At 41.4% G+C, this 144,179-nt stretch overlaps 4 protein-coding genes across 17 annotated transcripts; 2 read left to right on the top strand and 2 right to left on the bottom strand.

Moving 5' to 3' along the window:
* Nucleotides 1–771: 771 nt before the first annotated feature.
* Alg5 (ALG5 dolichyl-phosphate beta-glucosyltransferase) lies at nt 772–17,493 on the bottom strand. Of its 5 annotated transcripts, none has more exons than XM_041658870.1 (10): nt 17,362–17,493; nt 14,357–14,528; nt 14,000–14,046; nt 12,669–12,737; nt 12,001–12,093; nt 9,885–9,998; nt 9,439–9,498; nt 4,846–4,997; nt 2,893–2,978; nt 772–1,049 (listed from the first exon to the last, which is right to left on the bottom strand). In XM_041658870.1, the coding sequence occupies exons 2-10, from the start codon at nt 14,493–14,495 to the stop codon at nt 934–936; spliced, it is 876 nt and encodes a 291-aa protein (XP_041514804.1). In that variant the 5' UTR covers nt 14,496–14,528; nt 17,362–17,493; the 3' UTR covers nt 772–933. The 5 variants fall into 5 exon arrangements, with proteins under 5 accessions (XP_041514804.1, XP_041514801.1, XP_041514800.1 ...); XM_041658867.1 differs by lacking the exon at nt 17,362–17,493 and adding an exon at nt 16,901–17,253; XM_041658866.1 differs by lacking the exon at nt 17,362–17,493 and adding an exon at nt 16,605–16,877.
* Nucleotides 17,494–24,222: 6,729 nt separating this feature from the next.
* On the top strand, nt 24,223–63,557 carry LOC121453041 (rho GTPase-activating protein 20-like). The gene is made up of 13 exons (XM_041659561.1): nt 24,223–24,365; nt 26,936–27,085; nt 29,072–29,113; nt 30,166–30,247; nt 30,722–30,799; nt 32,390–32,453; nt 34,521–34,697; nt 35,673–35,851; nt 36,276–36,437; nt 38,394–38,503; nt 38,925–39,111; nt 41,116–41,370; nt 63,327–63,557. The coding sequence occupies exons 1-13, from the start codon at nt 24,223–24,225 to the stop codon at nt 63,555–63,557; spliced, it is 1,860 nt and encodes a 619-aa protein (XP_041515495.1).
* A 320-nt stretch (nt 63,558–63,877) lies between these two features.
* On the top strand, nt 63,878–71,050 carry Exosc8 (exosome component 8). The gene is made up of 11 exons (XM_041659148.1): nt 63,878–63,931; nt 64,588–64,624; nt 64,772–64,835; nt 65,211–65,284; nt 66,282–66,327; nt 67,348–67,453; nt 67,733–67,778; nt 68,585–68,681; nt 69,867–69,987; nt 70,519–70,625; nt 70,912–71,050. The coding sequence occupies exons 1-11, from the start codon at nt 63,915–63,917 to the stop codon at nt 71,025–71,027; spliced, it is 831 nt and encodes a 276-aa protein (XP_041515082.1). The 5' UTR covers nt 63,878–63,914; the 3' UTR covers nt 71,028–71,050.
* A 265-nt stretch (nt 71,051–71,315) lies between these two features.
* Nucleotides 71,316–106,954, bottom strand: Supt20h (SPT20 homolog, SAGA complex component). Of its 10 annotated transcripts, none has more exons than XM_041659141.1 (26): nt 106,675–106,954; nt 105,045–105,131; nt 103,839–103,874; nt 103,263–103,321; nt 102,558–102,624; nt 100,681–100,807; nt 99,061–99,164; nt 94,505–94,621; nt 94,341–94,394; nt 92,986–93,125; nt 92,064–92,220; nt 91,920–91,976; nt 90,719–90,790; nt 88,953–89,110; nt 87,934–87,960; nt 87,453–87,485; nt 86,359–86,467; nt 85,883–85,982; nt 85,459–85,614; nt 83,483–83,789; nt 82,590–82,747; nt 79,598–79,653; nt 77,073–77,300; nt 73,827–73,932; nt 72,105–72,217; nt 71,316–71,481 (listed from the first exon to the last, which is right to left on the bottom strand). In XM_041659141.1, the coding sequence occupies exons 2-26, from the start codon at nt 105,045–105,047 to the stop codon at nt 71,344–71,346; spliced, it is 2,682 nt and encodes an 893-aa protein (XP_041515075.1). In that variant the 5' UTR covers nt 105,048–105,131; nt 106,675–106,954; the 3' UTR covers nt 71,316–71,343. The 10 variants fall into 10 exon arrangements, with proteins under 10 accessions (XP_041515075.1, XP_041515080.1, XP_041515073.1 ...); XM_041659146.1 differs by having other exon boundaries at nt 83,483–83,552; nt 85,883–85,985; XM_041659139.1 differs by having other exon boundaries at nt 85,883–85,985.
* Nucleotides 106,955–144,179: the final 37,225 nt, after the last annotated feature.

Raw genomic sequence — 144,179 nt, forward strand, 5'->3', positions numbered from 1 at the left:
CAGAGAGAGCTCTCATTATCCTCTTTAAGGGTACACCCCCAGTGCCCTAACTTGTTCTAAGTGCCACCTCCTAAATGTTCCATTCTTCCAGTCAGTCAGTCAGATGTGCTGGGGCCCAAGCCACAAATACATGTGTGTTCTGCATGTATTTCAAACAGAAACTATCACAACTTTTATTATGCTTAGTTTCTCTATGATGTCAGAAATGATTTAATTTTGTTGTTGTTGTTGTTGTTGTTGGAGATTCTTTTTTTTTTAATTGCATTGGCCTCTTCAATATCTTAATTCTGGAATCAAGTAAATATATTTATCATTAGTTAGAAACATTTTTGATAAAAGGCTTCCAGGGGTTGAGATACAGTTTAGGATTGCCTGTATTGCCCAAGAATGTTTGAAGCCAGCAATGACATATGAAGGATGAAAAGCAAACAGAATTTCCGCACAAATCCCAGAGGGGAAGGTTATGGGGGTGAGAGACGGCACAGCACAATACAGGCAAAGTTAAGGAGACGGACAGAACAAGGAAGCAGCTACTTTCAGCACAGAGACATTTCACACGATTGTGGCAATCTCCTAGTATTCCTAGTATTAAATAAAGCCACTGCAACACAGGTAAGCCTGCATTTGAACTTATCGCCAACTTCATCTTTAAGTGACTGTTACAGACTGGACAGGCACCTTTAAGACATTTCTTGTCTTCCATCTCAAAGTGTCCATCTCAGAACCTTAATGACAGGAGTCAAAATAAAGACTACGAAATAAAAGAAAATCTAACTTATGACACAAATACGTAAAAATTTATTTGTCCCCAAAGACATCTCATGGTTTGCAGATAGTGAGGATGGGTCCATCACAGCTTCATTGAAAAATCCTGATTTCAAGTGAAATTGCATGACACCGTAGGTCAAAGTGCAGTCCAGTCCCGGCAGCAAGCTAACTCATCTTCCTCGTTCGCTCGAGCTTCCAGGCGCCCAGCAGATACCGTAGTCGGATGAAGAGCAGATCTCTGCCCATTTGGAGCCAGCTCCAAAACGGAACCAACTTAGAACCTGCAATTAAGAATCAATTAAACTGCAAGAAACATGCAGAAGTTCAAAGTTGTATCCTAAAAGTGGCTGGGGCTGGGAGGTAGAGAACCGTTTTCTACATGTGTGAATACCTGGGCACGTGTGTACACACACAACCACGCGCACACACACACATGCACACACACGCGCACACATGGAAGGGGGAAGTTAGTGACCTTTGAGAGCACCTAGCATCTTGATTTTATTTAAATACTTTTTTAAGTTATAAAGCTGAAGTGACTCTCCTCCCAAAACAAAGCTACGTCTCTAAGTGCAAGGAAACTCAGGTGACTCTCAAGAATGAATGTTTCAGACACCAAGAGAAGGCTTTGTGCATGGACAGAGTACTAGGAACTGGGTGGCAGCTACTGAAAAGTAATAATTTCACAGAACACTATAAACACACACACAAAAGGCCTACAAATGAGTCTCTCTTTCTCCCTCCCTCCCTCTCTTTGTCCCTCCCTCTCTCTCTTCTCCCTCTATGTCTATTTCTCTCTCTCTCTCTCTCTCTCTCTCTCTCTCTCTCTCTCTCTCTCTCTCTCCTGGAGAGAAGCTCAGCTAAGGCAAGTCTTGGACTCACTAGTAGTCCAACCTGGCTCTGAACCTGTGACCTATCCTTGCCTCACCCACCTGAGGCCTGGACCACAGGTGTGCACCCCACACCAGCAATGCCTAGACTCAACAGTGACAATGATGCCTGTGTCCAGACGGCAGCTGCCTACCGCTCTGCCTCCGGCTACAAGGGAGTAGCAGTCTAAGTGGACGTCTGGTCCCTAAGGACACTGCTGTGGTACCTGCCAGTCAGTGAGCATCTATCAGGAGGAAGGCTCAGTGCTCATCACTTCTAATAAGCTCCACCCCCAAAGCAGACCCTCCTTCCACCCTGAGCACAAACAGCTTTCTTCTGGAAACATGGCCACTAACACATTCTGGAGACATTCTCTATTGCTAACTGGGGACAAACCAGGAAGAACTCTAACACAACTGCCTCTGAGATGCAGAGGAGCTAACAGCACACACCTGAAAATGATTTTAACCCTCAGCTCCTTCAAACTACCCACAAGGTTGTCCTCTTTGACTCTAGAATAATGGTGTGGATTTTTCTAAGTTTCTATAAACACACTGTAGTTTGTAGAAGCCAGAGACACCCAAACTCAGGCATGACACATGCTTCTGCATCAGGACTCCCAGAGGGGGGTTGGAGGCCAAGTGCACAGGAGCGGAGACTGCAGAGGACTTCAGCTGATCACACCACTGCCCCACACAGTGAAGAGTTTGGGTTTGTCCCAAGGTAAATGCAGGAGACAGTGAGAGCTCACCCTGCACACAGACAGCCTGTTGGGAAGGAGCCTGACACACGTTTATAAAGATTTCACGAGGTTGAATTTAAGAGGCCTTTACACTGGGGATTATGTGTAGCTACATCTAACCCTGTGGAGGCTGGGATGAGGACAGCTTAAGTCTGTGAGTTCACGATAAGCCTAAGAAATGCAATGAAACCACACTTAAAACAAGGGCACGTGTTCTGGATGGCTATGACACTCATGGTCCCTCCTTAGCTTCGCACAGGGGTTTGTAGTGCCCAGCTAGTAACACTTGAGCACCAGGACCTTGTCTGTTGGGAACCTGGGCCAGGAGGAAGCCCATCAAAGACTCAAAAGAGACTGGAAAAACAGCAGAAAGAAATTTGATGGAACACAGAGAGCTCTGTGGAGAGGTGGGAGGCCCTGGTGAAGGACAGGGGTCGACGGGTGCCAGCAGACTCTCTCAGACAACTGCACTGCCCAGCTAAGGACCAGCTGTAAAGAAACAGTCCACTCACCCTCAATTTCAGTCCAGTTGACGGCGACTTCCGCTATTGGAATTTTAAGAAATTGTGCTATGTATAGCAGTTCTACATCAAATGCCCTGAAATAGAAAATATATTGTTTATTTTAGAAAGGACAAGTGGGGCATCAATCAGATGTCTAGCAGGGCAGTTGTGAAACTTCTACATAAAACTGAAGGCCAGGCCCACAGAGGGTCAAATAAGTGGACACCGAGTGGATCGAAAGCTTCAAGGAGAACAAGATATGTAACATTTAAATGAGAAAAGGTGAACCTCAGCCACAGCTCAGAAACCCTCAGACGAAGTCTGCCTTGCGTGCTCAGCAGACACACTTTAACGCTAGGAGTTTGCAAGAAGGACGCTTTCTCTCTTAGCCTTCCCCAGCTAGCATACAGAATTGCCAGGCTCCTGTTAAGGCCACTCTGGTCACTTGGAGCTGCTTCTCCATGTTCTCCTCTCAGCCCTGGCTGTCCCTCCCCTGTGCTGTCTTGGATAGAGTGGGTCCTGGCAGCTACTGAAGCCTCCCTAGTCTAGAAGGCTGTAGTGACAGGCACACCCGCAGGGTGACGCTGCCCCAATGCATGATTGCAGCCATGTCTAGCCTGAGTCCTTCCTTTCACACAGAAGCACATCTTCAGATGCACTATTTTCATCAAGAAAGCAACACCGCAGCTGGGGCAGGAGCTGGGAATGCTGGGTAAGCCTCTGAGAACCAAGAATGATTAGCATGGGATGCTGACCATGGAGCAAACATAGACACCTGGACCCGAAGACCACCTATTTGACACTCCACCCATTTTAATGGAGGAAATTAAAGACTTTAAACACACACACACACACACACACTAATTTAAATTTTGACTCTAGTTTAAGAGAATTTTGGGGAGTTTATCTGAAACCTATTTCTAGGGAGGATGACCAATCTTCAGAAACAGATCCACAAACGTGGCAGAGACATCGAACATGGGCTTATCTTAGATAATCATGGCTACCAATCAGGAACAAGTTACAGAGAACTTTCAATTAATGCTCAGCAAGGATGAGCGTTATCAGTAGTATCCCCGGGCAATGAAGAATGCCAAGCACTCTTTGTAGCAGAGGAGATTAGTGAGTCAAGTCAGGAAGGATTCCTTCCCTTCTAGAACTTTCTTCCTCGCTGGAGATGGAGCCCAGGGCCTCATGCACGCAAGCACTCTTCCAACTAAGTGACATTCGTAGCCCCTCAAGAGCCTGTGCTTGGAGGAGAGCGATCAGACTGAAGCAATGGCCCCGGGAGTGAGAACAGGTGTGATGACTGTACCAGCTCACGGCTGGGACAGACGGGACACAGGCGGGGCAGCTTTGCAATTCCTCCACAGGTCGAGGGAAGCCAGTGCAGGATTCGAAGCAGAAGTGTGACTGTGATTACAAAGATCCCTTGGGCTGCGAGGTGCTGGGGGTGGAGAGAAGCTAACGGGCTGTGGCCGCGGCTAGTTCAGGAGACAGGAATGACAAGTATGTAAGGTAGGAGAGGGACAAGATGGGGAGATGAAGGCAGCAAACATAGGGCACTCTTTCAATAAAAGGCAGTGGACGGAGCAAACAGGGCTGCACAGACAGGGTCAATGAATGGGGTTTGAAGGCAGATGAGCCAAGGAAAGGATGAACACACGAGAGAAAAGAAGTGGAAAAGGCTAGGTTTGAAGATGGCAGGAGAGAGCTCAGCAAAGAGCCAGGCTCAGGAGAGAGACCTGTCAACTGGAATGGATCATGAGGGGCAGAGGGAGGCTTAAGGGTGAATTCTAGCCACACGGCTGACACTGCCGGTGTTAGGTGAACATATAACACATGTGCCAATCTGGCTACATCTGGATACTCATCATATCCAGATGAGACAACAGGGCTATATCCTATCATCTGGATGCCAGATAGGAAGGCAAGCATGAGACATTCCAGTCAGAAACCTACCATCGTTCGATGTGCAGAGATGAGAAGGTCCGGGCTGCTGCTTCTCGGGTCAGTAATTTGAACCCGCACTGCGTGTCCCTGATTCCTTTGACACATAGGAACCACACCAGGAAGTGGAATCCATACATAAGCAGAGTACGGAAGTAAGAACGCTAAAACAAGGGCAAAAGAGAAATCATTTTTCCATTCTGGGAGACACTGGGCTGGGGGGGGGGGGGGGGGGGCTCCAGTCTAGACAGCAGGTGTTGGAGGCATTGTGAGCAGGGTGCTGCTTCAAGAGCAGAGCATCATGGGAGAAGTTATGTTTCCTGGGGCCTGGGTAAGAGCAGAAGTTCAGGACCCGAGGGGCCAGCTCTGCATTGACCTATCTGCTTTTGTTCTTAACCATCAGTGTAAGAACAAATACAAAAGAAAGGTGTCCTCTGAGCAGAGTTGAGCGCTGCCTCCGAGGCTGAGAGCAAGCTGGTCTTGAGTAAATTAGAGTGGAGTGGCGTCCACTTTACAGAGTTAGTAGGAGAGTAAAATAGAATTATGTCAAAGCTGTGAGCCATGTGCTTGGCCGGAGAGTAACAGGAACTCAGTAACGGTTTTATACGGAAGGCTGACAGCTTTCCTCTCAAGCACAGCTCCACTGTGACTGGGCGGGAAGGGATATCAAAGCCCCCGTCTATGAAAACTGTAAAGTCATCGGTCACCAATCATGTTCTGATGCAGTGGCTCTTACCTCTCTGAGCATGTGAGGGCGGGGAAATCTCATCTTAACACACTTTGGGAAGCTCACATCTGCCTGCTCAGTGTCTTCCACATAAAATACTTCCAATAAGTACCAGAAGACTGACTAATCTCCTCAAAGGGCAACTATGCTAAGGAAAGGGACAAACAGAAACTGAAAGATAGGAAAATGAAAATTCAAGGTGGAAAACACACATGTAAACTTCTGCTTGAACAGTTTTCAATGTGATTTGTGTGAGCATGGAAAACATTCCCATTTTTTGCTTGGTGGTAACAGGGCTTTGTCGTATTTTAGAATGCAGCTGTTTATTAAAAAACAGAAGGTGAGGTATTCACAAGAAAAGTCTAATGTGTTTGTTTTGTTTTTTGAGACAGCTTTTCTCTATGTAGCTCTGGCTGTCCTAGAACTCTCTCCGTAGTCCAAGCTGGCTTCAAACTTGGAGATCAACCTGCCTCTGCCTCCTGAGTGTGGGATGAAAAGTGTGTGCCAGCCTAATTTATCTGATTTCTAACACACATGAAAGCATAATAGGGACAGAGAGATAACTCAGCAGGCAAGAGCACTGGCTGCTCTTGTGGAAGACCTGGGCTCAGTTTCCAGCAGTTCCAGGGCCTCTGATGCCCTCTTCCGGCCTCCAAAGTTACTTCACATGTATGGTTCATATACATGTAAGCAAAACATACATACATATAAAATAAAAAAATAAAGAAAAAAGCAAAATAATCTAGATAAACCACAAAGGAAATTTTGCTTTAATTTTTGAAACTTAACTTAAAAATTAGAAGATACCTAAAATATATTATGAGACAAACTTTAGTAGATGAAGTTAACAAAGAAATAAGAGTTTAAGCTGGGTAGTGGTGGCACACGGCTTTAATGCCAGCACTCAGGAGGCAGAAGCAGGCAGATCTCTTTGAGTATGAGGCCAGCTTGGTCTACAGAGGGAGTTCCAGGACAGCTAGGGCTGTTACACAGAGGGAAAAAGAAAGAAAGAAAGAAAGAAAGAAAGAGAGTCTAATTTATGAAATGGATATTTAGTATTAGGAACGATACTGCCTCAGAATTAATAACAGTATCCCTAAGGTCTATACAGTGCAGGAAGAAGGAGAAATATAAAGCTTACTGATAATTTCTTTAAAAACTAAAGGCATCAAACAAATGCCAAAGGATTCTACTCCTGAGTGCTTCTAAATGACAAACTCCAAAGGCACCCACAAAGAACCTAAAGCATTCTATCTGTGCCTCGCCTGCCTTCTGGGGGAGCAGCAACAGATGGAATGATGCTGAGGATGCAGTAAAACACAGAAAAGCAGCATCCAGATGCTGTTCGTAAGCCACTCAGCACTCAGCCTGCTATTTGGCGCCCTAATTCTCTGATGATTTTTTTCCACTGTGCTCGGCTTATGTTATGTGTGGTGTAGGAGGAGAAATAGAAGGCCATGCTGTCACTCCTCAACTAGATGCCTCCTGGAAACAGCTTTTCCTAAGGCAGGAGTAGCTAATGATCTGGACAGCAGTTCCACTAGGCGGCAGTCACGAGCAGCAATGCAGCAGGCAACCTCTCCTTGCCAGTGAGTGGATCAGGCGGTCCTTTCTCTGCATAAAGGGCAAGAAGCCCTGAATCAACCACTAGGTTGAGAGGTGAAGAAATGGATGCAGAACAAGTTGCTATAAATATGTAGACCTGGGAGAGTCCTAGTCAGCCTCCAGAGTGCTGGGAGCCCCATTGTGCCAGGCTTCACGGAAGTTTTAAGTCAAGAGAATTTACATCTTTAAAAATAAAACCAAAGGGCTGAGGATAGAACTCAGTGGTGAAGCACTGGCCTAGAGCACACAAGGCCCTGGCTTGGAGCCTCAGTACTGCAGGAAACAAAGGATTAACCCAAAACACACAGCCCAGCAGCATGCAGAGGCCACCTCTCTCCTCCAGATGACTCCAGTGGTTCCTGATTCTTCATTTCTCACTTTTTAGTTTCCTTCACCAAACAGATTAGCCCTGGCCTATAGTGCTTCATATTAAAACAAATTAAAAAAAAGATTTAATTTTATGTGTATAAGTGCTTTGTCTGCAAGTACGTCTGTACCGCATACGCACATACAGTTCCAGAAAAATGTGCTGGACCTCCTGAAACAGGAGCTGTAGACGGCTGTCAGCCACCATGTGGGGGCTGGGAACTGAACCCAGTGCTCGTAACCACTGAGCCAACTCTAGCCCCAAGCTTCGTAGTTTTAAAAGGGAAAATTTACTCAGATTTCTTTAAATTATTAATGTCAACCTGTTTTCATCTGCAAAGCAATTTTTGCTGTGTTTGCGGAGGTAATTCTGCTGTGTTCTCAGCATCATGCTCAGGCCACACAAAGCAAACTCCACACATTCATGACAGTCTGCAGTCAGACTGCTGGCTGGGGTCAGTGTCCTCCTGGGACACAGTCACATTCCCCTTTGCTGAATTCTGGACCTCACTACCTCAGCAAAGTGCTACCCCTCCTGGACACATTCTTTTTCCTTTCTTTCTCCCAAGTATAAAGATGTCAATCAAGTTCAACTTGCCTCTCTCTCAGCTTTCTGTAATAGATATTCTCCATGCTTAACAGATTAACATTTTCAAACACTAATGAGAACTGCATGGGACATAAAATATTAAATAGATATTAAAAATCGATTATTTTGGAGCCGGAGAGATGGCTCAGTGGTTAAGAGCACTGGCTGTTTTTGCAGCAGTCTTGGGTTGGGTTCCCAGCACCACACTGTGGCTCACAGACATCTGTAACTCCAGCTTTAGGAATCCAGTGCCCTCCTTTGTCAGAGCCAGTCATGCATGCAGTACACAGACACACAACAACACACGGGCAGAACGAGTGTCTAGGGAAACTCATGTTCAAGTCCCCTTCCAGCTTCAGGAGCTGTCTCTCTGCTTCCCAGAGAATTTTGCTGCCTTACCCATAAACATCTGCAACCCTGCTGCCTGTGTCCTGGTAGAGTTTAAACTCTCCTCCTACCAAATTACAGAATCACGGAGGGGAGATATTTATTTTAATAGTTCTAGAATTAATGTGCACCATGTAACCTGTGACCTGCTGAAAAGGCAGGCCAGGGTCTCATCCTGAGGCTGACTCAGAGTGATGGGCTGTCCTCCTCTTACGTGCTATAAGTCCCTCCCCAGGCCACAGACTGACAGTGGCTCTTTATTCTTGGTGATGAACCCCTGCAAACACGGCGCTACTGGACTTGACACCCAGAATCTCCAATTTTAAGTGGAAAACCCTGACTGTGACTTCTAAAACACACACACACACCTCCTCACTGAAATTCCTAGCCTTTGAGTTGCTCTAGCTTTTTAGGTGTGATCTACAAAAGAGTAGCCTGCAGTCTTTGGTGACATGTAAAAGGAACTGGCATGAGTCTGACAATTGTCAGTTAAATGACTTTTTTTACAGACATGAAACAAGAAATATTTAAACTCTGAACAAAACTCAAAATATACTTGGACTAGAAATTACTTGGGACTAGCAAAATTTCAGAGTTTGTATGTTTTTTCATACTTTAGAATATTTTGTATACCTCCACACACATACACACACACAATTTAAAAAAGAAATTTCTGTTTAGAAAAGTCTGCCTTGTCCGACTGATGCCCTCTGTATCTTAGACACAATCCTAAGAGTGCTTATATCCTGAGGTAGAGCCTCGCCCATCCTGTGTACTTACGCTAATCTTGCATGAATTCCAGTGAGGTTGAAGGGAAGAGAAATTTTGAGAGAAAACACAGGCACCCATTTCTTATTAGATGTGCTTGTGTGTGTAAAATGGGGTTAAGGGTTAACAAGCTACTATCTGTGGCAGCTTGGGAAAGCCTCACCTGAGCAATTGATTCTTTCTCCAAATGAGCTCGAGACCCACAGGCGATGGCCATTTGATCCTAAGGTAAAAGCAACACCATAATTTTCTTTAATATTTAAGGATCACATATGAATGCACTCATCTTCAATGCAAAGGTCTCACCTTTAGGAACACTTTGAAAAACAACACTAATATTTGTAAAGTCTATTGAGGGCGAAGCATATGCACAGCCTGGAGACAGCTAGTTGTACTGATTAGGATTCTGTTTGGTGTGGTGGCGCACACCCTTAATCCCGGCACTTGGGAGGCAGATAGAGGTGGATCTCTGTGAGTTCAAGGCCAGCCTGGTCTACACAGTGAGAACCTGTCTCTAAACAAAAAGAAAGTTGAATTTTAGGTAAATTCTGACTTCGCTTTTGAGCCCTGTGCACCTGATCTTCCCATGCAGTGAATTCTTATACTCACAGGCCACGGCCGGAGATCACTCAGCCCCTTTTCTAGTTTTTCAACATCTGGAAATTTTGTGGCTCCATCAGCATCCGCCATGAGGATCTTCTCTCCTCGAGAACTGAACACACCCTGAATTCACAAATACCAGGAGAAAGAAAGTTGCTTAGAAGTAAGTTCAAACTCCATGGCATCTCAGCTCATCCTGAGTGGAGTATTGGGTATAATACGGCAGAAGGAGGCCAAAGTTCATAGCTATGCAGCCAGGACGGCCCACAGGATCTCCTGCCCATTTCACTGTTGCAAACACTTCACACTCCGCCTCTAATACCCTGGAACTGTCAGCGTGAATGCAGTCAACCTGGAGGAAACGAGTCCTCAGCACTGGCACAGAAAGCAGGACACACCCCACACATCTATGCGCCATGTTAGGGGGTCAGTGTCACATGACTTGAGGCAACTCATGCACACGTAAAGAACTGTCCCCAAACAGAAATAACACACATGCTCTGAGTGCATCTGTAATCCCCAGCCAGGAGGAGGCAGCAGGAGGATTTCCAGTCTGAAGCCTCATATTCTTGAGAAGGGCACGGTGAAAGTGACTTTTCTTTATTATGGTGCCATAAGCATTTTAAATTAGTGGCTGAACAGGGCAAAGGTGGTGTCACTAACTTTTTACTGTTCGTTGGGGCAACTGACACTTGGTAAATCAGGTTGGCCATTGGTACAAACCATGACTAGCTGTGCATATATTTACAAGGAAATTAATTTCTGCGGTGTGCCGGAGTGACGCAGCACTTGGTCAGCACTCATGCTGACTGTGAACAGAACTCTCATCACTGCCCCTGTGCTAGGGCTGGCCCCCCCTCAGCATGCCTCCATCTCCCTCAGACTCACCTCCACTGACTGTGGGCATCTGCCGTGTACCCCCCTTTCTCTTGTCAGCACCACTGTGTGAATAATCTAACCCTAGACAACACGACACTGGGTGAAGACGGATGACTTTTCTCAAGTCTGACTCTGGGTGAAGTCTAAAGACACCCAGGGAACACTGTGAGAGGCCAAGAGGGGACACTGTGGGGTGACTGGGATTAATTTACATAATCTCCATGTATGAAAACGTCTGATGAAACATATTGTTTTCCTCAACACGTGCTACTGATCTTTAAAAAGATTTAATTTAATTTTATGTGTGTGAGTGCTTTTCCTGCAGGCACTGTATATGCACAGTACACAGACAGTACATGCAGAGGCCAGAAGGGGATACAGGATCCCAGGAACTAGAGTCACAGGTGGCTGTAAACCACTGTGTGAGGACCTGGGACCAAACCTGAGTCCTCGGCAACAGTCAGTGCTCTTAACTGCTGAGCCATTTCCCTAGGTTTAATGTTTTATTTTAAACAACAAAAGGAATAAATAAACAAACAAGTACATGAATGAAATGAATCAATGTCCAGGAGATAGAATGCCCTAGGAGTCTTTTGTGTTCATGAGGAAAAGGAAGGGAAAGGTGAGAGCCAGGGCCTCTGCTGACAACCGGGAGAGCTATGAGAGTCTGGCCTGCTTGCTTGAGGCTTCTTTCTGGGGAAAATATAAACCACTAGTCACCTCAGAGTGTTATCTGGATTTGCTTTCACATGTACTGGGTTTTGGTCCTTTCTACAGTTTAAATTGTTTTCTACCTGACAGGCCTTGACAAGAAACACCCTGCTCTGGCTTGGGCCTTGAATCTCCTCACAGGAGCCTCTGCTCTTCACTGTGTGGACGATTGTCTCTCCTGCTGCACAGCGCTCCACATCAGCTGACCCAGGAGTCACCTGACTTCATGCTACCAGGCTCTGCTGTGCCTTCACAAGGGAAAGTGCAACACACAAGTGTGTGCTGTCCTTGTGTGAGCAGGGACACTCTGGCCTCTGCAAAGACTACAGGACACTCTATACAAACACAAATGTTTTTTGTATCATCTAGTACATTACAGACAGCATATGAAAGTCAGACTTCATCAAATCAATGGAATTATTAAAGTTCTTGCTATCTTCACTTCAGCTCCTGCTATTTGATATGTGGTATTATATGCTGAAAAGGAGGTTCTCTATCTATGCCTTATATTTTAAACGAAACTGTAAATTATTACCATCCGTACAGCACCACCTTTCCCACGGTTCTGAACCAGCGTTATCACTCGCACTTTGTCACTTCCGTATTTCTGGCAGTATTTTAAAGCGACCTGTTGATGATATAGAAGTCAGAATACAGTTAGCTTGGGGAAGTGATGTCAGGATGTGAGTTACCCTGATGTGATCAGAACATGTCAAATGCATGTACTGAAATCCCGCATTGTGCCCCACAAACAGAAACACTTCCACCTGTCAGTCAGGGCACACATAATTAATAAAACACAAAGAGGAGCAGTAACTCAGATCCCACAAGTCACACAGACACTCCCACTGCAGCTCCTACTTCCTTAGACAGCTTGGCCTTTGGCATTTCCGTGGGGGATTGTCTTGAGTGTTAATTGAGAGTGGAACGCGCAGCCCACTGTGGCACCAAACACTGTGTGGCTGAACAAAGTTAGCAAGCAAGCAGGCAGTGTGGGTACACTTGCTTCTCTCTGCCCCCGACTGTGGATGGATGTCATGTGACCAGCTGACTCCAGCTCCTGCCTCTGTGACTTCCCTGCAGTGATGAACCCTTAGGTGAACATGGGACAGGAAGTAACGAGCACAGCTCTGGGTTCCCCAGCAAGCTGAAATAGGCTCCAAGTTTCCCACCGACCAGCCGTTCTAAAGCACACACACTTACCTGTGACGTCTGGTCTTGACTGCCATCATCAACTACTATCACCTCATAAGTGAACATAGGGTCCTGCTTCTGCACAAACCAAAAATAACAAATCATAATTTGGCAAAACTATGATAGAGATTAATAAAGTTATAACAGTATTTTAAATGTTTTCACATTTGTGTGTGTGTGTGCATACGTGTGGGGGTGGCGGGGATGACCCCGGTACATATACAGAGGTCAGAGGACAACTTGTATGGGTCCACTCTCTTCTACCATGTGAGACACAGGTAGCAAAATCAGATGGTCAGACTTGGCTGCAGGGTCTTTACCCTATGAACCACCTTGGCAGCCCATAAACTGCAATTTAAAAACCATTTTTATTCAAATTTATTTTGATATTGTATACACAATACACACTCACACACGTGGGCATTCACATGCATGGAGGTCAGAGGACAACTTGCAGTTGGTCCTCTCCTCCCACTGTGGCTTCTCAGGAACTGAACACAGGTCATCAGGCTGGCACAAGAGCCATTACCCACTAAGACGTCTTCCCAGTCCTAACGAAGTCGTAATTTAAGCAACAGCTGTGCTTCTGAATACAAAATGTGCAAGCATTTTAAAAAGACATCTTTTAGTGTTGGGGACACAGCCCCTGCGGCATGCCTGCCTAGGATATTTGAGCATCTGCATTCTGCATGCATGTTGAGATGTTAGGAAGCCCAGTATTGGCGACTGTTTCTGAGGAAAGGCTGTACTACAATATTTTCTTGGGGGCTGGAGAGGTGGCTCAGAGGTTAAGAGCATTGCCTGCTCTTCCAAAGGTCCTGAGTTCAATTCCCAGCAACCACATGGTGGCTCACAACCATCTGTAATGGGGTCTGGTGCCCTCTTCTGACCTGCAGACATACATACAGACATAATATTGTATACATAATAAATAAATAAATATTTAAAAAAATTTTCTTTTTGTGTGGTTAGTTATCATTTAAAATTTTAAGGCTATAATCTCATATCACATAATCAATATGCACTCAATTGAGAAGCAAACTTCTACAGATTGTGTTATAAGGGCCCCAATGGATCTCTGTACGTGAATACTGCACATGCATGGATGTCACAGAAGTGAGCCTGGCCGCATTCACTAGTACATAATCTACATCACCAAGCAAGAGACAATTAGGAGGGGGAGCGGACACCGGAGAAATGGCAGCTCCCTGGTTTGTCTCCTTCTGGAGGTAGCATGCTGCATGCTGGGCCTGCCTCCCACAGTGCACCTAGCTGGGGTCTACAACTGCTGACCTGCTTCAGTTCTAACCAGAGATGTGACATTGAAAGAGGAGTGATACCTGTCTCTTTTCTAGGTAGTTCAGGGCTTCATCCATCATCACGGGCACTAAAGGAAAAAATAAATATTTTATACATTGTTTTTGAAAATGAGTTAGCAAACCCAGCATACTTTACTCACATAGGAAGTCATGCCTGTCATCTACCAAGACCCTCAGGGATGTCACTCCGTCTATCCTCACCCAGAATGTCCCTTGTTCTCACCACAGGACTTCTCTAGAGGACTTCAGTCCTGCCGCCTCACTTCCCCTCTTCGCAGTCACAGCTGCCAACCGGGCCCTCCTCTCTGAGGGCAAACACTGCAGGATTCCTTTTCTCCCCAAAGGACCCACTAGGGAATGAACTCAAGTAGAACTTACACCGTTTCTCTTCGTTGTAGGAAGGCACAACAACAGACAGCTGTTTGGTAGGTGAGTCCCAGATGCTGGGTAAAGTTTCCTTCTGGCCTTTGGCATTAAGGAAGAATTTCTCTTCTTCATGTTGGTGATGTGGTGGCATTTTTGTAGCCGTTATAAATGCAATGACAGATACCTATAGGGAGATGTGAAAAGTGGGTTACATTGATCTCTTTTAGTGTTTGCTTTGCTAAAACATCACTATTCGCACAATTTAAAAATTTTTATTACATTTATTTATTTATTTTTGTTGCTGTTTGGGAGACTCTGGAGTCTCAGGTTTGACTCTGGAGGTGATTATGCTGTTACTTGGCAGCCAGGCCTTAATTAACCCCTTCTGAACTGACGACTGTCCTTGACCCCATAGTAATGTGCTAAATGTTTTAGGAGGCCTTGATCCACCTCTCATCCCCCCAGGGCCTCTTCTACACCAGATCCAAAAGTCAATACAGGAAGTCCAGCCCACTACCATATCCTGCCTGGAGCATGTATGTGGTGGACAAATCCATCTGGCAGCTGACCACGTAAGGACCAAACTGTGTCAGCCTATTGGGCTACACAGCAGGGACTATAGTGCTTAAGAATGCATTCTGATATTTATTCTAAATTCCAACTGAGAACAGCATCTTTTGGAGTAACATATAAAACTTGCAGGCTCCTGGGGTTGAAACAGTTGAGAGTACTGGCTGCTCCTACAGAGGACCCAGTTCAGTTCCTAGCACCCATGTGGTGACTCACAACTAATTGCTTGTAAGTACAGCTCCGGGGATCCAATGTCTCTGGTTTCTGCATTCATGTGCTTGTACACACACACATGCACACTTAAAAAAACATAAAATACAATCCTTTAAAAAATGAAAGGAGTCTGGCTGTCCACTCTATTGTCTAGGTTGTGAGGTTTTCAAGAAAGCAACCAAAGCTCCTAAGAAAACGATTAACCCAGATCTGGGGCGGGAAGGTTTATGTTAATACAGCAAAGCAGACAGAAAGCAAAACCGATCTGTACTCAGGAGGGCTTCAGGGAAAGGGGCAGGTGGGCCACTTGAAGTGCTTGCCTCTCAGGCCTGGGAAGAAGGACGTAATCCCTGCAGTGGCTAGAAACATGTACAGACACCGGAGTCTGTAAAAATACAAGAATAAAAGCTGGCCATCGTTTTAAGACACCAGGGAAAGGTCTCAGTGTCTTAAAGACTTGAGCCTCCAGATGTAAAAGGTGTTTCAGGTGACTGAGAACCTGAGGACTTTTCATAAAAACAAACAAAACCCCCACGGACCCATCTGAAAAAAAAAGACTCACACGTGCATTTAATTAAATCCTCAAATCCTACAGGAAATTTGGAAGGCAGACAAAATTAAAGGTGCTTGGGGAGGCAGCCTGTTAAACCCACACTGGCAAACTCGGAGAACTGAAATGGGCAGGCTATTGGAACCACAGAAAAACTAGTTAGGTTTTAAAAGACAGTTCAAATTACCTGACTGCAGCCATGGTTTTTAAAAAGGGATCCCGACAGGAATAAATGCAGATGATTTAGGGCTGAAATGGATTTGTTCTTAAATGATTTTTAAAAACTGGGAGACGGTGGAGAGAAGGAATGACTGCGGGTAGATGGACGATGAGTTTGATGAGTTTGAAGATCCAGCGCACTGCACCCCAAGCCCAACACGCAGCACGACGCTGTACAACAAAGGGCACCTCTACTACTTCAAGCCAAGGACATCTAATAGTGCACACAACCTCATCGTGCACACACTCATCTAGATCAGTGACGCTGACACAAGGCAAGGTAGCCTCAACTCAGAACTGTGTCGACAAAATCCAGGTTGGTATCAAGTCTTTAAAGAAGGCGTTTTAGCAAGAAAGGGCTCCTGGCTCACCCAGACACACAGCGACAAAGTCACCTGGCCACACCATTCCTAGACTATGAATGTGCGTGCATGGCAAGGCGACAGAGGCCTTCCTGGCCGACTGTGAAGCCACCTGGTCTCAACACCATGGAAGCTTTTCAAAATTTCCGTTTACTGAATGAGTGGCAGGCTCTGGAAACTGTGGCAGAGTTGTTGGCGAATCTGCCCTTTTCTACTTACATACCAGCAAGGGTCTGCATCGTTTCTAGAAGAATGGCAAAGAAAATGCTAAGGTACTTGATTCTGGGACAAAACGACCCCTAGCCGAAAACAAGACGAGGTCTGGGCCTGTTTCTCGCTCACCCACCGACCCTAGTCTGCTGGGTCCACCGCTCTCTTCCTGGCTGCAGCACATGGCACACCAGAAAGCTCCGAACTGCAGCATCTGAAGGCCCAAGATGAAGGCTGAGGGATGATAGGCTGGATAGGCGGGGGTCCGGGAGCAGGGACCAGGAGAAGCTGGGTGGAGACGGGTCACTTAGACAAGGTCCAAAGGGGCAAAAAAGGGTCAAGGATTTCAGGGGATCTTGATTCAAGAGACCCGAAAACGAGTGGGAAGTGCGGAGGGGAAGCCCGGAGCCCGGAACTCCACCACGGTCTCACCAAAATGAGCACGGCGGCCGCAAGCGCCACGCCGAGCCCCGCCAGCTGCAGCAGCAGCGCAGACATCCCGCAGCTCCACAATTGCGGAAGCGCCGAGCGACGCCGCGCCCCGTCCAGCCCCGCCCCACAGGAGAGGCCTTGCTGGCCCAAGGCCGCCGCCCGCAGCGCCACCACACGGCCGCGTCCCGCCACTGCAGGAACCCGGCGACACCCGCAGCGCCCTCGCGCGGCTCTAGTGAGGATTGCAGGCTGGTCCCGGAGTGCAACGCACTGGTCTTGTGCGAACTGACATTGCTACCAGCCTCACACCCGTGCAGCGCAGTCACGTAAGGGTGCCTGACTGCTTTAGATTCTCCCCGGTTAATTCCGCGCGCGCGTGCGTGCGTGTGTGCGCGCACGTGCGCACAGGCCCGACGTGGGACCCCGGGGCTGGCGTCAACGGCGGTTGTGACCGTACCGACCCGGCCTCCCCATCAGGCCTGGTCCTAAGCAGGCGCTCGTGGGACGCCCGGGCTCCCCGGAGCTGCAGCTCACGCCCCGTGCCCGGGAGCACAGCAGCCTCCACGGAAGGAGCAGCTTCTCCACCAGGACTCCTCCCAGTCGCCTGCGCCGGAGCCTCCGGCTGTCTGCGCGGCGCGGGCGCGACGACGGCGGCGTGCACAGGAGGCGTGGCGGCGGCTGGGGACTCGAGTGCTCCTGGGGCTGCGGGAGGGCTCTGCCCACGGGAGGCGCTGAGCGACAGCGCTGCCAGAACCCCCGACCTCTTATTCGAGCGCCACGCCGCTCCCCACTGGAAACCAGCGTTTCATTGTTGGTATGACGTGGATGGTGGTAAAATGCTGATAACAGAATATCTTAGCCGTTGTCATTATATGATATTGATCCAATAAAAATCAAAATCAACTTAATGGCTTTATTTTCCAACATTCATTACCTCCCAAGCATGTGGCAACTTAATTTTCAAATATAAATAATGAGAGAAGATTCATTAACCACTATTCACATTTAAAGTCTTCATTTCGCAACGGCAGCTCATTGTTTTTTTCAAAATCAAGACAAATAGGGTACCTTTTAGTAAATTATTCATTAGCAAGAGGGGGAACCTCACTTTTTTCATCATCAAGAAAACAGTTTCCTATACTATATTTCATCCAAGTCTTATAACAATTTAATCTTTCTGTGATCAATGAAAATTACCGAATTTAAGTTACAGGAATTTCCAGATACGATTAATTTAAAAGTTAATATAAACACATCAATTTTAAGGGGAAGGAAATGAAGGACAAAACAAAACACATGTTGTTTGGATTTCCAGTATGAAGACTTGTCACGCGCGTCAAGGAGAGAAGAGGTGGGGAGGCAGGTGACTTTAGAGAGAGAGAGGTAGGCAGCAGATCAGAATCAGCAAACTCAGGATCAAAGAGACAGACGGAAAACAAAATAAAAGTTCCTTCCTGAGTTTGAACTCAGTGGGCCGAGAAGACCAAATGTAGCTCATGGCGACTTCATGGTAGCCTGGAGGGGCTGTGTTAGGGGCAGGATTTCTGGGAAGCAAAAGTACAGTAACGCAGTGTTTAGAGATGAATCTCAGGATATTCGGTATGAAATAGTTCACAGAGGGATAGCAGGAGCAACTCTTTGAAGGAGTGTGGTGTCTCACTGTCAGGTTTCATCATAATCCTAATGAGTTTTATGTTAAGAGGGAATGGCATGCCTTTCTCCCTTGAAAGAGCCCATCTTCAAAACCTTGTGTACACCTAGACAATCTGCACGTGTATAAGCAGGAATCTACTTTTCAATGACAGTCTTCATAAATGCAGGAATTTATGAAATCTAAGAAAACAGGCCTTTATCAGTCTAATAAAATTAGTTTGTTTGTTTGTTTGTTTGTTTCTGGTTTTTTTGAGACAGGGTTTCTCTGTGGTTTTGGAGCCTGTCCTGGAACTAGCTCTTGTAGACCAGGCTGGTCTCGAACTCACAGAGATCCGCCTGCCTCTGCCTCCCGAGTGCTGGGATTAAAGGCGTGCGCCACCACCGCCCGGCTAAAATTAGGTTTTATTAGCCAGTTAGTCATGAATTCCATTGCAAGCTTGTATGACTATAGTGTTCACACATTGTCAGGTGGACTGGAAAAGACCATGTTACTCGGGGTAACTGAGTTATGTGAATGCACTTCATCAGCTGCTTTTACATCAGTACTTTTGTGATCTTGATCAAATGGTGTAACCTCTCTGCTTCTCATTCCATAGCTCTATAGAGAAGATAATGATGACTCTTACCTCTCGGACACAGAAAATGACGATATAATGTAGACTTGTCGGAAAAAAAATTTCTGTTTTGAAGATTTAAATTATTTTGAGATCTCAGCGCAGCAGCTTCTCTTAGTGGATACATGTAGCCAGCACCTCCTCCTAACGAAGCATCTCTTTACAACACATGAAGAGCATCATAGGAAATCACAACTGTGCACAGCGAAGACAGAGACCAGCATTTCATGGGGGACTCAGTCCCAGTAGACACATCTCCATTACAGCTTCTGCATCTATGGCTTGGGAAACATCACTGAAGAGAGGCTGGAAAGACTCGAAGAGTCAGAACACAATGAAGCCTATTCTGAAGGTTTCTTCTACAAAGTGTTGTATACAGGAGCCCAGGAACATCGGTGGCAATATCATGTTGACGTGGAAGGGGGAAAGTTTCACCCCAAGAAAAAAAAATCACAGGCAACTAAGGGCTTCTGGGAGAGTAATTAGAATTTCCCAGGGATGAGGTTCATTTTGACCATCTAATTTTATATGTTATGCCTCGAAACCACATACATACAAACAACAAAACCAAACTCAGCATGTTGAGTATTTGTGGGTTATTTGCTCTGATGTGACACTACAAAGGTTCCCATGAGCAGAGGACAAACAGTTGAAACGAGGCCATTTGTCCTTTCAAAAGAGTGAACCACAGAAAATAGTCCTGTGTGTCTGATTACGTTAGGACCCAAGAGTTTGGGGAGGCACATTGCTAATTATTCTATCTATCTATCTATCTATCATCTATCTATCTATCATCTATCTATTCATCTATCTGCCTATGGTTATGAAAACCTATGCTAAAACAAGCAATTGTGGTTTAACAATAGTTCAAAAATATTTTTTTACAAAAGCCAAAATGTTGAAGAAAATAAAATGCCCGTGTCCTTTTTTCAGTTATGGCATGAGCCCTAGAATGCTGACATCAGAGTGTCTGTCTCCCTGACTACTACAGAGTCCTCAGACTTCAGTGGTTGGTCTACCAACTGCTGTGGTCATCTTTGGTGCTTAGTGCCAACAAAGGAAAAGATAACTTCACATTCATTAAAAGTTTCTCCATTCCAGGGTCTACTGTAAAGGTATTGTTAATAAGTGGTTATGATTCTTATGTTAGACTAATGGTATCATGAAATAATCTATAACTATACATCTATGTTTATCTATCCATCCATCTATCATCTGTCTATCCATCTATCATCTGTCTATCCATCTATCATCTGTCTGTCTATCTATCTATCTATCTATCTATCTATCTATCTAAGTATACCTCTTTGTCTGTTTGTCTATCTGTCTAGTTGACAGACTAAAGGTATCATGAAGTATTCTATATCCATCTATCTAGCTATCTGCATCTTTCAATCTATCATCTATCGATCTATCTATACCTATTTGTATATATAAATCTATCCATCTATCTATGGTTATAAAAATCTGGTGCTCTTTATAAACACTTGTGGACCAACAGTTTCTCAAAAATAATATTTTCAAGCCAAATCATGGAAGGAAATGCATGTGTCACTTTGTCAGTTATGGCATGAGCCTTAGAATGTTGACATCAGAGTGGTCTGTCTCCCTGACTACTACAGGGTCCTCAGATTTCAGTGGTTGGTCTACCAACTGCTGTGGTCATCTTTGGTGCTTGGTGCCAAGGAAGGAAAAATAATTTCACGGTCATTGAGAGGTTCTTCATTCCAGGATCCACTGTAAAGGTGTTTTTAATAATTAGTTTTGATTCTTAATACAGATTAATGATATCATGAAGTGTTCTATATCTATCCATCTATATCTATCATCCATCTATCTCTATCTATCTATCTATCTATCTATCTAGTTGAAAGACTATTGTATCATGTAGTATTATCTATATCAATCTATTCATCTATCTACATATCCATCAATCTATCAATCTATATTTGTATGTATAAATCTATCCATCTATCTATGGTTTTGAAAATCTGATGCTACTTATAAACCCTTATGGACCAGCTGTTTTTCAAAAATAATATTTCAAGCCAAATCATGGAAGGAAATGCATGTGTCACTTTGTCAGTTATGGCATGAGCCTTAGAATGTTGACATCAGAGTGGTCTGTCTCCCTGACTACTACAGGGTCCTCAGACTTCAGTGGTTGGTCTACCAACTGCTGTTGCCATCTTTCGTGTTTAGCCAAGGAAGGAAAAGATAATTTCATGGTCATTGAGAGGTTCTCCATTCCAGGCTCCACTGTGAAGGTATTATTTTAATGAGTAGTTCTGTTTGCCATGATAGACTGATGGTGACAGCAAGTGTCTGTCTTGATTACTACAGATCATTTGAGATAATTCTTGACTCAGTAGTGGCTTTACGAAAAGCGATCCATGTTAGCAATATTCAGTACCAATCCCCTTAACAAATACAGTTATGCCAGGGGAGGTATGGTCTTGGATACACAGGAGAATACTGTGTGTTAATCTACAAAATTATCTGCCCAAGTTATGAGATGATGATTATTTTCTGCTCCTTCTCATTGTTTTACCTACTATAACCACAATGATTTCTTGGAAACCTGTCAGATTTCAACCCAAAATATAAGAACTCTCTGGTTTTCAGCATATTGTTATAGTTTCCAACATATATTGTGTTCTTTAGAATCCATTTCCTAATATTTTACCAATGATTTAGATTAGAGAGGAATGATTCTCAAAAATACTTTTTTACTTTAATTTTTATCATGGAATTGAGTTGGAACTATTTTTAACATGTATGAGGACATATGTTTGACATGTGAGAGGAAACGGTAGGCTGTTGCCCCTTTTGACTCTTTGATCACAGGGATCTTAATGCTAAATAGAAGCTATGGTGTTTCAGTGCATATTCCTTGAAATCTATAACATATGTTTTGGACAGAGTAATATTCACTTAAAGGTGTATGTTTTGAGTGTTCACACAGTATGGGCCTGGCACAGGAAAGAAACCACTGAGGTAGCTGCATTATAATTACAGGGAAAATTTTATTGTGGGTAAGAGAGAATGTTAATGTTCAGAGGCAATTGGAAGAGTTTATAGCAGAAATAAAAAGAAACAGATTTGATATTGCCAAAACTGTCTGTGAAAGAAGGTAGAATTGTGGAGATACCTGGACAGAGAAAAATTACCCTGTATTATAAATAGAGCAAGGCGAGTTCTAGAACATCTGGGAGTTTGTATAGTGCAGACGGAGAGGGGGTTGTTGTGGGGAGACAGGAAAGTGGGGGCTGTGAGATAGATAGCAAGCACTTTTGAATAGAGACACAGGGAACTGGAGGGCAACGTGGGTGTTGATATCCTGATAGGAGCCAAAGGTCAATGGCGAGCCACATGTCGCTTTGCCAGAGGCGAGGGAAATGACTCCTTTTGCTGTTCAAGGACCATTTCTCAATTTTTTTTTTGCTTTGGTTTGTCTTTGTTTTCTTTGTTTATTCTAGCCATCATAAATCATTCTATAGTCCGTCTTGTGCAGGACCACAAATCTGGAATTTCTCAACAAATATGTTCCCTGAGTCCTAATTATTTTAAATCATTAGGAAAACCTGCTTTTAGTTATTTATTTTTTGACATCTTTTCACTTTCAGCTACAAAGGAATGGGTTTGATTATAGCATTTTAATACATAGATTACTTTCTGATTTTTTTTATATCACACTCCAACATATCAATCCTTTTAAATTGGATTACACAACAGAAAATCTTTATAAAGAATTTTAAAGTTTGGTACGGCTTGGCTATCTTAATTAGTACTGTATAGTTACACATATCACTGAAAACACAAGAGTTTGCAAAAGGTACAATCTACTACTCTCATCAAAGTTCAATCATTTTAAACACATGGGCATTCTAGTTTGATATGATATTTCTATGATTATTATGTGTCCACGCTATACTACACATTTAACATTCAGGTTTACAGACTCTCTCAGGTTGCTTCAGTCACAATCCTTTGTGGCTCAAGGCTTTATTTCTAAGTATGTGTGTCTCCTCCATAGTCTTCAAAGCTTCCCGACTTTCCTGTACATGAAAATGTCTGACTGTCTCACTGAGTTACATTCGTTTATAAAGTCTCCTGTGACTCTTGCATGTGTTACTGGATGCTGCCTTTATCACATGGATCCTGGTTAGATAAAAAAAAAAAAATTTAAGGATTGAGAATCTTTGAGGATAAATCTGTATGTCACAAGGTTTTACATAAGTATTCCACTGTTATTGCACACATATGATTGCAGTTAGGGTTAGCAATGATATCCGTGTTGATATCCAATGCCATCTTTCAGGAGTCACTTACTTAGGCCTTCACTAATGTTTGGCATTGATTGCTCCCCTCTCTGAATCTCTCTAGAGTATGACTATATCTTCTCTCCAATAGGACGCCTTGTGATGTGTTTTCTACTTTTATTTTAAATCACAACTGATGTTCATAGATCCCAATACTTTTTTAAAATTTGAATTTATTAGTCAAATTTTAAAAGTGATTTCAAATGAGATAGAGTTACATCTCTCACCCCTTTCCTCACTCTAGGCCAGTGGTTCTCACCTGTGGGTGGTGACCTTTTGGTGGTCCCTTATCAGATATTCTGCATGTCTCATGCTTCCATTAGATTCAGAGCAGTAGCAAAACTACAGTTATGAAGTAGCAAGAAAATAATTTTATAGTTGGGGTTCCCCACAACATGAGGAACTGTACTAAAGGGTTGCAGTGTTAGAAAAGCTGAGGAACACTTCCCAAGACCCTACCAGTACACTGTTTAAACTTTTCCCATGACTCTCAAGTAGACAGCTTCTGAAAAAGAGCCCACTCCTGCACTATGTTCCCAATCCTCCTTTTCCGAAGCAACCTCTTCTTTTCTGTTATATTTTAAAGATGTTGAAAGCTCGACAGAGTTCAGGTGGGGAGTTGAGCCTGTACTTTTAGTCTCTTTTATCCTGTGAAATCCAGCATAACAGCCACTGAATACCTGTTCTTCTAGTTGGAGACCTGCACCAGGAGAAGCCTTTTTTCCCCCCCTAAATGGAAACCCTTGAGGAGAAAGCCGTGGGAGAGAAACATCGAACCTTGCTCTGCCAAGGTCCCGTGGAACTGAGAAGAGGCTGGAGAAGGAAGAAACAACACCTCTCCTTGCTCAGTGATGTGTTGGTTGTGTCTAACAACCTGTGAGTATGTGCATTGTGCCTTCCTTACTGTGAGACGCTACACTTTATTAGGCCTTACTGTATAGAACTAGAAAGGATTTTATTTCTTTTATTGTTTGAAATTATAAGTACTTCATTAGCATTTCATCCTTCCCTTTCCTCATGACAAGTCCTCCTATATTCTCCTCTTGCCATCTTTCAAAATCATGGCTTCTTTTTTATTAATGTTTGCTACATATATATGTTTGTTAAGAAACATGTATATACACATATGCTATATATTCTGTGTATACTAACTAAATATAACCTATTCAGTCTGTATGTATACACACACACGTGTGTGCGTTTTCAGGGCTGTCTATATGCTCTCTGTAGGGAGAGAATATTTATTTTACTGTCAGAACTCTTTGTTGGCCTATAAATCTTTGAGTAGGGTTGAGGTTTAATGGACTTTGCCCTAAAATATTTCTCATTCGATTTCAACAAATGTTTAAGTCATATTTTAAAACCATGCTTTAAACCAGTCATATTTAACGTGTTGTTTTGCTGTTTGATCCTGTGGAAGGAATAGCAGCAAAAGTGAAAAGGAGGCAGCTACAGAAGCACGTGAGGATAATGATGTCTGCAGGACAGAGCTCTGTTCTACAGTATACACAACCTACCGGGTTCATTTTCCTCTCAAAGTTCCCAGCCCGTCGGCTGATGGTTAGTTAGTGTCGGACTGCAGCATGGGTGAATGGCCTGACTGTCTGTCTGTCCGTCAAGCTGTCCATCTTTCTAGTCATTTCCTGTCAGATCCTCTTCAGTCCACAGTTGGAAATGCTCACATTTATTTTAACAAGATAGTAGTAAAGTCATTTGAAATACAAAAGGAAATACTGACAATTTGCTACACGAGCGTAGTTTGTGAAAGTAAGTGGAATTTACCATGTTTTTGAGAATTAATGAAAATAAGATGGTTGACTTTCTTAAAGGTCAAAAGATTTGTTCTCTGCTGTTGTGTTATGACAGCAGGTAAAGTAATTTTGAGATTGTCATATACTTTATGGAATGAGGATTGTCAAGTTTATAGGAGATGATTTTTTTTTTCGAGACAGGTTTTCTCTGTGGTTTTGGAGCCTGTCCTGGAACTAGCTCTTATAGACCAGGCTGGTCTCGAACTCACAAAGATCCGCCTGCCTCTGCCTCCCAAGGGCTGGGATTAAAGGCGTGCGCCACCACCGCCCGGCTTGAGATGATTTTTATTATTACATTTTCTTGGCAGATTATACCTTAAAATATTATAATTAGTGGTTTCCTGTTTAAGCATTTCATATATAGAGATATATTATCAAATTGCATATAAATACATATGGGATTAGCTGTCTTGAGGGTAAAAAGCAAAAGAGAATACGGATGTTTCATATATTTGAGACATAGGTAAGTATGTGTGTGTATTCTGAAGCAAATGTTACATGATATGCTTGTATTATCAGTACATCATCTTACACTAAATGGGGTGGCCGAAATTTCTTTGTGGGATCATGTTAGTCTCATATATTTTGGATTTTAGATAAATTTCCATGTAGGATTTTTGAATCAGAGGTTATACTTTGATATATTGTTTTCTGAATCTGAGAACAGGGAGTCTTTATTGTGTGGCCGCCTCCTAGCTCACAAGTCTCCAGTAGAGAGAGTTCCATGTCCAGGTTCACACAACAAATGCTCCGGGTAAAACCGAGTCCATCATTAAAAAAAATATAAAAAAGCACGGTAGTGGGAAAAAAGAGTTGTCAAGAGATAGAAGGAACAGAAGAGAGAAAGTGATTGAAAATAATCCGAACATATTGTACACACATGTGAAATTATCAAAGAACAAACTCCATACAAAAAATATAAAAAAAGTCACTCGATGCTCCCAGTATGATTGTTTCTCAAAACAGTTTTGATTTTATGAGAAAGCTTGATAGGAAGACATTTCTAGTCCTCTGACGAGGTTATATGAAAACCAAATCCTCTTTGTGCTTAGCTGTATGAGATGCACCTCGTGGGTTTAATAAAGGGCGTTGTACTGAGCTCAGGTTCTCCTGCGCAGTTGCTGACATGACTTGCTAGTACAAGGGAAACGGCAATGGAATTTGAATTTTGCTAAGTCAGGCAATATTTCTCTATTATTTATTATGAAAAGGTCATTAGATGGAGTCATTTAAGTAAAATATAAAATATTATCAAACTTCTTGGTAGTGAAGTTATGGAAGAAAATAAGCAGAAAAGTTTGGCACTTAACTAAAAAGATGGTAGAATATTGTAACACGCGGCTTTCTAAAAATGCCATGTCTTTAAATAACACGGTATGGTCATTCTGAACACTCATCAGTCATAAATAAAGTCCATTCTATGATTGACTATTCTTGGCCATGAAAAAGTGTGAACCCTGTAACTTCCTTCAGCACAGATGTTGTGAAGGCACATCTACATGACATGCGCTGTGCCGAGGTGACAGAAAGGGATGAGTCCTCCTCTGCTCTGGAGCAGGAAGAACTAGGTCTGAGCACAAGTGATTCCAACTACAATGAAAAGCAAACTAACACAATGACGTGACTCTCTTTCAGGCGTAAGAGAAAGTTCAAGACTAAACATGTCATCCCCCTGAGTTACCTGTGGATGGGTGATTATGTGGACATAGTCGGGAGAGACAGCAGCTCTGCTTGCAAGTCCATTCTCCTGTCCTGGCCCGTGGGAAATTTTGTGGCCACCTTTCGGTAAGACCTATAGCTTGGAGATGTGTTGACAAGAGGCCAGCTGTGGAAATTGTCAGTCAACTTAATCCTGTTTTATTCACAAGGAAAAAAACCCAAATCAATTAACCGGAATGTTTACAAATTGTGAAATCATTTTAGCCTGATTACGTACCAACTCAGGCTTTTCCCTCCCACGATGACCCTGGTTTTCTGTACTTTCCACCACACACATTTCTTCATGTAAGTAGATTCTTTAGATTCTCATCTGTGGTGTTCATCAGGACTCCACACGATCCTTAGGGTGGAAATGAGATGCGTTCTGTCCTTTGAAGGATGTGGACAGGACAAGGCCTTACTCCATCTCCACATTCTCCTTCCCCAAACAATCTGATACTGTCTGGGTTCTCATAGAAATTGATCTCTCTCCAGGAATATTGTATAGTATAATCAAATTTGACAAATACCTACTATACTCCCAAGTGAATTTCTTTATCTTTTTTTTTTTTTTTTTTTTTTTTTTTGGTTTTTCAAGACAGGGTTTCTCTGTGGCTTTGGAGCCTGTCCTGTTCGAGACAGGCTGGTCTCGAACTCACAGAGATCCACCTGCCTCTGCCTCCTGAGTGCTGGGATTAAAGGCGTGCACCACCATTGCCTGGCTAAAAATGTTATCTTTAATTGTACAGATAAACATAATTACTCATTGAAACTCAGTTCTTGAAGGTTTGTACAGTGGGATGTATATCTTTGGTGTCTATAATCAACTCATGAGGACCAGTGTCACTAGACCATCAGAGTCAGGGTTAATTTTTGAGTTCATATAAATGTCAGATTCACACGCTTGTCTTTCATGAGAGGATGTAATCATGGCATACCGGGTATACCTTGAGTGGCATCTTGGAATCACAGGATTGTGTAGCAAACACCTGCTCTGGGCAGCATACATTTTTCTTTTGAGTCCACATGAAAAACTCATCATATGCAACCCCCAATTAGGATTCTCCTCTTTCCTCTGTCCAAACATCTAACCTCATCACAGAATTGACTCAACTAACACAAGCACTTGCAAGTTTTATAAACTTCCTAGGACCCGTGAGTTTGCTCTTACCCAGGGAAAGAATTTCCTCGGGAATCTTTGAGAAAGAAGATCATCTTTGTGGCTTTCTTTTCCCTTGCTAATGTCCCTGAAGAATGTATATAGATATTGTGTAGTGTTTTCCCCACCTTGAGATTGAGAGGAAGTACTGTATTTTGGGATGTATGAGGAGTTTCATGACGGCATTTCCGTTAAACTTTTCTTTTCATGAAGGAGTAAAAGCAGGAAGTCTTATTTAGACTAGTTCACATTTAATGAAATATATATCAGTTGTTTCCAATCATGCATAGCACTAAGTGCCTCCAATGTCACTTTCTGTAATGGTGAGAACAGATGTGTTGTCTATGTCCATGTGCAGGTTGGGGATCATAGGCACAATCACCTTTCTGATGAAACTGGTTGCAGGCAGATTAAAACGTGGGTGAGCATTAATGGTAGAAACATGAAATGTGCCAGTCTTTGTGTAAAAATCAGTCCATAGTTCCATAGAAATTAGAGAGCATTTCCATGTGACTGTGCAGCCCAAACGTGAATGTAGGACCATGGCAAAGGGAGAAGTAAAGTTTCTGCACGAATGTTCTTCCCAGCATGGACCATTATTTTTCATAAAGTGGAAAAAAATCACATATTAATTTTATGTGTAAAATAACAATATGTGGCACAGGTTTGTGAGAAAGGGGAAATAAAAATAGTGAACTTCACAACCAGCCTCCACACTGTAGTGAACTTCCTCTCATGTGAGGTTTCCGGTGAAAGAACGGGTCAATCAGAGCCCCGCTCCTGTGGAGAATGCCACCCACCCCTGTGCCCTCACTCATGAAAACTGACACATAATATCTTTTATGGGTATAGTCTTCAAAATCTTAGTATCAATGTTTCAAGAGTCTAAATGTTTTCCACGTTTTACATTACAGTTCTATGGAACAGAAAGATCGGTGGTATTCTTTTCTCCAAAGGTATATTATTAGCGTTCATATTTTATTCCTTAGTAGCATGCCGTGTTCCATTTTAAGTATATATATGCCTGCCTGCCTTCTTTCTTTCTATCTATCTATCTATCTATCTATCTATCTACACTTATCTGTCTATATATGTGTACATATGTACATATATGTATATATGCATATCTATTTGTGTATATGTATGGATATCTATATAAAAATATAGATATATGCTATATATCTGTATATTTATATACTATATGTTATATTTCTATATTTGTATCTATCTATCTATCTATCTATCTATCTATCTATCTATCTATCTATCTACGTATCTATATATCTATACATCTTCCCTTCACCCTCTATGTGTGGTAAACTGTACTCTCCAGACTTGCTTTAAATGGATAGATTTATCTATATATATAAACATATATAGAGAGAAGTTCTCTTGTTGATTTTCACCCATGTCTATTAATATAATGTTTTCTTTGTTGCATAAAAGTAATTTCTAGCCTGTAACATAAATCATGATATTTATCAATATAAATACATATTCCTACATATAGATATATTTATAAAATCTGATAGACTGACTTCAAATGTGCTGTTGATTAGATGGTCCCTGACTACTGCTTTAATTTCTCCTATTAATACACAGAGTTGGTTTCACTTTGAGGAATTTCTGGTTGCCATTCTCTTCATTTTCTCCTCTTTATTCTATATATTGGCGTAAACAGTACTCTACCAACTTATTTTAAATTCCCCTCAACACAGATTTCTCTACCATGAACACTCAATCCATCTGCTGCTTCCCACTGTGAAGTGAAGCAGGTTCCTGCCCTTCTCTTGCAGACAAAATATTTTGAGGACTGGCTATGTTTCTAAAATAATAACTTAGGGCAGCAAGCTATTACCTAAACATGTCTTTGTTTCTGAAATACTTCTGAATATTCCCTAATCTGTATGCATATTTCTGAACCTATAGCTTTACATTAATGATATTAATAAAATAAGCTACTAGAAAATTCATTACTGTATTGTATGTTTTTATTGCATTTGAACAGATCCATTAATGACGCCACAAAGGGCTACAGGAAGCATTTTAAACTCCCGATATTCACTGAGGATATCCCAAACTGTGTCAGTGTATGTGAATATAAAACAAAAGATGAAACTGCAAGTCCATTACCAGAGAGTAACAGGCAGTTTGTAGAGCTGTGGAAACTGGGAACATAGGAAGAGAGTGAAGGGGAGAGAGAGTTTGAGAATTTAGACAACATTTTTGTAAGGGGTGTATGTGTATACCATGCCTATATGTCTTTCATATGTGATATGTAGAAAGCAGCATGAAACAAGATTGATCCATATTAGCTACAGTTCCCCCCAAAAGAAATAATTTCTGCTTAAATGACTGAGTAACCAGTACCTAAGTACTTGAAGTTAAAATAAACATGTTACTGACAGTCTTCTCGGGTTATGATATAGAAAGGGAAAAAAACAAGATATTTATTGTACATTAGAAATGTCATATGGCTTGCAGATTATAAGTGATGGCTAGACAATAACAATGAATAACATGTTCCCAAGTTATTTTATAGCATTTTCTCTGCATTTTTATAGCCTTTATATATAACAACAACAGACTTGGAGACAGTCAATGACATCATCCAGAAGTTACTCCCTATGATAGGAATGCCTGTAAGTTACTATCAAGCTACTTTGAGTTTTGTTTTCTAGATCTACATATGTGCAAATGTGCATATAAATATTTACTTAAAAATGTGATCAAGATAAATTTACATGTCATATTTTAAAATAGTATTTTGGAACTGAGGCCTCAAAGATAAAATCATAGATTTTAGAGGGTCATTTTTCTTGGATATTTTCTTGGCCATTTAAGATTCATGTGAAATGAAACTCACAGCCCAGTGGTCTTGAGCTATCTGTTTGGTCTTACTATTGAATTAAAAAATTAAAAAATAATGGACAAAATTTAGTCATACACAAATACACACCAGATTGAAAGACTGCCAATCTTAGAGGGAAGGCAGCTTTTCTCCCTTTTCCTTTCTAATTCTTTTCCTTTACTAATTGTTATATAGTTCCTTCTCTCTTCAATTCCTTGCTTTTCATTTCTTTCTGTGTAGTTAGTTGTAGGTGTATGTGTTTGGGTGTGTTCTTTTTTCTCTTTTTTGTAATCTTTATGCATATTGTCTGTCTGTTTCTATCTCTGTTCTTTTGCTCTACATACATATCTGTGTATATCTTTGCATTTTTGTGCTTAAATATACATGTATATCTCTGTGTAGTTACATCTCTGTTGTGCGAATGTGTCTCTGTATGTATGTATGTCCCCACTCTATCACTTTCTGTGAGTTTGTATTCTTTCTCTCTCTTTGTCTCTCTCTTTGTCCAGGTCCCTCTCTTTCACTTTGTGTGTGTATGGGGTGTGGTAGTGCTGTGTTTGCCTGTGTGAATGTGTATAACTGCTAGTTTTAATGATTAAGGCTGCTGTAGGACAATGTCTTTTTTTAAAGTCAGGAACGAAAAGTAAAGTACAATTAGTGATAACTCCAGTTGAAGTCTATTTTCCCTTTTTCCACTCCTCTAGAGTGCTAAATATTTCAAAGAATATAATATTTAGATGGTTGATTCAAGGATCCATTGCACCGTGTGCAGTAATTAGATTGTGGAACTTGTTTTCAGCACCTGGCCTATTTTCTAGGTTAGACACATGTCCTTCATCTCCATAGACAGGACATCTCTGAATGAAAGTCAAAGTTGTTTTTACTCAGAGGCATCCCTCAAACCTCCGTGATTTTGTCTATTTTGCCCAATGCTGCCGAAGTTACCACATCTTTCAAGTGATACTTTACTCAAGAAATCACTTGAGGCACTGAGGGTGTATGGCTCTCTGGATACTAGGCTGTGTGGGCATTTAAAGTCAAACGTCAATATTCCACACTCAGTGTGGACAAACAGATATAACAGATCTCAGAATAGCATTTTTGTTGGTAAGTGTTGATGGGTGAATGCAATTTCTTATCCCATAGTTATTCAGATCCTACTGTGGATCAAAAGATGTAGGTTCCTTCAGACAGGCTGTGCAAGTACCCAGGGTTGTCTGCTGAGATCAGCCCATATGACTCAAACTGTAGTCAGAGGACACATCATTAGTACTGCCCTTAATGGTTTTCCTGCTAGAGATCTGGGAATGCTTGCAAAAGGTATTCTCCAGAGTCCACTTTGAATGGCTATGTGTGATGGTTGGATCTTTTTGCCTCCCAGAGTGCTCAAGGTTACCAACTGTGGTTCTGTCGTGGCTATGAGAAAGCCCCAGGCCTAGTCCAAGGTAAGCAATAGGGAAATCTAAATAGGGACTAACTAAGTTCAATGTTCTCACTCTGAACTCAACGTTTTCATCATTCAGTCTTAAAGTTAAATGCACATTAAAATAAATAACTTAAACATTATTTTATTCTTTGATTCATAATTACCAACTACTTAATATAACCATACATTGATACCATCTCTTTTGGCAATAGTTTATGAACTGGTGGGAAAAAAGTCTGGAATTTTCTTACACACTTCTACCTGAGAAACAGAATTTCCCTAAAAAGATAAAGAAACCAAGACTTTGGGTATCTTGTTTCTAAAGAAAAATAATTAACATTCATTTGTTGAAGATTAAAGACAATCCTAGGGACTAGAGAGTTGTCTCAGTGATTAACAACACCAGTTACCTTGTTGTTTTTTTCAAAGGTCTGGATTCAGTTCACAGCACTCACAGACATAACATGGTGCACAAATATACATGGGAGCAAAACACAATTACATACATAAATAAGTCTAAAATAAAATTTAAATTTTTTATATGAGGAATGTTTAGTTTGCTCCTAACTACATAGCTTCCGTTTTGGAAAGAATGTGAGAGATCTAGCCATTTCTCTGACCCCGTGTAAATACAGGCAGCTCACATCTCTAGGACCTGTATTTCCCCACTGAATGGGAGGTACGATGTTCAGACTCTTGGAGCCTACCTGACGGCATCACCTGTGATTCCTTATGTTGCATTTTTCTGGAATTTTTCGCAAGCATATTGACACATAGGTAATAGTAATAGTAGATTTATCAGAAGCATTAGGATAAGAATTAAAATTGTGAGATTACCAAGTCTGCTCACGAGCAGGCTTTTCAATTGGTACTGAACAGGTGATGTTCTAAGACATGAAGTGACCCTCAGACAAGTAACAGTGAGGATATCTGTTGGAGACTAGAAAACACTGCCTTGTTCAAACCTTTCTCGTGTACCCTGAGAATAATCTGTGTGCATATTTTTGATTATTCAAAATAAACTGAAATTACACTACTATTTCATTTATAATATTTACTTTCAGGGTCTTAGTACATTGGGCAGCATTAGGGGCTTAATTCACCTCCACACTGGATACTTTGTTTCTTTATAGCACAGGCTATTAATATTGAGTCAGATAGGTAAGGGATTCCTGGTCCACAATGTCACAATCAAATAAATGCTGGGAATACAGGCATGTGTCAAAATGTCTGGTCCTTCTGCTTTTTATTTTTATCTGTCTGTCTATCTATCTATCTGTTTGTTTGTTTGTTTGCTTTATGATTCTAGGCAAAGCATTTTTAAAATTTTTAAAAATCTTTTCTCATTTTACATACCTCTCCCAGTTCCCACTCCCTCCCCTTCTTCCACTAACTCCACCTTCTTCCTTCCCCCATGTACTCCTCAGGGAGGGTTAGGTTTTCATTTGAAATCAACAAAGTCTGAAACATCACTTTTTTGAGGCAGGAACAAGGCCCTCCCCTCTATATCTAGGTTGAGCAAGGTATCCCTCCAAAAGAGAAGAAAAATGTAAACCATGGGAGTACAAGTAGCAAAAGCCACTCTGCTGCTTCTGAAAACCATGTCGTCATACTGTGAGTGGAAATAGATTCTTTATATGTGTGACAGATATCATAAAAGAAAAATATTGAACAGAGCAGTGCTTGACACGATTAAGAAAATTAACTTCAACATTACCTGTCCCCAAACCATAGAAACATCTTTCCTTTCCATGCTGAAGTAAAATTCCAATGATGCAAAAATCTTGATATCAAGGCAGAAACCAGCAGTACTTAAACCTGTTAAAGGGGAGCACAGCAAAAGTCACCCCTATACAGTGTACTGATGGCCTATGTTCTTCAAACAAAGTGACAAGTTCAAAGTTTTCTTCTCTGTTTTTAGAGATCTCAGCTTACACATCCTTCCCTGATGTGTATCCAGGAAGGCCACTGAGGCCCAGTCTACTTTGACCAGAGCACAGTATAACAATGTGTGGTAAAGCACATTGGCAGGATTTGTCTCATTCATTACTATGAGTTACAGCTCATTCTTATTTTCTTCTCATAGAGCATGAGCATCCCTATGACATTATAATGAGGAACAGCCTAAGTACCTTCAATCGAAGGGAATCAAGAAATTTCACAGCTTTTCCTGCCCTGCCTGGGCTGTATGTGGAACAACCAGATATACAGGGACGATTCATCCTAAAGCCCAGAGAAGCAGCAAGAAGTCAGGAGCAGAGCAGTGAGTCCATTACCTTCCTTCATGTGTCCTTTCTCAGTTCCAATTTCTATCCTGCAAAAAAAAATCAATACAGTGTGTCATTTCTTGGTTCAAAAGGGGGCACTGTCGAGAACAAAAACAAGTTACTATATGTATATGTGCATAAACACACATGCAAATGAACACACATACTCACTCACACATCCTACTACATCTGTATAAATTTACTTGTAATTTTGGTCTGAGTATTTGGTATTGGATATCCAACCTATATAGCATGCTGAGGAAGACTGCTAATTTTGTATTTTGTTATGTGAGCCCTTTGTTTACATTGAATGCATTTGTTGTAACTAACCTATTTAAGATTTCATTGTGGTCCAATATTATAATAAAAGCAATCTTAGAAGAGAAAAGGGAACTTTGATTTCAGCTTTGAATTAATACTATAGGGGCAAGGACCCAGAGTCTGGCTGACAAACGTAGTCATGCACACTTTCCTATGAGGGCATATGCTAATGACAAAAGAAATTTGACAGTGGGTCTTCCAAAAGTTCAACAAGAAAGCTAAGAATGGGGAGAGACACACTATGACATTTGAGAATAATAGAACACTATTAGATCTGAACACCAGGAGTGTGACTATGAATAAGGATGTGACCACGGAAGCATCTGACTGTACGTAACACAGGCGCTTGTTCCACTGGGCATCAAGAATCTCATGGTGTAATATGGGGTCAGACAGTGTTGAGTTGTGAGATTCCCACTAGAGGACACCCAGTTCAAGTCTCTAAGATTAACAACAGCGTAGACTATAGGGAAGAAGAACATACGCAATGACAGAATGGGTAGCCAATTTTAGAATGTGGGGCATTCTATATTACAAATGATTATTACTTTGATTGTATGCATTACACAGGACCATTATGCATTTGGAAATCAGTAACAAAGGCTGCATAAATTAAAGTAACCCATATAATGATATCATCTCCTCTTTAGATACAGAGGAGCCAAGAGCTACGAAAAGACGGCCTTTCATATCTCGGTGGTTCCACAGGGGCTCTGTGCATCACCAGGACCAATTGTGCACAGCCCTGCCAGTTGCTAAGACAGGAAAACTCTTTGGAAATGATCTGACTGCCATTTGTGAGGATGGCAATCTGCCCACAGCAATTCTGGTAGGTCTCACATGGTCCTTCTCTGGCTGTCCTAAGGACAAAATCCTGCTTCTCCAAAATACCAAATACTTCTCCAAAATACTTCGAGTCTTTCCTCAAGTGGAGAAACAAGTGCGCATCAAATCATTGGCTTAAGATTAGGAAGGTAAGAGGGTGCTATTCACCAGGAACTGTGTATTGGATAAGTTGCAGAAATCACTTTTCCGTTGTGGAAAATCTGATATAAGTAAATAAATAATGCCTTAACATTAAGGTGGGTTGGGTACCACAGATGATAGAAGCACCAAATCCAGTTCAAGTCCTCTCCACTCATGCCAGGTCGTGCACTGCACCTGTGCACACCATTGGCCTGGTTCTCAAGAAGAAGGAAATCATGCTCTGTGCTGCGGATAGAGTGACAGGTGCTTCTCTTTCTTCCTCTCAGGACATCCTATCCTTTATTAGTGAAAAAGGGCCAATCACTGAAGGCATCTTCAGAACATCAGGTGATATAAGGGCATTCCGAGCCCTAAAAGAAAGACTGGATTCTGGGACAGAAGTGAACTTAAACAACGAAAGTGTCCCTGTGGTGGCATCTATCTTAAAGGTAGGGAGAGTCTTGTGTCTGCTGCACTCTAGAATCCTCTGAATCTGTGTGAGTAGTTGCCTTCACTGTGTTTAGTCTTGAAGGACGGTAGACACAAATGATAGAAATCTGGTGGGCAAAAGGTCGCTCTGATGTTCACAACCTCAGGATCCAGCATAAATCAGTTACGGTGGACAGTAATGTAGCTAAACATCTTTAATTTGATGCCTCCGTCTTCCTCACGGGACACTTGTTTCAAAATAATAGTGTATTTAGTATCATTTTATAGAAGCCCATGAGAGTCACCCTGTTGCAGGCCTAGTCAGGTATGTTTGATTTCTGAAACTTGCATTGATGCATGCAAAAATGAATGATAGAATGAACAAGATAAAAACAAAATTATGTAATTTTTTGAAAGAGAAACATTACAATAGCAAAACAATTCATACGCATGCTTATTAACAGATCCAAAATATTATATGTATATTATATATACACATATGTGTGTGTGTGTGTGTATATATATATATATATATATATATATATATATATATATATAACATTAATCATCCCCGTTCTATAGTATTTCTATGACCCTCATTATGGTCTGGCCACACAGTGAATATCAACAGTTCAGAAATGACTTAAAGCAGGCAAAATAACACAGTTTAGGTATATAAAGTAGTCAGGTATTACCTCTGTGAGATACACAACTGAAATAGATTTGATGATACAGGAACACATATATTAAAACTCTAAATTTTCCTTTATACTACCATTTCACATCCTAAATAATTAGCCCACCCTGCTACTAAATATGCTATCAGCACCACGTAGGAATTGACAATGAGTCATGTTTGCGCAGTAGCTCAACAGCAATTTCCCTTGGTGCACTGAGGCTCAGGAATCCTCAGAGGATAAGCATGCTCTGGAAAGGGAGCATGTTCAGTGACATCAGGCAGAGATGATGCTGTCTCCTCCCAGACTGTCTGCACCAGCCATGGCGTTTTCTGCTTCTAAGCACAGAGACCCGCTTGTAAGAACACGGTGAACAATACAAACAGTCATGGTGGACTTTGCGTATCTGTTATGTACTAATGATAGAAGAGAGGGTAACTGGTACAGTTTCCTCACTAGCTTATCTCAATTACTTCAGTCCACACATGGTACATGGGACAGCTCTAAAAAATACTTGATAGTTTTAGATAACTGATAACGGAATAATTCCTAATGTGTAATAATAAAAGTAGCTTGGTACATTTCTTGAAAGTTAAATCCATATGACCAGTACAAACAGCAGTGACCGGAAACTGTCAAGGTGGTTTGAAATCTTAATTTTTCAATGACTAACATCAAGGCACCATTCAGTTTTAGCTAAGAAGGAATTATGCAGGTTGTTGCATTGCCGTCTAACCTGAGGTTTCTGTTTTCCTCTCCTGAGTGCAGAGATTGCAGGAGCATGGCACTGTGCTTTCCATGTATTCTCACGTGTCACATGCCCAGTTTGTGACATTCTCTTGACAGTCACTATAAAAAGACACACATTCCATTTCCACCACCACTTACAGGATGGTATTAGAAGCATTTTCTCTCAGGACACACAGCACATGAAAGGAAGTCTATGCTCACTCAGTCCTTCCTCATGAGCACATGGGTCCCTGCAATTAGATCACGTTTTCAGAGCCATTAGGATTAGAAGCATAAAGCCCTTGATTGTGAAGAAATGAACATAATGTGTATTTTGTCATTTAGAAATGGGATTTGAGATAAGATACTGATTTCTTTAGTGTGTGCTAGTTTTCTCTACTCAAAATCTGCTCAAAACTCAGAGGGTCTTCACGTCAGACAAGCCTCCAACTAGGGCAGGCTGGGAACTATGAACAAAGTTGAAACTAAATGGACTTTTACAGTTGAAAGTATTTTGAGTAATTTCTGTGATTTTTTTATTTTCCACATTATTTCCTCTTTGTCTGTAAGGAATTTCTTCAAAATATACCAGGCAGTGTGTTGACGTCTGGACTTTATGATGAATGGCTCGGTGTCCCTGACCAAGAGTGTGAAGAGAAGAAAGTAGCTGCAGCACAGAGGTAATGCTTCACTGATGGCTGGAACAACACTAACACAGTAGAAGTCATGTTTGCTTAGACACATTAGATTATACAGCACAGAATACTAAATATATTGACTGAGAACAAATGGTTTCAATTGTTCACAATCACAGAAGAGGATTTGAAAAGAGAAGTATGATTTGGGGAGTCACAGTGGCTCGTATTTAAAAAAACTCATCATTATGTGTATATGTATTGTATATTTATTAATTAAATTTCACTATTTATTTCTGACTTTGGGGAGATATTCCAAGCAATATTTATAGGACACATTCCGCTTTTCATTTGATTCTCAGAAAATCATGAATAAGATACAGATTATTACTCTGTTCCCTTTCTTCATATTTATAATTTTATAAGTACAATTTATTGTTTTAAAATAACTTATCTCCGTGTTCAGTCTTTTAGAGCAAATACCCCAACCAAATGTCTTTCTTTTGAAAACACTTTTCGGGATATTGTACAAAATTGAGCAAAAATCTGAACTCAACCATATGACATCATCAAATTTAGCTGTTTGCATCGCTCTGAGTATTCTATGCCTGCCTGGTTCCAGCAACTTGGAACTGCCAGATGTCTCCAAAAAGGTAACAAGACAAGCATTTTTTGCTTATGGAAAACAAGTCTTCACAATGAGGCAAGAATACAGGAATATCCTGGGAGTCTGGGTTTTGTTCATTTGTTCATTTTTGTTTTGATGTTGTTTTGTTTTTTAAATAAATGCACCCTTGATTTTCATTCTTCTGTGGGAAGAATCATTTGTGTATCTTGAGTCAGGAGAATTTAAATGGGTATTAATATCTCAGTCCTTTGTCAATTGTGATTTAGAATATTGTTAGATTAATCCACTAAGTGCTAGTGTTCTGAAATGATAAAAAAAAAATATGGTGCTGAGTTCAGAAATCAAGGCTAAATCCTTGATGCCATCACTGAGGGGTGTGGGAATTTTTCTTTGTTTTCTTTTTTTTTTTGTTGTCTTTTTGTTTTTTGTTTTTCAAGACAGGGTTTCTCTGTGGCTTTGGAGCCTGTCCTGGAACTAGCTCTGTAGACCAGGCTGGTCTTGAACTCACAGAGATCCGCCTGCCTCTGCCTCCCAAGTGCTGGGATTGAAGGCATGTGCCACCATCGCCCGGCTCTTCTTTGTTTTCAAGGTGGTTTCCCAAGTAAACAAAGGTAATGTGGATTGCTTTTCTCAGATACGGTTGTTCTAATATCTGGTTAGTGTGATTAAATATATCCTCAGCCTTTTGTTGCTAATTTTGGTTGGATTAGAGAAATTCTTGAGAACACTTTTCTATTGTAGGCATCTTTCAAATACTATAATAAAATAGCAGGATTTATTCAATATAAAGATCAAATGGTTATTTTGACTCTCGGTATTTGAGTTTCTGATTCACTATTGATTGCTCTTTGGACTGTAATAAATACATTAAAGAAAGGCCTCATTGATGTTGGTTACTTTTACTCTTCGCTCTTTTACTTTTTGTTCTTTGAGCTTTGAGGGACTTGCCACCGGCTTCCAAATAAATCCACATGAAGTCCTATTCTTTCTTATGAGTGCCATGCCTTAGTTTTGCTTGTTTCTGGTAAACTTTCCTTAACTTAAATTATCCATTCCTCCTTTAGCCTCTGGGCTTTAAACTTTGTCATATATACCTTTTTTTTGCTTCTTACTCCCTGGCTTGCTGGGTAGCTGGGTAGCTGGGTAGCTGGGTAGCTGGTACTTAGAGTTCTCTTCCCTTACTTGTTCCTAGATATTGCTCCTCTCGTATTTCTCCCATTTATTTTCCTTGACTGCCATTCTCCCAACCCTTCTTCCTCACTGTTGGATGTTCAGCTCTTTAGTAGATCAATCACGTATTTTAAACAGGGGAAGTAGCACAGCCCCACAGTTTAAAAATGCAATATAAAGGAATGTAACACATCTTTACATTACTAAACAAATATTCCATAATCTAAACAAATGTAACTCATCATAAAATAATAATCTACAACATCTGACTCAGAACATCTTTTCCTCATATTGTATAGCATCAATGAATGGAAAAGAAAGTTAGGATCCAAACAGCTTGTCATTGCAGTCCCACAATTATTCAATATCAGCCAAATAGGCCTTCCTCCAAATACCTCCCAATGTAATAAACCTGCATGTCAAGCTGTTAGTATTGCATCTGCACTGAACAAACAAGAGACCCATGAAATCTGCCCTTCATTTTTAGACACCCAATCGAACGTTCAACACATGATGCCCTCATTCAAGGGTAGTCTTCCTCCTTAACTGTGCCTTTCTGGAAGCATCCTTACAAATATGCTCAGCCATGTCTGTCACAAGTGGAAGGATTTTAGACAAGTTACTCATCACAGTGGGAACACTGGAAATCATCCCCATATGGTATTGCATTATGATGGTCACATTTTAACATCTGGTCATAAAATATTTTCATTTTTCTAACAGAAAACTCCCCTCTATTTTATAGAAGGTGACTTTTTCTCAGAATTTTGAGGTACCAACTTTTAGCCTCAAGGCTAAAATGAGATTTACAACCATGCAAAAGGTCAGAGATCTCTGTGTTTACCTCCTTTTGTCACAGATTTCTCTGGTCAGTTTCCTAACTGAGAATTATCCAAAAATATTTAGAGAAGGCATTCCAGTTCATCGTGAGAGTCCATCGGTTTGCTCTGATGGGGAGAACACTTACAACGCCCTTAACACTCAAACTGACAAAATTGTGATGGAAGAAAGTGAGCGTGAAGAAGACCCCTGCCCCAGTGGCAGCACGTGCCCCACAGGCAATGATGTACAGCCCAGAAGTCCAACTGCTCCTCGTCACAATGAGGAATTAGAGGTGAGTATAGATGTTCTATTATCACAACTTAAAAGTTAGACACATTTATACCTGAAAACACCATTTACAACAAGCATCTCTCTCAGTCTGGCTTTCTCACCTAAATTTCTTCCCAGCTACTGGCCTTTTAGCTTTTTATTAACCAGTGAGAGTAATACATATTCATACTTTAGGAAAGAACAGCATTCCCCTTGTTTGTTTAATTAAAAATAAAGGTTTTAACCTTAATATAATACTATATACCACAAAACAGTTAATAAGTAAAAATTATCGTAACAATATCCATTCCACTGGCATCTGACAAAATTAAAGAAAATATTTAATTATCTATCTTGGTGAGTCTAAAGTTTTGTATCTAATTTACTTTCTATTATAACTAAGGAAATGTCCAATTAAAACTATTTAGTCCTCAACTCCATCAAAGAACCCAGAGGGTGTAGTGTTACCCAATGAGAAGGGACATCAGACTGCCTGGACAGTCACCCAAATTTCCACTGTAACGCTGGGGCATCCAAATCTGCCCTAAAAGCCTAGCATATCTGACAGACTTTCCTGTGAAGCAGGAAATTTTGAAGGACAGTGCAACCTAATCCTGTCAAAGTTCATCAGTCGCCTTTCTTGTATCCTGCTAGTTCAGTTTGGAAAGTAACCATCAGCAGTTGAGGCAAGGGTAGTTTCTTTTTCACATGGTTAGCTTTTGCCATAAGAAACAAACTCCGTATGGAATTTTTTCAGTGCCCATCATTTTCTCTATTTTAATTGGTGTTGTAATAGGAGCAGCGGGGCCGCGTCCCAGGCACCCGGCCGCCTGCACGGCTAGCTTTACCCAAAATAATTACACAGAAACTGTATTCTTTTAAACACCGCTTGGCCCATTATATCTAGCCTTTTCTCGGCTAACTCTCGCACCTGGACTAGCCCATTTCTAATAATCTGCTGTAGCCCACAAGCTGGCTTACCAGGAATGATCTTAACCTGCGTCTGCCTGGAGTGGGAGAATCATGGCAACTCCCTGACTCAGCTTCTTTCTCCCAGCCTTCTGTTCTGTTTACTCCACCCACCTATGTTTTAACCTATGAGGGCCAAGCAGTTTCTTTATTGCTTAACCAATGAAATCAACAGATTGATATATGACACTCCCACATCACTTCCCCTTTTTCTGTTTAAACAAAAAACAAAGGCTTTTAACTTTAACATAGTAAAATTACATATAGCAAAACAGTTCTTAAGCAAGAATCACAGTTAAAATATTTATATATATTTTATCTTTTATCAGAACAATGGAAAACTATAACTACCTATCCATTCTTCAACTCCATCAAAGACTCCAGAAGGATATAATATTACCTAAGTAAACAAGAACTAAGAAACTTCAAACTCTATAAATGACAAAGACATCTCGCTGCCTGGACAGTCACCCAAAGTACTTTTATAACGTTGGGGCATCCATCTTCAGCCTTTAGGCCCATAGTATCCAGCAGACATTTTCATCAAGCATGAAATTCCAAAGACAGTTCAGTCACTTTCTGCTGTGTCCTGCAGAATGTCTCACAGACTCTTTCATGAGTCAGGAACCCCAAAAGACCGTCTCACCTTTAGGCAAGTTCAGCAGTCCTCTCTCTGCGGGTTCTCTGTGTCCATTTAATGCAACAGTCCAGGCAAGAGCAGTTTCTTGCCCAAATGGCTATCCAACTCCATAAGGATCCTCTTCGATGCCCATCTTCCTCTCGAAGTAGATTGGTGCCACCAGGGGCAGACATGTCTCATTGTCATGAAAAACCCTAAGTTATTAAAACATTTAAAATGCCATATTCTGCAGTCTTTGAAAGATATGAAGAATGTCTATCTAACTGAAATGTATCTCTATATATCTAGAAAATCTAACTAACATGTCTACAAGCTTTACTATTATTGATGATTATCCATTAACAACTTATATTTTCTAATTATACATTACATTTTAAATGAACTACACAATCACAGTACCTTAATCAATATCAGAAATACATATACATAACAAAATTGACCTTAAAATCCATACCAATGCAAATTATTCATACCTATATCATTTCCCCCTTTAAATGTAAAAGAACATTTATAAACAATATTTTGGGAAAATGGGCACAGTTTTTTCTCTCCAAACTGCTTCCTGCTGAATGGGGGCGTCGTTAATTAGGTCTTTCACGGTATAACCTGTGTGCTAGTTTCATCTCAGTTGGCAGTTGAGCGAAGCAATTTTCTGAAGATGTTCACAGCAACCGTTCAGGAGGGCGAGGTCTATCATACCACATTGAAATAGAAGAAATTCACAGGGTCTGGTCCTCTGTGAAAACAAAAGAAGACCTGCTCCAAAGCATCATATCCTTAGACCCAAATTTTGAAATCATAATACCCTTATATCCATTCTGGTTTATCTTGGCAGCCCATGTAATGAAATGTGTCTCTCTACTTAGCCCCTTCACAGTCAAAAATTTTAAAGAAAACACAATGTACATAATCCAGACTCTCTGTGAATTTTCCATTTTTACGTGGCTTATTTTTCTTTATTTCTTTTAATCTCTTAACTATCTGTACTCTGTCTCTTTAAAGACTTTACCTTTTTTTTTTAAACCATCAACTTTATTCTCTATATTCTTTTTCTTCTGTCTCTCAAGCCTACGTACATTCATCCAACAGTGTGGTCTTTTATGTCTGAATCTGTTTTATTGTGAGTCTGTAACATTTTTTTACTATCCAGGAGCATTTCTTAAAATGTTAAGCAGTTCTTAAAAACTTAAGTTGCACCACATAGGGGTAATAAGGTCCCGCCTGTTTCCTGCCCAATCGAAACCTTAACTGCGCTGTTATTATGGTAATTACGGCAGTTCCTGCCTGAGGTCAGCACAGTTCAGCATGGAGCAGCTGCTCCTGCCTCAGATCCATTTGGTGCCCCTGAGCTGAGCACAGTTCCAGGCACACAGCAAGTCCACATCGGAGCCGCACTCAGCCGTTTAATTCTGAGACTGAGCGTGCAGCACAGAAACTCTTTTTATCCAAGTTACAACCAAATCTGACATGCAGAGCACTGCGCAGTGTGGAAACACGTCTCTTCCGCCATGCTCTTCTGCCTGCCTAAGCCTGATTCTGCCCAGGTGCAGGCTGGGAGCGCTGAGCCATTGGCACAGTCTCAGAGCTCCTTCCGATCCCAAGCGGGAACACAAACATCCAGCCCCATAAAATCCATTGAAATGTTTTAAAGCCAGAGTTCACGCTGGCAGCACAGCTCCAGGAAGCTGCGCTTTAAAATGACACAGCGGATTTTTCTGCTGCTGATGCCAAATCAGGAAATCTCTCTACAGCATGCCACCAACTAACAGCCAAAATCTGTGTTAAACTCTCTCTCCCTTATTTTTAAGCCTTCTCAGGTTTTTAAGTGGATTTAGCCCATCACGTCTGGGCGCCACTCTGTTGTAATGGGAGCGGCGGGGCCGCGTCCCAGGCACCCGGCCGCCTGCACGGCTAGCTTTACCCGAAATAATTACACAGAAACTGTATTCTTTTAAACACCGCTTGGCCCATTATATCTAGCCTTTTCTTGGCTAACTCTCGCACCTGGACTAGCCCATTTCTAATAATCTGCTGTAGCCCACAAGCTGGCTTACCAGGAATGATCTTAACCTGCGTCTGCCTGGAGTGGGAGAATCATGGCGACTCCCTGACTCAGCTTCTTTCTCCCAGCCTTCTGTTCTGTTTACTCCACCCACCTATGTTTTAACCTATGAGGGCCAAGCAGTTTCTTTATTGCTTAACCAATGAAATCAACAGATTGATATATGACACTCCCACATCAAATTGGTGCCAGAAGAAGACTATTTCTTACTATTGAGAAAAGTTTTGAAAACTTGTTAAATGTCATATGTCATATTCTGTATGTTTTTGATGTGTTTGAAGACTGACTATCTGAAATATATCTATGTCCTTGAAAACCTGCCTGACATGACTATAAATTTTCTATTATAGATGATTATTAATCCATATTTCTTAGTTATATATTAGTTTTTAATTGAAATTCATAAACATAATACCATAAACCAGATTATAAATACACATACAGCATAACAAAATTTGTATCAATAAACCAAAGTCCATACTAATGTAAAATATGTGAGATTGATAGTAGTATTTTGGATTAAAGGAGATTCTATAATCTACCTTTTTTCCTATCATTTCTCTTTTCCCTTTTTTTATTTTGAGAAAAAGAATCCTCAATCTAATCTCCTTTGTTTAACTTTATTCCTGACAATTCTCCATAACAAGTTGTATCGAATCCCTTTAAATGATAACAAACATTCATAATTTATTTTGGGGAATGTGGGAATATGTCTCTAGAATACTTTTTGCTAGTTGGGGTGCTGGAATTCTGGGGGATCCATAGAAATCTTAGTATTATTGTCTTAGTATTATTGTCAAACCTAAAAAAAGGATTTTAGATTCAAGGTTCTTGTTTTGAAATGAAAAAAGGGTGATATAGATATGAACCTATCTTGAAAAGAAAAAAAGGGAGGATCTAGGTATGATAAGAATAAGTGGATTATTGAATCTACTCTAAAAGAAAAAGATATGATAAGATAAAAAGGTAGATTATTGAATTTACTTAAAAAAAACAACTATTACTTTTAGATGTTTTACATTGGTTTGGACTTTTGTATATTGTACACAAATTTTGTATATTAATACAAATTTGAGATTAATTTTGTTAAAACATATTGCAAATACATTTCTAATCTTGTTCTCTACGCATTGTAGCTATTCATTTCATTTGACAATGTGATGCAAATTTCTAGTCCTTGAAAATTGTTATTACTAACTGTTTAGGATAAGAAGGAAATACTGGTCAGTAGTTAATCACCTAATAATCAAACTTGTAGTCATATTAGGTATGTTTTCAAGGTCAAAAAAGATTGATTTTATATAGCTCATTTATATAATTCTAGAGAATATGGCATTTAAGGATGATTTAATAACCTATGAGCTTCTTTTTATGACAATGAGACATGTCTGCTCCTGGCAGCACCAATCTACTTCAGGGAAGATAATGGGCATCAAAGAAATTACACATGGAATTTACATTCTTTGTGGGCAAGAAAATGGCTTTGTCTTGACTGCTGATATTATGTACATTATGCTGTCAAATCAGACAAGTAGAACACTGAAGAAAGTGACTGCCAAATATTGCCAAGTCAAGGAGGGACAGTCCTTCAAAATGTCCTGCTTCACAAAAAGATCTGTTAGATATGCTAGGCCTGTAGGCCATGGAGAGAGATGGCCCAGTGTTGCAGAGGAAGTTTGGGTGACTGTCCAGGCAGCTAGCTGTTTCTGTCATTACTCACAGTTTTTGAAAGTTGTTTGCTTACACTCCCTGCTTACTCAGTCAATATTTTTGGGTCTCTGAGGGCATTGAAGACTTGATAGTTATAGTTTTCCTTTTTACCTGATGCAGAACTCAAGTTATGATAGAAGGTAAATCGGGTATACGATTTTTGGACTCACCAAAATAGAATACATATAGAGTAATTTCTCTAAATTTGTCAAATGCATGTGTACTAGCTATTGTTGATATATTTATTGCCTATATATATTATATATAGTTATTATACTTATCATATATAGTTTTTCTTATATTAGTTATTGCCTTTTTAATTTTAGACAAAAAGAGGTAATGTAGTAGCATTTCATTTGTATTTTAATAAAGAAAGCTTGCCTGAAGTTCAGAGAGTAAAACAATCCCACTGATCAGCCTTACAGACCAGGAAGTGGTAACACACACCATTAGTGCCAGTAGCTACAGTAGTTTACCATAGGAACAGGGTGGTATGTGCCTTTAATCCCAGTGGTGCATGCCTTTAATCTCATTGATGAATGATTTTGACCCAGTCTGAGAGACGATTATAAAACTGGGGGAGACAGCTCTCATGTTTTATCTCATTCTGAGATTCTTGGAAGCAGGATCGCCATTTAAGAATGATGCCAAGGTAAGAACCAGTGGCTACGGGTTTTACTTTTCTGACCTTCAGGTTGAACCCAAATTTCTCTCTATGAGTTTCTTTTAATTTTGCTTCAAGAGGTATTTCAGGGGATACGGCAATTAAACCTGATTTTTCTTACCCAGAGTGAATCCACATCCTGTCATTTCCTGTGGAAGCAAACACATAACCTCTCCCCCAAAGTAACATATCTTTTGACTTAAATTTTTAAGTCAAGATAATTTTAAAATATATATGTTGGTTTAATATAGCTGTTTTCATAATCCAAGGTCTCTTAGAAGCCAGCCAAAAAACTTAAAGACAGCAGAATAATTTGCACAATCCAGATTATGTATCTGTGCATTTTCCATCTTCATGTGTGTTATTATATATTTTATTACTCTATTCCATTTTAAGGACTTTCCTTACCCATTTTCTTTTCCCTCCCAGGCCAACATATATTTTTAAACAGACTGTAATCTGTGTGTAGAGGGTTTTTCTTTTGCCTGAATGTGTCCTTACAGCTTATCTGTAACCTTTTCTATCTGCATGAGCAAAAAACAAAACAGAACAAAACAAACGTACTATGTAATTTATACCATGTCGATTCCCTGAGAGTCTAGTCTCATGGCAGAGGCTTACTTTTATCCCCAGCTCTGAGAGCCATGTTTACCGCCCCAACTCTGGAAAGTTTCTAGTTTCATGCCCACAGCAAGAAGAATGCTGCTCAGAAACACCATAAAAGTATTTGGTGGCAGGACCTCTTAAAAGAGCTGCCTGGTTTTGCCGCTAGCATGGAGCCTGAGGCTGCATTTTAAAGGAGCTGTGCCTCTCCTCACTGCCAACAAACAGAGCCTACTGGAGAAAAGGCAGCTCCCGAGAGCACACGCTTGACTCCATTCTTGTGTGTGTAGAATCACTTTTTAAACTTTATCAGGTTTTATGTGGAAGTACAGAGTAAGTGTTGGAACGCCAAATGTATCTGGTTGTTTCCTGTCCCTACTGCCTGTTCCCAAACACCCAGCAACTGCTTCTCAAATTAACACACAGAGGCTTATATTAATTATAAATGCTGTCTGGTGGCTCAGGCTTGTTACTATCAAATTCTTAAAACCTAAATTATCTCGTTTTTATTAATCTACGTATTGCCAAGTGGCTGGTGGCTTTACATATCCTCTATCATGCCATGCTCCCTCTTTCTCTCTGTCCTCCTTCTTCCCATCATTCTCAGTTTGGTTTTCCCCCTAACTGCTTGCCCAGCTACCGGCCTGGCAGTTTAATTCACCAGAGAGAGTAATACATGTTCATAGTGTAGGAAAGGATTGCTGCACAGTATACACCTGAAAGGAAACTCTGCCACCCCGAATTGCACCAAACGAGGAACACCTCACTGCAAATTCTAACATCCAGTGACCACTCATCAAGAGACAGCTCCTCGGAACATCTCTCCTGAGAGTTTGTGAGGATGGGAATCTGCCTACCCCAATACTGGTGAGTTTGCTGTGGGTTTCTCTATATAGCTCTCCATTACCATTGAAAATATACGTTTACATTTACTGCGTGGCATCCATTTTAGCACTATACCTAGTGTCAGGAATTTATGCTGCATGTGAACCAGTTTAGCATGAAAGATACATGATAATTACTGCCTATGCCTTGCTTATTTTACAATATTTTCTGATAACAGTGATCGTAATCATTACAAATATGAACATGGTGAAAATATTCATAAGGTTATGTATCATAGTCATTTTTTTAAAGTGAAACCATCGATGAGGGATTGAAATTCCCTTGGATTCTTGACTGTGGCATCATCTTATGCCATTTATAGCTGAAAATAAGAAATCAAAGACGTGGGCTGGAGAGATGGCTCCGAGGTTAAGAGCACTGACTTCTTCCAGAGGTCCTGAGTTCAATTCCCAGCAACCACATGGTGGCTCACAACCATCTGTAATGAGATCTGGTGCCCTCTTCTGGCATCCAAGGGTATACATGTAGACAGAACACTGTGCACATAATAAATAGATAAATAAAGATTTAAAAAAAATAAAAATAAAAAAGTAAAAAAATCAAAGACGTAAGAAATAAAAGTCTTTGTTAAAGGAAGTGTTAATGAACTAAAACTTTCTTTAAAACACAGAAATTAAGACTCATAACATGCCAGGTTACACAGATGTGACTAAAAGTGAGAGAGTTTGAGCTTATTCTTGCTCAAACACTAAGCTGGAAGCCTTAATATACATGGAGGACCTGGTGTAGACTCATGCAGCCCTGTGCATGACACTTCAATCTGTGGGTTCATCTGAGTTTTGCTCAGTCGACTAAGATGGCCATGTTTTCTTGGTGTCCTCCTACTCCTATGGCTCTTATAATCTTTCTGCTTCCTCTTCTTTGGGGTTCCCTGATTCTGGGAGTGGGGGAAGCGGGATTTTATGGAGACACCCCCCACATTTAAGGCTGTGTTCCCAGAACTCTCCCCCTCTGTGTAACGTCTGGCCGTGGGTCTCTGCACTAATTCTCATCTGATACACGAGGAAGCTTCTCTGATGATGGCCGAGCAAGGCACTGATCAGAGTACAGCGGAGTGTCATTAGGAGTCATTTTTATCAAACCCCCCTGAGTGAGGAACCCAGAGCCAGAAAGACAAACATGGTAGGTACTCACATGTAAGTGGGTATTAAATATAAAGGAAAGGATAACCTGCCTACAGTTAACACACTCAGAGAAGCCAGGAAACAAGGAGGACCCTAAGAGGAACACACATGGATCCTCCTGTGTTCTAGGAGGCTGCTTGTTCGTCCTTGCCATCCAGAACAGAAATAACCACACAGAAACTTGGTGCATTGGCTCTAGCTTCTTATTGGCTAACTCTTACATCTTAATATAACCCATTTTTATTAATCTGTGCCACATGACTGTGGCTTACCAGATAAAGTTCTGGCATCTGTCTCCAGTGGGGATACACGGCTTTCTTTGACTTTACCTTCTTTCTCCCATCATTTAGTTTTCCCCGCCTATCTAGTTCTGTGTTGCGATAGGTCCAAAGCAGTTTATTTATTAATCAACAGTAATCACAGCATATAGAGGGGGATATTCCACATCACCTCCCCTTCTCTATTTAAATAAAAAGGGTTTAAATTTTAACATAGTAAAATTATATATAACAAAACAGTTACCTAGCAAGAATTATAGTTACAATATTTATATCTACTTTATTTCTTATTATAACCAAGGAAGACTATAACTACATTTTTCAATTTCATCAAAGACTCCAGAAGGATATAATATTAACTAAGTAAACAGAAAGTGCGTTTCAGCCTAGATACAGGGAGGAGGGCCTTGTTCGTGTATCAAGTGATGTGATCAACTTTGCTGACTCCCCATGGGAGGCCTCACCCTCTCTGAGGAATGGATGGCGAGTGGAGTGGGGGAAAAGTTGGGGAAGCGGGAGGAAGAGATGGAGAGGGAACGAGGATTGGTATGTAAAATAAAAAAGACTGTTTTAAAATAAAATAAAATAATTAAAAGGACTCATCCCACTGTTTTTCACCCCCGTTTTCAGACCAGCAGTGTCTGGTTTTGCCCTAGGTCACCCAAGCAGTGCTGGGAATGAGTTACGTCCTGTGCTGTGGCCCTCAGGTCCAATCAGTTTCTGCTTGGGTTCTCTCACACTTGTGTCACTTCTGCTCTAACATACCGTGCAGGCAGGACAGATTGTAGGTCAAAGGTTGTGTGGCTGGGTTGGTGTTTCTATTACTTTTCTTGATAGCATGCTGAGTGCCTTCCTGTACCAAAGATGCTGGGACATAGGAATGAAGGCTCGACGTAGACGCCAGCTCCATATCTCCATTTGGTATCAGCTTGTGGAGCTCAACCTACTGTTTTAGCCACTTCCTGAGTTGTTTGGGGATTCCCATGGATCCCTTTAGCCAACATCTCAATGAGATGTAACCCAATCCTGGTATTGGATGCTGCCGTGGGTGACAAGAGATGGGCAGCTGGCGCTCCATCTCCCCCATTGTTTGGTAGCTTCAATTAGATTGCTTTCATGTATGTATATATTTTATAAACTTTCTACTGTATTAGCTTTTCATGCTACCCCTAAAATGCCCCTTCATCTTAGCTGTTTCTCCCTATATTCTCTCTCACAACCCATCCCTCTCCCCTCTTAACCCTCCCATTCTAGCCATAGCTATCTTTTCTGTTTCCCTTTTCCTAAGGAAATCTATTTGTTCCCTCTACTCTACACCTACCCTCTGTGCTTCTATGGATTGTAGCCTGCTTATAATGGGTTTAACAGTTACTATCCACATATAAGTGAATGTATTCTATATTTGTATTTTGGGGTCTTAGTTTACCTCACTCAGGATGATTTTTTTCTAGTTCTAGCCATTTACCTGCAAATTTTAAAAATGGCTGAGCAATACTCTATTGTGTAAATGTACCATATTTTCATTATCCATTCTTCTGTGAGGGGCATCTCGGTTGTTTCTGGTTTCTGGCTATTATGAATAGAGCAGGAATGAGCACAGTTGAGTAAATGTCATTGTGGTAGAATGGAGTGTCTCTTGGATATATGCCCTAGAGTAGTATAGCTGGGTCTTGTAGTTTTCCTTCTACCCAAGGAACCGCCACACTGATTCCCATAGTGGCTGTATGAGTTTGTACTTCCTCCAGCAATGGATGAAGGCTCCTCTCACTCCACATCCTCAACAGCATGAGCTGTCATTTGTTCTGTTGATCTTAACCACAGGTGTAAAATGTTGTAAAATGAAATCTCAAAATAGTTTGGATTTGCATTTTCTTGATGACTAAGGATGTTGAACATTAATTGTTTCTCTGCCATTTGAGTTTCCGCTGCTGAGAATTCTCTGTTTAGCTCCGTACCCCCTTTTTATTGGGTTGTTTTCTTGATACCTAGTTGCATGAGTTCCTTATATGTTTTGGATATTGTCCTCTAACAGATGTGGAGTTGGTGAAACTCTTTTCCCATTCTGTAGGCTGCCACTTTGTCTGATTGATGGTGTCCTTTACCTTACAGATGTTCTTTTTGTTTCATTTGTTGTTGATTGTAGTGGCATTTCAATTGTATTTTAGTAAAGTTTGCATGGGGATCGGGAAAGTAAAACAGCTACACTGGTCAGCCTTACAGGAACAAAGTGGTAACACACACACGTTTAATCCCAGTAGCCAAACTAGTTGCCATAGAAACCGGGAGGTGCATCCCTTTAATCTCAGCCCTAGAGAGGACTATAAAACAGGAGGAAACAGCTCTCAAACACAGTCTCATTTTGAGATTCCTGGAGGCCGGATCGCCATTTTCATACTAAGGTCAAGGTAAGAGGCAGTGGCTGGCTGCTTTGCTTTTTAGATCCTCAGGTTGAACCCCAATACCCATCTATGAGTTTTTATCACTCACAGATCATTTGATCTTAGTTCCTGTGCTAACCGTGTTCTCTTCAGGAAGTTGTCTCCTATTTATCAAAAACCAGGAGTTCAATTCCATTCATCAGTGCATCTTTTTTTGTGCCAATACCATTCGGTTTTTATTACTGTAGCTCTGTAAGAAAACTTGAAATTGGGAATAGTGATACCTTTAGTAGCTCTTTCATTGTTCATGACTGTTTTAACTATCGTATTTTTTGTTTATTTATTCTTTTGCGTGTGTGTGTGCGCTTCCACATGAGGTTGAACATTGCCCTTTCTGAATCTGTAGATTGCTTTTGGTAGGACAGGAGATATTTCCATCTTTTGATATTTTCTTCAATCTTTCTTCAAAGACTTGCAGTTTGATCATACAAATCTTTCACCTGCTTAGTTAGACATACTCCAAGATATTTTATATTATTTGAGACTGTTGTGAAAGGTATTATTTCCTCGATTTCTTTCTTAGACAGTTTGTCATTTGTATATGGGAGGGCGGCTGATTTTGTGAGTTAATTTTGTACCTAGCAATTTTTCTGAAAGTGTTTATCAGCTGTAGGAGTTCCCCAATGGAAATTTTAGGGTCACTGATATATACTATGATATCATCTACTAATAGAGATATTTTGACTTCTTCCTTTCTGATTTAAAATGGCAACATCACTTGCTTCTTAGGTTCATTTGCTTGGAATGTCTTTTTCCCAACCCTTTACCCTGAAGTGATGTTTATCCCTGATGTTAAGGTGTGTTAACATCGGATGCAACAGAAGGATGGATCCTGAATTTGCATTCATTCTGTTAGTCTGTGTCCTTTGTTTGGGGAATTGAGTCTGTGGAGGTTGAGAGATATCAATGACCAATGATTACTGTTATTTTGTTGTTGCTGTGGTGGTGATGGTGGTTATGGTGATGTGCGTGGGTGCATGCATGTGTACACACACATCTACATATATGAATGACGTATGTGTGCTTCCTCTCTTTTGACTTTGTTGGGTTGTCATTTTTTTCTCAGTGTTTTCTTGGATGAAGTTAACATCTTATTTATATTTTTTAAGGGATTTATTTGGCTCCTCTTTAAGTACCTCTATCATATACACAAGAGATGTTTTAAGATCTTTTTTAGTATTACTTTTAAAATTAATTTACTAATTTATTTTACATATCGACCACATTTCCCCCTACCTCTTCTTCCCTTCCTTCTACCCACCAAACTCTCTGCCCCACCCCAATCCATTCCTCCTTTGCTTCTGTACAGAAAGGGGCCGGCCTTTCTGGGTAACAGCAAAACATGGCATATCAAGTTGAGGTAGGACTAAGCACCTCCCCTTGTTTTAAGACTGGGCAAAGCAATTCAGCATCTTCCCCACAAATAATGCTGGCATAACTGGTTGTCGTCATGTGAAAGAATACCAATAGATTCCTATTTATTGCCCTGCACAAAACTCAAGTCCAATCCAAAGAACTCTACAAAATTCTCAATACACTGACGCTGACAGAAGAGAAAGTAGGAACTAACTTGAATGCATTGGCACAGGAGACAACTTCCTGAATAGAACACCAGTAGCACAGACACTAAGGTCTAATATTTGTGTGCTGATCATGTTGGAATATTCACGATCTGTTGTGGTAATGTCCCTGGGGTCATGTAGAGGCCTTGGCCGTTATCAACTGTGGATTTTGTGCTGGTGTCTAGGCCTCTGGGCTTGGGAAGATTGGAATTTGAGGTGCTGATATCTGATCTTGTCTTTGTATGGTGGGTGTTTTGTTCCTTGGTTTCTGTTTTCTCTCTAGATCTTAGAGCAGTGTGGTAGCTATATGTTTCCTATCAGGAAATCTTTTGGGTACCTGAAAGGCATTCAGGTGGGGGGTCCCCAGGTAAAATGTGTTTCTGGGTATTGGGATCTGAGATTTAGGAATGGGAATGGGCTGGGGCTTCACAAAAGGAAGGAAAGCAGGGTGTTCCACCAGGATCTGCTTAGTTAGGCTCCTGACAATGGGGGGCAGAGAGTGAGGAGAGGCCACAGCAAAAGGTCTGCTGCAGAGCTGGGAATGGGACGGGGTGATCAGAGTCGGAGGAGTGGAGAGAGAGGTGAGGATCTGGAGTGGCCTGTGTGTTCACAAGGATGCCTGCTGCAGTTGGGGCAGAGCGGTCAGGTCACAAAGCAACCACTGGGGGAAGGGAGATAAGAGGCGAAGATCTGTGGGATCCTCCAGAGATGCAGAGGGGAAGGCTGCTGCAGGTGAGCTCTGCTGCAGAGCTGGGCGTGAGCCTAGGGCATTAGACGTGGAGGGAGAGGTGAGGACTGCAATTAGCCTTCCCGTTTCCCTGGGAGGTGATCTGTTCAGAGCTGGGAGGAGACGGGGGTTGTGTTTGCAGGGGCAGAAGCAGGGGTGAAGATCTGCTGTTTGCCTGCCTGCTTCCCTGGCCTAAGTGGCTCCTGGGCTTCCAGGCAGTGGCTGCTGAAGGTGGGGGCTGGGATAAGGTGACCATGGGAGCCTCCGGTTAGGAAGGGAGCCACTACAGATGGGGCAAGGGGCGGCAGCAGGTGTTCTGTTGCAGAGTTGGGGCTGAGACTAGGGGATTGGGTTTGTAGGAGTGGGAGGACAGGTGAAGATCTGCTCCTTGCCTCCCTGACTCCTTGGCTGGACTTGTAATAGCTATTCAAACTAGGAGAACCCTGAGCTCCTTCTTTCGGGCACTATTTCATCATTATCTGATTTTGATATCAGTTTCTTCTTAAAGCCTGTCTATAGTGGAGAGGTCCTCTCTTGCCCATCCAGCACCCACCTGCATTCCTCCTAATGGCAAGTTCCAGCTTCAGACCGAGTCCATGGGCCTCCAGTGGCCCACCTATTACATTCTCTTAGCTACTTCCTTGTCAACTTGTTGCTCGTAAGCACATAAAGTTACTCGCTGTGCTTTTCTGCTGCCTCTTCCTCGGAGAGTAGACTTCCTGGCATGTAGCACACTAAGGGCGGCTGTCCCTCTCTGTCCTGTCAACTCCTAGATAATTGAGAGCCTCCTGCTGCAGTTTGCCACCACTTCCGTTTCACCTCCACAGCGTCTGAGTCTGGCATGAAATGCGCAGTGTTGCACACAGCCCACTGGTTAGTGAACACTTTGCTTTATCATCCACTGCTTCCCATTCCAACCTCAGCTCACATATATGCTTATTTCCCATAGCATGGACTGCTTAGTCTCAATGGGACTGGGGTCAGCACCCTACCTACTCACCCTGCCTCTGGATCCACCACACGCAGCTTCAATGATTTAAATTAAAGCCACCTTATCCGAACACATAATGCTTGAAAAGGGACATGATTTGTATTGACTGTGGTGTAGCAGTGGCTTCAAAGAGGGCACGTATGGGAAGGGCAGGAATTTCAGGGCCATTCATTTGTACAGAAGATTAAAAACATTGCTTTAATAATGGAAACAATGGTCCGATACAACATAATTGGAAGAAGCAACTGATGGGGATAATGGTTAAGCAATGAATTCCTCTTTTTTTTGGTAGAAAACAACATGAACAGACATTTGCAGTTTATCCAGGAAAGGAGGGGTTTATATTGCCACCATTAGAGACAATAGTCTGAGAGATTATAGTGCAACTTGACATGTACTTAATTTACTCTGCCACATGAGCAAACTGTATTTGAACCTTTGTCTGCCCAACACAGTTCTTAGGCTCCTACTAATGAGTATCATCTTTGTACAAATTTCCCAATTGTGAACCCCATTACATCCCTTTCTTTATCCATCAGAATGAGAGTGGAGAACAGATCAAACATAGACAGAATTAGAATTGGGGCGTATGGAGCTCCCTGCTCCCATGGACCTCTCAGCCCTGCTCATTGTGCTCTTATGGCCAAGGGCTGGATAGCCTCCCCTTTGCAGTCTCACATGCATGGAGTCTTGGGATGGGTGGCAAAGGAAAGTCTAGATCACTACGTGTCCCGTCTGTCCCGTTCCAGACATACGGATTATAGAATTCCTTGAGGACTTTTAGGAAGACCTACTTAATATTGAATATGTCCTATTCTAATGTCCTTTTCTGTGTCCAGGAGCTCCATACCAAATTGCAGGGAGAAGTGGTAAATGATTCAGAGGATAGTGATTGAGAACGTGCCAGGTAGATGCTTGACATTGTGAGGAGGTCTCAGGACCTGGTCTCAGGTCTCAGGAATGATTGGGGGATCCTTTAGAGGCTCCTCTTTTAGGAACAGTCACTGGCCCCTAGCCTGGGCACGTGATCTTTTGGAGGATAAGATCTGGGAATCCAGACAGACATGGTCTCTCCTATGTTTGGAAAGACTGAGAAAGCGGTCCCATCCTGGGCCTGTCGTCTCCTGTGCCTCCACTGCCACTTCCCCTTCTAGAGATGCTTGCATCAGCAGCACATCTGTCTCCATCCTTAGATCTGGAGAGATAAGGCAGAGCTGCACATCCAAATTTAGAGTTCCAAGTCTGTCAACCAGCAATGAAGACAGCAACCCTCAATCCAAGATCAGAGGGTACCCGAGACCCTAGTCCTTTCACTCATAGGGTCATTCATTTTCACATCAACCCTAAGAAGCGGGTATAAGCATTCTTCCAGGATACAAATGATAATTGTCTTGACATCAAATGCTATCCTTTGCTAACCTGCACCATCGAGAGGTTTTACATACATTGCAGTTACACTGGGAAATGTCTTTAAGATAATGTAGTTGTTTCTCCATGCAGTACTGTAGGAGGTTTCCAAGTAATGTTTTATAGTTAAAAATATGTATGTAGTATAATTCATTCTGAAATCAAGTTGGGTCCATAAAAATTGGATCTGCCGTGTGTCTTTTTAAAAAAATGATTCATTTTACTGTATTTTATGTGCATTGCTGTGAAGGTATCATCTTAGATCCCCTGTAACTGGAGTTATAGTCAGTTGTAAGCTACCAAGTGGGTGCTGGAAATTGAACCCATGTCTCTGGGAGAACAGCCAGTGCTCTTAACCTCTCAGCTGTCTTTCCAGCCCCAGTACTGGTTCTTTTACATCTAACTCTTATTAATTTTTCTCCTCTCATAGATGCATATATAATGGCTACTCACCCCACCCCGCCATCTCCCTTCTAACTCTGTCATCTGAACTGCTCTCAAAAATTAATAACTTCTCAGTAAAATAAAGTTCAACAACTTCCTTCAACCTCTTCCTCAGCTTAAGAGTTTGTGGTCTCTAAGAAAGCCCCAGCTGTTCCAGGCAGCACCTCAGGCATGCGCTGTTTCCCTTCCTCCCACACCTCTCTCATCCCTCCAGTGAGACATGTTATCTTTTCTGTAACACCCCAGCAAAAGCTGTGTTTGTGAAGAGTGGCAGATGCCCTTCTGATAAAACCTGAGAGTCACATCTCCTGGTTCATCCACACAAAGGGTCCTTGAGCTCTGGCCAACAGACGGAAACCCCAGTGACGTGTGCTACTCCACGGCTACAGATGTAGTTTTTCAAGAGAATAATCCTTGTTGGGTTTTACTTGTATGTTTCGTATGCCAATCTTTTTTTAAAAATAATTTTCTACTCCTTTACAAATTTTTTTGAATGAGTCCAGAAAGACAAGTCCTCAGTAAAGTTCCCACAGACTGCCCACAGTGGGCCGTCTGCCCAGGGTCTGGGTACACATACTGCACATAGATATTTGAAGCACCTACTAAATGCAAGTGAACTAATAACCTGAGAGCAGAGAAAAGTTCTAAGCTCTGGACTTTGATTCTGTTCCAGGAGTCAGAAGGCCCCCAGATGTCTTTTAGGTAGGGAACTGGGGCTCCACAGGTGACATCCTTCCTGAATCCTCCAGGTATGCAGGCTCTGCCCTAATTGTGAGGAGGATGAGGAAGATAAGAAGTGAGCTTTACAACATGAGAAAGAAAGGCTTGGGCTTTGCAGGCTGGGCAGACTTGGGTACCAAGGGTGAGTGACGGCCGATACTAGGGGCTCACGCTCCACATTTTTACCACCATACTGACGTCTAAGCATTGACTGGAGGGTGAAAAGAATCGCATGGGCACCATCCTTGCAAGTGGGGATGTGGAGAAAGCCTGTGGCCTCCGGTGGCCCTCTGAGACTGTACCCTCATCTCAGTCCATGGCATGAAGGCTCGCTCAGCTGTGCTCCATTAGCTCCCTGCTGGACCTCTCAGCCCTGCTCATTGTACCCGTATGGCCAAGGGCTGGATAGCCTCTCCTTTGCAGTCTCACATGCACGGAGTCTTGGGAGGGGTGGCAAAGGAAAGTCTAGGTCACTAAGTGTCCTGTATGTCCAGTTCCAGACATATGGATTTGAGTTCCCTGAGGACTTTTAGGAAGACCTACTTAATATTGAATATGTCCTACTCTGATGTCCTTGTCCGTGTCCACAGGCTCCATACCAAATTGCAGGGAGAAGTGGCAAATGATTCAGAGGATAGTGATTGAGAACGTGCCAGGTAGATGCTTGACACTGTGAGGAGATCTCAGGACCTGGTCTCAGGTCTCAGGAATGATTGGGGATCCTTTAGAGGCTCCTCTTTGCAGGAACAGTCACTGGCCCCTAGCCTGGGCACGTGATCTTTTGGAGGATAGGATCTGGGAATCCAGACAGACGTGGTCTCTCCTATGTTTGGAAAGACTGAGAAAGAGGTCCCATCCTGGGCAGTTGTCTCCTGTGCCTCCACTGCCACTTCCCCTTCTAGAGATGCTTGCATCAGCAGCACATCTGTCTCCATCCTTAGATCTGGAGAGATAAGGCAGAGCTGCACATCCAAATTTAAGAGTTCCAAGTCTGTCAACCAGCAATGAAGACAGCAACACTCAATCCAGGATCAGTAAGAAGCAGAGCAGCCAGAGATTAGAAAATCCAACATAAGGTCCTGTGTCCTGTCAGTAGTCGTGGATGCTCCAGATGCTCGACCTCTTACCATGTCAGCAGACACAGTTCAGCTCCATCCGGGAGATCCAGGGATTGTCCTGGCCCACTTGATTCTCTAGGTATCCCTCATCTATCTGTTCTGCAGACAGCACCAGCTCTATTGTTCCCCACTGAATCTCCACCCTTTTTCTACCCAGCAGCATTCCCAGACCCACAGCCAACTTCTTCTCCCCTGAGTAACAGCCTTTTTATTCTTCGGGCTGTTTTCAGTGTTGTGTTAAATATTGCTTTTAACAAATTGTTCTTCATTGCGTAAATTCCGGTTATAGTGTTCACTCAGCATGCCTATATATGGCCTAGCAGGATCCCCAAACATGTCACACTAGTTCTGGGAGAGGCTACATGGAGGCAGAACATCCTGGAGAAAGGGAGGCAAAAGCCACTGCTTTGACAGGGACCAGGTGAATGCCTGAGAGAGGTGCTAGACATTGTGTCTAGCTGCTGTGTGCTGGGGAACGAAAGACCAGGGTCATGTGCTTAGAGCTCAGGCTGACCAGTTGTCCTTCCATGGGCTTTCTGTTTTAGGTGCAGGCTCCTGTAGCTGGGTAGCAGTACTATTGGTGCAGCAGATGAGGACATATTACCATCCCCAATATGCTCCTCGATTTAGCCGGCCAATGGAGCCCCGCCATTCACGAATCCCCACTTTCCAGATCTGGGTGGGACCTCCACTTGCTGCAGCCAGCTCAGCCTGGATGCCAAGACTGGCAGGGGATGCCAACATTGAGACATGGAGGCTTCTTTTCAGATGGAAGAACAGCAACCTTTATTTTGCCTAGGCTAAAACCTTTTCTACCTCTACAGCTTCTGTGGAAAAACACCGGCCAGAAAGAACACAAACATCCTTGTCAATTAGACCACAAGGAAGTTCCGCTGTCAGTCAGGGGGAGTAAGGACAGCTGGATCACAACAAGAGGGAGTTGAAAACGGCTGAAGGGCAGAGGAGGTGGAAAGGAACATGAAGGACCACAGAGAGACTGGCGAAGAGAACATTGATCTCAACTGCTGGTCCACGAAAAACAGTTGTGCAGAATGAGCTAGAAACAGATCAGGCAGGGAGTTCAGAAAAGTCTTCCAGACATCATGAAAAGTTAAAAAGAGGAGAAAGAAACAGGTGAAATGGAGAAGCTATCGATAAGGACGGGTAAATCTGACGGCTGCAGGAGAACAAAAAGCAATTCAATGCTGACATCTGGCCAAACCAATCAGAGGGAGGACAGTCACAGAGCCCCCAGGCCCCATTTCTGAAAGCTGTGGGTGACACAGTCCCACCCTTATGTCATGCAAGACTACCAGAGTACCACGTGATGCTGATGCCAAATTTCCCGAGCGAATCTATTCTACCCAAGTCATTCAAGGAGGAGTGGCCCTGGCCTCCCAGCTGGCCAATGCAACCCACCACCATTGTAGGGCAGAATTAAGTCCTGGTTAGAGGACTCCATAGCTTCTTTCACATTCCTGGCAGTTCCGTCGCTGGACTCCAGGCTGGCTAAGGTAATAAAGGGGAGATTTTCTGTGCTGGTGAATCTGGAAACCATTGCTTTCCAAACTTAATTTGCATCATTCATCGTCTGGGCATCTGTTAAAATGCAAGCATTGACTGGGTAGGACTTCTCTAGAGGGCTTCAGTCCTGCTACCTCACTTCCCCTCTTCCCAGTCACAGCTGCCAACCATGCCCTCCTCTCTGAGGGCAAACACTGCAGGATTTCTTTTCTCCCCAAAGGACCCATCAGGGAAAGAAGTCAAGTAGGAATTACAATTTCTCTTTTTATTATTATTATTATTTTTATTGAAGAAAAAAAATTTCCGCCTCCTCCCAGCCTCTCATTTCTCTCCCCCTCCTCCCACTCCTCTCCCCCTCCCCCTCCCCCTACTCCTCTCCCCCTCCCTCTCCAGTCTGAAGAGCAGTCAGGGTTCCCTGCCCTGTGGAAAGTCCAAAGTCCTCCCACCTCCATCCTGGTCTAGGAAGGTGAACATCCAAACTGGCTAGGCTCCCACAAAGCCAGAACATGAAGTAGGATCAAGACCCAGCCAGTGCCATTGTCCTTGGTGAAAGACCCTACAGACCCCCTCCTCAAAACCCGCAGCTAGCATGCTCCCTGGGGAACGTCCTGTTTGCTTTGAAAAAAATTCTCCGGATCAGCAGCCAGCCTGCTCCCGTAAGAACATCCCATGTGCCTGAGAGAGCAGGAGGTAGAGATAGGAAGACTGCAAGGCAAGATGTCAATAAGATAGGATGTCAACAAAACAGGTTAGCTATAAGATAGGAACAGGATGATTGTTGCCAGGCATCCATGCTGAGAGAGGAAACCATTCATGCCCCCCGCCGCATTCCGATAACCACGCTTTTGCTTTTGTAAACTTGCTTTTTGCTCTTCCCTATAAAAAGCCCGCCCTCCAGTTGGCAGGCGTGCAAATCTTCCGAGAGATCTTGCTGCCCACAGGTACCTGTGTCTACTCAATAAACCTCTTGCGATTTGCATCCGTGCGGTCTCGGCCTGTTCCTTGGCGTTGGGGAGGTCTCCTCCCGAAAAGAGGTCCTCGTCGAGGGTCTTTCACTTGGCTTCTCAGCAGCCCTCATTGTCCGCCATATTCAGAGAGTCCGGTTTTATCCCATGCTTTTTCAGTCACAGTCCAGCTGGCCTTGGTGAGCTCCCAATAGATCAGCTCCACTGTCTCAGTGGGTGGGTGAACCCCTTGTGGTCCTGACTTCTTTGCTCATGTTTTCCTTCCTTCTGCTCCTCATTGAAACATTGGGAGCTCAGTCCGGTGTTCCAGTGTGGGTCTCTGTCTCTATCTCCATCCATCGCCAGATGAAGGTTCTATGAGGATGTACTCACTCATAATTGGGTTCTAGCCACAAATAAAGGTCAGTGAGTCTATAATATGATATCCTAAAGAAGCTAAATAAGAAGGTGAACCCAAAGAAAAACATATAGCTATCCTCCTGGTTATGGGAAGTAGACAAGATTGCCGGGCAAAAAATTGGGATCTTGGGGGTGGAGTGGGAGGGGGGGTAAGGGGAGATGGGGAGAGAAAGTGAAAAGGGGAGGATGGGGGGAACTTGGGGAAACGGGATGATTGGGATAAAGGAAGGTTGGATAGGGGAGCAGGGAAGCACATATCTTAATTAAGGGAGCCATCTTAGGGTTGGCAAGAGACTTGGACCTAGAGGGGCTCCCAGGTGCCCAAGGCGATGTCCCCAGTTAGTTCCTGGGGCAGCTGAGGATAGGGAACCGGAAATGACCCGATCCTATAGCCATACTTATGAATATCTTGCATATCACAATTTCTCTTCCTTGTAGGAAGGCATGAGAACAGACAGCTGTTTGGTAGGTGAGTCCCAGGTGCTGAGTAAACTTTCCTTCTGGCCTCTGGCATTGGGGAAGAATTTCTCTTCTTCATGTTGGTGACATGATTGGCATTTCTGTAGGAGTTATAAATGCAGTGAAAGGAACCTACAGGCAGTCGTGGAAACCGGGTTACATTGATCTCTTTTTATATTTGCTCTGCAAAAACATTATCTTTTGCACCGTGATAGCCAGCATTTAGCTGGCCCCTGTGAGCTGCAGCAACAGCTAAGGTATTCTGCAGGTCACTTGCCCAAGAGCCACGCCTCTCCTGAGAGAGACCTTGGTGGCCCAAGGCCTTTACCGGAAGGGCCACCCTAGGGGGCCGCACCCGACGACACCCACAGCGCCTTCGCACAGCTTCACCGAGGATTACAGGCTGGTCCCGGAGTGCAAAGCACCGGTCTTATGCGAACTGACAGCGCAGCCAGCCTCACACCCGTGCCCTGCAGTGCAGTCATCTAAGGGTGCCTAACGCTCCGGACTGTTTAAGAGTCTCCCCTGTTAATTCCGCGCGCGCGCGCGCGTGTGTGTGTGTGTGTGTGGCGCACAGGCCCGTGGGGGCCGGGACGTGGGACTCCGGGGCTGGCGTCAACGGCGGTTGTGACCGTACCGACCCGGCCTCCCCATCAGGCCTGGTCCTAAACAGGCGCTCGTGGGACGCCCGGGCTCCCCGGAGCTGCAGTTCACGCCCCGTGCCCGGGAGCACAGCAGCCTCCATGGAAGGAGCAGCTTCTCCACCAGGACTCCTCCCAGTCGCCTGCGCCGGAGACGCCTGCAGAAGGAAGGGCGCAGGCGCGGCGGGTTGCGCAGGCGCGGTGCGGGCGGGAAGATGGCGGCCGGGTTCAAGTGAGTGGCGGTGCGCACAGGAGGCGCGGGTGTGGCGCGTGGTGGGGACCCGAGTGCTCGTGGGGCTGCGGGAGAGCTCTGCCCACGGGAGGCGCTGAGCAACAGCGCAGCCAGGATGCCCCGACCTCTTATCCGAGCCCCAGGCCGCTCTCCACGGGAAAACCGGAGTGCCGCCTTTGGAGGGACCTGAGACCTTTGGGGCTCTGATGGAGCCCCAGGCTGCCCACGCGTGTAAACCTCTAGCTCGTGTGTCTGCGAGGGCGTGCACTCACAGCTGCTGTGACTTCTGTCTGCGTGTAGTTGACGAGGCCACAGGAACCTCCCGTAACTGCAAAAACACAGTCCTTGGTGGTCGCTAATGCAGATTACCGCACGGCATCTGTTGCCGAGTCCCCAGCTTCAGAACTAGAGTTTCGTTGCCGACACCCAAGTGAATCCTCTTCAAAGTGTGTCCAGGGCCTTGGACTCCGGTCCCCTTGACCGGGGCACAGTAAAGGGGACCGATGAAGACGGGTTGCTACTGTTAGGCCTTTTTATTACTATGGTTAACACCTGAGCGTGTGGAGATTGATGCCCCAGCGTCACACCCTTAAGTGCTGGCTTTAGACTCTGGGATGCATACTGACGGACTTTAACACATTTTTACCATATTTCAGAACTGTGGAACCCCTGGAGTATTACAGGAGATTTCTGGTGAGTAGAGGCGATTTCGTATGTCAGACCCTTTGATAAGTATACTTCAAGGCATAGTTTTTCAGTTCCTTTAAATTATTGGGGCTTAATGTGTTCTCCTCTGCATAAGTGGAAAAATATGTAATCTATTTTCTTATACACATTTAGAAAGAAAACTGCCGTCCTGATGGAAGAGAACTTGGGGAATTCAGAACCACAACTGTCAACATAGGTGAAGATATACTTCATTTCAGTTGCTATGACACCCGGCCCTCTTATGCTGTGTGCCACCTTTCCCCCAGCCAATTATACTATCTATGCGTGAGGTATTTGGTGATGTTAAAAGCTTATTTTATATTAGCTTTGTCGTTGATCTAAGCCTGATTAGCTCAAATTGGGGGTCAGAGGAAAAGAGATTAAGTAATGATACCATTTTCAAATCACTGATCTGAACCTGTCAGAAGTTCCAGAGGCAACTTTAGAGGTCGAGCCAGATAACCATACAGACTAAAGCATCTGAATGACTTTGTAGTCAAATAAAATGCATTTATTCATTCTCCTTTACTTTTTTAGAAGGTTGTTTATACGTGCCGTGTTCCCTTTGCAGGCTCCATCAGCACTGCCGACGGCTCTGCCCTCGTGAAGCTGGGGAACACCACAGTCATCTGCGGAGTGAAAGCAGTAGGTTGGCTGGTGTCTGGTGACGGCCCAATTCCAAATTAGCTTCAGACTCACAAGGTCGTAGTTAATTAGGGCTCGGAATGTAGATCTACCCCGACCTGGGTGTACCCCTTTCCAAGGCAAATAACTGAATCTCAGCACCTCGTACTTTAAAATGTTGGTAAGATTGTTTTGAAATTAGCTTGTTACTGTGTTAGCTTTTAGCTGTCCATAGTCTTTGTTACTCTTAAATGAGCAGTAGCTGTCTGCTGGCCGCCTGCTCTTGGGAGCACCTTAGGAGCTTTGCTGGTTTACTGGTCTCCACCTCCTGCTCAGCCCATGAAGTTCAGTAGCCCCTTGGTTTGTCAGGCTCATAACAGAGTCTGATGACAAAGCCTGTCCTTTCTGACATCACACTCAGCGACTTTCCTCTTTTAGAGGTCTGTGGTCACTCTGAAGCGATAGCTATCAGAACATGTACTCCTTGCCAGCTTTCTACTTGGAACTTAATGGTGCTGTCTCATTTGGGCCTTGGAAATAGCCCCTGTGAGTAGGCAGGTACTGTTCACCTGTCCTCATAAAAGCAGAGAAATGTCTAAGGTCAAATAACTTGCCCCAAGCCTCTGAGCCTAGGAAGTATGTGTCTACAGCTGAGCTGGGCTACTTACTATTAGTTGTCATACTTGTGACTCCAGCTAGTTAGTAAGTCTAGCCATGTTGTATCATTTGGGATTAAATTCAGATTCTCGGCTCCTGAACAAGTGCACAGATGGGGCAGAGCCCATGGATCCTCATCATGAGGATGAGCAGCAGTCTGTTCACGCTGCCCTTCTTTGACTTCCTGTGAGCCATTGGGAAGGGCAGTGCCAGTGTCCTTGATTCCCCCAAGCACTCTAGATACTGATCGTGGGGTATTGGCCTGGGAGGTCTTCAGTACAGCGTCTGTAACTAACTCCTAGACTGTCTTCATGGTTTTGAATGGCTCCTTTCATTAGAATACATTTCTTTGCTTTTGTAGGAGTTTGCAGCACCACCACTAGATGCGCCTGATAGAGGATATGTTGGTGAGTTAAATGCGCTTGTAATTTTAACAAACACACGAGTAAGCTTAACGTGAACTCTTGTAGTGGAGTTCTGATAATTGAGGTAGTGGTCAGAAATAATGTCCCCTCATCCCAAAGCTTTCTGCTTGTTCGATAACAGAGGTAAGGTACACCTCAGAACTTCGCCAACTCATGTGGGTTGTCTCAGTTTACACTGAGTTGTATACATTCCTTATCCAAGGATGAGTTGTCGGTAAAGGCCATCAGTGCGGACTGAAATCTATCTGCACTCAGCTTAGACTCGGCAATATTTTTGTCTTGGATTATCTTTTCTTTAAGGTAGGAACCAACATTAAAAACTTTAATAGTTAGTTGTAAGCAGAGAACGGTTTTGCTACACACAGGTATTTGGGGGAAGAAAACAGAAAAATTGTAAAGAATTATGATTGAAGCATAATAAGCTTTTGAAGCAGTGTGGGAAAACTTTAGACAAGTATAAATTTCCTTTTCTCGGAGCTTGGCAATCTGAGAAAAAGTCATTTTAACACTGCTGTGCTTTCCACCCAAAGAGTCTAGTACCCATTGCCTGTGCTATGGGCAGTCCCTGTGCTAGGAACCTTATCGGGGACCTCTGAGTGCCAGCCTCAGTGTCCCTTCAGAACTCAGATTTACAGCAAGCGCAGGACTTAGATCTGAGGGTGAAATGAACTCTACTCTGTACTTGTCTGTACCAGTTTCATTACTCTTCTCCTGCTCTCTATTCTGGAAAGTTCCCAGTTTATATACCCAGGCAAAGCAAAGGCAAATCTCTGAGCTTGGACCTCCCTTTCTCTCTGAAAGTCCCACTGTGATCTATATGAAAGACTCCTTTTCTGGCTGCATGCCCAGCGCCTTGCCAACTGAGTTGATCTTCATTGCACTCGTTCTGGTGGGTCAGCCTTCTGCTCTATCAGCTGAAATCTCACTGCATGATTCCTATGGACCACAGCAGAACCTCAGCTGTCGGGGAAGTTTAGTTCCTAGCTGCAGTGTTTCTTTCAGTTCCTAATGTGGACCTACCACCGCTGTGTTCGTCGAGGTTTCGGACTGGACCTCCTGGAGAAGAGGCCCAAGTAGCCAGCCAGTTCATTGCGGATGTCATTGAAAAGTAAGACTTTTATGAGGAATTTTTACCACCGTGCATTATTATTATTATTATTATTATTTTTTTTTTTTTGGTTTTTCGAGACGGTTTCTCTGTGGTTTTGGAGCCTGTCCTGGAACTAGCTCTTATAGACCAGGCTGGTCTCGAACTCACAAAGATCCGCCTGCCTCTGCCTCCTGAGTGCTGGGATTAAAGGCGTGCGCCACCACCGCCCGGCTTACCACCGTGCATTATTAAATGTTTTGCCTTCATATTTATTGTGTTCTTTATCATTAAATCAAGCTCACAGATAATTAAGAAAGAGGACTTATGCATCTCTCCAGGCAAGGTAAGAACAGACTGAACTCTTATGAACTCTGAAGTGACTGTGTGCATGTGCTTTAATATGGTAGTAGGGATGAATCAACAACTTTAAATCCTGAGATTCTAGAGTTTAGAAGGGATTTTGTAAAAGATCATTATTCCATAATTGTCTAAATAAACATAAATCCTTTCCAACTGGGTATTAAGTTTGATGAGCTAGGGTCACACTGTGTACCTTGGCTGATTTTTACCTCCTGGTCCTTTCCCCTAATCTCCCTAATGCTGGGATTACAGGTTTTTGCCATTGTGTCCAAGTAACAAGTAATAAATAACCTGTCTGGGAGCTAACTTTCAAGCTAAGGTTAACTCACACACACTTTTCCTCTTTAAAAAAAAAAAAAAAGGCTTTTATTATCCCTTAGATCAGGTTTTGCTTGATATTTATAGTGAACCCATGTGGAATCTTCCTATAGTGCCTTCCTTTACTAATTTATAGTGCTAACTAGCACGTAAAACCTACATTGTACATCGAGAGCACAGATTACAGCTGGGCCTTTCACTTACTAAGTAGCAGCAAGAATAAACCTTCCTCTTTGCACCTATAGCTCTACTTAGGGAAAGGACAAGTTTATCACTTGTTGGTTTGCTTGTCAAAAGCCTAGCTTACCCATCCTGACCACTTTGACTTCGTACTTTATAAATGATAGGGGAAAAAATTTAGGCTTTCAAATCTTACTTGCTTATCTAATCAACGGTTCTGTAATTCTTAAGCCTAAGGCAACAGCACTATTCAATTATCAGGTCTAATTTACTTTGTGTGAACTGTTTTAGCTTGCTTGGGTCCTATACTGTGACCTTATTTGCCTAGACTACGATGGAAATATTTTGGATGCCTGCACGTTTGCTTTGTTAGCAGCTCTAAAGAATGGTAAGCAGCCTAAATGAAGCATTTTCCTGCTAATCCGGTCAGAATCCAGCTGGTCAAAACCTTTGGCAAGGTTTTCTTGAGATGTAATCGTCATTCACATGTTTGTGCTGTGAGACAGTATCCCATAACCCAGGCTGGCCTTGAACTTATCCTTCTATCTCAGCATCTCAGAGGCTGAGAATATTTTAAGTATGAACTACCTTGCCCAGCTTGTGCTCCTAAGTTAGATAAATTTACAGGGTTTTCTGAAAGTGAACATCCTAGTTTTATATTCTGTAGTGTTTTAGAACTGCTTTGACTGTTTCCACCTGTAGTTAATAGGGCAGCCGTCCTTCCTAGAATCTGCTGACTTGGATAAGGGATTCTCACTGTAATACAGGTAGCTCATACAGGCAGACATAAATATCACCTGATAGTGATGTTTCCTAGTAAGGGTCTGGGTAGTTTGGTAATGTCTTAGAATATCACTTGTGCATATTCCAGGTCATTCTACGTGACCAGCAATCGACAATAAAAGCCAGGCATAGTTGTCTGTGTCTGTAACCTCAGCACACAGGTGAGGAAGACGGCAATTTGAAGCCAGTTCAGACTGCAGAACGATCCTCTATCTAAAACATCCAACTTAGAGTGGAAGATATAGTTAATAGTACTAGTATAGTCCTAGTTAAACATCAGTCCAGCCTGCTTGCTTCCTTTGTAATAAAACGATACCGAAGAGCAGCACTTACTACTTTAGGAGGGTAGATGACTAAATGAGTATTATAGATACTTTGAGCTGGGCAGTGGTGCATGCCTTTAATCTTAGCATTTGGCAGGGGGATCTGAGCCAGCCTGGGCCACAGAGCGAGTTCTAGGAAAGATAGGACTACATAGAGAAACCTTTTTGGGGGGGAAATAAAAACAAAAAAAAGGCTTGGCTGGAACATAAGGTGTTCTGAAAAGCAGTTTTCATCCACCATAGTTACCTCAATTGTTATGAGACTTAAAATAAAATTATCCTGGTAACAGGTGAGTAGCACATAACTCTTAATTCGAGTGAATTCCAAGCTAAATGGGCTGCACTACATAGTGAGATCCCGTCAAATCAGTAGTTGTTCTGGATAAGCTAAATGGGGGAAGAGTTAAGAAAGGATTGAAATGAAGCTATGTACCACATTCATTTTATGTTTACTTGCCTTTTTCTAGTACAGTTGCCTGAAGTAACTATAAATGAAGAAACTGCTTTAGCAGAAGTTAATTTAAAGAAGAAAAGTTATTTGAATGTTAGAACAACCCCAGTTGCAACTTCCTTTGCTGTGTTTGATGAGTAAGTTAACCAAATGTACCATTCTGGGTTCTAAGCTAATAGCCTTAATCTTGTTATTTAGCTGTCTTTACAAGAAATGTCCTCCAGTTGATCACCAACCCTAATTTGCTGTGGATATCTGAGCCCGGCCCTGCAGTTCCTTTAGTCAGAGCTTCCATCTGCTTGGCATCCTGATGTACAGGATAATTCTATGGTCACCAATTGCCCCTGTTTCTTTATGCCCTTTTTCCTTTATGGTGACAGGTATTGTATAGGGCTGGTTCATACCAGGCAAGTGCTCCATTGCTGAGCTATGCTCCAAGCTCCTACTCTATAAACTTCTGAAACCGTCTCCAGTATTTGCTGCAGAATCTAAGAAATTCCCAAAGCTGAAGAGCAAGGAGTTCCTACGTACTGGGCTGCAGGGTGCTGCCACTCTGGCTTCCTTCAGTCCTGGATTAGCTCTTCCATAGGCTAAAATCAATCCTAGAAATGATACCCTACCCCCTCCATGCACATTGTTTTAATACCTTTTTGTTGTTGTTAATGTAGCACTTTGCTGATAGTTGATCCTACTGGAGAGGAAGAACACCTGTCAACAGGAACCTTAACAATAGTAATGGATGAGGAAGGCAAACTGTGTTGTCTTCACAAGCCAGGTATGTCCTTTCTACTGCAGTGGGAAATAGCTGGGGTGTCAAGTGGGGTGTGGGATGTTTGGCTGCTTAGCTGACGGAAGTTTATGATGGTCTTTGCTGTTTTAGTGTTGTGTGTCATCCTAAACTTAGGACATATCTGTCTTCTAGAGCCTTTCTAAAACTAACCTGCAGGTCTTGAGACCATACCACTTGATTTAGATGTTGTTTGATTTCAAAACAAACACTTGACATGATCTTCAACTTTCACAAAATAATGGAAACACTGAAAACTGGCCTAATTTTTCAGGTGGGAGTGGACTTACTGGAGCTAAACTTCAGGACTGCATGAGTCGAGCAGTTACGAGACACAAAGAAGTGAACAAGCTACTAGATGAAGTCATTCAGAGTATGAAACACAAATGAAGCCACCACAATTGCAAAACAGATGTAAAAATTTTATTTATTACACTGTGCACAGGCTTTTTATACTAAATAAATACCAAACTACATTCTTTTGGAAGATATTTCTAGTAGTTCTTAGATTATTTCTATAGATGGTATATACAAGAAAACATTTAACCATGTAAGAACCACAGAGTTGTGCTTTTGTATAAACTATGCACCATCTATTAATGTAAAATACTGACATCTTAGGAGGAAAATGAAGCAAAAATACAATTCATTCAATGGTCTGTGTTTGTAAAAAACAAAGAAAAGACAAAAGGAAAAAAAAAATTGCTCAGAATTTTGGAGTGGTTGGCATGCCTCGCTTCACTTTACTCTTGGACTGGCCACCTGCATGCCGGTGACGATGGAGCTGGGCTGTCTGTGCGGCTGCTGCTGCCATAGCCATCTGCTGTTGCAAGAATCGCAACTGCTGCAAAACGGAGGGGGAGAAAAGAGATCACATTATGCTAAATGCACAGGTGTGGCCAGTTGCTTCCCAGGAGTGATGAAAACAAGCCTCAGAGTGGAAGCATGGGGGAACAAAGGGTACTCCTCCAAACTAGGACAGTGCAAGAACCTGCTGAGAGCTTTAAATACAATTCTTAAAAATGATACAATTATCTGTTACTTAGCCTTGGCAGTCCATACTGCAGTAATGCAGCAACTGCAGTTACCATTTTGTTGTATAATGATAATTCATAGTAGTTGATCATAGTGTGCTGACACCCTTTCCTAAAATAATTTGCAACTTTTCTAAAGCAATGGGAACACTCCCACAGCATAGAATCATAAAAGTTAATAATTGGCACTTAAAACTATTTCAAAATACGATGCACATTAAAGGGGTGTGTGAAATGTGCCACCAAGACCTTAAAAAGGATTTAAAGTATGCATTGTTATAGTTTACACTTAGTGCTACAAGCTGACTGGCATGTCAGATTTCTAAAAATAAAACTAAGTTACTGACCAATTGCTTTAGCAGGAAAGCCCCACTGCAAAGCAGTATTTTGGAACTTAAGGGTTTTAATTAATCAAATGAAGCTGCTAGATTACTTGAAGCTGCTGCTGCTGCTGTTGCTGTTGCTGCAAGGCAGAGGAGAGCTGGAGTCTCTGCTGAGGAAGGCTTTGCTCAGGTCTGTTCTCGGCAGAGCCAAGCTGAGATAACACTACAGAAGGGGAAAGCAGGCCCGTTAAAAAGTTTGAAGGCAACCAGGATTAGAAAACACAGCATAGACAATGAGAAAAAATAGAAATTACCTTAAGTAACAAATCATACCTATTTCAGAATAAATTTTGTCTCCTGCTAATTAAGGGTATCACTGATTCCAGAACATTCTGGCTATAGAGGGAAGGAAGTACACAGACAAAAGTACTGCATTCCCTCCCCCCCTCTTTTAAGTCTCATCCCAGGCTGGCCTCAGAACTCACTATGTAGAACCAGCTAACCCTGAATTCCTGATTCTCTTTTTCTCCACCTGAAGAACACTTTGGTTATAGGTTTATGCATTGTACCCAGTGTTCTGAAGCTGAAACACTCTAGCACCTCAACTACATTCTGTCTCCATAGCATCCTCGTTGCATCCCAATGGAACGTGATATTGGCTGGACCTATGTCTGAAAGCCACCCTTATATGATGTATGTTCTTTTAAAATACAACATCCAGTGAGCTTGCAGAGATGACTGACAGCTGATTGGGCCATCCCTATCATTCCACATTCTCAAAGAGAGGTGAAAAGGCTGACCAGGCTTAAGTGAGTACAGTTTGTCTACAATTCTTATCACAAATTTACTAAGGCTATTTTAGAAAAATAACTTGTGTGGTAAAGGTACATTAGTTACAAATCTGCATTTGGAAATTCACAAATTCTAAATTACAGCTCTTTGTAAGAAATAGTTTCAAAACACAAGTGTGAATTACTCCTACTAAGGTACATCTAAACTTGAAAACTGGAAGTTACAGAAATCAAAAGCAAGCACACAGGGACAATTTACTGAATCCTCAAATTCCATTATAGCTTTGCTAATCAGTTTTATTAAAATTCTATCTCTTGGCTTATTCAAATGTGAAGTCAGAATTCAATACAGTATTACCTTTTGTTTACCATTTCCTACTTTCATTCATTCCCTACTTTCAAGTGGGAGCATTCAAGTTAGTTTCATATTTATAAACAAGTAGCTTACATAAGTTTTGCTAATTATAAAGATTTAACTCAACCCCCCCCCCCCAAAAAAAAAGATTTAACTCATACAATACAAACTGAGAAAAATTATGCAATGTAGGACAATGTGGTCCCAGGTAATTAAGAAAACAGAATTAACCACTGAAAACTGCTTTGATGGCTTTCTATGAAGTCAGATGGACATGTAAGTTTGCCAGCTGGGGCTGGAAGAGATGGCTCAGTGGTTAAGAGCATTGCCTGCTCTTCCAAAGGTCCTGAGTTCAATTCCCAGCAACCACAACCATCTGTAATGAGGTCTGGTGCCCTCTTCTGGCCTGCAGGCATACAAGCAGACAGAATATTGTACAATAAATAAATAAATATTTTTTAAAAAGAGTTTGCCAGCTAACCACTGTAAAGAGAACATATAAATATGTGAGTCAAAGCTTTCATAATCAGCTGTCAAAGTAATTTTTAAGGAAAAATTCTTGGTCAGTTGTTTGTTAATCTTGTAGTTTACAGATTAAATACTTCAGCCTTTTTCTGATTACTGCTTGCAAGGAAGAAAAGGGAAATAATTTACACAGATCAGAAGGAAGTCAGGATGATACCCACCAGCTGCCTGTGACTGTGGAAAACCTCCTACTCCAGTAAGATTAATAATAGCAGCTTGCTGAGCAGTTAAGGCTTGTTCTTGAGCAGTTAAAACTTGTTCAGATCCCTGAATTTAAAAAAAAAAAAAATAGTATGTTACTTGTGCAAAAATGGCAAAACAAATTGAGCCAGTGAAAAAACAGCATCTCTTTGATGCATGAGGAAGAATAAACAGCTTAGGTTTCGTATAAATTATGAACACATGTAGAAGTAGCAAGCTTGGAATGAACAAAAACAAATGCTAAATTAAAACCTCACATTACTTCCAGAACAGTGCTATTATAAAACAAAAATCCAAAAATGCACAAAAGCAATGCATTGGATACAATTTCTTTCCTAAAATGACCACAAAGATTATACACACACACACACACACACACACACATATATGTATGTATATATCACAAATAGAGATATTTACCAGCAAGCTAGAATAATAACTAAAAACCATGAATAAAAATTAACTATCAGGCTGGAGAGATGGCTCAGTGGTTAAGAGCACAGGCTGCTCTTCCAGAGGTCCTGAGTTCAATTCCCAGCAACCACATGGTGGCTCACAACCATTTGTAATGAGATCTGGCACCCTCTTCTGGCATGGGGGCATGAATACATGGAGGCAGAATGTTATATACATAATAAAAGTAAACAAATCTTTAAAAAAAAACATTTAAAAAAATTAACTATCCACTACTAAAGCATTCAGCAAAAAAAAGAAAGAGTAGAAAAGGTATACAATCAGTATTAACAAAAGAAAGCAAAAAATTGAGATATAGAGGGTCACTTACTAATTAGAGAGGTCAATTAGGCCATACTGATTCTAAATGTCTACACCTAAAGATAAAGCTTCAAAACCAGCTGTTGGTGTTTGAAACTTGTAATCCAGTACTTGGAGGACAGAGGAAAATTACCGTTAAAATCAAATGAGAGTATTTTGTAGAATTAAAATAGAAATATAATGTATCAAAACTTGTGGAAAGCAGCCTAAGCAGAGCTGAGGAGGAAATGAATGGATAGAATTACTCAACTCAGCAGTGTGCCTGTCAGGCTCCTGCTGTAATCCCAGTGCTTGGAACTAATGCAAGAGTTTGGTGCTACCCTGGGCTACAGAGTAAGGGCCTGTTGCAAAACAAACAATATTCACATACGCTAAATATAATAGGTTTCATCACAATAAAGGATAAAGGCCACTATTCGGGATCTTAGATGAAATAACTAAATTAAGATTTTAAGAGTTAAAATAATTTGGGCTGCAGAGATGGTTCAGTGATTAAGAGCAGTAGGTGATCTTCTGGAGAATCAAGGTTTGATTTTCAGCACCCAGTCACCCAGTGACTCACAATCATTTGTAACTCCAGTTCCAAGGGAACGGATAACCTCTTCTGGCCTCCCCAGGTACCATGCATAGCAATGGGACACAGTGCCCATGGTGCATAGACATGCAAGCAAAACACCCATACATATAAAAATAATAAAATTTTAACAAGATTGTCATCTTTGTCTTTTTATCCCTCTCAAGATCATATAAAGTCAGAGAAAATTTCTGATAAATTGTAAGAAAGGCAAGTAAAACTGCTGAACTCTTAAGAGGAAAATAAAGTTTCATCAGTTGAATTTGTCAATCGTATCTCTTCAATATGAATGCAAAAGTATAGCAGAAGAAAGTAAAAACCCCCAAGAGCAGAAGTTAGGCAGCCACCTGTGACGATGTGAAGAGAGTGCTGGCGGGAGTGCACGACAGTGCAGCACGACAGTCAACACTAGTGTCTCAGGGTAAGAGAAGCACTCTAAGACCCAACAAGTTCTTGACACATACCCAAATGATGACCTGTCTGTGGAGACAGCAAGAGATGCAAAAGGACACATGGACCATGATTCCATCTCCCTACATGAGACACTCAGGATGGTTAAGATCAAAAACATAGCACAATGGTGGTGTTTGGACTGAGGACATTATCAGTTGCTTATGGAGTTTCAATTTTGCAAGATTAAAGATACTTTGTGCAACAGTGTGAATGTACTCAATACTACCTAAATGTAAATAGCAAACAGCTGCACTGTTCATGCCTGTTCTCCCAGCCCTTGGTGCTGGGGCAGAATGAATGCTTAGTTACCAGCCAGGCTGGAGTAAAAGCCTGCCTCAAAAACAGCAACAACAAAAGCTCCAACACTATATTTCAGCAAAGGCACTTTTTCCCAAGGATGATCACAGAGCCTAACAGTGGGAGGACAGAACCTACCAGTCCTTTGGACTCATGTGCACCACTACCCATACACGGACATAAAGAAAATAAAATTTGTTTTTTAAAAGTGAAAGTATGGAAGGGAAGGGAAGGGAAGGGAAGGGAAGGGAAGGGAAGGAAGGAAGGAAGGAAGGAAGGAAAACTAGACATCTTATTAGTGAAGCAGAACCTTTAATGTACTAATAATACAGAAAGTTATCAGTTTGTCCTCTGATAAGCCTGCCAGAGGATGAGTTTCATCCACTGAAGACCTGAAGAAATGAAGTTCAAGAGGGCTGATAGAGTAGTTTTCAGATCAGCTGAGACCCTTAAGGTGGGACCCAGGAATAAGTATATTTAGGTTCCTAAATGATTCTACAGAATAGCCAAAGTCCATGAACAATTGTCCCTTCTCTTCAGACTTCAATTTATTTAATTACATTCTGACTGGCAGTGTCTGCTTTTGATTTTGTTCCCACTGCCCAGTACTTCTGGCCAACACAGACAGATCCACTGCAACGGTAATAAATTTCTACAAAGGAACTGGAGAGATGGCTCAGCAGTTGAGTACTGGCTGCTGTTCCAGAGGACCTGAGTTCAATTCCCAACAACTACATGGTGGCTCACAACCATCTGTAATGAGATCTGGCGCCCTCTTCTGGCCTGCAGGCAAACATGCAGACAGAATACTGTACACATAATAAATACATCTTAACAATTATACAAACAGAAGATGATGGGTTAGTCAGTGGGGTCACCTGCCACTACCATTAACTGTTTGCCTGTGTGACACTACTTGTCAAGATAGAGACCTCCATTTAGAGCAGATATCATTAGAAAAACTTGCAGCTACTGGTATTAATAAAGAGAAACAACACAGGAACTATTTCTTCCAACAAACTAAAACAGTGGAAATGTATGAAAAACTTGTCCTAAATTAGTTTCACAGTGAAAATGCAAATACAGAAAGATGCTAAAAATCCCATACCTGCTCCTCTGGCTGCTGGGGACTTGAAACTGAAGGCTGTTGTACAAACTGAGGGAGCTGTGGCTGCTGCTGTTGAGGCTGTTGTACAAACTGAGGGAGCTGTTGCTGCTGCTGTTGAGGCTGTTGTACAAACTGAGGAAGCTGTTGCTGCTGCTGTTGAGGCTGTTGTACAAACTGAGGAAGCTGTTGCTGCTGCTGAGTGTTAAAAATGGGTGAACCACCAGGAAGCTATTCAGAATTTAAGCAAGAATTAGCTACTTCCATTGTTCCCATGTAAAATATTTAAATTCCCTTACAAATATCCATAGATAATTAGCTAGGGGCCAAGCACTCTCCTAGGCTCTGAGGAAACAGATGAAGACAGCAAGAGAAGGACTGGAGATGGAGCTCAGCAACTGCTGGGCCAGCTTTTTATTTATTTATTTATTTATTTATTTATTTATTTATTTTTGGTTTTTCGAGACAGGATTTCTCCGTAGCTTTTGGTTCCTGTCCTGGAACTACCTCTGTAGACCAGGCTGGTCTCGAACTCACAGAGATCCGCCTGCCTCTGCCTCCCAAGTGCTGGGATTAAAGGCGTGCGCCACCATCGCCCGGCTTTGGGCCAGCTTTTAAACTTCCACACACACCACACAGAAGCAAACAAGCTACCTGCGCTTCATCAGGCTACACCCAGGAATTATTTTTAAGTCCTACTGCTTTCTCCCCCTATATTATTTTCAAATATAAATTTCCTGCTTCTAGTTAATAGTCAGCTATCCAAATTTACAGTTTTTAAATATTTATCACTTCTGCCATCCTCACAAAAAAACATCACATACGCTAAGAAACTACAAAGTAACTGGGCATCGTGGCACACTGGAGCACCTATATTCATTCCTAATACCTGGCAGGCTGAGAAGGGAGAGTTCAAAGCCAACCTGAACTTCACAATCTATCCTCAAAAACCAAAGTTATGATTCATAAATTTGTGTATGACAACCCATCTCCCAAATTTGTTCTAGTCTTTTAGCAATAACCCTAAAAATAACCATTTTAATGGACCAGGGTAAGGAATTCTAGGGCTGATTAAGAAAGTGCCTTTACTGTTGAGACCTTTATCTTGCTCTTATTCTGAACCCAAATTAAATTTAAAAAGCAATCCTTTGGTTAAGAAAACCAAACCCACTAAATCTGACACAGTCCAGGCTCAGTATTTCTTTTTTACTAGTAGACAGAGTGGCTTTGTTCTCATCCTTTTTATCTGTCACGAAAGACTTCTCAAGACACATGCTAACATGAAGCAGAATGCTCTAGCTGTGGCCACATTACCAGTGCACAGCTCTGCCACTGGCCTGCACATACTGACAGTGTATTTATACCACACAAACAGTTTTAGTTCAATCCAGACTTCCCTATCAGTTATAGATGAGGTTGGCTGATATGTCCAGTATTGCCATTTCTCAATAAGCCACAGTTCTGTATTATCATCAGATCTTTATCTTCAAGTTTGCCTTTAAGTTCTCTGTAGACAGCTATTTTCCAAATTATTAGTTTAATATGTGACTGTTAAAGAACCGTGGGGAAAAGAGTAAAGCAAGTTGAGGGTAACAGCAGAAAAACACAGAAAGAAGTATCAAGCATCTAATAGTATGTGGCATCTACATTTTAAACAGTCACGCGCACAATGAAAGGAGAGGGAACACTCTGTGGAGGAAAAAAGGAGACCAGTGTGGAAGGAGCAGGGAATAAAGACATGTGAATATAAGTAAGGAAAAGGACATACTATAGTGAAAGCCATTATTTTATATGCTAACTAAAAGAATTACACATAAAGAAGGGGAAGTAGAACAAGAGAGAGTAATGGGATAAGTAACTTGGAGCACACAGAGGAACCAGGAAGTAAAGGAGCTAGCATGGGACTTAGAGTGCTCTAGTCTTTAGTCCTCGTCTCCTCTCTCATGTATTGCTAGGTCTTCAACCTGAGGCCTTGCCCATGTTAAGCAGGTGGTCCGAGCACTTAGGCTCCATTTTCTATCTCTTTAGAGCACATTGATATTGTAATGGAAAAAAGGTAAGGCAGCCCCATGATTCGGTATATATTAGACCCAATGAACATTTATAGAATGACTAGTAGTTATCTATCTACCACTGTATTAAGAAAGTATAATCTTCCTTGGGGGAAATAATGCATACCAAAGTTTTGAAACCTCTAAGCACAAAAACTCAAGGTGAGCTAACAGCACACACATGTCTGCAAGTGTTCGTACTGCCACTACTGTAGGCTGGAGCTTTTCCAGGACCACCTCATTGGGGTAACAAGCTCTTGATCAGACAGGGACTAAAGCCAATGAACGTTGCATCTATAGAACACCTATTATTTTTATTTGCACTTAACTACATAAAGGTAGCAATACACATACCCCTAGAAGATTCCAGATAGACTTCAAATTTTCATATGCTAACATGTATAAATATAGTAGTTTTTTTTTAAAAAAAAAAACAAAATATAAAAATTAAAGTCAAAAGCACTGTTTTATGTTTACCTGGAGTAGATTTAAAGGCCTGAGACTTGAAGTATTCTTTAAACCAAACGGGATACCTGTTAAATAAAAGTAATGGTTATAATAGAACTGAAAGCATTACAAATGAAAATTTAGACTTCAACATATGAAAATACATTACTGTCCTTTCTCCAAATGATTAATTTACACATAATTTAAAAACCCTTCAACAACAAAAGAACTGTTTTATTATTTATCACTATTGACATTTTATTCAAAGTTGCGGGGTACTAGATATCAACTATATTCTACATTTCAGACTTCTTTACTTCTCATACTGTTGAAGAAAGTCATCTATAATTACCTACACATCGTGAAAGGAACAAAACTACTGCCACTGTGCAAGCACATTTTTATCTGCCACTTGTTTACATTCCTCAGTGATATACAATAAATACTAAATTCTGCATTCCAAATAGCAATCATTGCTGGGCGGTGGTGGCGCACACCTTTAATCCCAGCACTCGGGAGGCAGAGGCAGGCGGATGGATCTCTGTGAGTCTGAGGCCAGTCTGGTCTACAAGAGCTAGTTCTAGGACAGGCTCTAAAACTACAGCGAAACCCTGTCTCAAAACAAAAACAAATACCAATCATCAAAATGTTAAAAGAACACTAACTTTTGTAAAGACAAAAACCAAAGTTATGATATAATGGCTTATTAATTCCAAATTTAAGGAAAGGCAAAACAAAGTACTAGCAAGATGACTCATGGGTAGTGGTACTTGCCACCAAGCCCTGGTGACCTGAGTTCAACCCCAGGACTCACATGGTGAAGGACAGAACAGATGACTGCAGGCTGTCCTGATTCTCAACTTCAGCCACAGGATGCTCACACATACAGATATAAAACAACATTCTTGGCAGACTGTATAGCTGACCCTGGTCTCTAAGCATGTGCAAATTAGTGCATACATTTTAACCCAGCGCTCAGGAGGAAGAGGTGGAGAATCTCTCTGAGTTCAAGGCCAGTCTGATCTACATAGTAAGTTCCAAAACAGCCACAGGCACATAGTGAGACCCTGTCTCAAATGGTGTGCCCCACAACACATAAAAATATGTGCAAATTTTGTTCACATCAATCTGAATACAGATGAAAAATTATCTACTCTAGATACAGAGTAGGGAGGAAGACATGGGAAGTTCTTAAAAAATTAACAAAAATATATGTAGTCCTCTATCAGATGTTATTTATAGAAAGAGGTATAGAAAATTGGTATGTGATGTCATCAACACCTTGTACAAGAACCTGAAGAAGTCTCAGATGTGCGCCATTCAGGAAACAGTCCCTGAGGAGAAATGGCTTGTGCTATCACTGCTGTGCAAACATGTATCAGTGCCTGGTATCCACTTAGTGTCTCATTGTGGCACAGCATACAAAGGAACATGACTCCTGCATGCAGCTTCCCAGCTTATCAAAGGCACTGGTAGACTTCCTCTTTCTCCTAAGACCAAGTAAAGTTAGAATGCAAATGACACTGAGTCTGGGGAAAGAATTAAATGGCTTCTCTAAGGACAGCACTGGAGCAATGTAAACCTAGTACCCTAGAAGCTCCTTACACATAAATCTATATATCTAAAATTCTGGATGTGACTTTAATATCCATGGCTCCTTCTCATCAAAATAAGCACAACTAGAATTAGAAAGTAGTAACAACATATTTACGTTATACTTTCTAGGTTTTTTCCATAACCGAGAAAGCTTTTGGTCGGTTTATTTCTGAGCTGCCTACCCATTCATTAAAGGGCATCATAACCAGCACACTTGTGCCCACTGCTTTGGACCACAAGGTAATAACTACTACTATTATAAAGGATGACAATGAGAATGTTCCTAATGACACAGGTACAGTGTAAATACTGTTTGACATGTATTTATTCTCCTATGAGAAAAATTATTATTACTATCACCATTTTATTTCTGGGGAAAATAATATAAAACAGCAACTTCCCAAAATTAGACAAGTAAGAATTTAGGTTTTTAGCTACCATGCCAAAAGCGATACAACACATATTTTTATTGTCATTACTATTGACAAGAAAAAGGTTACTTATTTATTTATTATTATTATTATTTACACAAAGCAGAAGACATGATGTACAAACTTATAGATTTAACAGGTTATAGATTTAACAAGTTTCTTCCCAGAAGCTGTTTGCTAGGTGTATCAGAACTAAAAAAGGCCTTTTAAGTATCTGAGAAATAAAAAAAAAAAAAAAGTATCTGAGAAATAAAACTATGAATAACATTTAGTGTTTTTAGTAATGTATGTCCTTAAAATAACAGCTTTTAAGTCTGGGTATGGAGACACAAACCAGTCATCCCAGTGCCGGGAGGTGGAAACAGGAAGATCAGCACATACCAAGCAGGAAGTCAGTTTTTGAGACCCTGTTGTTGTGAAATATTATTTTAAATTGTGTTGCATTTGTTCATGCTGTGGAATATTTGTTTAATGATGCAAATATGTTTTGCATTCTTTCATGTTACATTTGTTTAACTCCCTGAAGCTGTGTTACCTTGCCTGTCTAAAACACCTGATTCAATAAAGAGTTGAATGGCTAATAGTAAGGCAGGAAAAAGGATAGGCAGGGCTGGCAGACAGAAAGAATAAATAGGAGGAGAAAATCTAGGAGGAGAGGGCAGAGAGGCAAAGGAGGAGGACATCAGCTACACAGCAAGCCATGGAGTAAAAAGTAAAGGAAGGTATACAGAAATAGAGAAAGCTAAAAGCCTAGAAACGAGATAGGATAATTTAATAAAGGATGACTAGAAATAAGCCAAGCTAAAGCTGAGCATTTGTAAGTAAGAATAAGACTCTGTGTGTATTTATTTGGGAGCTAAGTGGCAGGCCTCCTAAAGACCAAAGAGTAAAAACACCAAGAACACCGTATCTTTAAAAAAAGAATCACTACATACAAATAAACACACACACATACAAAAGATAAACGAGAGACTTTCACATGTACTTATTCTAACCTGTCTGAGAAGTTGCGGGCAATGCACTGGGCAGTGCATTTGTTAGGAGACATCCTGAGGGAAGAAGGCCGCTGCCCAGGTTTTTTCCTGCAGGAGTCATGGTGCCAGTGTCACAGCCCAGCATGGAGTTTGAGGCACTCTTCAGAGCGTGGGCTCCACTGCAGGGTAAGGAGCAGAGCATTACACACTAGGAATGCAAATACAGTCTCGCAGTTCTTCAGATTAAAAAACTATAAAACAAATTCTGTCTTAAAAATTAACTTCACCAGGCACTGGTGGCACTCGCCTTTAATCCCAGCACTCGAGAGGCAGGTGGATCTCTGTGAGTTCTACAGAGCTACTACCAGGACACCAAAGTCTATTACACAAAAAAACCCTGTCTCAAAAAAACCAAAACAATAAAAAAAATTAATTCCTAGGGCAGGTGACGTGGCTCAGCAGGCACCTGCCACTGAGCCTGAAGGTGAAGATGGTGGGTGGAAAACCAACCAAAACCTCAAGTCATCCTCTGACCTCTCCATGTGCACTGTAGAATATACACCCCCAAGAAATAGAATAAAAATTTTTTCAAAAAATTCCAATTTCTAGGCTAAGTTTCATTTTAGTGCTAAAGTGTGACAAGCCTGGCTTACATAATGAACACATCCTTAGACATTTCAGAGTGAGGAGAAGTAAAGCCCTGCCCTAGTGATTCAAAGACAATAACAACAGACAAATGACAAAACCTGGGCAACTGTGAAATACACCTGTGTGTAGGTAATAGTTTGTTACTAAATTATACTATTCACATGAAGCAGCTCCTAACTATATCAAAATACCATCTTTCAGTGTAATGATGTAAAAATTTGTTCTTAATCTCACAAATAAAACAGTCTTTAACATTGTCAACTTACCCAGCAGAGCTCACTACACTGACGGAGTTAAGCCCAGCAGAGTCAGCCATGACCGGGGAGACCGTGCTTCCTGTTGTTATAGATGTTACCATGGTAGAAAGAGGAATGGTTGTCACAGGCATTGCCTGGCTCAGAGCCCTTTGCTGCTGAGCAAACTGAGTGAACAAAGTGGGCTGAGGGGTGAAGCCTGAATCTTGGGGAGATGGGGTGGCTGAAGGGGTACTAGGAGTTGAGTTCTGAGCATCAGGAGGGTGTGGGGCCGATGAAGGGGTTGGTGTAGGAGTAGATGGCTTAGGAGTTCCAGATCCTGCTCATTGAGAAAAATAAAAATTGCTAGTTTGTTATAAATGGCCGGTCCTTTTTAAAATAAGGTTAATGGAATTTTACTTAGCACTGATAAATTTGTTCCAATTTTTTTTTTTAAAGCAGTGAACTGCAAGTGTTAACTCTCTACAAGATCCATGAGTGTTGCTACACTCAATTACAATTAAGGATGCAGTATATCACCTAAAACCCCACTCCAGATGCTATCACAGAAACAGTGGAAGGACACTTACACTCTACCACAACACCCACTGAAAAGTTAGTCTCCTACATGCTGTCTTTTGTCTACAAGGTTGAAAAGTTAATTTTTGTTATTTATGATTTCAATAGTTCAAGACTTCCTTAATACTGCTTACTTAGTTTAACTGAGATAAACTGAACATTTTTAGTAAGCTACACAAGGTTATCAGTTATATTTGGCACCAAGATATACATTTTAATTCCCAACATACCAAGTTTACCCTGACAAATTTACAAAGAGTAAAGCAAGTACTGTGTAGATAATACTGCATCTTTAACAGTAACTGTGTACTTCTGTTTAAATGTAGAATGTATAGAAAAATCTGTTGTGAATGAAGTATGCACAGTTTATCAACTTTAAAAAAATAAAAACAAAAAATGAAACCAAAAAAGTAAAGCAAAAGCTCTTGAGGTGTTTCCTTTTTAGCTTTCATGTCCTGCAGAAAGAAAGGAGAGAGATGTGAATGTCCAGAAGCTGTCGCCCACCCTGACTTAACACAACTGTGTGCAGCAGACCACCACAATCCACACCCACAACATGAGAAGTATGAAGAAGACTTTCAGAAGATGTATTTATTTTTCTTTGTGCAAAACAAGAAGGCAGAAAAATTACACCTTTTGAGCTATCAGGATGCAGATGTTAAAACTAGGACCATCCTAGCACTGTGCAGTACACTGACAGCACACATTAGCAACCAAGCAAAAAAAAACAAAAAAAAAAAACAAAAAAAAAACCCAAAAACAAAAAAGCTAAAAAACTGGAATCTCCCCCAAATTAGTACCTAATATATTCAGATAGTCATTTGAGGAAATTCTCCCATATTAAACCTAGCACTCCTATATTGCCTCTACTTGTTGTTAAAAAGGGTATCCAAAAGTGAGAATTCTACTTTCCTATGTTCAGATGATCACATTTTAGTGACAGCTTGCAAAAGTGTGGAAGTGCATGCTCTCAAATACTACTCTTCAGTTTATTGCGTATAATCTTGGAACCTGCTGGTGTCTTACACATACAAAGGTAGTACCTCCAATAATTCACTCTCACATTTTCTTTTTGGTATCAGCCACAGTTTATATAGTAAGAAAAAGATACTAGGGGGCACTGAAAATAATACTCTGCAACCTTATTGCCAAGTAATTTTTAAAGAAGATAACAAGCTTATAGGCAACAAGCCTGAAAGAAAGGTATACACTGAGTGCATACATAGATACAGAAAAGCAAATATAATTACATTAAACATGTAATATACACAGCTAACAAGAATTCTACCTGGAGTTTCATGCAACTTATACATTTCGGGTACACAGTGCATTCTGACTTCACCATTCACAGATTGAATAAAAGCTGCCTTCAAGAAACTCTACTGCAAAGCTTTATGAAAATTTTTGCAAGAGTTTAAATCATGACTCACTCTGTGAAGAGCTGGCAGGTGACAGGGCGGCAGGAGAAAGCATGCTGACTTGACTGAGCTCCACAGATGATTTTCGAGAGAGACTTGGCTTAGATGACGGAGGAGGAGTTGGAGACTTAAGGAAGCTGCTGGCCTGTTGTGCTGTAAAATAGTTACCTGGAAGAACAAAAGTTATTTCCTAGGGCTGGAAAGATGGCTCAGAGCACTTGCTAAGCAATCTTAAAGACCAAAGTTCAGACCCCACCACACACCCAAGCCAGCTACCTACAGAAGCAAAGGTATATATATATGCATGAACACACACACAAATAAAATTAAGTCTTTTCCTATATTCATAATTCAAAAATTCTGTGAATTACCAGAGTAAAGTAAGTAACATTTTAGGAAAGAGGTGACTATTAGGTAATATAATCGAGGATAATACCTGAGGAACTATTTCCTGAGCTTGAGGGAAGTTTGATGGGTGGGGGTCGATGTTTTACTCCCTTCCCCAAAACTGAAGACTGAACAGACACCGTCTCAGGCTGCTGAGGAGTGACATTAAACACAACTGTTAATATTAAAGCTAGAATCATTATAATTTCCACATGAAAACAAGTTACAACAGCAAAGTACTCAGTATGAGAACTGCCTCAGTTTCCCATGACATCCACAGACTGTAACATACGTGATGATATGATATGAGACCCAAGAAAAAACAGAAAGTGAAGAAAATCTGTCACCCCTGTCTACCTTCCTTTAACAGGAATAACAGCTTGTACCTATCACTGAGTACTTTTGAAGCTTTCAACCATAAAGCTGAATTATTAAAAAGTTAAAAGTAAAAGCAACTCTTTTGCCCTTCACATTTCTCAGGCTCCTTGAGAAACAAGGCACAAGGCACCACTGGTGTGAACGTACCTCTGTTTCCTCTCCTGGATTGAGACTGGCTGAACCACTAGAGCTATGTGACATCTTCACTGGGCATTTGGCTTCGTTCTGGACCAACTCCTGGTACTGATTGACTACCCTGAAATATTAGGAAAAAATAGGTAAGGATTACCCAAATTTGTCTTGAAGACAAATCATACAGAAAATAAGTAATGTTATTACTGGAAAATAAGTCCCACCAGACTTAATAGAAAAATCAAAATGAGGCACTCCACCGAGTTACAAGCGTTCCCTAATTGTCCAACCACAAGTGCCGCGAAAAAACGGGGGCCTAAAAATGAATTCTCATCAGTTATGTACCACAGATCTACTGTTCCATAGGAGAAAGGCAATTAGTCTGGTCAAGAGTTCAAGGCCAGACTGAGCTACATGAGGAAATCCTGTTTTAAAAAGTGTATTTTGGGCTATGGAGCCGGATAAAGGTGCTTGCCACCAAGCCTTACAAAAACCTGTGTTTACTCCCCTGAACCTACACGGTGGAAGGAGAATCAACTCCTGCACACTAGCCGGCTGCACAGTGACAACACAAGTTCACACACTAAATAAATGGAATGATTCTAATCTTTCAAATGACAAAGTAATGTTTAAATCTTTTCTGCTAATCAAGATAAAGGCATATAAAGGCAACTTTTAAGATCTTACTTCAAATATAGAAATTATAAAGGTAACTATAAATTTAATATCATCCTTGATTACAATATAAATAAACCAAAAAACAGAAAATAAAATTTTCATTCCCTTCCCTTAGACTTGGATTATAAAGTTCCCCCTTAAAATCGTCTTTCTCAGATGTCTAAATTTTCTTACCTAAAACAAACTGTACTTTAAACATGGTCTTTATTTTCTTAATTCGATGAAAAAACATCCAGGGTATTAAAATACCATGAAAATGGCCTATGAGATTTTAATATTAAGTGATTTAACCCACGACCTAAGAGTACGTGAGGTGATGTTCAGTGACACGTGTAACAGAATCGACATCTGTGACTCAGACACAGAACACTCGACCCACAAAGATGCAGTCACATCCAGTCTGACCAACTAAAGAGGCAAATGCACTTTACCTCTCCGCGTCAGTCTTGGACCCAATGATGAACCTAAAAGGTCACCAAGAAAAAGAAGTATTAGTAAGAATGTCTTAAAACATCTTAGGTTAACCTTTATAAAGTCTTTAATACATAGTAATGTATCATTTCATTAAAAAATTAATTAAACTTGAGAAATAACACTCAAGTTTTACATTCATCCTAAAATAATCATTTTGGCTGATTTGCCTTAGGAGAAATTTAATGTTTATTTATTATTATACAATCTGGAATAAAATTACCAAGTACCACTATACACATTTACAAACACTGTACTTACTACTACAGAAAGGCCTGTGGCTTTCCATTCATTTAATTTGACTCTAGAAGTCACTCTTACAATTATTTTAGACAAGGATGAAAGCTTATTCCCTACTCAAACAAAAATCTTGTCTAAGCTTTTTTTTTAAATTTTGACATTACAACATACAAAAACAAGTGAGTCTTATTTTTTAATTACCAATTTGAATGATCATCTGCAGAGGAGCTGTAATATAAAACATAAAGAAAAGCACTCAGTCAGGGCAAGCCAAACTTAAGTTTCCCAGCTCTCAGGTTCTGAACATGGAAGGATGTGGATGAGCACAGAGCCTCCAGAATAACGGCAGAGATAGCAGTTGTCTCCTGAAAGCAGTTCCCAGAGATGGAAACTGAATTTTCACACAGGAGTAGCGACTGTGTCATCATATTATTGACATGCTGGCACATTTACAATGGTGGATGTGTCTTTAGTGGTAGAATCTCAGAAATATGCATAATCAAAACAGCTACTAGCTGTTAACTGAGGAATTGTTGCTTTTCTTCTTGCAGACTTTTACCTAGGTATGGGGTGAAATAACGCTAAAACCCATCATTCTTCACAAATTTCAAATCAATTTTAGTAAAAGTTTAAACAATTTGACATACAACTGACCTTGACAATTTTTCATTTTCCTGAACTCTTTTCCATTTTTTAAAACAGTATGAATGTGATTTAAAAAAAACAAAACGAACTAATAATAAAAGTAACCATACAATCCAAATTACCCCAGCCCTCAAGAAACAGATGTAGAGGCAAGCCAATCTCTGTGAGTGTGAGGCCAGCCTAGTCTCCGTAGCATGTTTCAATCCAGCCAGGGATACACAGGCCCTGCTCACACTCCCAACCACAGAATCAAAACTAAGTATTAGTATCCTGTACTTAAGATGTACCATTAAGAAAATCAACTACATAAACTGCCAACAACAAAATCCTAAGACTGTCCTTCAGAGCTACCACAAAAACAACTAGCTACACTTAAAAAAAAATGATTATGAATGACTTAGAGAACATAACAACTGCATTTTAACTTTATTCACATCCACTGTCAAAATATACTGTTATATAGAATAAATATCAAACCCCTAAAGGAAAATGGTATTTACTAGTTGACAGTTCCCTGGTAGTTCTAAGTAAGTTCTGGATGCCTCTGTGTGTTACATATACTCAACAGGACTCACTGGGATGGAGACATCTGACTGTCATTTTCTTCATCTGCTTTCCATGGCTGTATTTTACCATAGTACAGTGGATCACCAAGAGACTGCAAAATGGTCAGTTTTGTTTTCTGATACTGAGTACCACCTTCACATTCAAATACATAATCGTCTTTTACATCCTGAAAAGGACAGAGAAACCCAAATAGCATCTTCTCAAGTGGCAAGAAATAAAATAAATAAATAAATAAATAAATAAAACTGACTTATGTCTGGTATATACATGGCACTAAAGAAATATTTAAGGCAGTATAAAAACATCAAGTTCATGATGATTACACATGCTACTGAGTCATTCACTAGGAAATTGCTAAACATTTCTACAAGCATAATGAAAATCATAGCAAACATTAACTGAATATTGCCACAGCACTTAACAAGTGATATCCCACCCGACTGTCAAACACCACCAACTCATGGCTGGCATGGCCATTTCCACATCATAGGTAAAAGAATTGGTCGGGTATAGTGGCAAATGTCTGTAACTCCAGCACTTGGGAAACAGAGGCACGTGGATGTCTTTGAGTTCAAAAATCAGCCTGGACTACCCAGTGAGCTCCAGGCCACCAAGGACTATAAAGTAAGACCCTATCTCATAAATAATCAACAAACAATCAAATGGATGAATGAAAAGGAATTTCACAGTCCAAGCTGTGAAATAGAGAATTACTGCACAGGACCCTTTCTTCACACAGGTCTTTATGCTAAGTGTCCAATGCTGCATCTCATCAAGCCTGACAGACATGCACAGAGCTTCACACACTGCACATACAGCTGTAATTTTAACAATGTGAAAATAAAGTCTGAAGGTGGCAATGTTTTTGTCATTGGCCATTCATATAAAACATCCTGTGTCCATAAAACCTTATTACTTTGCCCCCATTATTCCAATTTCTCCCTTTAAGAAATAACTACAACGAAGCCTGGCACTGGTGGTGCACACCTTTAATCCCAGCACTGAGAGGAGGCAAAGGCAGCAAAATGGCAACAAGGGTGAGACCAGCTGATGAATATAGCAAACTTCCAGGCCAGCCTGGCCACACAGAGAACCATGTCTCAAACAAAGACATCTTTAACAGAACACACTAGTTTGAAACAAAAGAAAAATGAAAACCACCAACATGCATCAAAAACAAAAATGCAATTTTGTTTTCTCTAAGACAGTCTCACTATGTATCCCAGGATAATCTCAAATGCATCCTTTTCCAACAGGAGAGTCCCTAGTTATGTACTAGGCTTGACACTTATTTTGGTTTTTGAGTAGCTCCCATGTACTCCAGGCTGACTTCCAACTTGTAATTATGTTTCCTGCCTCTGCCTCCAAGAGCTGCCACTATAGGCATGGGCTATCATACCCCATTCATAAAAATTTATTGTTACATTAAAATTGCTCTGTAAAATGAAAAGCACACTTTAAAAAAATATTTTTCTTGAAGCCCACAAGAGCTCTAAATGTAGTTTTAAAAAGTTATACATTAGAAGTATTTTTCTGTTTAGTAAATTCAGAAACCTGTTTATAAACAATATTGTTAGCGAAACATGGTGGGGACACACCTGACACTTGGGCAATAAAGGCAAGAGGATCAGTATGTTCGAGGTCAGCCGTGGCTACATTGCAAATTAGGGGCTAATCTGTGCTACAAGAGACACTGTTTCCAAACAAAACAAAAAAGAAAATAAACAAGAAAACTGCATTATTAATGAAAAAAAAAACTAGCCTAATTACTTACATGGGCCGGCCAGACTGTTGGTTGAGAGTCATCAGATTTGATGGATTTTTCCACTTTAGCATATTTCTCCACCTAAATGATAAAGACATGAAAGAAAATGGAATCAGTATCTGAACCAAGAGAAGAACCTGCAAAATTCAATAAGAACAGAGTGAGCATAAGGGTTTTAACTACCAGTATCACCGAACACTTGTATTTAATGATGTGTTTAATTAAAGGTCTAGTATGTGGAGCTACAAATGATTAAGCAGTTAAGAGCACTACCTGCCTGAGGGCCACAAGTGACACAAGAAGACAGTATGGCTTCTTTGTTGGTTTGTAGACATAGTCTATTAATGCCTTTGGCCTTGTGTTTCAATTGTTATAATAATAATAATACAAAAAGCATTATTGAAATAAATAACTTTGAAATATGAATCATACTAAATTGAGTAAGGGCTGGTGAGATGGCTTAGCAGATAAAGGTGCTTGCTACTGAAACTGAAGACTGAAATTCTGAATTTGATGCCTAGGAGCAATGTGGTAGAAGCAAAGAATAAACTATGATCTTCCACACACGTTATGGTATGCACATGCACACACATACACAAAGTACGTATATAAAAGATAACTGAGTAAATAATAAAAATAAACTCTAAAAGACACAGGAAATGAAATAAAATGCTGTTCTTCATTAACACCCCTAGCCACTTAGAATTTGTGTGTCTTTAAGATTATCAGTAAAGAATAGCGCTGGGAGTTCCTAATTTCAGCCAGGGCTCTAATATTACTAATCTTTAAACGTTACCAGTTTAAATACATAAGCATTATGAGTTAATTATGAAGAAATACTACAGAAGGACACTAGACCATTTCCTGAGCATTGCATTATATAAAATATGCCACACTCTTTTGAAACTTTATCATTATTCCTGCTCCTAAAACAGAACTCTAAATGTCCTTATGAAAATGAGGCTGTATTGGTGGCCCCTCTCAGAATGTCTTGAGCTGGGAAACTGACTAAGAGCAGGATCATCCCACATTTGAGGACAGCCTGGGCTAAACAGCAAGACCCAAGTTCAGAAACACAACAAACTTACATGACTGATGTAAACACACAGCTTCTTAAAACGAGACTTTCAAAAGCAAGTTTTCTGGTTTATTTTCTCACAGCATTAGCTACCTAATGAACTTTGGCCCTGTGCTAGAGGGCAGCACTCACGTCTACTTCAGAAGGCACAGCCAGGTTACAGGGGCTCCGTTTCCACATGTCCACACACTGAAAGTTTAAAGCAGTATAATTACACCAAAAAACGTAAAACAAAGCTAGCCTGTCACAACAGTGAGCTCTTGAAGAACTACTTACATTTCCTGCTTTAGAGATCTTGAGGTCATAATGCTGACCTGCTTTCCTTTCCTTCCGTTTTTGTAAGAAATCAAGTAATCTCAGCTGAGGAGGAGGAGGACAATGAGACAGGTCCTGCTGCCGGTTCAGGGAAGACCTGGAATACCTCTTCAAACACCTACACAAATTAGAACACACAAAACAACTCATAATCTATGTGGGAAAGCAGCAGCGTGAATTAATTATAGATTAAATCACAAACACCTGTATAACATTCTCACACCAGCAAGCTTTAGGCACAGGAGAAACAAAAAAAACAAGACAAAATTCTCCTGACCGTGTAGCCAAGCTGATTAAATCCCAAAATGGAGAGGCAGTCATTATAAATTAATCTCTAAGACAGGCAGTAGTGGTGGTGGCACACGCCTTTAATCCCAACACTTGGGAGGCAGAGGCAGGTGGACCTATGTGAGTTCGAGAGCAGCCTGGTCTACAAGAGCTAGTTCCAGGACAGGCTCCAAAGCTATAGAGAAACCCTGTCTCGGAAAAACAAAACAACAATAATAACAACAAAAAACTCTCTAAAACTGCGATTGTATTTTCTTGAAACTTGAAAGTTACATTCTGTTTCCTTGCAGTTTCCAATTAGTGTTGTGAAAGAATGAAGCCACTGTCTTTCTGCTCCTATCTCATCTTTTCTTAGCTTCACAAGCTTTGTCAACAGACTATAATTTACAGAAGTTCCTTCGTTAAAAGACTGCAGACAATACTAATTTACAATAATCCAGGGAATATTTTTTAAAAATTCTACAACACAAAATCATAATACAAGGCCATTAAAAATCCCATTTTCAAATTTAAAAGTGCAGCAGTGCCATGCTGATGGAAGGGGCACGGTGGCTAGCAACATTTAAGAGCCTGTGTCACATAGTGCAGCAATTACCGTTTCATTGGGCGAGTGTTCATTTTTTGCCGGTTATAGAGCAGCCTATTTGCAGTACAAGCTACTGCCACAGACGGGTCAAGACACAGTGGTTCTGCTGTAGCTAGAATCAGTTGGCTCTCAAGCAAAAGTTTGTCTTCCTGAAATACACAGGAATATATGTCAGCTTCAAATACATTTTTGATAATGTTTACAAATATACATCATTTAATCCAGAAATATTCCTTGGATGTTTGCTAAAGATTAAAGTAACTGTAGTAACTCATTTGCACATTAATGTGTAAACCTGCCAAGATAAACAAACTTCTAATGAAAATTCAGTTATTTGTATACTGTATAAAATAGTCAAATTCAAAGAGTTGAATATTTATTTGGCTGCCTAAAATACAGTTTGTTGGGGACACAGTAGAATTATATTCTCCCTTTGTTTACCAGTCCTCAGCTTAAGAAACTGATGCTTTACTGTTCCCCACCACTGACTGCAAGTCTTTCTTTGATTTGAAGAACTTTCCACCTTCTTATAGATGGGAAAAATCACAGCCCAGACTAAAGCTCATCATAGTTCTTAAGCACATTTCATAGAGGGCTATTTCACTGCTGACATTTTTCTCTTCACAGTAATAGATAAACAAGAGACAGAACTGGAGGATCAATTAGCTGTTGTCATTGCTAAGAAATCCTGTTACCAGGTATGGTGATATAGATCTTTACTCTCAGAATTCAGGAAGCTGAGGCAGCAAAATCTCAAGTTCCAAGCCAGCCTGAGCTAGATATCTTACCTCAAAAAGAAAAAGAAAAGGAAGATAGGGAGAAAGGAAAGAAGGGAGGGAGGGAGAAAAGATAGGCTTCTTGTAGAATTTTAGAATCCTGAACGAAAGAAAAATCACAATCCATCTGTATTCAATGGTAAGAATAAAGCTTTTGTTTGATAGGAATAGCCGGACGATGGTGGCACAAACCTTTAAACCCAGCACTTAGGAGACAGAGGCAGGGGGATCTCTGTGAGTCTGAGCTCAAGCCTGGCCTATAGAGGGAGTTCCAGGACAGCCAAGATTGTTATATTAAAACAAAAACAACACAAACAAAATCAAAACAAAACAAATTTCACATTAGGCTTCATAAATTAACTTAAGCGTAGTTTATCAGCAAGGATGGAAGCAATTTGGGACTGCATTATAAAGTTCCTTGAGAGATTTCCAAATGTACAGAGACTTTAAAATCCTAAAGCTCCTAAGGGAATCTTGGTTTTGTCCAAATGTCCAACCCAACAAACCAATCAAATGTGAGTAAAAGGAAGCCTCTCACTAATGCTTCACACTGTTGGGGGTCTACCTGGGATTAGAGAGAGAACTAACCTGGGTCCATTTATGGTTGTCACTTGTTATAGAATGAACATCACAAACTAAAGTCTGGAAGAAACAAAACATTTTAAAACATGTATGTTCATACAAATATATGGACATTAAACAAAAATCCAACTAAAACAACACCCAGTACTTCCTAAGTAAACATTCCATACCTGCATTGTTGGACGTAAGAGAATGTGCCTGCTTTGGTAACCAGGAGACTTCATATTACTGGACTGCCTATAGTCACGTATTTCTGCTATCACACATCCACAATGAAAAATATTAACCTGTTTTAAGTAAAAAGAAAAAAAATTCAGTAAATGTCATTTTCCAAAAGTCAAAATAAGCAAAATTATACTGAATGTTTCAATCTTAAAATTCTATACCTTCAATAGATATCTTAGTGGATACACCACTATATAAACTACTAAACAGGATCATTTATTTTTATGTGCATCATTATAGAAAGCAATTTAAAACTGTTAATAGTAGATTGACTTAATCTACTGACATCCAGGATGGCTTTTGCATTCACCTGTGACAGACATTACTGCAGTTCTTTTAAGAAGGAGGTTCTTCCAAACAAGTGGAAGACTTGTATGACAAGAACTTTAAATCTTTGAAGAAAAAAATTGAAGAAGACACCAGAAAGTGGAAAGATCTCCCATGCTCTTGGGTAGGAAGAATTAGCATAGTAAAAATGGCAATGTTACCAAAAGCAATCTACAGATTCAATGCGATGCCCATCAAAATCCCAGCAAAATTCTTCAAAGACCTTGAAAAAATGATACTCAACTTCATATGGAAAAGCAAAAGACCCAGGATAGCCAAAACAATCCTGTAGAATAAGAGAACTTCTGGAGGCATCACAGTCCCTTACTTCAAACTCTACTACAGAGCTACAGTACTGAAAACAGCCTGGTACTGGCATAAGAACAGACAGGAGGACCAATGGAACCGAATAGAAGAACCAGATATCAATTCACACATCTTCAAACACCTGATTTTTGAGAAGTAAACAAAAAATATCTAATGGAAAAAAGAAAGCATATTTAACAAGTGGTGCTGGCATAACTGAATATCAACATGTAGAAGAATGAAAATAGACCCATATCTATCACCATGCACAAAACTCAAGTCCAAATGGATCAAAGACCTCAACATAAAGCCAGCCACACTGAAACTTATAGAAGAGAAAGTGGGAAGTACACTTGAATGCACTGACACAGGGATCCACTTCCTAAATATAACCCTACCAGCACAGACATTAAGGGCAACATTGAATAAATGGGACCTCCTGAAACTGAAAAGCTTCTGTAAAGCAAAGGACACAGTCAACATGACAAAATGACAGCCTACAGAATGGGAAAAGATCTTCACCAATCTCACATCAGACAAAGGTCTGATCTCCAAAATATAAAAAGAACTCAAGAAATTGGACACCAAAAGAACACATAATCCAATAAAAAAAAATGGAGTACAGACCTAAACTAAGAACTCTCAACAAAGGAATCTAAATGGCTGAAAGACACTTAAGGAAATGTTCAACATCCTTAGTCATCAGAGAAATGCAAATCAAAACAACTCTGAGATTCCATTTTACACCTGAAAGAATGGCCAAGATCAAAAATACTGATGACAACTTATGCTGGAGAGATTGTGGGGAAAAGGGAACACTCCTCCATTGCTGGTGGGAGTGCAAGCTGGTACAGCCCCTTTGGATGTCAGTGTGGCGATTTCTCAGAAAATTAGGAAACAACCTTCCTCAAGACCCAATAGCTGGAGAGATGGCTTAGTGGTTAAGGACATTGCCTGCTCTTCCAAAGGTCCTGAGTTCAATTCCCAGCAACCACATGGTGGCGCCCTCTTCTGGCCTCAGGCACATACACAGACAGAATATTGTATATATAATAAACAAATATTTAAAAAAAAAAAAAAAAGCCGGGCGGTGGTGGCGCACACCTTTAATCCCAGCACTCGGGAGGCAGAGGCAGGCGGATCTCTGTGAGTTCGAGACCAGCTTGGTCTACAGAGCTAGTTCCAGGACAGGCTCCAAAGCCGCGGAGAAACCCTGTCTCGAAAAACCAAAAAAAAAAAAAAAAAAAAAAAAAAAAAAAAAAGACCCAATAATTTCACTATTGGGTATATAACCAAATGATGCTCAATCGTGCCACAAGGACATGTGCTCATCTATGTTCATAGCAGCTTTGTTTGTCATAGCCAGAACCTGGAAATAACCTAAATGCCCCTCGACCAAAGAATGGATAAGAAAAATGTGGTTCACTTTCAGAATGGAGTACTATACAGCAGAAAAAAATAATGACATCTTGAATTTTGCAGGAAAATGGAGTTAGAAAACATAATTTTGGGTGAGGTAACATAGAAAGACAATTATCACATGTACTCACTTATAAAGCAAAGAAAGACAGCCTACAAACCACAATCCCAGAGAACTTAGACAACAATGCAGACACTAAGAGACACTTACATAGATCTAATCTACATGGGAAGCAGAAAAGTAGAAAAAGACAAGATATCCTGAGTAAATTGGGAGCATGGGGACCTTGGGGGGGATTGAAGGTGGGAGGGGAGAAGTAGGAGGGGAGCAGAGAAAAATGCAGAGCTCAATAAATATCAATAAAAAAAAAAGAATGAGGTTATTCTGAAGCTTGTTGGCTCATTATTTCACTGTAATGGTTATATAGTTTGTCACTGCAATACACTGTCAATCAACTGTGCCAGAATTTCAGCTTCTGGATCTAACTTCCATATTTCCTTTCCTAAATTTTCTAGACTTTTTGGCTGTATTAGTAAGAAGGAAATAACCATGAATTTAACTCACATCTATGTTGTATTGCAAGTTTAAGAAACCTAAGTACTCAGAGTTCACTATGATTTGCCTACTCCCTCATCGTATGTCCAGGCACTTTATACCATTACAGTTATCTGTGCTCAAATACAAATTGATAAATATAACTGATATATCTATAAACAAAACCCTAATAGTCTTTATCTTAGGTCAACCAGGCTAATACTAATACCTGGACTAGGAATTATGAACCAGACTTAGCTTCCTTCCTTATGTGCATGCTTTCTTTAAAGCAATATATATTAATTCTTATCTATTAATCACGGTTTTAACAATAAATATTTAAAATATTACATTTGGTCAAAGCTGTATTTTTTATAACTTTGTTACTAACAACGAGAAGCTTAGTATAGCAATACCTTCCTAACTAATCACTACCATCCTTACAGCTTACATCCTTACAGCACGCGATTTGCTACCAAAGAACAACAACTAGCTGTATGTCTAGTTAGGATTAAATAAAGCAACCCTCTTTTAACCAATTCAGTTAAACACCTGGCTACTGGCAGTATCTTCATCTATCCAATAAATATTACCCAACAACAATACCTATGTAACTGCTCTCTCTGTAATCATTTTCCAATTTACTTAACTATCAAATCAACATGAAGCTGAAGATAGCCTTGAACTTCTGACTCTGACCAATGCTGGGATGAAAGGCATGTGCCTGGCTACACTGACATTTTCATAAGACAATTCCGATTCAAACAGCAAAGTGACTAACAATGCCATGCCATGAAATCAGTGACTTTACAAAATCATCTAAGAAATGCTTGTTACAATGCTAGATATGTGAGTGGACAAAGTGTGATAAAGAGATTGCAGACAAGTTTTCCAGGGCTTTTGTAGCGATAAGGAAAACTCCTATTTGACAGCTGAAAAAACAAGTGAGATCAGAAGGTTTTCAAGTTGTGAATACAGCATGTTTATATTGTGCATTTAGTGGAGGCATACGGTTGTAAGCCACCAAAAAGGGAAAGATCTAAAAGGGAAATGAGAATCAGGCCTTAGGAATAGGATTCATTCCTAAGAAAAGAAAAAGTGTGGAGAAAGACACAGGAAAGCTGGTCAACTGGTTCCACTAACACAAGAAGGAATGGGAGTCAGGTCAAGGCAGCAAGAAGAGTAAGCGAGTCACTTACAGGTCACTGTTTGTAAGTAAGCTTCATAAACAGTGGAAATTATTCTTTTATTAATTTCTTAATTTTAACCTTGGGAAATTTCCAGGATAATTACAGCAATTTTAGAAGCAATCAATCAGCACATGGCAGTGCAGCAATCAAGCACGCCACGACAAACCATTTTTAACGAGCACTGTGCAATGTCTCCTTTTATGCTCTCAACACTACTGATAATACCTGTGTGTACAGCAGCTCATGTTACAACTAGCACTCAAGGGCTGAGACAAGGACATCACCAGTTCACAAACTAGCCAGACAGGATACAAAAGAGCTCATATCTTAAAAAAACAAAACAAAACCACAACACAAAGGATATGTACATACTAAAATGTAACACACACACACAGAGACAATACAAAACATTTTTCTGGGGGATGAGTGTAGTTTAGCTGTAGACTGGTAGCCTAACATATATGGCCTTGAGTTCACTACCCAGTGCCAAAAAGAAGGGGGAAAAAGATATTTAATTTGTGTGGGTGTGTGGGTGCATATGAAATACAAACACACACGCACACACACATATATGTTTTAGAAATGGAGTTTTACTGTGTTGCCCAGGCCTGCCTCAGACTTCCTTAAGATGTTCCTGTTTCAGCCTTCTAAGCAGCTGGTATGTCACTTGTTACTATATACATGCTATTTTATTCAAACAGATATTTTGTTTTTTCTTTTTTACCTGTGATTTTTCAAGGAGATCAACCAAAATAGGAGGTAATTCTTCTGCATCTAAGTATTCAAGCAATTCTCCTTCTTCATAAGGCAATCGGATGGTCTCAGAATCTTAGTTTTAAAACAAAAGTTATGAAAACAGGCTCACAAAAGTAAGAATTGTGATTTAAATGACTTTTAAAAATAAAATACATAGAGCGTGAGAGATGGCTCAGTGCTTAAGAGCACTTGCCATTCTTGCAGAGGACTTGGGTTCTGTACCTAGATCCCACATGGCAGCTTATAGCTGACTGGAACTGTCAGCTCTGTGGGCACTGGCATTCATATGTACATACCTCCCCCCACACCAATTACATACATATACACATAATTAAAATTGATAAAATCTTAAAATACAGCTTAGAGGCTAAGTCTTATTAGTCAATTATACCACATTGCTGGAAAACTTGTTTACTACAAAAGATTTTAAACAAGAACAGGAAAATAAGCACTTCTGATCCTCCTGCCTCTACACACTGAGTGCTAGGATTACAGGACTTTGACATCACGTCTATGGGATGCTATGAACTAAACTCCAAGCTCTGTGCACACTGAGCAAGTATTCCACCAGTTAAACTATATTCTTATCCCCATAAATAAAATGCTTCATTAGCTAAGTTCCTTGTAGTGATCATATTGTTAAATTCAGAGATATCTCTTTAAATGAAATCTAAGTATATTTGTTGTAATGCTCTTCACATCCATAGTATGAGAATTCTTGTTAAAATTATTTTTAATGTTTACTATTTTTGACATCTCAATAAAATTATTCAACAGGCAATAAATGCTTAACTTTCCAGCTTTTATACTCACTATAAAGTGCAGTCAAAGTACCTTATGTTACCTTAAAATATAAATAGCAATAAAAAAATGCCATTGTTAAAAACCACCTGTTCAATAAAAAATAAACTATAAAGAAATAATCAGGCTGGCAAAATAGCTCAGTGGATAAAAGCACTTGGAGTCAAGACTGAAAACCTGAATTCTATCCCTGGGACTCGTATGCTAGAAGAAGAGAACTGACTTTTCTTCTTTTTAACTTTATTTATTTATATTTATTTATTATATTTATTATAGGTCATTCTGGGACTATAAGGATGCCATGATCCCCTCCCCACTAAATAATATCAAATAAAATAAAATAAAATATAAAAGAAGAGACAGGGCCTGGAGAGATGGCTCAGCAGTGAAGATCTCAGACTTATTTTCTACAGGACTTGTTTCAATTCCCAGCACCCACATGGTGACTAAAAGCCGTTTTTAACTTATTCATGGAATCCAACCTCTTCTGCCTCTGAAGGTACCAGGCATGCAATGCATGCAGGGCAAAACATCCATACACTTAAAACAAAAATAAATTAATCTAAAAAATTTAAAGATATACTATAAACTATAATACTTTTCAAATGTGAGTTCAGGAAGGATAATCTACACATTACAATGTTAAGCATTCTAGCAAAAGTCAAGAGGAGAAAAAAACAGAGGATAAGAATTTGTCTTTTAGTCAGGACAATCTCTGATTAAGGGTTAAAGAACTACCCTTAAAAGCAGAGATATTTTATGTAAAGTATACTTTGGAAGGCCTTACCTGATCCATTTTTCCCCCTGAGCATCAAAGAATACCCTTCATTTCCTGGATACAGATTGACCACTAAACATGACAAAGTTTCTTGCATAACAAGCTTCTCTAACAAGTTCACATTTCGTCTTAATTTCTGCTTTAAAAAGAAACAAAGTTCATTAAACAGTATAACCTTGAAAAACAATTCACTTCCTATCAGTTTTCCTTCCTTACTGCAATCCCAAACACTTGAGAACTGTTACAATTCACAGGACAGTAATGTCAACTAAATATTTATCCACTAGCAGGCTTTATGCAAATTAACTCACAGCATAAACTGGCTACGCATGGATGTGTACCTGTAGTATCAACATTTAGAAGAGGTCAAGGCAAAAGACTTGAATTCCAGGACAGCCTGGACCATGTTACATTGCAATACCACCTTTTAAACTAGTGATTCTCAACCTGTGAGTCACAACTTCTTGAGGGGGGAGGATAGAGGGACTGACCCTTTTTGGGGGAGTTGTCACCTAAGACCATTGGAAAACACAGACATTTACATTATGTTTCCTAAGAGTAGCAAAATTACAGTATGAAGTAGCAATGAAAAAAATTTTAGGGGCTGGTGAGATGGGTCAGCAGTTAAGAGCACTGACTGCTCTTCCAGAGGTCGTGAGTTAATTCCCAGAAACCACATGATGGCTCACAACCATCCACAGTGAGATTCTGGCCTGTAGGCACACATGTAGACAGAACACTGTATACTAAATAAATATAAATAAAGTTAAAAAAATTTAACAAAAAGAAAAAAATTTAAAGTTAGGGATCACCACAACATGAGGGAATATCAGCCATCAGGAAGGCTGAGAACTATTCTAAACAAACAACAAAAAGATGCATGGCAGCTAATGTCTCTAGGCCCAGCACGTGGCAGGCTAAGGCAAAAGAATCATCCCCACACTTGAAGGCTAGTCAGAGCTACACAGTGAGGCTCCATGTCAAAGACAGAAACAAACAAAAGAAAGAAAAAATAAGGAGGGAAAAAAAAATGAAACCTCTATAACCCAAACACTTAATACAGATATGAAGAGTTGGGAACCTCTTAAACTGCACAGCGATAAGGCCAAAATTGTTTAACAACTTATAATCTACTTAGACGTAAAGAAGTTCAGCAAGTCTAATTAGCTGAAATATTGAGCCTATAAAGAGCTAATTGGTAAAAGGAAGTCATTTAGACAGTTTTCTGTAAGTTCAATGCAACAGTACTAAAGAACCACCTGAACTGTTTTTTTAAATGCCTATTTCTAAATCCATACTAAAATGTTTTCTTAAAGCTGGGTGTGGTGGGACACACATTAATCCCATCACTCTAGAGGCAGGGGCATCTCAGTGAGTTCCACGCCAGCATAATAAAACTTGCATCTCAAACTACATACAATAAAGCTTTTCCTTAATAAATTCCAACTTTGCTTAAAAATGTTAATTTCTATTTATTATAATTATAGATACTTTTATGCTGAATTAAACCAGTTATGAGTTTAGTCTTTGACCAAATTCATTTTTTACTAATATACTTGAATCCTTCCTGTATGTGCAATCAAAATCTAAAAAAGTGGGTTACTGAAATACTAGCTCAAGTCTGCAAAAACAAATCTCAGAGGAAAATAACGGAAGACACATTGTGGCTTTGTTTATGATGTCCCATTACCCAGACCATCACTAACTCAGACAGATTAGCCAGGGAATGGAATTGGGTCAGTCAAAAAACTGAGTGGAGTCTGACTGAAAAAGATATTCAACTATGAAGATATAAATCACTAGCTGCTTCAAACATAATGGTCTACACTTCCCCCTTCTACTACAACTCCAAAGCCCAGTAATAAAGAGAATTTATATTTATTTACCTTAACCTCAGGTTCTTTTTCACATTCTTCAACATACAAGTCATACAGTTTTTGGAATATAGATTTTCTAGGAAAAAAAGTAATAAATATATAAGGTAAAAATCATGAAATGATTTTGCTTGTTTTTCATTAATTTAAATATTTCAGTTCTGTAATGAAACCTCATAGATAAGACTTAAATTAATATAGTACATTACCCCTGTATATATGACAAAATATTAATTTCAATGTTTCTACATCAATATGGCTGTTAATTCCTATATAATGCCAATTCAACATGGTAAAGGCATAAGTGTTACATTGTAGGGCTCAATCTAAGAATTCATAATATGTTCTGATCATCTCAGGACTATCAAAAATGCTTGAGATCTGCAATGTTTTGGATTTCTTTGGCTTTTGAAATAGAGGTTATAGGGCAGGCTCATATACGTTTACAGAAAGACAAAAGACAATTTTATATACTACTTTTTACTGTGACAGCATTTTAATTATAATCTGTCACATTAACTAGATATGAAAAGGTCCATTTGTGATATTCCATCATGAGTCCTACGTTCCAAATTTTGGAATATCTCACATTTCCAGGTCAAGGATGCCCAACCTGTCTGAAGAACTGACAGTATGTGAAATGCCTGGAAAGAAAATAGTAAGTGGTAGTTATCTCATTTCACGTATGCAAAGATGTTATCAATTAAATAATCATACCTTCCACTAGATAGGTATTTCCTTCTAGGAGGTCTCTGCCGAGCACTTTCAACAATATACTGAAAGAGAAGAGCTGGTCAAACACTTTGTATTCAGCTTTTACATGAACAACTATAGGTGTGCTTACATCTACAACAGGTCAGGCTGAAAAGCCCACTTAAGTCTCCTAGGCTCTGCATGTGTAAACTTACACCTTGTACACAGGCCATAATCAAAACTTAAATTCCACTATGACTCACCTAACATTTCAGTACAGTAAATTGCAATTTCACAGGAAAAATATATTCTAAATGTCTTATAGCTACATTTATTTTTAAATTGCACATCAGACTGCAACGGCCCATATTTTAAGATATTTTAGAGAAACAACTTTAGAAATTCTATGGTCTTGTTTAAATAACTTTACTTTATAGCTTAACAAGAATTTCACACGACTGATAATCCAGACATCATCCAGCTTCACATATGCACAGTAAAATTTTTTAGCACACTTAGTCTAAAATACTATATTCTCTTGAAGATTACAACAATTTCTTTCTCATGAAATTTCTTCAGTTACAATGAGTCATGTCTCACCTCCGCACGATCCAAAGCTTGCTCCAGAGCTTGCTGCTATAAAAAACAAATAGCATATTTGGCAATATTATTTTCAGAAAAAATGAATACGTACTTGACACTTTTCAGCAAGTGTTTGTTTCCCTCCCTGAAACAAGGACAATGCTTTATTTCTCTCCTCTATCCTCCAATGCATTACTGGGATTTTGTTTTGTTTTGCTTTTTATGACTGTTTTGGGTATTTGATCATTAAACAAATTTAAAAAATGCTAAAATGGCATCTACAGTCAGTATTTGGCAGCCTGACATGCCTGTATCACATATTCATATTCCCCTCAAATACTTACGTGTATCATTAATACACACACATAAAAGGTTAAGAGTCCCACAGTGAAAATTCCCACTTTTCTCTAACAGTAGAGATATAAACAGGCAAGACCTTCAGAGCAGGAAGATGATGCACATCACAACTCTATTCACTACGGAGGTTAGAGATGGGGCCACATCCTTAGTTCACTTTGTAGCCCAGCCTGGCATTTGACTCACAGGGACCTTAAGACCTGAGTATCCCAAGTACTGAGATTACAGGTGTGACAAACTAAATTTGTCTACATTTATTAATTTTAAAGCATGCAAGTAAAGGAGTTTGGGGAAATAGTTCCGAGTGCCAGCCACACAATCATGAAGACCAGAGTTTAATCTAGTTCAATCTCCAGAATCCACAGAAGCAAGCTAGACTGGCTGTCACACAGATGGGATCCCAGCGATGGGAAGTAGACCTCAGGGACCAGCCTGACCTACTCAGCCAGTTCTAGACCTAAGAGACTATCTGAAAATAAAAGGTGGACAGAGCTGGAGGAAGAATATTAAAGTTATTCTCATTTTCTTTACATACATATATACTCACCTGTGCAGAATATGTACAAAAACGATGCAAGAGGAAATTTAAAACACAAGAAACCCAACCCTCCTCCCAAATAATTTGCATTTATATCAACCTCCTTGCCAAAGATTTAGAAAAATGGAAAGGCAAAATCAACTTTTAATCCGTGTGATTCAGATGTGATAATCCTACCACTGATTGATAGGACACCAGCCATTTATTTTATAGACAATATTTTGACATGACTGCTAAGTTGAGTGTTTCTGTATACTATTATCTTTATGGAGCTAAAGGAAGAGAATACCTGTAAAATGCAAATTTTAGTATGCTGTGTCACAGCTTACCATTGCAGCGTAAGATACAGATCCAAAAAGAAGATAAAACTTAGACGTGTTGTGGAAGTGGAGTGGAAATCATGTCTTTCTCATATACTGCAAAAAACAAAAATGTAAGACTCTTAGCCTAAGACCACAAAAAGAAAGACTGTCATTATCAGGAAAATTCCTCAAGGCACATATATTTCTAACACATTTTAAAAACAAACCACAAGAAAACATTCAACCCCCCCCCCACACACACACACATACACACTGAGAAAAGCAGCTCATACTAAGAAGGGCTAACCGGTCTCAAAGTTCAAATCACTAACCCCACCACCAAATGTAGTACACTGAGAAAACACTGTCTTCTAAAATGGGGTTTCAAGCATCACTACAGGTCCCCTTTCCCTACACATTCTACAGCCTGCCCTCTGGCTTGGACAGCTATGTAGGTCACTTTACAAATCAGTTTTTAACCAAACCTGAAGCAAATCCAAAAGCAAAACAAAACAGAAACAAAAAAAACCTCAGTCCTACCTTGTCGCCCCCCCCCCTCGCAATGCTCTAGGCTACATTTCCCAGAAGGCTTTGAGCCTTTTCCTTAAGAAAAGGAGACGACTACTATACTATTCTTCCCCCGTCATTCGTACTTACCGCCACCTATCTATGCGACTCTGATCAATGCAAATTCCAGCAATGAAAAACCAAGATTTCATGTGCCAAACTCTTTTTCGGAGGGAAGGACCCCCAAAGCTTAGGTCAGTACAGGCTAAAGGAATATTATCCGGCAGTATTAATTTTTAAAAGCCTAAATGTGGATTCCAGAAATAATCTTTTTAAGAAGGACATTAATCCTATCTTTGCATTGCTAGAGGAAGCTTACGTTGAACTTATATGAAATCCTTCTGACCATGAAGCTATACTATGGACTTACAAGTGCAATTCGGTAGCTCAAATTAGTTTCTTTTTCTTACTAAATTAGAAGGGAGGGGTATTTTTAAACTATTTTATTGCACAGAAGAACGAGCATACACTTCGTGTTATCTCTTACATTCTGCTTGTAAATATATTCTGGGAGACCCCGTATGAAAACTATTATCAACATTATCGACAGCTCTTTATTTTATAGAGAACTCGATGCAGGCGACTCTCCCAAGTACCACAGACCTACGCAGACACCCTGTCCATTTCAATGTGTCACCTTAGGTTGTAGTTACTATTCCACCCTCCACCCCACTCACTCCCGCACCCATGGTTTCTTAAGCAAAGCGTTACGAATTGACTTGATGACAACACTCACGTACTTCCCCCTTAATGTTGATGTTAAGCTTACGCCAATCACTGTCCCCGTACTCGATGTAACTTAAGTCTGCGCTCCTCTAGCTTTTGCACTTGGCGTCCTCACTAGGGACTCTGATGGCGATAAAAGATGGCTTCCAGGGTAGCCATCCATCAGCTACACTGATTTCTCCGGTGAACTTGGGTCTCAACTGCCTGCTTCTTGCTTTTTTTTTTAGGTTTTTGTTTCTAACCCAGGCTTTACCCTCACAACGCCAACTCCACAGAGAAGCAGCCGGCTTTTCTTCAATCCTCCCCAGGGACCCCGCCCCCGAAGAAGCGCTCGGCCAAGCCCGGAGAGAGTTTTCGGGAATACCTGTGGCGGAGCCCGAAGGAGCAGCAGCAGCTGCAGCGCAGGCCGACCGGGCCGAGAGCAGCCGAGGGGCGTTCACGCAGGGCGGCCGCCGCCGAGCCCGCCCGAGCCGAGACTCTCCCAGACCCGGATCGACCTCCGCCCCGTCACCTCCGACCCCGGCAGCTCCGGGACACCTGACCCACACCCCGAGCCCGGCCGACCCGCCCACCTCCACCGCCCGCCGCGGCCTCCGGCCTCAGACCTGGCCTCAGGCCTGCCGTAACGCCTCCCCGAACCTCCAACCGCCACTTCCGGCGGCAGCGCTTCCGATTGGCGAGTTGAGCGTGGAAGGGGCGGGGCTTGAGGCTGTGCGAGGCCCGACGCGACTCTCACGCACACCTCCACCAGCGGGTTCCGGCGGCCGTTCTTCTGATTGGCGAGCTGAGCGGGGCGGGCGGGGTTGGAGGCGGGGCGGTGGCCGGAAGTTTTGGAATGGGCTGGGAGCGCTGGGGAGAGCCGCGGTTTTTCAATGGCTTTAGCGGAGCTTCAGGAGTGGGCGGGAGCCTGGAGCAAGTTCTCAGGCATGTTTGGGTGGCGCGGGAGCGCGTGGGTGTGAGTTTGGGGGTGCCAGCGAATTCCTTAGTATTTTTACACATTTTTGGTTTGTGTATGCACGCGGTGCCTGTGGAGCTCAGGAAATTCCTTAGTCCTTTTTACACCGTTTTCCTTAGCTTTTTTTACACCTATTTGGTGTGTGTGTGCGTGCGCTTGCAGAGCTTGTGGAGGTCACCGAACGTTTTTACGTCTGTGTGTGTGTATGTATGTGCACGCTTGCGGCGCCTTTATCAGTACTCCATCTCCCAATACCAACTTTATCTTAACCACACCAGAGTTGTCCTCTGACCTACACACACACACACACAAATAAATGCAATGTCAAAAGAGTAGAAGCAGTGTTTACTAAAAGCAACCCTGCAAATGTTAAAGTGAGTCGTGGTAAAGATTGGCATCTGCCTTCACCGGCCGCAGTCTCCTCCCTTTTCGCCGTTACAGTTGTTTTTGGGGACCCCCAGAATTGGGCCTCTGCCCTAGGACTCGACTACCATGTGCCCACACTTAATTCAGTTTTGTGGCAAAGAGTTCATTGTTTAAACAGATAACATAATTTTATCCACCCCTCTATTGGTGGGCATTTGGGTTGTTTTCTACCTTCGTGCTGCTGTGTTGAAGCTGCTGAAAACATTTAAGTACAAGTATTTGGGTCTCTGCACTATTGGACTCAAACGTTTGGCTCAGCTAGAACTCAGGAGACAGAATTGGTAGACCAGTTTTATTCAAAGCTAGCCCTTGACTTAGGTATGGTGGTTCATGCCTATAATCCCAGCACTCTGGAGGCTGTGTCAGGACAGCCACAAATCTAAGGCCTGTGTGTTGTGTAGTGACTTGCAGACTGGGTTGTATTACAGAACTAGACACTGCTTCAAACAAACAAACAAACAACAAAAAGCCACACCCAAGGACATATTTGTCATTAGAGGATTTTTGTCCCTGCTTCTAGGTGAGCATTGGTCTTGTGTCAGAAATCAAACAGCTTAATTCTGAAGCTGAAGCAAAAGAGCACAAAAGACTACATCACAGACAGGGTAGTTGGAAAGGGAGACGCTGGCAGACTGTTATTGCCCTGGTAGAATACATACACATTTTTTTTTTTGATTTTTCAAGACAGGGTTTCTCCGTAGTAGCTTTTGGTTCCTGTCCTGGAACTAGCTCTGTAGACCAGGCTGGCCTCGAACTCACAGAGATCCACCTGCCTCTGCCTCCCGAGTGCTGGGATTAAAGGCGTGCGCCACCACCGCCCGGCATACATACACATTTTATTCTGTGAGTGAGGACTTTATAGTCATGCTTTTTCTGGAAAGCGAGGGGACCATTAGCATTCTTGTACGTCATTGCTCCTGTTTCACAGGGTGCCTGTGTTCCGCCTGCATCGAGCTGGTGTTGCAATAAAGAGAGACCAAAGTTCCAGCATAAGCCCTCGACAGTGTTATATATAGTTAGTATTATACATGTGGCTCTGGCTGACCTGAAACTTAATGTACAGACCAGACTGGCCTCGAACTCACAGAAGTCCACCTCCCTCTGCCTCCTGGGTGCTGGATTGAAGCTTTTAAAGAGCAGCATCTAACAGTAACAGACAGAAAGCAGTTCTAACAGAGATCCACCCACTCTGGCCCTGAGTGTGCCTGTGACGCTGTCCTGAGTGCCCACACATTAGTGGGTGCTTAGTTGTGGAGTCGAAGGTGTGGCTTCCCTGCTCTAACCTGGGAAAATGATATTTTCTTGAGTTTCATTTTCTCCCTGTTCCCTAAGTCCTTCCTCCCTGTTTCCCTCCCTGTTACTGAGCTCCAGCCTCTCTCACTACAGGTGGGAAATGAAGACTGGGAGAGGCAGAGTATCACCTTCGTGTGTTGAGGCCCAGACTGAGTTGAAGATTGGCTGGAGGCCTTAATGGGATGTGGACATTTTGCCCTTGACCTATCCAGGGTCATGCCAGGAAAGGCCCATGGACTGGCACCAGGGCTTGAGGGGCTGTAGTCCAGAAACTGGCACTTGGCATCCACCATATGCATGTGGTCAAATGTTCCAGTCACTGAGATGTAAAGTGCTTGATTTGTTGTCCCAGAAAGTACCTTGCTACGGGCAAACGAGACATTCTGAGCACTCTGCAGTTCTGCTGTCTGATGCTCCTTACTAGTGTGTTTTCTGCTTCCCCGTTAGAGGATGTAAAAAGAGCTCTGCAGCTAATGAACTTGGTGCCCTGGGTCGTCATCCATTGCAGCCCTCCTGACCCCAGCTTCTGGTTCTTTCCATTTGTGAGCTCTTCCTTTCTCTTTCATACCTGGTCTTTTTCTTGGCACCTTGTCTGGAGCCCTAATGAAGCTGGTTCAGGTCCTTTGTAGATGCCAGGTTGTAACAGTAAGGGTAGATGCATGAGACCTTCTTTCCCGCCTGTTTCCACCTTGCAAGGTGCCCTCCACACTTCCTGTGCCCAGATCATCTTGTATTCTCTCTCTTAAATACTTTTGCTGAGCCCCTGGTGTGCACAAAATAAACTCTTCATCTTTGTTATTGTTGCGGATTATCCACCAGAGAAAACTCAGACACGGGGTTAAGCCAATAGAAAGTCTTTATTAACCAGCCAGGGACTACACTCAGTGTTCAGGATCTCAGTGTAGCTCCACCTTTTATCAGGCTTGGTTTTAAGCACAAAATCCATGTCCTGGACTGGCATACTTCAGTTAACAAGAACAATTAGCCAGAAATGAAACCACAGAAGCCAAAAGCAAGGCAAGTACATTCAGAGACTTTGCCAGAACTATGGATTTGGATGATCAGGTCTTTGATTTTGTTTTTGGTAGGCTGCACTGTCTCCATGCTGGCTTTATGGCCTGAATGGTAGGTGCTTCCATTATTGTGTCCGTGTTGCCTGCTAAGGTCTGGGCCCTGTTACAATAGGACATTAAGGCCCTGTATACTCTGGTCCCCTGTGATTCCTGCTGAGTCTTCCACAGTCGCTCCTTTTATACTCTGGCCTTTTGTTATATTAGCACCTTGTTACAAACCTGCTTTTTCTTTACTTTTTAGATGGGATCTCCCAGTAGCTGAAGATGCCCTTGAACTCCTGATCCTCCTGCCTCCAACTCTCAAATTGCTGTCACTTTAGAGATTTGCCATCTCACCTGGCCTCAGAGTTGATTTTTTTTAAATCAACAAGTTTGATTGGTTTCAAGGGTATTTCAGGTGGAACTGAATTTTACTGGTGGCTTCGCATTAGGAAAGTTACAGTGTCATTTTCCCTGTGTGACTGTGATAGTTTGAAAGAAAAGTCCCCTAAAGGAAGTGGCACTCTTAGGAGGTATGACTTTGTTGGAGTAGGTGTGGCCTTGTTAGAGGAAATGTGCCACTGTGCGGTGTGGGCTTTGAGGTCTCCTTTGCTCAAGCTATGCTCAGTGTGGTAAGTAGTTCACTTCCTGTCACCAATGGGCCAAGAACTCTCCACTCCTTCTCCAGTACCATGTCTGCCTGCATGCCTGTCATGCTTCTCGTCATGAAAATAATGGACTAAACCTCAGAAACTATAAGCCAACTGAATTAAATATTTCCTTTTATAGGAGTTGCCATAGTCATGGTGCCTCTTCACAGCAATAGAAACCATAACTAAGATAGTGACATTAAGTTATTTAATAGATTTAGTTATTAATTCTGTTTAGCCACTAGAGGTCAGAACTTCACTTTAAAATAAGTACTGCACCGGTTTTCATAACAGTTTCAACTTTTGGCTTATGAAGGGTTGGCACAAAAATCGGATTTTTGACAGTTCCGTCTGTTTGTCAGGGTTCTCTGGAGTAACAGAACTTAATGAATGATTCTCTCTATCTATAGAAAGGGGATCTATTAGAACAGCTTACAAGCTGTAGTCCCGCTAGTTCAACAATGGCTGTCTCTGAATGGAAGTTCTAAGAATCCAGAAGGCTGGGTGTCCCAGCAGGTCTCCAGTAGATGCTGGAATCCTGGAGAAGGCTCTAATGTTAGTGAAGGGATGGAATTGCTAGCAAGAAAAGAGTAAGCAGGCAAAGCAAAAGCTTCTTTCTTCCACGTCCTTATGTAGGCTTCCAGCAGAAGGTGTGCCCCAGATTAGAGGTGGGTTTTCCCAGCTCACAGATCTGGAGTGAAGGCGTGTCTGATATCTTAAAGATCCAGATTAGAAGTGGAACTTCCTATTACAGATTAACCTAAATGGTGCACGCCTTTGATCCCAACAAGGCAGAGGCAGGTGGATCTCTGTGAGTTTGCGGTCAACCTGGTCTACAGAGCGAGTTCTAGGACTGGCTCCATAGCTACTGAGAAACCCTGTCTCAAACAACAACAACAACAACAACAAAAGCATTCACAATTGTCTCCTCTATGTTGGGGTTTTAGTTTATTCCGGATGTTGTCATGGAATATTAGTTTAAGATGTGTTACATTCATTTATGCTGTGGAATATTTGTTTAATGATGCAAAGATGTGTTGCATTCTTTTAAGTTACATGTGTTTAACTCTATAAAACTGTTACTGTGCTTGTCTAAAACTCCTGATTGATCTAATAAAGGGCTTAACATCCAGTAGCTACACAGGAGAGAGAAATAGGCAGGATTGGCAAGCAGAGAAAATAAATAGGAGGAGAAATCTAGGGAAGGGGGAGGAGTGAGAAAAGGAGGAGAGGAGGATGCTAGGGGCCAGCCACCTAGCCACACAGCCAGCCACGGAGTAAGAAGAAAAAAGATACAGAATAAAGAAAGGTACAAAGCCCAGAGGAAAATTGTAGTTAAAGAGATAGGCTAATTAAAGTTAGAAAAGCTGGCAAGAAATAAACCAAGCTAAGACTGAGCATTCATAAGTAAAAATAAGTTTCCATGTATTTATTTGGGAGCTGCGGGATGGACCCCCAAAGAATTAAAAAAAAAAAATCTACAGGATTGTAGTCAAGTTGACAAGAACAGCTATCACATTCTGAGGATCACACCCAGTGCCTTACCCAGACCCTATATACCCAGCCCTGTTTATATTGTTTTGAGGTGGGGTCTTGTCCAGTTATGCAAACTGACCGTGAACTTACCCTGTAATGTGGGCAGGCCCTCAAGGTTTGCTCCTCCTACTTTAGTCTCCCAGGAACTGGGACTGCAGGCTTGAACTTCTGTCCATCCTTCCTCAACCTCCATAATATTTGGGGCTGCCAATGTGTGTGCCACATTTTCTGGCCCCAGGGGCACTTTTATATTTTATGGCTTTTGACCAGGGCATCATAGCACACACTTGTAATCCAAGCACTTAGGAATTGGGGATTGGAGTTCAAGGGGGTCTTGGCTATACAGAAAGTTCCAGGCTAGCCTGCAAAGCCGAGAGACCCTGCCCAACAACAACAACAACAACAACAACAACAAAAAACAAACAAAACAAAAAAACCCTCATATGACATCTTTTTTTTTGAGTACTGGAGATTGAACCTAGGTCCTACTACATGTAAGCGGATCTACCACTGAGCTATAGCTATAGCATTTTTTAAGTAGTTAATTTTTGTTGCAGACTCTGTAGTCAGGCTAGCCCAGACTTCAGGAGGCTGCAGCTCCAGCCGCCTGAGTGCTAGAGTTAGATGTGCACACCACTCCTCTACCTCCCTTGGCGTATCTGATGACTGACAAATGACCCAGCATCACAATTTATTAAGTAAATCATTTTGTCTAAACATAAAATAGCTACCCACTATAGTTAGTGAGTTATCACATATTTCCTCCCTCTTTTGCTAGATTCTCTTATCTTCCAAAATGAAATTTAATGTTTTCTCTTTTGGTCACCTTTTAGAAAAAGCTCATAGTTCTAGAATTAGGTGTTATATAGAAATATGAAATTCACAGAGCATTAGGGATTTGTCTGTTTTGCTTTTTTGAGACAGTCTTACTATGTAGTAGAGGATGGTCTCAGACTCAGTCTCAACACAGCACTACACGAGGTGCTCACATAGTGTTAAGCACTCCAACAGGGATCCATTCATTTGTTTCTATAATTTATTTGGTAACCATTCCTATAGCACTAGAAGTCAGACTGCAGAGAAGAGGATGAAAGCTGGGCTGCAGTACTCAGGGGTCAGAGGGAGGCAGGTCTCTGAGTCTGAGGACAGTCCTGCCTACATAGTGAGTTCCAGACCAATCAGGTCTACATGGTAAGGCCCTGTCTCAAAACAAAAATAAAAATTAAAAAGAAAGAAAGCTTTTTGAGTGTGTTTATATTTTGCTAATGGTGAGAGAACATCCAGAAGGAGATCTTTGCTCTAGTTTACTAGGGCATTAGAGGATGCCTGCTACGAGTAAACTACAGTGGGGAGCAGAACAGCCCATCAGGAGCACTCGGAGTGATTGATGGATAAACACTTGGGCATGTTTGTATTCGGGCTGGGGAGTATTTTAAGCACCTGGACTTCAGCTAATCCCGTTTCCCAAAGCAGTAATGTTCTCCATACTAGCATAGCTACCCCAGGAAGCCAAACAAAGATGGACTGCCAACAATGGAGGCTGAGTCACATGTGTTTGGTGTCAGCAGTCCAGATTAAACAACTGTTGGGATTTAAACAATGCATATTTCCTATTTAAATTCCCCCCCACAAAAATAATTAATATGAACATGGAAAAATGACTAAAAGTTACAAAATATGCTATGGGGAGATGTCTAAGAAGTAAGAAAAAGGAACTTTATGAGGTTTATGTTGAATAAAAAAAATTGGCTATCAAAAGGCTCTCGTAAACTTTGAAGCTTGTAACACGGGCCTGTTTAAGATAGCCTCAAAAAGTAGATAATTAGGATCAAATCAACCCCATGGCTCTTCAGTTCTAGTGAATCTGTCCCTACATCTAGGAAATGCCATGTGCCTTCCCCTGTGTTGTGGCCATACATTGCTCTTAGATTGGAAGTCACTCTGCTGTTCTCTGTATAACTTCATGCATGGTTGCAGGTCCAAAAATCTTTCCTTTCCTTCACACAGTACCCAAGTAGATTAAAGGTTTAATGGACACTCTTTCTTGTACGTTTATTTACCGAGTTTTTGGTATATTTTGAAAGCGTGCTGCTCCATGCCTGCTCAGCTACTTGGTAACTATCTAAAATAGAGCCCAAGCCTGTCCTTCCTTCTCTGCCTGTTTTAGAGACCTCTGAAACTCAGACACAAGAAGTATCCTTTGTCTAGAGTTCCTGGGACCACACAGACTGGGTCTCCCGGAGTAGCCCTGCCTAGCCTAGAACTCACTATGTAGGGCAGATTGGCCTCAACCTCAGAGAACTCTGCCTGTCTTTGCTCCCAAAGTGCTGGGGTTAAAAGGCACTCACCACCATGTCTGCCCCTCAAGTAATTTTTGATTCACTACTTAGTTAGCAGGGTTAACATTTTCTGCTATTATTACATAACTATATAAAGACAAGAATAACTAAATGGTTAGTGACGACTTATAAATTGCCATCATAATTTAAACCTTCCCCATAGTTGAGTTAGTTTTCACAGAGAGATGCTTGACACAATACAATACAATGTTGATACAACTGTCCCAAGAAGGCTGAATCCAAGCATGTGGCTGAATCAAATATAGTAGAATGCATATTTTTAGGGATATTTTGCACAAAAATCTGGAAAATGTTTTCTCTCATCCCTGTCCAACATACATCCCCGATTCAGTGAGCTTGAAGGGTGAAAAGCTTGCATGTAGAGTGACTCTTTCAGTTGGTCACCTCATCACTTACTGCTGCTAAAGGGTCTAAAGAGAATCTTGGAATTCACTGCGTCCTCTCTGACCTTTCTGCTGGGGGCTTCTGCTCTCCCTGCCGACACTTACTCTTCTATCCAACAGTCACAGATTTAGCTGGCTAATCTCTCCTGGCACGGGTTTGAGTCACTTTATTGGGTCACAGAAATGAAGTCACCGTCAGATGGGAGCATTTAAGTGTGCTATTTAACTAATATGTTGGAACAATGAATCCTAGAAAGCATTTTTATGAAAAATGTCAAGCCGCATAACTTTCTGTTTCCTTTATCAAAAAAAAATCTCTCACAGGAATTACACTATAACGATATGATTTCTTTCTTTAATTCATTTATTTTTGAGACATGGTCTCACTACGTCAGCCAGGCTGTCCTGCCTGGAACTCCAGATCTTCCTGAGAGCTTGGATTACGGGAAAGGCACTACCATAACAGCTAAGTCTTGCTTCTTACCGGTGCTAATTGGGAGCTAGCACGGGGGACACCAACATTCAGATGATAGGATGAAGTGAGCAATAGAAGGTCCTAGGTAGAGCACGGAGGACAGTGGAGCCAGGCACATCTTAGCATATTGTGAGCAAACACACAGTCAAGAGCAGCTGGAAACACAGTGTGACTCCGAACAGACCCAAGACGGGCAGCAAAGAAGTAACAAGTCACATGACAAGCCCACCTTGCTAAGTACAAAGACCAGCCTCACTGGAAATGGCCAAACCCAGATGGGATAAATTATAGGTTGAGATTGGTGATGTGTTGCCATCCTTTGAGTTCCAGGCCATTGACTAAAATATAGTATCATGAAAGACCAAGAAGAATGATGCTGGTGTAACCCCAGGACATGGGCAGTCAACGCTGAGGAGGGTCAGGAGTTAGTCTTAGTCATTCTTAGTCACCTAGTCATTCAAGGCCAGCCCTTGCAATAAATACCTTCTTTCAAGTAAACAAGCCAACAGGCAAAAACCAAGCAAACTGAAGAAGGGTGCACAAAGATGCAAGGTGGCCTTGACTCTCTACTGGAACCAGGGTTTTCACACTGCGTGGTCAAACCTCTCCAATTACTAGAAGACAGAGAACTATCCCCCACCTCCAAAGTTAAATATGGTGCTGCTGGGAACTGGGCCCATCTAGAGCCTTGAATGTACTAGGTAAGCATTCTGCTGTTGAATCACATCCACCACCCCTATTTCTTAAACTTTTTATTTTGAGGCAGAGCCTTGTTACGTTTCCTACACTGGCCTTCCATTTTCTTTACAGCCCAGTCCCTACCGTATGCAGCTCACTTAGTGCTTGCTTGGCCCGTGCCAAGAGTCTAGGTTCAACCCCCAAGCCTGAAATTAAAACATCTATGTAAAAAGCCGCCAAATTTTTAATAATTGAGAATCCTGTTAAAGCTATTCAGTTACAGGAAAGTAGGAAGGGAGGGAGAGAGGGAGGGAAGGTGAGAGGAAAGGAAGGAGGGAAGAGAGGAGGGAAGAGAGGAGGGAGGGGAGGAGAGAAGGAGGAAATGTCCCTTCTCCTAAAGTGTTTGAAGACTCAGTGTGTGGGAGCAGAGGTAGATTGGTTAGGATTCTTTACGACAAGTGACTGCTACCTAATTTGAAATGGTCCAGGCAAAAGAGATTTACTGGTTTATGTAAATGAGAAGCCCAGGATTGCTGCTTCAGGGATGCTTCTCCCTAGACACTAAAATGGTGTTGCCAGTGATTTGGTCTCTTCATCTATTGACTTATCTTTTTGTTGACTTCATTTTTCTTCCAGGTTCTCTTTAAAATTATAGGAAAGATAGTCCAAGTATACTAAGACCAAAATTTGTCTATACTTCTACTCAGGCTTCTCTCTCTCTCTCTCTCTCTCTCTCTCTCTCTTTCTCTCTCTCTCTTCCCCCTCAAAGTAATACATATCCGACTAGTCTTGTTCGTTGCATACACTTATCCTGGAACAATCACCTGGTCATTGAGACGGAGGAATGGGAAGAGCTGACCGTCAAGTTTTAGTCTTGTGCCTACTGTTAAGGTGGGAAGGTTGGTGTCTGATGGTGCCAGTCCTCATTAAATCACATGGAGTGGAGAGAATAGAACTCATGAGAAAAAGAAGGGAAAGACTAACCTCAGCCACAGGAGGGCTCCTAGTTCCTGGAGGCATAGTGGTAGGTAGGAGACAGAGGAAGAGAGGATCTTATTAATACCCACCAATAAAGAGAACTTGGGGAAGGTTCAGGACTACTAAGGACTGAGCCAAAACTTTAAGGAAGGCCAACATCTAATTTTGTAATTTCCTTGGACAATAGGTTTCTGTAAAGATCAGAGCTTAGAGTGATTGGGAAGTTATTGATTGTTTAGCTCTGTGTCCCGAATACCTGACCCTGATTCTAAGGGACAAAGCATCTGGCTAGCCTGGGGTAAGATTAAAAAAATTATGTGTATGACATGTTCATCTGAGTGTAGGTTCACAAGGATTCCCTGGAGGTGGGGTTATAGGCGGTTACAGATACTTAATGCTGAGACCGAATTCATGTCATCTGTAAGATCAGTGCACACTCTTAACCACTCAGCCATCCCTCCAGCCCAAGAATTTTTAAAACTTTGTCTTGTTATGTGTCCCAAGGTTGACCTAGAAGTGCGACCTTCCTGTCTCAGCCATGGGAATGCTGGAAGTTCGTACAGCATACCTGGCCTTATCTATTAATGCATTATTTGTTTCCTGATTTTCATCAAATATAAAGAATGAGAAAAGCCAAATGATGGGATCTGGGAGGAAACAAAAATTAAAGGAACCAAAGGAACAAAAGAAGGCAGCAGAAGGAGAAGGAATGGCCAGAAAGACAGTAGAAGAGACAGGTTTCTCCCCAGAAGCTTCAAGTCAAGTACATTTCCATCAGAAAGACATTAAATGGAAGGAATCTCAATCACCAAATATCATAGATTCTGCAGTCCCTTAATGAAGACTGTGTGTTGAACTGGGCTTAGTGGCCATAGTTTATAATCCCAGTACTCCAGAGGTGCAGACAGGAAGATTAGGAGTTCAAGACCAGCCTGGGCTACGTAGTGAAACTGTTTCAGGAAAGAAGAAAAATGTGTTATAAACTCTCCCTTAAGGAGCTCTACAGTATCCACAAGGGAACCAAGCCATCCTGTTTTTTAAGTACCCACTGCTCATAAAGTGGAAACCAGTACTTCTACCCCAGTTAGAAGTATTCACATGGGAGCAAGTTTTACTCTGTTGTTGTCTTGGTTTCTTTCCTGAGATGTGTGATAAAAATATCATGACAAAACAAAACAAAACAACTTTTGGTTTGTTTGAGAGAAAGGGTTTATTATGGGTCCCAGGTCACGAGTACAGTGTGTTACATTACAGTAGGGGAGCTAAGGCAACAGGAACCTGAAACAGCTGGCTATATTACAGCCATGTCCGGAACCAGCAGTGACTACACACTGCCACTCAGCTCCCTTTCTTCATCTCTGCAGTCTACAGTCCTTGTCAGGGAATGGTGCCACCAACAGTGGGGCTAGTCCTTCTCCGTCAGGTAACAAAAATCAAGATAATTTCAATCATCCCTCACTCATGCCCAATGGCTCAGATAATTCTAGAGCCTTTCAGTGACAGTGACAACCAACACACACAGTTCTAGCCCGTCTTCCCCTAGAACTGCACACCTTAACTTGTCTAACTGGCGCTAACCTTTGGGGAGGCTGAGTGTAAAACTCAGCCTTTGATATTTTCTCTCCCTTGCCCCTCTTCTTTCTCCTCTCCTCTCCCTAGCTGCTCTCTCTCTCCTTTCCTCTCTCTCTCCCTTCCTACTACCATCTCCCTGCCTCTTCTGTATGGATTATTCGTCCATTTTGTTTGACTTGAATAATAACTTCAGCCTTGTTTAACATTAAATCAATACAAAGTTAGAGCAAATATTGACACAGTGCTTTAAGAATTCCAAAGGTTAAGGCTTGTATTTACAATCTCATTCCAGATGAGGAAGATTAAAGAAATGTAACTTTATCTGTAATCCTCGCGTGTTATAACCTATAGCAAGACTTTGTAACCTCAAGGCTTATTCAAATGTTTGTCGTAGGAAATTGCCTCAGCTCGCTAAACTTAAATATTTTATTTGCTAGAGGAAATTGAATTTGCTCACCAGCTTTGTGATAATTAACCACTGACCTTGTCCTCATTGATTTTTTTTTCTCTAAACTCAACCTTATGCATGCTAAATTCTCTAGATAGGAAACTATCTTGGGTCCAGAGTTTTCTTTGGGTTGGCTTTATAGTTAAAACACAAAATTTCATTCTCTCATTTTTCCGATGGAGGCCCATCTAGTTTTCCTCCCAACAATAAAGGCTACAGTAGTTTGATTCCCATCTTAGCCCCCAACCCTTCTCTCTCTTTTATGAAGACTAGAATTCATGCCATTATTTGTGCTCTCCGGGTTATACTCCGGGCCCTTTTCTGTAACGCTTAATTGATTCAGAGTCTGGGGAGAAAGAGTGTCATAAGAAAAAAGTCCTGCTGGATTCTAGTGTGAGTAGGACCTTCACTTGTTAGCAAACAAGGAGGAGATGAATAACACCGCCCGATTCTAACACAGGCAGTTTACCAACGTTTCAGGAAAGAACCGTGTTTCTCAAAGAGTTGCACGGGCTTTAGCCTTATAAGGCCTTTAGTCCTGTTAATCTTGTACTTTGGTGCAGCTCTCCTCTCCAGTTAGAACAATTAGAATTGTTCATTTGGAGACTGAATGCCCTACACCTTCTTGACCATACTGCTTGCTTTGAATTAGACTATTCAGCTCTTAAAGGCCACACAGCCTCATGCTCATATTTCTCTGTAGAGATGCCACCTTCTAGAAACCTCTCCCGGATATTTCTTTTCCCATATTCCCAAACTTCACTCTGTGTCTTAGCTGAGCTTTCTGTTCTATGAATAGAACACATGTCTCTACATAAGTTACTGCAGCATGATTAAAACATGCAAGAGGTGGTCCTGCTTTGATTCAGTAGGTGATGAGTTCCTTGGGTGTATGAGAAATGGCCTTCCTTTTATCCTCCCTTTCTTTGATCTGCCAAATTTTCCAGGCTGACCAGTCTTCTTGCATACGCCTCCTGAACACCAGGAGTTAACAACTATGGGCTACATTTGGCTTCCTTTCAGTTTTCACTGTAGGGATTGGTATACTCTCTAACGTGAGTGAGCAGGTAAGAACAGGGTCACACTATTCTAGCTGGGGACCAGCCCCGCTTTTTATCTTTCTCCTTGTCTGATTGCTAACAATCTCTCTTTACAAAGCTGTTCCAGGGTGGATGGTAAATTCCAGATTACCTTATGCAGAAGGACTAGAGGGGACCTTACTTTCATCTAAGAGGATAGTTCTTTGTTCTACAGCTTCTCTGGGAGGACAGAAGTAATGATTATTTTAAATGACAGCGACACTAACTACGGAGATTCCTTGTTTATAAAATGAAACTAGTGAATTCTGATTCCTCCTCCTCCTTCCCCTCCTCTTCTTCAACGGGGTCTCACATAGCCCAGAGTGGCCTCTAACATCCTAATTAGCCAAAGACTGTGATAGGGAATAACACCTTAACAGTCACTTAACAATTAAGATTATCTTCCATGGTTCTGGATCCTGGAAGCTCCAGATGAAGAGATGTAGGCTTTTCTTCTGTGTCTCTTTTTGGCTGGCATATAGGAACCTTCCTGCTGTGTTCTCACACGGTGTTTTCTTTGAATGTGCCTATCCCTGGTGCCACTTCTTTTTGCAAGGATCCCAGTGACAGTTATAAGACCTCTACCCTTTTGACCTCATCTCACCCTGATTAACTCCGCCAACTCCTTCAAGGCCCTGGCTCTAGCCAGCTTCATGGTAATTTCAGCACAGGTGATTTAAGGCAGGGGGATCATGAGTTTGAGCCCAGGTTCAGCTAAATACAGAGTTTGAGACAAATTTGAACTAAATTGAACTAAAAGTGAGAACTTATCTCCAAATAGAAGCCCCGTTGATGTTTAGGGATTCCACATGAACTTAGGGAGGACATTCTTTAGTCCAAAATATATCTCTATATAAATACATACATTAAATTTCTATGTCTGTATACATCAACAATACACATATATCATTTTTGAAAATAATACAATGATTAGCTTTCTAATTTTGGACAGAATAATACAAATGGGTAATCAGAGACATTTTAATCAATCTTTTACTTTCTGAATATTTTGCTTTAACTTTTAATAGAACTTTATTTCTCTATAACAAACAAAATTTACTCACTCAAAATAGTATTTAAAACTTCCAGACATTGCCTCAAGAGGTTCTTCTGGGTCTCCTCAAGCCCCCTTGCCTATAAGTGAGCTTTCTTTAGAGACAAGAACACTTGGGAGTCACTGGGACTCTGGAAATGTAGCCCCAAATATCTTTGAGCCTGACTGCAGGGCCTCTTTAGGCCTCCTGTGCATGTCCATTCTCCTGAGGGGCACCTGTGTCACCCAGGCCCAAACAGTGGTTACCTACTGTCTCTTAACTACTATGTTGTGACTCAGAACTGTGGGACCCTAGACCTTTGTGGTACAATCTAATCAGCAATATAGAATAGATACAAATAGTACTTACTATAATTGCCGGATTATTGACTTGGCTCTTTCCCTTTTGAATATGTAGTCATTGATATGTAAATGTTATCATCTGTACTTTTGCTCCAGGCTCTGCAAATGTTTATGTTCAGCATTTACAGTTCACCAGTCAGAATGTCTAGTGTCATTTGGTCCACACAGCAGCCCACGGACCGGCCCTATTTCTGACCCAATTTTGCAGAAATGAATCAGGGGACTGAGTCTCTTCTGCTCCTCAGAAGCATAGCTGGCCTGGAGTGGAATTGCAACCACAGATCCTGAGCCCTTAGGCGCCACCCCCTGTTCCAGGACTACAGAAGCAGTGAATGTGGCTTCTCACTCATTACTCATTCGGAAGGGAGGAAAGACCTTGATGCATTCACCACAAATGGAGAGATTGTCTGAACATAACTCTCCTCTGGGAATCTACACCAGACAGTTCAGACTCTAGAATTTCCTTTTCTAGACATGAAACTAATCATAAAACCTGCTTGCCCTGTTGCGTAATGACACTGCCGTAAGCAGTGTGGCTCCACAGGGAAAGGGAGGGCGGGCAACGTCAGTGGAGGAAATCCACCTGGCACCTGAAGCAGACTCGCTTCCTCTGGTTTTCTCATGTGGAGAATGACAGCCATGCCTACATAGGGTTTGCTTATCAAAATGTGTCCACATGTTACTGTAAGAAGATGAAAATCATCTTGTGATGTGGGAGTGATTTCTTATTAATAAAGAAACTGCCTAGACCATTTGATAGGCCAACCCTTAGGTAGGCGGAGTAAACAGAACAGAATGCTGGGAGAAAGAAGCTGAGTCAGGGAGTCGCCATGGTTCTCCCACTCCAGACAGACACAGGTTAAGATCATTTCTGGTAAGCCAGCTCGTGGGCTACACAGATTAAAGAAATGGGTTAGATCCATATGTAAAAGCTAGCCAATAAGAAACTGAAACTAATGGGTCAGGCAGTGTTTAAAAGAATACAGTTTCCGTGTAATTATTTCAGGTAAAGCTAGCCGGGTGGCGGGACACAGCCCGCTGCTTCGTATTACAACAATCTTGTATGACTTGCTAGAAAAATTAGTAATAATAAAGTATTTCTTCATTCTTCTCTGCTTGTCACAGGTGCAGACTTGCATTCCTGGCACTCAGAGGCTGAGGCAAAAGGACAGCGAACTAGGGGACAGCCTGGGTTAGAGAGTGAGATTCCAACTTTTTATTTATTTATTTGTTTGTTTATTTATTTATTTATTTATTATGTATACAATATTCTGTCTGTGTGTATGCCTGCAGGCCAGAAGAGGGCACCAGACCCCATTACAGATGGTTGTGAGCCACCATGTGGTTGCTGGGAATTGAACTCAGGACCTTTGGAAGAGCAGGCAATGCTCTTAACCTCTGAGCCATCTCTCCAGCCCCCGAGATTCCATCTTTAAAATGCAGTAGAGAGTTCTTAAAAAAAATTTAAGTGTGTGTGTGTGCGCGCGCACATGTGCGTGGGCAAATCCAGATGTGTGTACATGTTGCTGGTCCTGCTAGGTTGTGAAAACTGGATGTCTGAACGTCTGTTGTCATCTTGGATAGGGAACAGCACTGAGCTGGCTGCTCCGTTCTCCGTTAGGTTCCTTTCCTTCTTTTTCTCTTTAGGATTGAAAGGATGCAGATATTATTCTGCAAATTCCTCTTTTTCTTCATGTAATTTCTATACTGTTTATGACATGCCTGGATTTTTCCATTAATATTTTACATGTTGGGGACAAGATGTTTTAAGTCCTGTGATTCTCTGTGCCTGAAACAAGTTTCTAAGTGATGTCACATGTAGGGAACAAGAGCTGAGATTTAAGACGTGGCAGTTAAAACTTGGACGCAGTCTTGGTTTCTACTGTTCCTTGGAATCTCTCGACTCTTTGATGGGCGGGGAACCCTTTCTCTTCTTGGTAGTTCCTGGGGACTGAGAACTGGAGGCCAGAGAAACACAAAAGATGATGTAACACATCTGAAAAAAAATGTGATTTGATTTCTATGTGTCTGCATGTGTGCCATGAGAAGCAAACAGGTATATATTAAGAAGACTTTTTTGGCATATACAACATGCATACTTAAAAAATACGTTGGCAGCTTCGTGGCGATTGCCACCCAATGCCTTGAACTTGTGGTCCCCTTGCTTTAGTCTTCCTAGCATCTGGGACTACAGGCATGTGTCCCCACAGCCAACTGAGAAGGAGCTCGTTTGATGAAAGTGTAGCTACAAAACAACATAAAGTAACTGGACGTTATTATTAGTGGTAGTGTTGGTAGTGCTAGAGATTGGACATGGCTTCATTACATAACTCAGGCTAGCCTTGAGCTTGACCCAGGCTCCTGGAGCCTGGGATTATAGATATGTATTACCACATCTAAGGGGAAATGTTTTATTCTACATGTAATAAAAGTACCCTGTGCTCAGGGTGGTACCACCTGCACGATGTGGTACCATGTACCTGGTGTGTTACCGTATCCTATCACGATACCACTTGTCTGCATGGTGCAGTGCTTGGTATTAAAGCGGGAACCCAAGCACCCAAGCCTCGCAGTATCAATACCTACTTGTCATGTACATTTTATATAGTTTTAGGCCAGCTATAGCTCTGTTTCTTGTGTCCTATTGGTCTTGTAGTCCAGGCCTACAGAGCAGCCTCCCAAGGGGCTTGCTGCCCACATAACAGGAGATATGGTAAATGTCATATTTCAGTTAACAGAATACATCCTTAGTCAGGCCCAAATACTTGGGGGACAGTTCTTTGCACAGGCAGGTGGCAATGCAGTGTGCCGTCTTGGACGCTCTTCTCATTTCACAAAGGAAGAAACCAGAGTTTGTGAAAGTTAGAGCAGCCCCCCCCAGGTCATGTGACTGGTAAGTGGATCCGGCCACGTGACTCCCAGCAAGAGTGCATTGACCCATCTGTCCCTGTTGGCATCTGCTTCAGGAACAACCTTCTCATGACTTGATTATATAACTCTTTCCTTGTGGCTTTAGCACACAGCTTTAACAAGTGACCTTGAAACTCAAGTGACCTTTGTGTCAAAGAAGTCAGTATTCCACCAAGGCCCAGATCATGTGTCCTTGGGGGAAAACTTGAATCAAAAAGTAAATTTGCTTCTCAACCCTGAAACTAAAGCAGCTTAATCGTACTTCATTAAAAGTTTGTACAGACCCGGGCATTTCTCTACGCCAGTTAAGGGTGTTGTCTTCACAGAGGCAAATGTGATTTCCAATGGCGGGTGTATGAATGCTCGCTCACTCATGACTTCTGGGAGTGTCTCCAGATGGGGATCAGTGAGCGAAGTGCTGACAAGGACCTGAACTGCTTCCAGTGAGCTCTCTGTGCCACAGTCAGGGACACCAGCTGTCCCAGAGCGTTCCTCCTCACTTTATTACTGGGTCTGCCCCATGTGCTGTGTTCTAACCCCAGAGATGCATCAGGGCTCCATAGCCAAGTGTTTCTGTTCCACAGGGCCCTTTTCCTAATCTCATCCATCAAATACCAACTGTTGGTTTAAACTCAAGTAAAGCTTTTTCTTACACTTCATTGCCCTCCGAATCTTTTGGCCCAATACCTTTCTGCCAGCAGATAGGCAGTCAGTGTTGTTTTTAATGGAAATAGATGACATTGTTCTGTTAACTAAGGTTTTCAAGACAAGTGTTTGCACTCATTCGTTCAGTCGGTCATTCAGCAAGTTGTCAGTGAACATTTCCTGGCTGCAAGCACAGTTGATATGAAGAGGTGTCCTCAGTGGAGAGCAGTGGACTCAGAATTAAGGCCCACAGGAGGCTGAGCATCCCTGTGGAAATCTCACGAAGAAGAGGCTCTGAAATGTGGGTGGCTCCGTTGTTGGACCTGAGCTGGTTCTCACGTCCTTCTGCGTGAGGGTTAGGGGTGTAGTGCAGAGGCAGTGTTCTTACTCAGCAGCTTGATCTACACACACACACACACACACACACACACACACACACACACACACCCCTCATAAAATAGTTTACTAATTAATATCTCTTCAAGCCTTATTTGAGGCAGAATCTCATTATGAATCCCAGATTGGCCTATAGGATTTATTATGTAGTCCAGACTGTCCTCAAACTCATGACAATCCTGTTTCTACCTCCCAGGTGCTGGGATGATGAGCATGCGCCACCAGGCCCTCTTCCTGCTCTGTCTTTCTCTTTCTCATTTTTCAGCCTGCAGGCTCTAACTGCGGTTGGCAGGCTTGTTAGCAAACAGGCTGGTCAATCTCACTAGTTACCAGTCTTTATTTTCTAAATTGCCATCCTGGGTTTTTATTTCCTTTTAGCACAAGATGACCCCAGTAAACGTTAAATAGCATTTTCTGACTAAGTCTATAATGGTACATGGGAAGGATGCAGATTTTGTGGATCCCGAGCTTATAAAAAAAAAAAAGTTGTGGCCCCATTCAAGAAAAATAACATTAACGGAAAAATGTGAAAACCAAGCCTAGTGTGTTTAATTTGGGGAAAGAAATGAGATGATTTGCTTGAGCACTGAGTCTGATCCCTTTTCCCCTAAGTTCTCTGGAGGCAATGAGTCAAAAACGCTTACGCAGAAATACTTTCCCCCTCCACCCTTGGCCGCTCCAGCACTTACAGGGAACCCTGAAAATTGTGCTTGATTTTCTTCTGGTAAGTCTGTGTCTGCTCCTGGACCTTTAAAAACAATGGCTAACTGGTATCGCCTTTCTGTCGTGAATTTTTAGTTAAGGTTCTGGATTTCTTGATACCTTGTGATTTGGGGATACTTTGTTAGGAATGTTTTTTGAACAGTAAGACTTTCCTTCAAAGTGAAAAGAATTTGGCCATAGATTTGGGTTGACTGTCGTCATTGGAGAAACCGTTTGGCAGGACTATAATCTTCTTTTGGAAATATTTAAACAGTATATCACATAAATAACGAAAATCTGACCTTAAATAAATAATGTTGTCACTAAGGGATTTACTGAAGTTTATGTGGCTCAAACACTGTGTTTAGAATAACATTACCCAGAATCTATCAATTCACTGTTAAACTTCTTAGAAATGATTAAACTTTATAAAATGATTTAAGTCATTTCCCTGACTCCGAAGTTTGTTGAAAATTGGCCTTGTAGCCCTGATGGGGATTCAATTGGATGCATTACCAGAAACGGACAGTAGAGGGCCTCCTTGTAATGCTGTGGGGTTTTGTATTTCTTGTGAACGGGTGCTTTCTCTCCATTACTTGGCATCTGTTCACCCATTTTGAGATTCGCATCTGTTTATTTAAAAAGGAAAACATTTTTAGACACCAGTTTTACTATATTGAGAATGTACAGTATAATTGGAGCCTTAAAATATTTTTTTTCTTGGTTTAAGTGAAGGAATTAAAATTTTAACAGTTTCTTCCTCTTCCTTCCCCAGCAGAATGGAACTTTAAGTTCTATTCTGCTTTTCCTGGCAGACTGTCGAGTTCCTCATTGAGAACAATACGATTATCTAGAAGATCCCTGCACGGTGCCTGTCAGTCATGTTATTTTATTCAAAGATCAGAATAATTACATAGACGTAGTTGGAAACATGAGCATCACACCTATTTCACCCTGCAGTCACTCTTCGGGCAAATGTGTCTAAATTATAAAATGGTGATTGATATACTATACACAAAGAAAAAGCTTCAGGGTCTATATCTCAAAAATGAATGAGCTTGAAGATAGCTGATTGGCTAATGGAAGCTGTCCTAATTAGTCTATGGACCCATCTTGTGAAATTTAAGAAAAGCTACATCTCCAAAAAGATTCTCAAGTGGCTAACTGCGCCTAAAATCAAAGTGTGGACAGTTTTGACGGGGTAATATACACAGGTTACTTTAGCTTCTAGAGAAACCACAAACTTGGCTATGCCAGACTTCAAGCCAGGCATGGTAAAGAGCCCCTGGGAATTCCTATTTCGTCATCTCATTTGGACCCATGAGCTATCCCCCACAGTCAGCCATTCAAAAAAGGAGGGTACCTACTTGGTGTCACCCCCATTTACATACATGGTGTCACCCTCATTTACATACATGACATCACCCCATTTACATACATGGTGTCACTCATTTACATACATGGTGTCGCTCATTTACATACATGGTGTCGCTCATTTACATACATGGTGGCACCCCCATTTATATGCATGGCCTCACCCTCATTTACAGATCAGGACTCAGTGGAAACCTTGCTGGGAACTTTCTCTGGGTAAGGTCTTTGCTCATTCTTAGAGCAGAGTTCTGTGGCAAACTGTTTACCCAATCTGCAAATAGTTTTTGTTCTTTTGTAATGGAGACGGGGCCTCACTCTGTAACTCAGGCTAGGCTGGAATTCACTATGTACCCCAGGCTGGCCTTGACCATGTGGGAATCTCCTTTCTCCAGGCTTTTCAGCACTGGGGTTACAGATGTGAACTGTCCCTCACAAACAAACTGTTTTTCTGAAAGGAAGCCCCTACTTTCCATCTTAAATTTTCTGTGTATTCTTATAATGAGTTTGGTTGTGATCAGGACCCACAATGGCATAGAAGATAAAACGCTTGGTAGAGCCACAGTCTGTACAGGCACTTGCTCCCCAGGCAGGGGACATCCTTTTAATACCTCCGGGTGACAGCATCTCTGGCAGAACAGTGGTATTTGGGGTGCTCTGGATTCTGCGATTTTGAGTGTCTCTTTGCTTTATGCCTATGTTCAAAGGGACTCATATACCACATCCAGCCATTGCACCCATCCTCACTCTTGAGAGCTGGGCCTCATCTTCCACCATGTGGTTGGTCCTGGAGGTTGAACTCAGATTGCTAGACTTGGTGCCAGCTGCCTTTGCCGGTTAAGCCATCTCACTGGCCCTCTACAGATGATTTTTATCAGGATTAAAGGAAATGCTGCAGTTTTGAATTTTCCACTATTTTTGTAAATTCTTCATGAATTATATTAGTTTTGCAGTCACCACGACAGCATGTCTTATAAGAGGAAAGGTTTGGTTTTGTGGCACTGTTTGGGTGAGTTCAGGCCGGCACAGTGGAGCTGAGCAGTTTACACCCTGGTAGTAGGAAACACAAGGAGGGGCTAGGAAGGCACACGGGCAGGATGTACCCCAGGGAGGCACCTCCCAAGCCCTCCAGTCCTTTATCAAGGCCTCATCTCTTACTTAGCCTCTAGTAATGCCATCCTATTGTGATTTAATAAGGGATGGATCTGTTCATTAGGTCAGGGTCCTTGTGACACAGCTGTCCCTGGAGATGCCCTTGTACACACACACAGAGGTGCTCGTCCTGAATCCCCTGGGTATTTCTTAATGCAGTCAAGTTCACAGTGGATATTAACTACCACAGACTGTAAATACTGAAATACACTAGAACTGGGAGATGATTTTGTCTGCAAACTGTGACTCCTCAAAAATTTTTCTTGTCTACAATTAGACCTTGTCTAAAAAAAAATTAGACCTTGCTGATGGTTTTCCTGCCCCATTGATATTAGAGGCATAGTGAAAGCTTTTGAGTTTTATCAATATCGATAATGAGTATTTATTAAGCATTTATATCGAGCCAGACTCTGAGCTATGATTTTGCACATATTTGTTGCTTACTTCTCACAGTGACCTCTTTGTGATATTAGTCCCACTTCCTGGTGGGTAGGTTGATTTTAACCAGGATAAACCAAGAATCACAAAAAGTTTCTCAAAGCTGAAACGGCTGGAAACTGATAGAACCAACCCAAGGCATCAGGAACTCTTGACCTCATGCTCTTAAGTACCACCCTAAGTTTGTATTTATGGTACACTGTGGTGGTTAGAACAAGAATGGTCCCCAGGGGCTCATTTATTGAATGTTTGGTCACCAGGGAGTGGCACTATTTGAAAGGATTAGTAGGTTGGGGAGATGTGGCTTTATTGGAATAGATTAGACCTTGTTGGAGGAAGGGTGTCACTAGAGGAGGCTTTAAAAACCCATTCCAGGCCTAGGTTACATCCTAGCCTCCAAATCTCCAGGTCCCTGACAGTCTGCCTGCTACCGTGCTCCCTGCCGTGATGATAATGGACTTACCTCTGAAACTGTAAGCCAGCTCCCAGTTCATGTTCTCCTTCATAAGAGTTGCTTTGGCCATAGTTTCTCTTCACAGCAATAGTACAGTGATTAAGGCAGTACCATAGAATACGGAATACTTTTCTGTGACACACACACACACACACACACACACGTCTTCCATGTTTCCAACACTTCCAGCAACAGCATAGCACACGTTCATCCTCGTTATTCCTTAAGTGACAGAGCAGATGGCGTTTACTGTGCAGGAGTCATCGAGTCGTGCTCAACTCTTTTTTTTTTAACTTTTTTTTTTATTGAGAAAAGGAGAAAAAAAAAACAACAAGTTTCCTCCTCCTCCCAGCCTCCCATTTCCCTCCCCCTCCTCCTACCCTTCTCCCCCTCCTCCCACCCTTCTCCCCCTCCTCTCACCCTTCTCCCCCTCTCCCCACTCCTCTCCCCCTCCCTCTCCAGTCCAAAGAGCAGTCAGGGTTCCCTGCCCTGTGGTAAGACCTAGGTCCTCCCCCCTCCATCCATGTCTAGGAAGGTGAACATCCAAACTGGCTAGGCTCCCACAAAGCCAGCACATTACGTAGGTTCAAAACCCCGTGCCATTGTCCTTGGCTTCTCATCAGCCCTCATTGTTCGCCATGTTCAGAAGTCCAGTTTTATCCCATGCTTTTTCAGTCACAGTCCAGCTGGTCTTGGTGAGCTCCCAATAGATCAGCTCCACTGTCTCAGTGGGTGGGTGCACCCCTCGTGGTCCCGACTTCTTTGCTCATGTTCTCCCTCCTCCTTCTGTTCCTCATTGGGACCTTGGGAGCTCAGTCCAGTGCTCCAGTGCATGCTCAACTCTTGATACAACAACAAACATGGTTCTTCGCAGACTTCACACTTGAGAACCATGTAATCGAGTTACAAAATTAAAAAAAAATCACAATAAATAATCTTCACCCCCTAAAAAATATTCAAAAACCTAAGGCTCATAATGCTTTAAATAAGTTTATGGTTTGGGGTTGGGTCACCTTCAGAGCTCTCCTGGAGTGTATGTGGTTTGTCATCCGTAGAGTGGACACAACCGAAAGCGTACAGGAGGTTTTGTATGGGATCTATGAACGTACTACGGCAGAACGTACAAAGAACTTGAATATTCAAGGATTTGAGTGTGTGCAAGCAGGTATCTTGCAACTGCCTATGGCTGTCAAAGATTCAGTCATTGTTTAGTTGAGACTTTAAGACATCTTTCCACCAAGGAGGAGCTTAAACAGATACAAAGGGGATAATAATCATAAAATAGTCATTCATGTATCCATCACACAGTTTTGAACTTTGTCTACAAGGGCCCCAAATAGTACCTGCTATGCTAATTACTAAAAGGGAAATGGTTATTAATTTATTTTTATAAAGTAAATAACGGTTAACTTTGTAATTAAAAAAATGAGTCTAGGTCTTCAGGGTCTTGCTATGTGGCCCAAGCTGGTCCCAAATTCCTGTTTCAGCCTCCTGAGTGGTAGGATTACAGATGTGTACAGTTGAGAAACACAGCCAATAATTAATGTGCCATCTCTACTTTATAACTATTTCTCTTTAAAAGATATAAGCTGCCCCTTTAATGACAGCCCTGGGGAGGCAGAGTCAGTCTCTGAGTTGGAGGCTAGCCAAGTCTGCAGGGAAAAAATCCAGTCTGGAAAAACAAAACAAAACAAAAAGATACAAGCTTTCTGTGTTTCTTAAAGTAGACAACTTAGTACAGCCATCCAAGAGCCTGTGGGTTTGAATACTTGAGGCCAGCAGAGCCCCTGGGGGCAGATGGCAGAGTAGAGCTAGGAGGGTGGCTTTACTGTCTTTTAAGATGCTGTCTCGGGACCTCTGGATCAGTCAGCCTGGATCAAGTGATTCATGAGTTAGTCTTTCTGTTTAGAAAACTTTTTTTTTTTCCAGAAAAGGGATTCAGTCTATATCAATATTGAACAGAGAACAAAGTTCACATATACCCTCCACCCCCACCCTACCTCCACCCTCCCACCCCCACCTCCACCCCCATTCTGAAATACACACAGCCTCCCCAGCTAGCAACATCCCAGGCCAGAGTGGTACTTTTGCTACAGTTGTTGAGTTTATATAGAGACATTGTTATCACTGGACCTGCTTGTGAGCATTAGGGCCTGGGCTCCTTTTATTGTTTGTTTGTTTCCAGATGTGCTAGGCTTTGCCTGACCCTTTCTGAGGAAAGGATGGGGGTGGGAGGAGAAGATAGGGGGAACAAGAGGAGGGGGAGAGAGTGGGAACTAGGACTGGTGCATAAAATGAGAAAAGATTGCTTTAAAGAGGCAGGCGGATCTCTGTGAGTTCGAGACCAGCCAGGTCTACAGAGCTAGTTCCAGGACAGGCTCCAAAGCCACAGAGAAACCCTGTCTCGAAAAACAAAAAAACAAACAAACAAATAATAAAAAAGGGCTAGGCACCAAACCAAAAGCCACGTGCTGCTGGGCCAACTCTGACTGAGAGGTATCCTTAGCAAAGGGTTTCTTCTGTGCTAGTCTTAGGGTTTGGGAACTCTTGTTTCTCACAGGTTTTACTGCCCTAATCATCTGGGACTGTCTTCTATTTGCAGCTTGGTCTCTGGTATAAGCGTCCATGTTTTCTTGCCTGGATTTCTAACCATCTGGTGACTCAACCAGGATGCCTGAGAGCCCACGCTTTGAAACTATTCAGGCATGACTGTGCTTGCCGGACAGTGTATCACAGATGTGCAGTGGTTTGTGAATGACGTCATATGGTTCTTTTTGTCCTTTAGGGTCACCTGCAGAAGGAGTCTGCATTACAAAGCCCCTTTTAGCACCTTTATTTTGTATGGATGCCCCAACTGGGATGTGATGCTTTTACCACGCTTCTGTAATAGCCCTTAAAGTCGAGTATCCTTACAATACTCCCGGCACCTGCAGGGCCATTCGGTCTCCATGCCTGCCTCATTCTCCTGTCCTGTATTTCGGCTGTGAGTGTCACTGGCAAACTTCTCGTTTGCATCTGGGAACATCACCCTGGCTTTGTCCGCTTGGTTTCCTCAGGGAGACGGGAGCTGTGTACAACCTGATTCTGTTGACTTTGATGGAGAAATTTAGGACGGTTCAGGTGTCCGACTGGCCTCTCCTGTGCATCTGGAGTCATTTGCCTAGATCCTAGAAACAGCAGCTTGACTATTCCCATAACTCATTTTCTAGGTTATAGTAACTTATTAAAATATCCATCCTCTGTTGCTTTTCAAGAAAATTGAAGATTGTATTAGCGAGATCTGACTACTATGTGTGCCAAGGCCTGGTCATAATCTCTTCCTGCGCTACATGCTAGGTTGTCACATGTACCCTAGAGCCACGGGCTACCAAACATTCTGTGCAGCCAGAATTCTTGATAGCCTAGACTATCATACTGAGCAAAGAAATGAAGAAAAGTAAGATAGTCCATGATAAAACCAAATCTAAATAATATATATCTACAAATTCAGCCCCATAGAAGGATCTAGAAGGAAAATTCCAACCTCAAGAGGTTAACCACACTCAAGAAATCACACAAGGTATAGGTAAACCAGGTGAGCACATCAGAAGGAGGAGAAACACACACACACACACACACACACACACACACAGCACCAAAAAATAGCAGGAATAAACAAACATTGCATATTGATATCTCTAAACACCAATGGTTTCAAGGCCCCAATAAAATGGATGGAGCTAAAAAACATTATTTTGAGTGAGGTAACCCAGACACAGAAAGACAATTATCACATGTACTCACTCATAGGTGGTTTTTAAACATAAAGCAAGCAAGCAAGAAAGAAAGAAAGAAAGGAAAAAAAAAACAGCCCACAAATCACAATCCCAGAGAACCTAGAAAACAATGAGGACCCTAAGAGAGACATACATAGATCTAATCTACATGGGAAGTAGAAAAAGACAAGATTTCTTGAGTAAATTGGGAGCATCGGGACCATGGGAGAGGGTTGAAGGGGAGGGGAGAGAAAGAGAGGGGAGCAGAGAAAAATGTAGAGCTCAATAAAATCAATAATAAAAAAAGAAAACAGAGTAACAGAATGGATGCAAAAACAGGTTACATCCTTCTGCTGTATTTAAGAAACATACTTGAACACCAAAAATAGATATCCCCTCAGGATAAAAAGGAGGAAAAAGGTATTCCAAGGAAATGGGCATAAGAAGCAGCTGGGGTGTAGCCATTTTAATATCTGACAAAATAGACGTCAAACCAAAACTTATGGGTACAGTGAAAGTGGTTCTAAGAGTCAAACAAAAAGTCCAGGACCAGATGGATTTAGCACAGAATTCTACCAGACTTTCAAAGAAGAGTTAATGGCAATACTCCTCAAATTATTTGACCAAATAGAAACAAAAGGAGCATTGCCCAATTTATTTTACAAGGCTGCAGTTACACTGATGCCCAAACCACGTACAGACCCAACAAAGAAAGAGAATTATAGACCATCTTCCCTTATGAATAACAATACAAAATTCTCAATAAATGCTTATAAACTGAATTTTGGAACACATAAAAAAGATCATTCACCATAGTCAAATAGGCTTCATTCCAGAGATTCAGGGATGGTTCAATATACATAAATCAATAAGTGTAACCCACCATATAAACAATCTGAAAGACGGAAACCACATGATCATCACATTAGATGTGGAAAAGGCTCTCAACAAAAATCCAACACCCCTTCATGATAAAGGAAAGATTACAGATATAAGGGATATAGCTCAACATAATATGGGTAGTTCACAACAAGTCCATTGCCAACATCAATTTAAATGACAAGAATCTCAAAGCAATTCCACTAAAATCAGGAACAAAGAAGGTTGTGCACTTCCTCCATACGTGTTTAATATAGTACTTGCGGTTTTAGCCAGAGCAGTAAGACAACTTAAGGAGATAAAAAGGATGCGAATTGGAGCCAGGCGGTGGTGGCGCACACCTTTAATCCCAGCACTCGGGAGGCAGAGGCAGGCGGATCTCTGTGAGTTCGAGGCCAGCCTGGGCTACAGAAGCTAGTTCCAGAACAGACTCCAAAGCTACAGAGAAACCCTGTCTTGAAAAACCAAAACAACAACAACAACAAAAAAAAAAAAAACAAATTGAAGAGGAAGAATTGAAGTATCTTTTTTTAAACTTTTTTTTTAATTTATTCTTTGTGTCTTTCATGTCATGCATCTTGATCCCATTCATTTCCCTGTCCCTTCATATCCACCCTCTGCCCTTGGAATCCACCCCACCCCCCCAAATATAATAAAATTATAAGAGAAAAAAGAAAAAGCTCATGGAAGCTATAGTGTGATAGAGTGAGTCATGCAGGAAACCCTTTTCTCCATATATTGTTACTTGCAAGGAGTCCTTGGTCTGGCTTGAGGCGTCTGCTTTCACTACACTCCCCATGCTGTGCCCTCACTAGGACTCCTCCTGGATATCCTATTGTTGTCCTTTGTTGTGGAGATCCTGCAGCTTTGGGTTGGCAGGACCAGCTTCTTTACATACTCCCGCAGGTCATAGATGGGGTGAATGTTGGGGTGGGCCAACTCATAGCCCTGGTTCTGGGCCTGGGTAGTGTCAGAGTTGGTCAGTCCCCCAGCTCTCCCCCATCCTCACTACCAGGCTGAGCGCTCCAGCATTGCCCAGGCCGGTTCACCCCTTGCAGCAATGAGGAAGGGCAGGGCCAGTTCTCCTGCTTTCAAGTCCTCAGGGTCTGTTCTCCCACATCGACACCATCAGGACCAGCTCTACTGTGATGCCCAGATAAGGTACAGGGGCCAGTCTCCCGAGCGCTGGAGCTGGTGAGGGACAGGGACAGCTCTCCTGCTCTTATGACCTCAGGGCCAGCTCTCCTACTTGCCACAGTTAGCGAGGGGTAGGTGGGGACATCTTTCCCCTACCCAAGCCACCATATGGCAGATGAAGGGCAGGGCCGGACCTCCTATGCTTGTGTTCTCGGGCTGGTGCACCCATACCCGTCTATAGGCTGAGCTCTGCTGTGTTGCCCAGGTAAGGTACAGAGCCCTCTTTAAAGTGCTGTAGCTGGTAAGGGGGCGGGGGTCAGCTTTCTCAGCCACCACAGGTGGCAGTGTTGGGGGAAGGGCATCACTCACCATCACCACCACATAGCAGATGAGGCAGATGTGGCTGGCTATCCCATATTCACACCCTCAGGGTCAGCTCACCAGGGCCTCTGCCAATAGGGTGAGCTCCACTGTACTGCCAGGAGAGGATCAGGGCCCACTTTAACTCCTGCTGAAGCTGGTAAGGGGGAGGACCAGTTCTTGATGTTGCGGGAGGCAAGGAGTGATGGGTCAGAAGGACAGCTTTCCCTCACTTTCCCTCACCCATGTCACTGCATGACAGGGGAGTAGTGGAGACAGCTCTTCCATGGTCCCTACTTTGGGGCGGGCTCCCCAACAGCTGCAGCTGGTGAGGAGTAGCTTTCTCTCCTGCTCCTTTGACCTGAGGGCCAGCTCTCCCACCGCCTCAGGCATAGGGAGGTGGCAGGGGGTAGGGCATCTCTTCCCCACCCAGGCCACCTTAAGGCAGATGAGGGGGGCAGATCGCTCATGCTCATGTTTCTGGGACAGCTTACCTGCACCCCATAAACAGGGTCAGCACTACTGTGCAGCCCAGATGAGCTGCAGGGCCCATTTTCCTGAGTGTTGTAGCAGGTAAAGGAGAGGGTCAGCTCCCTCACCAACTGGATGCAGTAGAGTGAGGGGGGAGGGCATCTTTCCCTCACGCATGCCACCACAAGCCACACAAAAGGGGCACAACCTGCTCCTCAGTTCTCACACCATCAGGAACAGCTTTGTCGTGCCCTTGCAAACAGTTGGCTTTGTTGAACTGCCCAGCTGACACGCCCCTCTCTCCTGTGTGCAGCAGGCCATGAGAGGCAGGACCAGCTATCCCAGTGTCACAGTCAGTGATGAGCGGGGCCAATTCTGTACAGCCCTATCCTCCTTGCCTTTGGTGGTATCAGGAGCCATTGACATCAACAGGTGAAGGCGTAAGTCACAAACAATGCCACACCAATTCGGGGTTATGATTATTAGGGTGGTATTTATTTAAAGGGGAAAAAACTTACAGATCACTGTCCCAGGCAACAGCCCTCTTCGCAACCAGGAAAGGAGTCTAGTCGCAGGCGGAGCAGGAAGTGAAGAGAGAGAGGAGAGGGAAGTGGCCGCTTTTTTAAAGGGAGAGAAACCACGCCCCAATGGGCTGGTACCTCAGCGGTGATAGGCTGGAGGAGTGGGAGGACCTCCCGCAACACCTCCCCCTTTTGTTTAAATAAGAGAGTTCTAAACCTACTATGAAATTATATACAATAAGTACAAATATCCTATTCTAACTAGCTTAGGTCTTGTATAATAAATAACTTGGCCAAGTCATGAGAGAAAGTAACTACATTTATATAGTCTTCAACCCCATCGAAGATCTGAGAAGGGAAATAATGTTACCTGGGTAATTAGGAAGTTCAGTAGAACAACTTCCAAAACATGCAACAAATTACAGAGACAACTAGCTACCTGGGCAATCACCCAAAGTCACATTAGCAGCGTTGAAGCAACCAACTTTGGCTAAGGCCTAACATAACTGACATACCATTTTCTAAGGCAAGCAACTTTTCAAAACTGTCTTACCCTGTCTTGGCAGGATATGACAGTCCTGTTTTATCCATTGATGCATGCTCTGTATCTTTGTCAGTTGTTGAGGTATGGGCATTTCTTTGCCCAAACGCCAGTTCTGCCAAAAAGAAAGGCTCCAGGTGGAGTGTCTTTGGTGCTCAACATTCTCTCGGGAATAGAGTGGTGTTGCCAGGAGCAATTGTGTCTCACTACCACAAAACTCTGAGTTAGATTAAAGGCCATTTTCTACAGCTCTTTGAAGAAGTTGAAGATTATCTATCTATACTGAGTATAATCTCTATATATCTAAAGAACCTGATTAGTCTATTATAAATGACAAACTTAGATGACTATTAGTCTATATAATTCTCAATATCTATCTAACTTAAAGACTAAGACAATAAACGACTGTGAAACAAATGAGGACAATGACCTCCAAATATAAACAATGTACAAATATACATTGCAGTAGGCAAATATATATCAATACACAATCATTATATAAGTATCTTAATCAGAGGTAGAAATGTACACTGCAATATGGTAAATATATACAATATATATATATATATATATATATATATATCAATACAATATATGTCAATACATAAAAAAATGTTTTAAACAGAGGTAGAAACATGCATGCGTACAATAGTCAATATAATTTAACTTTGTATCAATATACAAGAATCTATACCAATGTATTTGTCTAAAAACAGTAACTCACAATTACAAATCTATTATCCCATCATCCCTCTTTTTTTTTTTTCAAAATGATCCCTGAGCGTATAAAATTCCTCCCCCAACCCTCAATCGTATACTAATTATAATCAACCCCTAAATGATGTCCCTAAACCCAAGGGCAAGTTTTACTGGGAAAGGGGACGTCGTCCTCTAGAATTACTTCCAGCTGTCATGGGGGCGACGTTCTTTCTGGGGGATCCTGTGAAAGTGAAATGATGGTTAAATTTCAAGATCAATGTCTTTTAAAATTGCCAATAGTCTCTGAGTATTTTGTGCAGGTCTGGCCAAAATGTTGTATAAGATGTGCACCATTTCAGCTAACCAAGTTGGAACTGTCTTGTGCAGCTGGTACCAAAAGCAGGTCTTGTAGTAGCGCTATCAGTATCATGACGTCATATCAACCAGGTGGAGTTGTTGTTATGGGGCCCCATCTTCTTCCTGGAAACTTCAAATGTCACTTCAGAAAAAACTCATTGTTCATTATGAAAAACTTAAACATTAATCATATAGACATATATATATATATATTCAATGAAAGACATGATAGATGTATTCAATGAAAAGTATGATAGATATGAAGAAAAGCAAAGATGTTTTCTAAACTCATATTTCTTTCTGTCCCACATCATGGCTCTTGACATGAGACAGAAACTCCAGAAACTCTGGGTTTTTCTCTTACTAACAGGCTTGGAATTGGAGAGGGACTGAGCCAGAGTCCAACTTCAAAACCAGCTTTATAAATTTAGAAATATGGTTTAATATTACTTACACAACCGATTCAGTTGTCTTGATATTTCCTATTGGGCAGGTATTTTTCCATCTGTCAGTATCCAAACATCCAGGGTCCCTTGAATTTCTCAAAGATGAGTGTTTTCCTGTGGAGATAAGAACAGAACCCTGCCCCCATTCTATGTTTTTCTTACCACCTGTATGAATATCATCATTGTGGATGAGTTGTCATTTCTCCTTTCCAAGAGGTTTCTCCTCTTCAAATCGAAACTTTATTAATTTTGATGGTATCCACAATTTTTCTTCTCCTGTGGAAACAAGAGCAAAACCCCTTCCCCAACGTAGCACATCTCCTGGCTTCCACTGAGAGGTCAGCACATCTTTGAAATAAATCGGTTGATTTAGTTCAGCAGACTTTTCCATTATCCAATGTCTTTCTGCTGCTGTCGTTCCTTTCTCATTAGCGTTAAGAAAATTCAAGGTTAATAAAGCATTATGTAATCTATTTCTGGGGGTATTTTCAGTCCCTTTCTGTTTGTTCAGCATATCCTTTATAGTACGATTTGATCTTTCTATAACTGCCTGACCTGTAGGATTATTTGGTATACCTGTAATGTGTTTTATATTATAATAATCAAAAAAGCGTTTCATTTTCTTAGATACATATGCTGGACCATTATCTGTCTTTATTTGCGCAGGTATACCCATGATGGCCATAACTTCCAATAAATGTGTGATTACTGAATCAGCCTTTTCTGAGCTCAGGGCAGTAGCCCATTGAAAACCTGAATACGTGTCTATGGTGTGGTGTACATATTTTAATTTACCAAATTCCATAAAGTGGAACACGTCCATCTGCCAGATTTCATTTCTCTTAGTACCCTTTGGGTTACTCCCTGCAGGCAACGGTGTTTGATTATAGAAAGAACAAGTAGGACATCTCTTTATAATGTCCTTAGCTTGTTGCCAAGTAATGGAAAATTCTTTCTTTAGGCCTTTACTATTGACATGATGCTTCTTATGAAATTCCGAGGCCTGCAACACACTTCCAATCAATAATTGATCAATCTCAGCATTGCCTTGGGCTAGAGGACCAGGCAGACCTGTATGGGACCGGATGTGTGTTATGTACATCGGACAAAGCCTGTTCCTGATTATGTCTTGTACCTGGATAAACAATGAAGTCAACTCTGTGTCATCTGGTATAAATTCAGCGGTTTCAATATGCAAGATAACTCTTTCTGCATATTGTGAATCTGTAACTATATTAAGAGGTTCTTTAAAATCCCTTAGCACCATAAGAATGGCATATAATTCTGCCTTCTGGACAGAATTATAAGGGCTTTGTTCCACCTTACTCAATTCATCTGACTTGTAACCTGCTTTCCCTGATTTATTTGCATCAGTATAGAATGTACGGGCTCCAGTTATTGGAGCATCACGTACAATTCTAGGAAGAATCCAAGAAGTTCTTTTTATGAGATTAAGTCTATCACTTTTGGGATAGTTGCTATTAATTTCTCCCAAAAAGTTAGCACAAGCTCTTTGCCACGGTTCATTGTCTTCCCATAACTTTTTTATTTCTTCAGTAGTAAAAGGCACTATAATTTCTGCTGGGTCTATACCTGCTAGTTGACGAAGTCTCAGCTTACCTTTTATAATTAATTCAGAGACCTTTTCCACATAAGTTTTTAATTTTTTACTTGGTTTATTAGGTATAAATATCCACTCTAAAATAATATCTTCCCTCTGCATTAGAATCCCTGTAGGAGAAATTCTGGAAGGCAATATGACTAGGATGCAGCTAAGATTTGGGTTCACCCTATCCACATGTGCCTCCTGTAATTTTTCCTCAATCATTGTCAGTTCCTTTTCTGCTTCAGCTGTCAGTTCTCTTGGACTATTCAAATCTTTATCACCATCTAAGGTTTTGTTTAAATGAACTATTAGATCAGGTGTTATCCCAACAGCTGGTCGTAGACTGGAAATGTCTCCTAACAATCTTTGGAAGTCATTAAGAGTCTTTAACCGGTCTCTCCTAATTTGTGCCTTTTGTGTTTTAATTTTCTCTAACCCTATTCTGTAACCTAGGTAATTAATAGAATTTCCTCTTTGAATCTTTTCAGGGGCAATTTGTAATCCCCACCTAGGCAAGACTTTCTTTACTTCTTCAAACATCCTTTCTAAAGTATCTTTATTTGAATCAGATAATAAAATGTCATCCATGTAATGATAAATGATGGACTTGGGGAATTGTTTACGAATTATTTCCAATGGCTTACTTACAAAATATTGGCACAGTGTAGGACTATTGAGCATACCCTGTGGGAGGACAGTCCACTGATATCTCCTATTAGGCTGAGAATTATTATAAGTAGGCACTGTGAAGGCAAATTTTTCTCTATCCTTTTCTTGTAACAGTATAGTGAAAAAACAATCTTTCAAATCAATAACTATAAGAGGCCATCCTTTTGGTAACAGAGAAGGCAAAGGAATTCCAGATTGTAGTGGGCCCATAGGTTGAATTACTTTGTTGACAGCTCTTAGATCTGTCACCATTCTCCATTTACCAGATTTCTTTTTTACAACAAACACAGGAGAATTCCAAGGGCTGGTTGATTCTTCAATATGGTGAGCATCTAGTTGCTCTTGCACCAGCTGTTCCAATGCCTGTAGTTTATCTTCAGCTAGAGGCCATTGTTTGGTCCATATTGGCTTCTCAGTTAGCCATTTTAAAGGTAGGGCCGTTGGTACCTCTAAAGGTTTGGTATTTGCTGTATGTTCTTGTACAGCCTGAAAGGCTGGTGACCTTTTTCCATAATACCTCATCATATCCTTCCCAGAATTATGAGTTCCTGGAAATACAGGAATGTTAATCTGGGTATCCCATTGCTGTAGCAGGTCACGGCCCCATAAATTTATGGCAATATTGGCTATATATGGCCTTAGTCTTCCTATTTGCCCTTCGGGCCCTATGCATTCAACCCATCTTGTGCTTTGTTTTACACGAGATAGGGTTCCAATTCCCAGGAACTGAACATCTACCTCTTGAAGAGGCCAATTCGGATGCCAAGATTCTGGGGTAATGATACTTACATCCGCACCTGTGTCTAATAAGCCTTCAATAAAAGTGCCATTTATACAGACTCTTAGCTTTGGTCTTTGATCATTAATAGAAGTCTGCCAAAATATACGTTTACTCTGTCCTATTGGGTTTTTTGACTCATCCTCCACACGTAATTCTTCATTTAGACCAGTATTACTTTTTACAGCAGAAATTGGAGCTTTTAATTTTCTTGGTGAGGCACGTTCTCCACTGTGACTGGGAATGACTGGGCCACTGTTGGCTTGGGGGCCTGCGAGAGGCCCCCCAAGGAGTTTCCCGATGATATCGGATTGCCCCGTCTGTCTGTTGTTGACCTACATTCATTGGACCAATGCCTGCCTTTACCGCATCTCCTACATATACCTGAAGGCCGAGGTCTCCTATTTTTGTCATTCCCAGAAGAGATATTATTCCTAGAAATTCTTTGCCTGCAATTCCTTTGCAAATGTCCTAATTTACCACAATTAAAACACCTGGCAGTTTGATGTCTCCTCATTGCTTTGGAAATCGCTTCTCCTACCCAAGATTCATCATTATAGCTAAACGTCTCAACATTCATCGTATGCTGAATCCATTCATCCATAGGTGCTGATCTAGACTTTAAAGGCCCAATTATCTTTTTGCATTCTATGTTTGCATTCTCAAAAGCTAGAGATTCAAGAAGTATTCGTCTAGCTTCTGGGTCTGTTACCCCTATGTCCAGAGCCTTAATTAATCTTTGCAAAAAGTCAATAAAGGGTTCTCTCTGTCCCTGCCTAATTCTGGTATATGATTCAACCCTTTTTGCTGGATCTTGTATCCTATTCCAAGCATTTAAAGCTGCTTGGTGACATAGACACAGTACTTCATCGTCATAAAGAGCTTGGACCTGTGGATCAGCATATTCTCCTGCACCAAGAATTTGATCTTGGGAAACCTCAATACCTTTTGCTCTTCCTTGCTGTTCCATATGTTTGGATTCTTCTCTGAAATAAATTCCAAACATCAAGGAAGGTCCATTATCTAAAACTGCAGACACTAACTGATGGAAATCATGGGGAGTAGCTCTAGCATTAGAAGCCCAAGTCCTTATCATTTCCTTTACATATGCATTGTGCAAGCCAAAATTAACAACAGCTTGCTTAATTTCTTTCAGATCATTCATTGCTATTGGCGTCCATCTAGCTTCTCTGACTCCCTTTGAGCCTTTAGAAGTTGATGCTTTTTCAGAATTAAGTATAGGGTATGTCACTAGAACCCTGGGTAAGCCAGTTCTAATAGCTGGTGGAGGCCTTGTATCCTGTCCTTGTGCCTCCTTACTCTGTTCACCAGCTGCAATAATTTCCCCAATCTTTTCAAATCTTTTTATCATTGTCTCTCTTAAATCCTGAATCTCCTGACCTGTATATATTTCCAGTGATTTCACTGATGTATCAATTTTTTGGTCCCCATTCTGCACCTGTGATTCCAAAGCTTTAATTTTTTCCTTCAAAGATAACATGTCCTCCTTAAACTTTTCTTGTATATCATGTAGATTCCCATCTTGGAGGTACATTCTGTCTGTTACCTTATCAAAACTTTGTGATAAAGTCTGAACGTCAAATTCAACAGCCTGAACCCTTTCAGGTAACTTTCTAATACCCTTGGATATGGAATCAATTTTGTCTGTCATAGTATCCACTTGTTCAGATAACCTCTGATTTTCAATAATTTTAATCCTGCCAATTAGTTGTTCATTATTAGTTCGTAAAGATTCTATCATTCTTAGGAGTGCCATATTCTTCTGTTCATTATTAGTACGTAAAGATTCAATCGTTCTTAGTAGTGCCATATTCTTCTTTAATGATAGAATATGGAAAAGAAAACTGAAGGCTAGTAACAAGCAAATTAAGGTATCCCCATAATCATATAAACCTTGTATGATGTAATTCATTGTATTAGTAAATATAAATTTACTAATCCATTGTATTAGTGAAAACAAAGCAGTAAAATTTGCGTTAGAAACAAAAACTGCAATATTACCTATTATCCAGCAGGTGGCGCTGTTGCAGAGTCGCGGTGAAAACATGGTCCTGTTTCAGTGCCTTAGTAGATGTTAAAAACTGGAAAATTCAAGTTTCTCAACAAAATAAATCTAATTAAATCAATTCCTGAGACGGAACAAGTCACCCTGAGGGGTTGCAGCTTTCAGCAACCACGTGCTCTGGTTTGTGCCACTTAAGAGCTGTACTTGCAAGGGAGATTTAAAAATGACTCAGAAAAGAGCAAACCACGCGGCCAGAGACTACGCGGGCCTGTGGA

Source organism: Microtus oregoni, unplaced genomic scaffold (assembly GCF_018167655.1).
Source record: "Microtus oregoni isolate MIOR12 unplaced genomic scaffold, Mior012 000010F_ref0000083, whole genome shotgun sequence".
Taxonomy (NCBI): domain Eukaryota; kingdom Metazoa; phylum Chordata; class Mammalia; order Rodentia; family Cricetidae; genus Microtus; species Microtus oregoni.

Coding starts and splice junctions, on each gene's coding strand:
- Exosc8 (XM_041659148.1), top strand. Junction 67,779..68,584: donor TATGCATCTCTCCAGGCAAG/GTAAGAACAGAC, acceptor GAACTGTTTTAG/CTTGCTTGGGTCCTATACTG. Junction 68,682..69,866: donor GTTAGCAGCTCTAAAGAATG/GTAAGCAGCCTA, acceptor GCCTTTTTCTAG/TACAGTTGCCTGAAGTAACT.
- Supt20h (XM_041659138.1), bottom strand. Junction 94,622..99,060: donor ATCTCCTTGAAAAATCACAG/GTAAAAAAGAAA, acceptor TACTTAAAACAG/GTTAATATTTTTCATTGTGG. Junction 93,126..94,340: donor ACAACCATAAATGGACCCAG/GTTAGTTCTCTC, acceptor TGTGTATTTCAG/GAAGACAAACTTTTGCTTGA.
- LOC121453041 (XM_041659561.1), top strand. CDS start 24,223: ATGGAAACCCTTGAGGAGAAAGCCGTGGGAGAGAAACATCGAACCTTG. Junction 30,800..32,389: donor TCCCTATGATAGGAATGCCT/GTAAGTTACTAT, acceptor TTTGCCTCCCAG/AGTGCTCAAGGTTACCAACT. Junction 32,454..34,520: donor AGCCCCAGGCCTAGTCCAAG/GTAAGCAATAGG, acceptor TTCTTCTCATAG/AGCATGAGCATCCCTATGAC.
- Alg5 (XM_041658866.1), bottom strand. CDS start 16,682: ATGCTGCAGTTCGGAGCTTTCTGGTGTGCCATGTGCTGCAGCCAGGAA. Junction 14,047..14,356: donor CTACAACGAAGAGAAACGGT/GTAAGTTCTACT, acceptor TTTTTCCTTTAG/TGCCCGTGATGATGGATGAA. Junction 12,094..12,668: donor GTCAAGACCAGACGTCACAG/GTAAGTGTGTGT, acceptor TATCATCAACAG/GTCGCTTTAAAATACTGCCA.